Here is a 142,342-nt window from a genome sequence, read left to right as displayed (position 1 = left end):
TTGAAAAAGAGGATAAAATTCCTGCCCCAGTTGTTTTTGTTAGGTATAGTTCCAGATTCTACTGTTATAGAAACTAACTTGATTTTGAATCTAACGACGGCAGCAAGATTGTTGGTGGCGCAATATTGGAAGAAGGAAGAGTTGCCTACTATACAAGAATGGACATTAAAAGTAGTAAACCTAGCCGAGATGGCCAAAATATCAGCGTATTTGAAGGACCACTCAGATGAAAAATATAAGCTGGACTGGAAAAAATGGATTGATTATATTCAAAAGAAATACTAGACTAAAAAACTTCAATTAGCTTATGAATGAAGGCATAAGAAATATTGCAAATTATTCAAAGTTAGCAGGAGAAAGCGGGAGTTAAAGCACAAGAATGGTAGAATGTTAAAATTAGTTAGCTTATGTTAGCATATGTTTGTCAAATGATTTCACCCTGTAATTTGCTCTGGGAGGTCAGGGGGAGGGAGGGATGGAGACGGGGTAGGGTTGGGGGGAGAGGGAGGGGAGGGAGAAAACAATTGTAAAACTCATTAAAATTTTAATTAAAAAAAAGAGGCTGCTCTTAAGAGGCTCCATCTTTACTATGGGGAATGGTCCCTTAAACTTTGGCCCCAGTTTCTTGCTAGGCAGTTTTAATCTCAAATATTTTGTGGAGAGGTAAACCTTCTCTCCGACAAGGAATGGCCATTGCGGAGACCGGTGTTTGTCTGCCTGTTTCTTATAGGTTTGTGCCGCTTTAGCCAGTGCCTTTTTGACATTTTCCCAGGTTGCTTTCAGCATTGACATCCAGTCAGCCCTTGCCAGTTCGCTTGAGAACCTTCCCTTTATTTGGGAATTGGGGGTAAGGAAACTCAAGTTCAGCTGCTTTAGGGGCTAATTTCCACCAGTACTCATCTTTCCTTGCTTCTGCCACTGGAAAAGACATCGCAGTTTGAAAGTCTGGAGCCCTGATGTCGAGGACTGGTTGAACTCCTCCAGCTGAAATCGGGCTTTCTTCCGATAATCCACCTTCTGCCATGGTTGCCTGATTTTCCCTCCAAGCACTTCAAATATTGGGGAGTGACTGGAGAGCCCGGGACTCAGGAAGCCCGGAAATCTTGATAGATGTTTAAAAGTGAGTTTCAGCTATCTGTGAAGTTTCCAAGAGTTGGCCTAATTAATTTACGAGCCCTGAGACAAAGTTCAAAAAAACCCCATTCATTTATTAGGACTAACATCTTGGCACAGACTTCTGTGTAGCTGAAACTAAACCACACTTAATAGCATCTGAACTTTACCCCTGTGCCCCCTCCCCTCTGGCTGAGGTCATCAATCACATTCTCCAACAGGATGTTATGGCAGGGTTCTGGACATGCGCATTCACATCTCAGTACATAAATATGAGACTTTTACTCTGGCCAAAAGTATGCATGGCACCCCCCCCCCTTCTCAAGTTGATAGTAGTCATGGAAACGCCTTAGGCGTTGACAGTCATCTTCTTTGATGCTTGCTTGCTATTAGCTGCCATAGTAATGGGGAGTGGGGAGACTGGCATTTGGGGTGGGGAAGTGAGCTGGTGTGAACACAGCCCATGTGAATAAAAAGGGAGGTATGCTGTCATGAATTACTGTGCAGCTGAATAGAGTTGTTTATACCCAGTCAAGGCCAACCGTCCCAGAATACCAGATGGATGACAACACCTGAAGATGTGCCCCACATGACACCATGTGGGATAGGAATTAGACATTCAGCCTGGGTCCATAGGGGGAAGGGATCTGGGAAAACTTTTGATATGTAATTTTTCGCGCCTTTAGGCTCAGACCTTACTTTACTTTCGTTGCTATCATTTCATATCCAGTAAAAGTACCTTTTCTCTAAAACAATGGAGTTGGGGGTTTCCTTTCTTGGATTTTGAAGGAGGCACGTCTGACATTAAGCAAGGTCTGCTTTATCGGCCATCCCGGAGTTAACACTACTGTAGGGGCTGAGCAAAGAATGTCTAACCAAGGCAGCAACCAGGAGGACCTAGGGGCTGCTGGGTCCACTTCTCCCCTGTCTCGCTGGAGCTGGGAAGAAAATGAGTGGATGGCTGAACTGAAACTTCAGGAGAAGCCGGTCTGTGCCAGATGGTCGTTGGTAGTAGGACGGATGGAGGCTCCGGAGGAGATCCCCCCAGGAGTAACAGCCACCAGATGCTGGCGTGGAGAGGCTGTTTGGCAGGAAGCTGACAAAGAAGACCACCTGCTGACCCAGGCCTTACATCTCCTGCAGGAATTTCTTGAGAGTTGGAGAGTACATGAAAGGTATACCTTGCCGGCATGTGGGGGAGCTGAGCAGGCAGAAATGGGAGCAGAAGCCCCTGCTAACCCAGAATTGGTTCCTGGAGCTCAACCAGGCCCAGTGCAGGCTGCTGGAGCTCAAGTGATGGCTGCAGCCTAGGCCCCCTGGTGGGGGTAGCCCTGCAAAGGAGCCGAATTCCAAAGGTCCCTCCACGAGGAGTAAAATATGGAGGGGATCCCAAAGCTCTGGAATTCTTCCTAGCACAAGTCTGGAATTACATGCAGGAGTATGGGGAGGACTTTGCTTCAAAAGCAGCAAAGTGAGATGTGTCACCATGGCGCTGGAAGGGGCAGCAGCTGAGTGGATGGTGGCCCTTCATAACAAAGATTCCCCACAGCTGAGAGAGTACGGTGTGTTTATGACAGTCCTAAGAGCATGTTTCGAAGACCCCCTAGCTGAGCGTAAGGCTAGGACCAGGATGAAATCCTTAAGCCATGGGTGGAGATTGGTGGCAGAATACACCCAGGAGTTTCGCGAGCTGGCTTTCCACATGCAGGGATGGTCCTAGGAGGCTCTGGTGGAATGTTACAAAGATGGCCTTAACGGGGATGTCTACCAACACTGTGTTTCCCGAGCCCCCCCTCCCCCGAGCCCTTCAGCACTTGTATGTGATGGCCGCGGATGTGGAAATTGACCTGGCCAGAAGCCAGCACCCGGGGGGGGGCAGCAGCTGGAGTAAACCTTCCTCCTCTGCCTTGGAAAGAGGTCCCTAGAGCTGCTAAAGGGGGGCCAGCGGCCAAGCCCAGGTCAACGGCATGTTTCAGATGTGGAAAGGAGGGGCACCGACCTGCCGATTGCTTCACCAAACCTGGCCCAAAACCGACCTCGGCTGGAGGAAAGAGGGCCGAGAAGCAGCCAGCAAAACATTGTGAAACGGCTCTGAAAGGTGTGGAATTGGTTCACTCCTCCACGCCTGGAGGAGCTGGGAACTGCAACCACCCCAAGGGAAAGTGAAACCAACTCCAATGACGACCCCCTGGTAAGTCAGCATGTGGGTCCCATGATCATTCCAGTGGAGTTAAGGGTGCCTTCAACCGGCACCCAAGGGAAGATGCTAGCCCTTTTAGACTCTGGTTGCACCAGGTGTGTAATTAGCCCAGAGGTAGTGGAGAAAATGGGACTACGATTGAGGACAATGCAAGTGCCCATAATGTTTTGCCAGCTGGATGGGTCAGTAGTTGGGGGGGGGGGGCAGCCCATTTTGTAACCAAACCGGTTGAAATGTGGATGGGGGATCACCGAGAGACTTTGAGCTTTATCATAGCCCCCGGGATGGAACGGCCCCTCATACTTGGATTACCCTGGCTACAGAAATGGAACCCTCATGTGAATTGGAGGAAGGGTTTGCTGTGCATCTGTTCCACCCAGCCGGGAAAAGGGATTGGGAAAACCCTCTGCATAGCCAAACCCACGAAGGAATTGGCAGCTGCAATATGCGAAAGCAGTGAGGGGGAGGAGAAAATCCCAAAGGAATATTGGGACCTCAGGGAGGCATTCAGTGAAAGGGCTTCAGATGTGCTCCCACTCCATCGCCCCACGGCCTGCAGTACATAAATCCTCCCCGTGGTGAGACTCCCTAAGCCAAAGATTTACTCGATGACACCACGTGAGCTGAAGGAATTGTGAAACTTTATTGATAAACACTTAAAACGGGGGTTCATTCAACCAGCTAGACCACGGGTAGCTGCCCTGGTGTTGTTTTGAGGGAAAAAAGATGGCTCTCTTCGTTTGTGTGTGGACTACAAAAATTTGAACACCGTTTGCATAGAAAATGTTTACCCATACCCCTCATGAAGGACATGTTAGCTCATCTGGCCAAAGGGGAAATCTTCACTAAGTTGGACTTAAGGGAAGCTTACTATAGAGTTTGAAATAAGGAAGGGGATGAGTGGAAGGCCTCCTTCAATTGCCCTTTGGACTGTTTCCAGTTTAGGGTGCTCCCATTCGGACTGCAGGTGGCACCAGTGGTATTTATGCAGTTGATAAATGAGGTGCTGCATGAATATCTGTACAAGGGGGTGTTAGTTTACCTTGATGACACTCTCATCTACACGGAAACCTTAGAGCAGCGGTTCTCAACCTGTGGGTCGCGACCCCTTTGGGGGCCGAACGACCCTTTCACAGGGGTCGCCTAAGAGTCTTGAGTGTGGCTCTTCCACAACCTGCGCGCCCCGACCCCGTGCTGGTGCCGGCTGGGGAGCCGTGGCTGCCGCCGGCAATGGAGCCGTGGCGCTCGAACGGCAGAGGCAGAGGCTGCGGTGCTGCTAGGTGCTTCTGCTGGGCACGCTGCTCTCGCTCTCGGGCACCTGCCTCTGCTACAGCCTGCTGCTCCCCTGCTGCGCCCCCCAACCACCCCTCGATGCCACCCCTGCCTGCTGCCCACCACCTGCAACAAACTTCTGCAGAAGTGGTGCACCTGCCCCGTTTCCCTCTGGCCACCACCGGCATGCCCCCTCCCCCTGTGGCAGGAGCAACCAGGCCAAGGCGGCGGTGGCCAAGCGGCTCCCGCACATGCTGATTGTGGGTGTCAAGAAGGATGGCACCTGCACTGTGCTGGAGTTCATCCGCGGCCACCCGGGCGTGTACGCCCTCGGCACCGAGCCCCACTTCTTCGACCGGCACTATGAGCGGGGCCTGGAGTGGTACAGATGATGTGGCTCAGTGGAGCTCGGGAAGCGGCCGCCATGGGGAACGGGTGGGGGGAGAGCTGCCCAGCAGCCCCTGCCCATCGTGCTGGATCGCCTGGCTGCGGCACTCTGCTTTCCGTCGGGGCCGGAGCATCGGAACCTCGCCCCACTGCTCCGCGTCTTGGGCTCCCACGCAACCCGCCAGCTCACTCGGGTGCCTGTCCTTTCCCCCCCGTGCGCTTTCCCAGGTGCCCCGCTGACCCTCCGCCTCCTCCTCGCCCGGTCTGAGGCAGCGGCAGTGGGAAGCGGTGCTCCTGCTCCCCGTCCGTCCCCCGTTGCCTGGCCAAGACTTCCTTTTGGGCAACCCCTTCCTCCTCCTTCTCCTCTCGCAACCCCCTGGCCAGCTATGGTGGGGCCGGGAGGGTGCGCACACATGGGGAGACCACCCACAAGTGAGCACCAAAGCACAGAAAAGGTGTCCGTGGGGCGGCTGGCTGCTCGCTTGAGGGTCTTAACAGGGAACAAAAGGATGTGGCTTCTCTCCTCCACTAAGGCTCCGACCATGACCTTGCTGTGTCCTCCATGTCTTTGGCTGAGTGTGGAGGGCACAAGCTCAAACCTGAAGTGGCAGGAAGCGAAGGCTGCCTAATGGGCAAATGTGGTGCAAAGGGAGGTACAGGGCTGCTTCGCTCATGCACTAAGGCTCTGGTGAGCCTCCTCCTTCTCCCTCTCCTTCTCCTCTCGTGAGGGGGAGGGATGACACAGCAAGGCCAGGGGATTGTGAGAGGGGGTGGAGGGTCATCTGAAGGGAGGCCTCCACCATGGCTGGTGATTGTTCCTCAGCAGAGAGAGAGAGAGAAGGGGGAGAGAGGGAGAGAGAGAGAGAGAGATGGGGAGAGGGAGGGAGAGAGAGGGGGAAAGAGATGGGGAGAGGGAGGGAGAGAAATGAGAGAGGGGGAGGAAGGGAGATAGGGAAAAAGAGAGAAATGGAGGGAGGGAGAGAGAGAGATGGGAGAGGGAGAGAGAAAAAGAGATGGGAGAGGGAGAATGAGAGAGATGGAGGAGAGGGAGAGACAGATAAAGAGATTAGGGAGGGAGGGAGAGGGAGATAGAGAGGGAGAAAGAGAGAGATGGGAGAGGGAGAAAGAGAGAAGGGGAGAGGGAGAAATGTGTGTTTGTGTATTTCCCATAGAAAAGAAAACAGCCACAAAACCTGGGAAGCCGTCACTAGGGGGGAGTCAAGTGACTCGGTGGGAGTGAGTAACATCGAGTTGGCCATGCCCACTCAGGTTTTGTGGCTCCTGGTGTTTTGTTTTCTCTGGGAAACGGGCCCAAGTGGCTCTTTGAGTGTTTAAGATTGCATACCCCTGGCCTAAGACCATCAGAAAACACATATTTTTGATGGTCTTAGGAACCGAGACACTGGTTCCTGTGGTTGGGGGTCACCGCAACATGAGGAACTGTATTAAAGGGCCGTGGCATTGGGAAGGTTGAGAACCGCTTAGAGGAACATGTGAAACTCATGCACTCCGTCCTGAAAAAACTCAGAGCTGCTGAACTGTATGCCAAATTGTCTAAGTGTGAATTTCACCAGGAAAAAATTGACTATTTGGGTTACCGCATATCACATGAGGGTATTGAAATGGACCCAGAGAAGGTCCGGGCAGTCATGGAGTGGGCACCCCCCCTGCACCCGCAAGCAGCTACAAAGCATCCTAGGTTTTGCCAACTTTTACCGACAATTCATCCCCGCATTCTCTAGGATTGCATTGCTCATTACAAATCTAAAGACAAATGTAAAAGCAAAGCCAAAACCTAGACGCCCCCTGGAGTGGATCATGGAGTGCCAGGCTGCATTTGAGAAACTGAAACGACTGTTTGCAGCTGAGCCCATCCTAAAACAACCCGACATGGATGTCCCTTTCGGGGTCCAAGCTGATGCCAGTGACGTTGCTGTGGGGGTGGTACTACTTCAAGCTAATGCTGCTGGAACCTTACAACTTTGCGCCTACACCTCCCGGAAACTGACTGAAACCGAAAGGAGGTGGGCAATTTGGGAGAAGGAAGCATTTGCGGTGCGGTGGGCCCTGTTAACATGGAGGCATTTCCTTGAAGGGGCAAAGCACCCTTTTGAGGTGTGAATGGATCATAAGAACCTTGAGGCCTTGAAAACACCTCAGAAGCTGTCACCCAAGCAAGTTCGCTGGGCACAACACTTTAATCCGTCAATTTCTCTCTACGGTAGCTTCCTGGGGGGGAAAACTTTATGGCAGACACCCTATCTAGACTGCCCCAATATAATAGCACCCGGCCAGAGGTGATCCACCCGGTCATCCCCTCCAAGGCTGCTCCTGTGGTAACTAGAGCCCAGGGAAAGGTTGACCACCGGATCAAAGGATACCACCGATCTAACCATACGGCTAAGGGAAGAGCTAGCAACTGATGACTGATTAATATCCCACTCAAACGAATGTATGATTCGTGATGGCCTCACAAGGGTGGGGGCTAAGTTGTATGTTCCCGCCAAGCTTAGAGGAGTTGTATTACAACAAACCCATGATTCAAAAGCTGCTGGACACTTTGGGTTCGTGAAGACTTTACATTTAGTTAAATGACAGTTTTGGTGGCCTTCCTTGAAAAAGGACATAGAAACCTGTTGTGGCCCAGCAGGATCCGGTTGAGCTGCTGATGGACTCGGATAGCGAGGAACCATATGAGTCTGCCCTGGATGATGTGGAGGACCCTGTGCAAGGTTCAGACTCAGAGCAGGGACCAGAGAGGCTGGCTGGCCACCAGGAGGCGCCTGAGGCATGGAGCAGTGGGGAGGATCAAAGGCAGTTTGTCCCTGATGCTAGATTGAGAAGGGCTGAGAAATGGAAGCAGCAACTCCGTAGGCAGACTCACAGAAGATGATTAAGCACAGGTGGTTGTGGATTGGCCCCTCCCAAGAGAGATTATAGGTGAAACGTTGGGTTGGAAGGGGACATTTGGAGGAAACAACCGTTCGAATTAGTAGTTAAGAAAATCTATGTATTCTAGCCGTGTCTGCTTGTTTGGACTATCTGCGTGGCTTCATTTGAATTATCTGGGTTGTTTTATTGAACGTGAGTTATCTGGGCCCTCAGCCAAAGGATTTGTTATCTCAGTAATTAAACAGTGGCAAACAGCCAAGCCTGTGTTCTGGTTTATTCACAGGCATGGAGAGGGGGGTCAGAACAGAAACCTACGTCGCTAGTTGTCCTGTTTGTGCTTCTGGGAAGCCATCTGGATTACTCCAGAACATTGCTAGACCTGGGGCTCCCTGGAAAGAGGTATCCATGGACTTCATCGTTGAATTGCCTGAGAGCAGTGGAAACACCGTCATTTGGGTGGATTACGGATTTGTTCTCTAAGCAGGTGCATTTCTTACCCTGCTCCAAGATCCCTTCAGCAAAAACCTTAGCTAAATTATTTATCCATCATGTGTATAGGTTACATGGTGTTCCTGAACGCATTATTTTAGACCAGGGGGTCCACTTCACCTCCCACTTTTGGAGGGAGTTCCTGAAGTTGTTAGGCTCTGCCCAAGGTCTAAGCTCTGCCCACCACCCGCAGACAAATGGGGTGTCAGGCCTGCAGTCATATTCCTTGTAGGATCTTTGGCCTGCCACACTCTCTCTCTTTCTTTACTATGCTGTTTCATTAGTGGGGTAATTGGGAAGGGGAATAGTAAGGAGTAGAATTGGAGAATGTGTTGCTGTCAAAATAAAACATTCCTTTCTACAAGCCCAAGGTCATTCTTTGTCTTCACACCTCTGCACCTGACCGGAACTAGATGGGTGGAAATGCCAGCGTGGCAGTGGAAGATTGGACCATGTGATGGACTTGTGGGTGTGGGGTTAGAGGATGAACTTTCAACTGGGTGGGAAACCCAGGAAGCTTTCAGATTCGGGTTTCCCACAGATGTGCCAACATGTGTCTCTTAATAAATTGGAAGTTTGAGGAAAGTTCTGCCTTGGACTCTGATTTAATTTTGGATGATATTTGGAACGCTGACATGGGGCATGTGAACGGGCTAACTCGGTTCTAGAGCAGTACCTCAGGTGCTATGTAAACTTTCAGCAAAACAACTGGGCCGACTTACAGCCATTTGCAGAGTTCGCATATAATAATTCTATACATAGCAGCACGGGTTTCACCCCATTTAAAGTGGTCTCTGGTCAGGACTTTGTGAGATATTAAAACCCAATTCTTATACTCACAATTCAAAAGACAAGTCTGGTTCAAAAGTCAAAGGTTTATTGAAATAAAATGAAATAGCGGTTGCAAGCACGGCCTCCCAGACTCTTCCCAATGGCTTGAGTACAAGGAGCACAAAGACAGATTTCAAGCAATACAATTTATACTTTTCTAATCATTACATGTGACGCCTAAGAAGAAGCCCTCCCCATCTCCAAAATCATTCATTGAAGTTAATTCGCATTTCAAGAGGTCAGCATGACTTTTCCTGCAGACCCCTTTATCTTATCTGTGCCACTTTGTTATTTCATTTTAGGCGGTGGCTGTTCCCATCTCACCAACTGGTGTCCTTGTCTTCAGACTTACTTTACTGTATTTCAATATCAAAGGAATGTTAGCAAGTCATCCTGTATTGACTTTACTGCTTATATTTGTGTTTAATTTACAATCAAGAAAAACAGTGGCAAGAGTCTCACACCTTCGTGTTACATTTTACACTTTTATATGAAAGAGTAACTTATTATTTATTAATTTCCTTCACTATCCCGGAACTGCCCCAGGAAAAGCCGCAAAACCCTTCACTGGCAGAGTGGATTGAACAACTCCAGTTCATCTGGCCCGTTACTCGTAAAGCGTTAGATGAAGCTCACCAAGCACATAAGAGACAAGCTGATAAAGAAAGAGCTATGCCAAGAGAATACCAAATTTGAGATAGGGTTTTCTTATCTACTAAGTACTTACAGACTACCCAGAAGTTGAAGAAACTAGGACCAAAATATGTGGGGCCTTTCCCCATTGTGAGAATTGCGAACCCGGTCACAGTACAGTTAGAATTACCCAAAACCCTCAGGAGGATCCACCCCATATTTCATGTTAGCTTACTGAAACCAGAACATACCTCCTCGCTTCAACTGGCCCAAACCCCTCCTCCTGTCCCCCTCCTTATTGAGGGAGAACAGCATTTTAAAGTCAAAGAGATCCTCGATTCCAGAAAATATAGCGGGAAAATACATTATTTAGTTGCTTGGAAACATTTCCCTTCCTCCCATTCTGAATGGGTGAACAAGCAGGATGTCAGGGCCCCAAAACTTTTACAGCTGTTTATTCCAAATACCATGATAAGCATTGATGGTATGTTGTTTCTATTTTTTCTATGTTGTTTTATGTTTTCCTCCAGGGCTAACGCTCTACTGCAGGAGGGCCAAATGTCAGCCTCTATCTTGCTTGCTTGCTATTGGCTGCCATAGTAATGGGGGGAGGAGGTTTAGGTATTTGGTAGGGGAGACGTGCTGGTGGAGTTGTCTCAGAATGAAGAGGGAGGATTGCTCCCATCATCTATTGCGCAGCTGAATGGACTTGTTTATGCCCAGTCAAAGTCAACTGTCTCTGCATACCAGATGGACAACACCTGAAGATGTGCCCCACATGACACTATGTGGGATAGGGATTGGACATTCAGCCTGGGTGCGTGGGGGGGGGGGGTTTCTGGGAAAACTTTTGATGTGTAATTTTTCGCACCTTTAGCCTCAGACCTTGCTTTACTTTCGTTGCTATCATTTCATATCCAGTAAAAGTACCTTTTCTCTTGTTGGAAGAAATGTCCTTCTGGGTTCAGCTCCAAGTGGGGAAAAAGACACTGGAGACATGGAGGCTGCTTGGAAAGATGGTTTAATGGTGGACAGGACCACATGGCTTGAGTCCTGAACAGAAAAGGTGATCACATGCTTCAAGGTCGGGTGAAGAAGAAGAAAGAGAAAGAAGGGCTGAAAGTTCCTGGCTTTATACACTCTGTTCAGCCCCACCTCTCTGTTTCCTGTTCCTGTGTAAGAAATGTATTCCGATTGGTTGTCTCTCTCTCACACACACACATGGTTAAAATGAGCAGACACCCACACTCCCCCCCTTGCCTGCTTCCCTCCACAGAATGACCCAGAAGGAAGGGGGGGGGGGGAATACACACAGGCAATCACAGGTCTCTGGATCCCTTCCACTTATCACTCCCTAATTTCCCCCTTCCTTTTGACATCTTCATTCTCTCAAATCCCCCTTCAACCCACCCCTCGGCCTCGCTGCCAGGGTCGTTTCAGCGGAGGACAAATGGTAGAGGTTAATGGCTGGGGGCGGAACCCTGGGGGCGAACAAGGGGCAGTGAACAAGGGGCGGGGAAGGGTACAAGGCGAACAGTCCTAAACCCTTCTACGGATCATGCCTTTTTACTTACTCCTTGCTCCCCAATCAATCTCCTAGGATGAGACCTTCTTTGTAAATTAGGCTGCACAATTTATTGCCAACCAGATGGCTTTTATTTAGACTTTCCTTCTGCTGAAGAATGCTCAGTTCTTGCTTGCCTACTCTCTTCCTCTGACAATTCCCTTTTACTTCCTCTCTCCTCTCTTGAAGATACTGCACTTGCCAAATAGCAACAAGAACTCCTTTCCCAAGTACCGGACACTCTTTGATCCACCCATTCTGATGATGTCGGGTGCATCCTGATTTCCAGTTCTTATTTGCCTTTCAATATGATGGCCTGCAGCTCACCTTGCGGTGTTTACCCCAAGGCTATAGCGAATCCCCCTCTATTTTCTCCCAGCTACTGGGTCAAGATCTGGCTGACATTACCTTTTCTATGCATTTTTTTTAAACAAAGTTTTATTGGTTTTTTTAAAAATTAAAAAAAGGAAAAGTGTAGTGGAAAGGTTACAAATTTTGGCAGTTGCAGTGTGTGGCAGGTGTCCCCTCCCTCCATACTCATAGTATACATTTACAGAAAGTTCAATACTAAATACCAATATATAGTCAGCATATAAATTCAGTTAATAATTTCAATCAAATTATATCAAGCAGATTTTCTTACTCATTTTTGTGATCTGAGTTTTCTCGGTATTGCCCCTTCTCCCCCCGCCAGCAGAGCTCCGGCCCCTCCCATGTCCTGTGTGTCTGTTGTGGGATCGTCTGGTTTATCTAGGAGTGCTTTATTTTTTTCCATAAAGGCCTGTGCCTCTATGGGTGTACTAATTCTAACTCTTGTGTCCTCCCAGAATATTAACATACCTTCAGGAATCAGCCATCTGAACCACACCCCCTTCTGGTATAATTTCTTCGCTAACTGTGAATAATTTTTCCTTTTTTCCCTCACTTTCTTGGGGATCTGTTTCAGAATGGTTATTTCCCTATCTTGGTATATCAAAGCTTGCCCCCTTTGTGCACTCAGAATTTCATCTCTTGTGGTTTTTCTGAGAAATTTAATATGTACCTCCCTGGGTACATTATGTGTTCTAGCATATGCTGAATTCACTCTATAAACCCAATCTAGTTCCCACCCCATCTGTTGTTTCTCTTTCTGAATGTATTCAGCCAAAATGCTTGTCATGATGTCCCTTATGTCTTCCTCATCTGTCTCTACCACATTTTGGAATCTAAGATAAAAGGACATTCTCTCAAATTCTGTTTTCATCTGTTGGGTCTCAAGTTCTTTGTTCCCTTTCTGCACACCTTCCATCTCCCCCCTCATCTCAGCCGTCCCCCCCTCCAAAAGATCCAGTCTCTGTGAATTTTTACTGATCTGGTCCTGGTTCTCTTTAATTTCTTCTTTCATCTCTTTTAATTGTCTTTATTTCCTCTTGTCCCAGTAGAATTTGTTGAAACATTTGTTGGAATTCAGTCTCAGTAGTTTTGGGTTGCATCAAAGATGTTATCGTTGATTGTGTACTAGGACTGGATGTTGTAGATGTCGGGGCAGAGGCAGCAAAGCCAGGCTTCCCAGGAGGTGGTTTTTTACGTGACATTGTATATACAATAGAGAGTTCAGTGAATGCAGAGAGTGATCAGTCAGAGAAGTAGAACAGCCAAGAGAGTTCAGGAGACTAAAGGTCCAGGCAAAAGGAGATTTTTCTAGTCACACTGGCAGTAGAGTAAAGTTTTTCACTCCAGGGAGTCGAAAAAGTCACAATCAACAAGAGAATTATCTGAGTAGCACGGAGACAAAGACCGGAAGCCTGAAGTTTTATAGGTGGAGTCAATTTTCACTGTTTATAAAGACAACGGAAGTGTGCCATCTTGCCCTGCCAGCTTCGGGTTAAGGAGGCATAACAAAAGTTTCAAAGTTTCCAAAGTTTCCAGATCATCATTCCATTGTAAAGTTAAATCCAAAATTCGCCTTTGCTATGAGCGTGGCATCATTAGTTGGCTCTCTCCCTGCCTCCTCCCCCTAGGGCTGAGAGCAGAAATTGTTAACAGCCGCCTGTCCGAGGGGGGGGGAATCCCCCTCCCTCCAGCCGCGCTTCTCAAGACCAAGTCGAAAGGAAGTTTTAAGTAGCTGGCAATTTCTTTCAAGCAAACAAAAGGAATGGAGAGAAGTTTCCACCTCACCACACTGCAGCCGCTTCCTTCTGATCGCTCATTCTTCCAGCTGCCTCGCTGCAAAGACGCCGGAGCGCCTCCCCATCATGTTCCCCGATGCCTAGGGCGATGCGGGAGGCCCCCCCGGCCGCCGCTGACTCGAGGGATCCCCCACGGTGCCGCCCCTTCGGCAGGAGCCTCTACGGGGCGTCTTGTGCCCCCCAAGGAGTGAGGGGCCCACCGGGAAAGCGCGGGGCGAGCAGAACCTGCCCATCGCGGTCAGCCGCCGGAACCGGAAGTCCTTCTATGCATTCTACTTTAATTCAATATGTGGATGATCTCTTGTTAGCCTCCCCCTCTTTTGAGGCCTGTTTAGCTCATTCTATTTCTTTGCTTCAGAAACTTGCTGCAAAAGATCATAAAGCTTCTAAAACTAAACTCCAACTTTGCCTTCCCGAGGTTGTCTACCTGAGTGTGTGTATTTCCTATGGGTCTCGCTCTGTGCTTTCCTTTCGAGTCCAAACCATTTTACAGCACCCAAGGCCAACTCCCCCAAAGGCTATGTGCTCCTTTTTGGGAGTGGCTGGCTTTTGCCGACAATGGATCCCTGCTTATGCCCCCTTAACATGCCCTTTGTATGACCTAACCCTGCATGATGCCCCTGTGCCATTCCAATGGTCCCTGGCCGCTGAATTCTCTTTTTAAGCCTTAAAGCAGGCTCTATTCACTTCTCCTGCACTTGGTCTCTCTGATTACTCCAAACCCTTTACTCTTTACTGTTATGAAAGAGACACTTTCGCCTTGGGTGTCCTTACCCAGATCTTGGGAATGTCAGGCCTGCAGCCATATTCCTTTTGGATCGTTGGCCAACATGTTGCAGGCCCATGTTAATAAATCACTGTTTTTTGTATCAAGACATTGGCTCGCTTATTATGAATCAGGAATGGCATCGTTAGGAAACTTTACAGACAGCCATTTCTTGCTTTTATATATCGGGGGTGGCTAGAGAGAACTCAGAAGACCATCGCAAAAGGCCAGCTATCCAAAGAAAGCCTGATTGCAGCTGGAGTGCAGCCTGACCCCAGACATCAAAGCCGAGATGGGCGAAGCAAGAGGAGATGAGTATTCAACACCTAAAAATGTCAGGCATGCCTCCTTCAATATCCAAGAAAGGAAAACCTCAACTCCATTTTAATAGAGATAAAATACTTTTACTGGATATGAAGCGAAAACAGCAAAAGGAAAGCAAGATCTGAGCCAGAAAGGCGGGAACATATACATATCAAACACTTACCCAGCACCCTCCCCCCAATTCCCCAACCCATTGTCCAATCTGCAACTCCCTAAGGTGCCATGTGGGGTGCATCTTCAAACAGCCTCATCAAGTTGGTATGTGAAACGGTTGGCCTTGACCAAGTCCAAACATCAGCCACCAGCATGCACAGAAGATGGTGAGAACAAGACTCCTCCAGTACAATATAATTCCCTTCCCCAATACTATGCACCACCCCCATTCCTATGGCAGCCGATAGCAAGCAAGCGTAGCAAGCAAAACAGAGGCTGACATCCGGCCCTCCTTCAGAAAGAGATATCACCCGTGCAGGAAAAGAGAGAGGTAGAACAATACAAAATAACAACATAGCATATACATCTATCATAAAATCAAGGTTTATCAGGATAGCTGGTGTAGAACTTCTGCAAAAGTCTAGGAGCCCTAACATGAGATTTGTCAACCCATTCAGCCTGGGAGGGGGGGAAATGTTTCCAGGAGACCAAATACTGAATGCGACCCCTATGTTTTCTGGAGTCCAAGATTTCTTTAACTTCAAAATGTTGCTCTCCCTCAATAAGAAGAGGGACCTGAGGTGAAGGTTGAGGCGGACGAAACAAAGAGGTATGCTCCGGTTTTAACAGGTTCACATGAAATACAGGATAAATTCTGCTAAGGTTCTTTGGCAACTCCAATTTCACCGATACAGGATTTATGATTTTCACAATGGGAAACGGACCTACATACTTTGGGCCCAGCTTCTTCGATTTTTGGGTGGTTTGCAGGAACTTGGTGGACAAAAACACCCTATCCCCAACTCTGTACTCTTTTGGCTTTGTCCTTTTCTTATCCACTTGTTTTTTGTGAGCTTCGTGAGTCGCATCTAATGCTCTGCGGGTCATGGGCCAAAAGTGCCAAAGTTGATCACTCCATTCAGATAAGGATAAAATTTGCGGTTTCTCTTGAGGCAATTCAGGAATCGGTACAAAGTCCTGACCAAACACTACTTTAAAAGGGGTCATGCCGGTACTGCTGTGAACAGAATTATTGTACGCCACCTCTGCATGTGGTAACAGTTCCACCCAATTATCCTGTTGATAATTGATGAAACATCGGTTGTACTGCTCCAAAACCGAGTTAGTCCGTTCACAAGCTCCGTTAGTCTGAGGATGGTGGGCGGAGCTTAGCCCCTGGGCGGAGCCAATCAATTTCAGGAACTCTTTCCAAAAGAGGGAGGTGAATTGAACCCCCCTGTCTAAAGTTACGCATTCAGGTACACCATGTAACCTATGTACATGTAAAATAAACAATCTAGCCAAAGACTTCGCTGACGGGGTCTTGGAGCAAGGCACAAAATGAACCTGTTTGGAAAACAAATCGGTGATAACCCAAATAACGGTATATCCCAGACTTTCCGGTAGTTCAACAATAAAGTCCATTGATATCTCCTTCCATGGGGCTCCAGGACGGGCAACACTTTGGAGGAGACCCTGGGGCTTTCCTGGTGGTCTTTTCATGGCCGCACAGACGGGACAACTGGCTATGTAGAACTCAATGTCTCTTTTCAATGAAGGCCACCAAAACTGCCTCTTAATCAAATGCAAAGTCTTTACAAATCCAAAATGGCCCGCCATTCTCGAATCGTGGGCCCATTGAAGAACGACAGGTTTCAGGTTAGCAGGAACATATAGTACCAGTCCATCATTCATAGTGCATTCATCAGAATGTTTCTTGAACCAGTCATCGGATTCAAGACCCTCCTTGAGTTTGTTCATTAGGTCCGTATTCACATCCACGTCAGCTGGCTTCTGGCTTCTAGTAACCATTGGGGCAGCCAGATTCTTAGCTGGGATGACTGGATGAATCAAGCTCAGTTTGGAGCTGTTGTACTGCAGAAGCCTGGACAAGGCATCAGCCATAAAGTTCTCTCCCCCCCCCCCCGGATGTATTTCAGGGTAAAGTTGAAACGGTTGAAGTGTTGTGCCCAACGCACTTGTTTAGGTGACAGTTTACGTGGGGTTTTCAACACTTCTACATTTTTATGATCAGTCCATACTTCAAATGGGTGTTTCGCCCCATCCAGGAAGTGTCGCCAGGTCATTAAAGCCCATCTGACAGCAAAAGCTTCCTTTTTCCATATGGCCCATCTCCTCTCTGTCTCTGTAAGCTTATGTGAGGTGTAAGTGCACAGTTGCAATCTACCCTCAGCGTTTGCTTGAAGTAATACTGCTCCCACCACCACATCACTGGCATCAGCCTGTACCATGAATGGTGCATCCATAGCAGAGTGTTTCAAAACAGGTTCTGCTGCAAAGAGTCACTTTAATTTCTCGAAAGCGGCTTGACACTCCATAATCCAGTTCAGAGGCTTCCCCGGCTTCAGTTTGGTTTCTCCTTCAGATTTTAGAAGATTTGTAATGGGCAGAGCGATACTAGCGAATGAGGAAATAAATTGACGATAAAAATTTGCAAATCCCAGAAAACTTTGCAATTGCTTGTGGGTGCGAGGAGGTGCCCAATCAGTAACGGCCTAGACTTTTGCCGGGTCCATCTCGATGCCTTTGTGGGAGATACAGTATCCTAGGTAATCAATCTTCTCCTGATGAAATTCACATTTAGATAATTTGGCATAAAGTTCAGCGGCCCGGAGTTTCTTTTTTTTTTTTTTAAACAAAGATTTTTATTGGTTTTTTAATGTTTTACATAGGGAAAAGGTAAGGGAAAGGTTACAAATTTTGGCAGCTGCGAAATGCGGTAGGTGCACCCCCCCCTCCAAACTCATAATATACATTTGCATAAAATTCAAATATTACATAATAGCATATAGTCAGTGTGGTAAATTCAATTGGTAATTTCAGTCAGTTTATATCACGTGGATTTTCTTGCTTATTTGTGTGATCTGAGCTTTCTTGATGTCGCCCCATCTCCCCCAGCTGGCAGTGCTCCGGCCCCTCCCGTGTCTTGTACCTCTACTGAGGTGTCTTCTGGTTTTTCTAGAAGTAGTTTATTTTTTTCCATAAAGGCCTGCGCCTCTATGGATGTATTAATTCTAACTCTTGTCTCCTCCCAGAATATTAGCATACCTTCAGGCAGTAACCATCGAAACCACACCCCCTTCTGGTATAGTTTACTCGCCAATTGCGAATAAGATTTTCTTTTCTCCCTCACTTTCTTGGGGATCTGTTTCAGAATGGTTATCTCCTTATCTTTATATGTCAGGGCTTGCCCCCTTTGTGCATTCAGGATTTCATCTCTTGTGCTTTTCCTAAGAAATTTAATGTGTACCTCCCTGGGGACATTGTGTGTTCTAGCATACGCTGAATTCACTCTATAGGCCAGGTCTATTTCCCACCCCATCTGTTGTTTTTCCTTCTGAATATACTCAGCCAACATGGTTGTCATGATGTCCCTTATATTTTCATCATCTGTCTCCATCACGTTCTGGAATCTAAGATAAAAAGACATTCTCTCAAACTCTATTTTCATTTGTTGGGTGTGAAGTTCTTTGTTTCCCCTTTGCACACCCTCTATCCCTCCCTTCATCTCAGCCGCCCCATCTTCCAAAAGATCCAATCTCTGTGAGTTCTTATTAATTTTATCCTGGTTCTCTTTAATTTCTTCTTTCATCTCCTTCAATTGTCTCTTTATTTCCTCTTGTCCCTGTAGAAGTTGTTGTAACATTTGATGAAGCTCCAGGTCTGTAGATTAGGTTGCTTGAAGGCTGTTAACGTTGATTGTGTGCTTGGACTGGAGGTTGCAGATGTTGGGGCTGAGGCAGCAAAGCCTGACTTTCCAGGAGGTGGTCTTTTAGATGCCATTGTTTATAAAGTAAAGAGTCCAGTCAGTATAGAGAAGGATCAGTCAGAGAGATAGAACAGTCAAGAGAGTCCAGGGGGCAGAGAGTCCAGGCACAGGGGAGTTTTCTAATCACCCTGGCAAAAGAGCAGTCGTTTTTCACTCCAGGGGGTTCAGAAGCAAACAATCCACAAGAGAATTATCCAGGTAGCACGGAGACAAAGACCGGAAGACTGAAGCTAAAAGGTGGAGTCAGGTTTCACATTTCATGAAGACAACGGAAGTGTGCCATCTTGCCCTGCCAGCTTCGGGTATTGCGGCAACAAATAAAGTTTTCAAAGTTCAAAGTTTCCAGGGCTTCCAGATCTCATTGTCTTAAACATTAAAAGTTTAAATCTGAAAATCCATTAGTAGGGGTGTGACATCTTTAGTTTGGCTCTCCCCCTCCTCCTTCCCTTGGGGCTGCGAGCTCACTTGTTTCCAGCCACTTGTCCAAGGGGGGGGAATCCCCCTCCCCTCCAGCCGCACCTCTCCAAATCAAGCCAAAAGTTCAAGTTTGCACAGCTGACATATTTTATAGTTGGTAATAGGAATGAAGGGAGTCTACACCTCACCGCTCCGCCGCCGCATCCTTCAGCTTTCTTTTTTCACTCCGAACAGCCTGTCAGCGAAGACGTGCCCACGCGCCCTCCGATCTGCTCCCCGGTGCCTTGAGCGCGCAGGGGACCTCCCGCCGGAGCGGCCCGGAGTTTCTTGAGGACTGAGCGCACCAATGTCACGTGTTCCTCACGTGTTTCCGTGTAGATAAGGATGTCATTGAGGTAGACTAACATGCCTTTGTACAGGTGCTCATGCAAAATTTCATTTATTAATTGCATGAAAACTGCTGGCGCTGCCTGCAGTCCAAACGCGAGTACTCTGAACTGGAAGCATCCCAAAGGGCAGTTGAAAGCAGTTTTCCACTCATCTCCCTCCTTGATTTTGACCCTTCTCTTAGGTCCAACTTTGTGAAAATCTTCCCCTTCCCCAAATGGGCCAACATATCCTTCATGAGTGGCAGGGGGTATACATTTTCCACTCATCTCCCTCCTTGATTTTGACCCTTCTCTTAGGTCCAACTTTGTGAAAGTCTTCCCCTTCCCCAAGTGGGCCAACATATCCTTCATGAGTGGCAGGGGGTATACATTTTCCACTCAAATTCCATTAAGGTTTTTGTAATTCACACATAAATGAAAGGAGCCATCTTTCTTTTCTCTGAACAATACAAGTGTGGCCTAGCTGGTTGTATGAAACCCCTTTTTAAATTTTTGTCAATAAACTTTCGCAATTCCTCCATTTCACGTGGGGTCATCGAGTAAATTTGGGGTTTAGGGAGCTTTTCCCCAGGGATGATCTCGATGCTGCAATCAGTAGTGTGGTGGTGGTGGTGGGGCAATTTGTCGGAAGCCCTTTCACTGAAAACCTCCTTGAGGTCCCAATATTCTTTGGGGATTTTTTCTTCTCCTTTAATCTTTTCCTGCACTGTGGCAGCTAGGTTCGTTTTGGCATTGGCTATGTGGGACATCCTCCCCTTCCCCTCAGGGGGTTTAGCGGAATAAATGCACAACCACACTTTTCTCCAGTTCACGTAAGGGTTCCATTTCCGTAGCCACGGTAATCCCAGTATGAGTGGCCGATCCATCCCAGGTGCCACGATGAAACTCAAGGTTTCTTGGTGATCCCCTATCCACATTTCTATTGGTTCAGTTACAAAATGGGCAGGGGCACCCCCAGCGATTGACCCATCCAACTGGCAAAAGGCAATGGGTACTTTCAAAGTTCTCAGTCTTAAACCCATTTTCTCCACCACCTCTGGGCTGATTACACATCGGGTGCATCCAGAGTCTAAAAGGGCCAGCATTTTCCCCTGGGCTCCAGTTGATGGTACTTTAAATTCTACTGGGATGGTCATGGGGTCCGATTGGGGACTCACCGAGTGGTTGTCATCTAAATCATGTTCACTTTCTCCCATGGAAGAGGAGGGTTCCTTCTCCTCCTGGCCTGGAGGAAGGACATCAGCACCTCCCACGCCTTCCAGGGCAGTTTCACAGCGTCTCCCTAGCTGCCAGCCAGGTTCCTCCCCACCAGCTGGGGTCAGTTGTGGGCCGTGCCAAGCGTAGCAACTGGGCTCCCAATGCCCCTCCTTTTCTGTTTTTGGTGCCTACTTGGACCTGCCCCTCATATGCACAAACAGCTCACGGAACTCCTGTGTGTACCCAACCTCAGGCCTCTCCTCCTGAGTTAAGGGTTTCATCCTGCTTTTCGCCTTTTGATTTAGGAGGGGGTCATCAAAATGTTTCCTCAGGGCAGTCATAAACCCCTTGTAATCCCTTAGCAGGGGGGAATCATCATTACGCAAGGCTATCATCCAGGCAGCTGCTTTGCCTCCCAAAGCCATAGCAACACTTTTCACTTTGGCAACTTCCGATGAGAAAACTTCCCCATACTGTTGCATGTAATCCCAAACTTGCAGTAAAAATCCCCCCAGTTCCTTGAGATCTCCTCCGTAGTTCACTCCAAGTGGAGGAATCTGAGGCATTTGGTGCCTTCGGGGGTTTCCCCCCCTCCTTGGGGGAGCTCGAACTGCTGCTGCTGCGGCTGGGGCCCCTCCCTCTTGCTCAGCTCCTGCAGCTGTTCCCAGGGACATTTCAGGGCTAACCAGGTCTTCTGCTCCCACCTCCGCCTGCTCGGCTAATCCACTCTCCCTTTCAGTGAGATTTACACGGACGCGCCGTTGTTCCCAAGCCAACTGAAGAAGGTGTAAAGCATGGGTCATCATGAGATCCTCTCTTTCAGCTGCCTGCAATCATCTTCTGGTTTTCGGCTAGTTGTGACCCTTGCCATCATCTTCTCCTGCTTGTTGCAGGGGTTAGACATTTGGGTGCTCCCCCCACGGAAACTTTTAACTCCGGGAAGGGTGCGAAGAGGGATCTTGCTTAATGTCAGGCATGCCTCCTTCAATATCCAAGAAAGGAAAACCTCAACTCCATTTTAATAGAGATAAAGTACTTTTACTGGATATGAAGCGAAAACAGCAAAAGGAAAGCAAGATCTGAGCCAGAAAGGCGGGAACATATACATATCAAACACTTACCCAGCACCCTCCCCCCAATTCCCCAACCTATTGTCCAATCTGCAACTCCCTAAGGTGCCATGTGGGGTGCATCTTCAAACAGCCTCATCAAGTTGGTATGTGAAACGGTTGGCCTTGACCAAGTCCAAACATCAACCACCAGCATGCACAGAAGATGGTGAGAACAAGACTCCTCCAGTACAATATAATTCCCTTCCCCAATACTATGCACCACCCCCATTCCTATGGCAGCCGATAGCAAGCAAGCATAGCAAGCAAAACAGAGGCTAACATCAACAGCTAAAGCTGAGCCCCCACCCCACCCCTATGCCCAGAAAAAGGGAAAGGCCCTAAGTGAGCTGGGAAGAGTGGAGGGGATGCTGGACTGGAAACAAGCCAGGCCCCCAAAGCCACAAATGGAGCCCCAGGGAAGTTCTATAGAGCAATGGAGGGAGGAATTTGACTGGGTCACCCTCTGTGAAGAAAGGCCATTATGCATGCCAAAAGAGAGGGGAAGAGCAGTGGATCCTCTTGAGGTGACGAGAAGCACACGGGAACGCAGCCACCCTTCTCCACCCATTAGAAGAAAGATGAAACCAGTGCCGCTCCCACATAGCAGGCAGGCTGCCCAAGGCAGACAATCTCCACTCTCCCTCCGAACTAGAACTGAGGAGTAGCATCAGAAATATAAAACGCAAGCATACAGAGGCCGACAGGAGGAGGGAAGGGCAGTGCTGATTGAACCGCCCCGGTTCAGAGGAAAGTTTGATGGGGACATCAAACTCAGACCAGTAGCCCTATTCCTTGACTCAGCTGAGATTCACCTAGAATGTTATGGACACCTCTACTCATCCGCCAGAGCCATAGTGAATACTATCACAGAGGAACTAGAGGGAGAAGCAAGGGAATGTCTAGCAGCCCTCCACAAGAGGAGAGCCCCCCAACTGCAAGGTGTAGATGACTTCTCACGACTGCTAGACCCCAGAATTGAGGAGGTGGAGGAGGACCTGAATGAGGAAGATGAGCTCAGCAACCTAAAGCAGAGGCGCCGCCCCATCAAAGAGCACATCCGTGAATTCAGGAGAGTCATTGGAAGGCTACCCCCTTTACCAGAGCGTCTGTTAGTGTATTTTTTCAGAACGAGTTTGGACCAGCGGATTGCCCAAGTAACTGCCTACCGCAACATCCCAAACCGAGTCTGAGTCGTTCCAAGTAGCAATAAAAGTTGACTGCGGATTGGAGATTCGTGAGCCAGGCGTCGCGACGACACAATGTCCGAGACCGCTGTCGATTCTTTTGCCGCTGTAACGGTCCGTATGGACCTAAGCCGTCCCGAAGAGATGGTGAAAAGGAGACAAATCCTTGGTGGTCACAGGGATATCGCAAAGTCCCTGTTTGACCCAAGGGAAGCTCTCCAAATCGGCGGTAAATAGACAGCCCCCGGGCTGACAAAGTCGGAGACGGCTCTGGAGGAAAGGCAGTGAAAATGAAAGTGAGTCGATCGGGTGAGATTTTTTTTTCTTTGAGAATGACTGCCCAAGGGAAAAAACTTTTTTAAAGATAAATTAGTCCTTTAAGCTAAGAACAAAGCGGCGAAATTTATCTTAATTGGACTGCCTTAGAAAGTTTTTCTTCTTCTTTTTCTATGTAACAACGTTTTGTGGATTGAAGTGATTGTTTGCTTCCTGTTTCTCCTCTCAAGTGAATGAATTGATTTTTTTTTCTACTTCTTGTTACTTTATTTTTTGGCTGAACTAAAACCCTTTTTTTATCTTAACAACTCTTCCTCCTACTGTTTATTAAATTCTATTAAAGACACTTAGAGATTTTTGTTTTGTTCTTTAAGCCTGAAACAAATAAGAAAAAGTTGAATCTGCCACTCGGAAGCCAGAACTTGGTTTTTTTTCTTCTTCTGAAACAATGTATACCTTGTCTTACTTTTTTTGATTTTACTGAAGTTGGAGGGTTTGCAGCTTATTTATGGAAACTGATAACAACTCAAGGACATGGACTGTCTCTCTACAGTGTCTGTGAGAAATATTTTGGGCAAGGAAAGGCAAAGAAAAGATAGAACCCCCCTCTTCTGAAAAAACTAGAAGAAACTTGTGCTTAAGTAAATCCAAAATAAATGCATTTTTATACATTAAAGAGATATTGAAGGCGAGAGTGGCAGTGGAGTTTAGATCTTTTTTTCTCCTTTTGGAAATATGTATCCATATACAGATGAGAAAACCCCAAGCTTACAAGATGTTTGGGATGGACTTCAAAATATATTGGAAGGATTCGAGAGATTTGGAAAGAAGCTGGATAAATTATTGCTATGCGCAGAAAAAGTGGAAGAGATTGGAGCTCCCAAAACTAAAGAAGAGAATAAAGATATAGAAGATATAGAAGATAAAGGCAAGATAATAGATGAACTTACTAATGAAGCACCTATGAGTGAAAATGGAAAGATATGGAAAAGTGAATTTGATTATTTGGAGCTCTATCCCTCTTCTCAATATATGGATTTGATGATGGAACTAGGAGGAGAAGCAGCTTTGGAAAGACGTCTGATAATCAAAGATATGTTAATGTCAATTCCAGTTGAAGGGCAACGAGACTACTTGAGAGATTTTTTGAGCAAAAAAGTGTGGAGAGAAGTCTTTAAGAACTCTATAAAGAAATTAATAAGAGAATTGACGCAACGACTGGCTAAAGAGATAAGAGTGTTTTGTTACTGGATAGACACAGGTTGACAATGAATGCTGATAATTAAAAACTTAGTTAATCTTTGGTGATTAATAAGTAGGATTTTGTAGATGCTTATAGAAAGTTCTTGTTCTTTTTAAAACGTTTACTCATTAACAGATAATTCATTATGATAATAATAGTGAAATAACAACTCTGATTAGTGAAAACAATTTGGATATCAACTGTAAATTGGGACCTGGGAAAAAGACTTATCAATTTTATTAATACTTTTTAGTTAGGATTTTGTTATGAAGATGTAATTCTTTCTGGGTACCTATAAATTTTACTACAATTTAGATATAAACTATAATATGGGACAGCGATGGCGAACCTTTTTGGGCTCCCGTGCCAAAAGCGGGGGGAGCGCAAGGGGGTCGTACGCAGGCGTGCCATACCCATAATGCTATGCGTGCGACCCCCCCGTTGCACATGCGCGCAAACACGCCCTGCACATGCGTGTGACCCCTCCCTTTTGGCCCGTGATAGACCCGTTTTTCACCCTCCCCAGGCTCGCGAAGCTTGCAAGGAGCTTGAGGAGGGTGAAAACAGCCTCTCTTACCCTCCCGAGGCTCTTTGCTGTCTCTCGGAGTGCACTGGGGGAGAAGCATTTGCAATCGGTGTCTTCCCCCCCCACCTCCCCCACGGCAGCTTCTCCTTCTTCTGGCTGCTCCAGCATCCAGCCAGAAGCAGCCCTGTGACAGCCGCTGGGGGTGAGGGGGCGGCGGTGGCAAGCATGGGCAGGTGTTTCCCTCCCTCCCCACACGAGCAGACTGCTTGCACGGCTCTAGCCCGCGGCTCTAATGAAGATCTGCAGTTCGAAGCGCTGCTACTTCCAGCCGGGATATATTCTGCCAGACCCTTGGCGGCGTCTTTATGCGGGTAGCTTGCCTCCCAGCCAGCAGCTCATCCAGCGTCCCGGCTGGAAGCAGCAGCGCAACAGTTGCTGTTACCAGGGGCGAAGGGGTGGCGGTGGAGAGAACAGGCAACCACCGCCCCATCATCCTCTTCCCAACAGTGGCTGTTGTGCTTCTGCTTCCAGCCGGGATGCTGGCGGAGGAGCTGCTGGTGGAGAGGTGAGCTACCCACATAAAGACACTACTGAGGGTCTGGCAGAATATATCCCGGCTGGAAGAAGCAGCGCAACAGCAAAGGAGTAGTGATGGCAAGGACGGGCGGTCCCAGGTGTCCCTCCCTCCCCCCCCCCGCTTGAGCAGACTTCGTCAGAGCTCCAGGCTGCAGCTCTGATGAGGATCCACGGTCCGGAGCGCTGCCGCTTCCAGCCGGGATATATTCTGCCAGACCCTCTGCGGCGTCTTGATGCGGGTAGCTCGCCTCCCTGCCAGCAGCTCCTCTGCCAGCATCCCGGCTGGAAGCGGAAGCGCAACAGCCGCTGTTGGGGAAGAGACAAAGGGGCGGCAGTCGCCCGTTCTCGCCACCGCCACCCCTTCGCCCCTGGTAACGGCGACTGTTGCGCTGCTGCTTCCAGCCGGTGGCTGCCCGGTTGCTTCTATGCAAGAAGCCCACTCAGACGGGGGAGGGAGGGAAGCCCCGACCACAGCTCTACTAAGAAGCGATGGCCAGGAACCGCTCTCTGTCTTTTGGCACGCGCGGCCATTGCTCTTTCTGTTGCTGGTTTTTGGTGTGCATGCGTGCCAGGAACCAGATCACCAAACGACCGACATGCATGTGCACCCTGGAAACAAAAAGATCACATGCGCACCGGGCGGCTCCACTTCTGCTTTCTGGCATGCCAATACGTGTCAAGACCAGCTGGCTGCTGTGCCCGAACACGGAAGAGGAACTGGTGATGGCTCCGCGTGCCAGGAGAAATGGCTCTGCGTGCCACTTCTGGCACGCATGCCATAGGTTCGCCATCACCGATATGGGACCTGGGGAAAAGATTCATTAATTATATTTGTTTAGATTTTGTTATAAAGATGTAATCTTTCCTGGGTACTTATAAATTCTAGTAATAAATTTTTGTCTAGATTTATTATAAAGATGTTAGATAACTACAATAATAATAACGTGTGTGTGTTTTATTAAAACAATAAAAAAAAACTTTAATTAGAGAAAAAAAAAAGTTGGCGGCGGATTGCGTGCTAATGACATGAGAAAGCCACCAGACATGAAAGAGAGAGGTCAACTCAACCTGAAAACGCCTGGCCAACGAGGACCCACAGCAACACAGCGGGCCCCAAAACCAGCCCCCCCTCAAAGTCCACTGAAATTCTACAGATGCAAGGAGGTAGGCCACATGGCATCTGCATGCACGACCCCAACCCAGATGAAAAGGCCAAAGCCGCTACCCAGGGCACGACTGGAACAGGGCCACAAACGGGCCACCCACGCATCCCAGAAGGCCCTCCAGGCTGCAGAGGTCCCTCTCCACCTAGATGAACGGCCTCTTTCTCCCAATTCTTTTCTCATTCCTTTCAGTTTGGTCAACTGTCCACCAATTTGTTCACCAGGTTTCAACTTCGAACCATGGAACTCAGACATGAGCAAACATGAAGATTGGGAGGCTGCTGGAGATGCCGAACGCCACACCCTCTAGTCGCCATGACCCCCCCCCCTGGTTCTCCAGGGGAGCCGTAAGATGAAGAACGAGGCCCGGGGGGGCTGGAGGGTGCTGCCATTGCAGGAGGCTTGGAAAGCCCCAGGAAACTATGGCGGGCTCGGTGGTAAGATCAATAGCCCCCGCGAAGATGAGCTGCAGGGGTCCCGAGGAGGCAAGTGTCCATCTTTTCCTGGGCCTGGTCATGGAGGAGAGACACCAGGGGGATAGGTGGACATTTGCTGAAGGTGTGACTTTTTCCCTCCTGCCTTTATCAAGTACTGACTCTCTTGCCACAGCTTCAAACCTCATCAATTTATTTTACCATCGTGTCTTGGGCTTTGCCTTTTAACATCTTGCTTTACCGGCTCCTATACCATCCCGAGATCCTCCCTAGAGAAATCCGGATAGTCGACTAGCCCACTAACTTACCCTTTCCACCTAGGGTAAGGAAAATATCTACGACAAACTATGATACATCTTCAGCACCTGTAACTAACTAACCTTGCCCCTATGATTTTACTATATGATTCTTATGCACACGAAGTCGGATTTACTGCGGCTGCGGGAGTCCCCTCTCTCGCAGGTTTGGCCTCCAGCCCTCTCGAGGGCCCACCTTGAGGACGGGTTTATTAACCCAGAGAGGTGGAGGAAGCGTAAATTAAGGGTTTTTTTAGTAAAGCGTTTTTTAAGAATTTGTAGGGGTTCCAGGGTTGGGGGGTGGGTGGATCAGGTCAGGAGTGATGATAGAGCCAGGTCACCAGGTGTGGTCTTGAGGGGAGGGAGTGGAAAGGAGGAGGAGAGGGAGGATATCGTTCCAATACAGGGCTCTTTGATTCCAACGGTCGTAGGGAGGGGCAGGTGCAAGGACAGATTAAGAACCCGTAGTCGGTTGGGAGACCGTGGTTGTTGGTCACACCCGGTTGCTTGTACCAACCCCCGCATACTAGGTGGTCAGGATCTGCAGACCCAGGGCCTGAGGCTGTTGTTATGCAACGCGAGGTCCGTTGTTAATAAGGCCCCCCTCATCTACGATCTAATTCTTGAGGGGGAGCCGGACCTCGCAGGAATAATGGAGACCTGGTTGGGCCACGAGGGAGGTTTACCCCTCGTGGAAATGTGCCCACCAGGTTATCGAGCATTTCACCAGCCTCAGGCCCAGGGAAGGGGCGGTGGGGTAGCAGTGATTATTCGGGAAGACTTAGAGCCGAGGGAGTCCACTGTGCCGCAGACATCCGGGTGTGAGTCCCTTGTCGTGAGGTGGGGCCCAGGGAGACAGTTGGGCCTGCTGATAGTATACCTGGCTCCTCGCTATACATCAGCGGCCCTGCCTGAACTCCTCGAGCTGATCGCATCGGTGGCGGTTGAGACCCCCAAACTTTTAGTGATGGGGGATTTCAACCTGCCATCGGTGGGAGAAGCGTCCGAGGGGGTTCGGGAGTTCATGGCTTCCATGACAGCCATGGACCTGACTCAATTGATTCAGGGCCCGACACACGAGGGAGGCCACACGTTGGACCTTGTTTTTGTCTCTGGCCAGTGGATGAGTGATCTGGGAGTAGGGGATTTAACCATCACTCCCCTGTCATGGTCAGATCACTCACTTCTCCGACTTGACTTCCCTGGAGCTACCCCCCGCTGCGGGGAGGCGGAACCGGAAGATATTAGATGGTTCCGCCCCAAGCGCCTGATGGAACCAGATAAGTTCCAGATGGAGCTTGGGCCACCTCCTGTAGACCTGACCCGCCACCGGGTAGAGGACCTGGTGATCGCATGGGATAATGCGACTACCGGGGCCTTAGACCGAGTGGCGCCTTTGCGGCCTCTCCTACGGCAACGAACCACCCTGGCCCCTTGGTTCACCGAGGAGCTAAGGGTGATGAAACGCCGCAAGAGACGCCTAGAGAGTCGTTGGAGATCCTCCCGTTCCGAATTTGACCGAGCACAGGTACGAACCCATTTAAGGACGTACCTTGTGGCATTGAGAGCGGCCAAACGTCAATATTGTGCCGCTCTCATTGCATCCGCAGAGAACCGCCCTGCCGCCCTGTTTCGGGTGACCCGCTCCCTTCTGTTTCAGAGGCCGCGGGAAGCCCCTTTACAGGGCAGGGCAGAGGAATTTGGGAAATATCTGCAGGATAAAATCGCTCAAATCCGGAAGGAATGGGTCCCTTTCAGTGGTCTAGTGGAGACGTCCGAGGCAAGTCTTGAGAGACCACTCTGGGAGGAGTTTGACTTGGTTGCCATCGAGGATTTGGACAGATTGCGTGGACGGCTGCAACCTACCACATGTTTGCTGGACCCATGCCCCTCCTGGCTTGTACTGGCATCCTGGGAGGTTACACGTGACTGGCTCCTGGGCCTAGTGAACGCTTCGTTGGGCGAGGGGTCTCTTCCGGCCGCCTTGAAAGAGGCGGTGGTGAGACCCTTACTCAAGAAGCCTTCCCTGGACCCAACGGAGCTAGCCAATTATTGTCCTGTCTCCAACCTTCCCTTTTTAGCGAAGGTTGTTGAGAGTGTGGTAGCTTCTCAGTTTCCACGACATCTGGAGGAAAATGATTATCTAGACCCGCGCCAGTCCGGCTTCCGACCCGGGAACAGCACGGAGACGGCCTTGGTCGCGTTGGTTGATGATCTCTGGAGGGCCAGAGATAGGGGTTGTTCCTCTATCCTGGTCCTATTAGACCTCTCGGCGGCTTTTGATGCCATCGACCATGGTATCCTGTTGCACCGACTGGAGGGGTTGGGGGTTCGGGGCACCGTTTTGCGGTGGTTCAGCTCCTACCTCTCCGGCCGGACGCAACGTGTGTTGGCAGGGGAGCAGAGGTCGACCCTAAGGCCCCTCACTTGTGGGGTGCCACAGGGGTCGGTCCTGTCGCCACTCCTGTTCAACACATACATGAAGCTGCTGGGCGAGATCATTCGTGGTTTCGGGGTGGGATATCATCTGTACGCTGATGATACCCAGCTGTACATTTCCACCCCGAACCACCCCATCGAGGCCGTCGAAGTGATGTCCCGGTGCTTGGAAGCCGTACGGGTTTGGATGGATGGCAACCGACTCAAACTCAACCCCTCCAAGACGGAGTGGCTGTGGGTTCCGGCCCCCCGGTTCAACCAGTTGTTTCCATCTCTGGCCATTGGGGGCGTACAGCTGGCCCCCGTGGAGCGGGCGCGCAATTTGGGCGTCCTCCTGGATGCCCAGCTGTCCATGGATGACCATGTGACAGCTGTGGCAAGGGGGGCATTCCACCAGGTTCGCCTGGTGCACCAATTGCGCCCCCTATTGGACCGGGATGCCTTACGCACAGTCACTCATGCGCTGGTGACGTCTCGCCTGGACTACTGCAATGCTCTCTACATGGGGCTTCCCTTGAGATGCACTCGGAGACTGCAGTTGGTCCAGAATGCGGCCACGCGGGTGATTATGGGGAGTACTAGGTACTCCCATGTAACACCTCTCCTGCGCGAGCTGCACTGGCTTCCTGTGGTCTATCGGGTGCGTTTCAAGGTTTTGATAACGATCTTTAAAGCGCTCCATGGCACAGGACCTAGTTACCTGCGGGATCGCGTCCTGCCCCATACATCCCTACGACCAATTCTCTCGCACAGAGAGGGACTTCTCCAGGTGCCGTCCACCAAACAGTGTCGGGGGGCGGCGCCTAGGAGCAGAGCCTTCTCTGTGGCGGGCCCAGCCCTGTGGAATGACCTCCCCCCTGATATCAGGATTACCTCTGATCTCCGCTCCTTCCGTGTAAAGCTCAAGACCCACCTCTTCCAATTAGCTGGCCTGGCTCAACCATAGTTTTATCCTATTGCTCCTGACGGGTTTTTTAAATTCTGTAATTTAACTGAGGGTGTTTTAAATAGCTATTTTAATTGTATTTTTTAATATATATTTTATGAGTGTTACCTCCTCTGTGTATGTGTTTATTGGTATTTGTATATGTATTTTATATGTATATTGTATGTGTTTTATTGTACGCCGCCCCGAGTCCGCTTGGAGAGGGTGCGGCTAACAAATTAAATTTCATCATTTCATCAATTTCATCAAAATAATGGGAAGGCCCCGGGACCGGATGGCCTTCCTATGGAATTCTATAGAACACTAGAGAAATCCTTGGCCATTCTATTACTAGAAGTTATGAATGAAGTAATGATTGAAAGCAAAATACCTAACTCATGGCTGGAGGCATATATTACATTGCTACCCAAAGAGGAGGCAGACCATACGCAAATTAAGAATTACAGACCTATCTCTTTGTTGAATTCAGACTACAAGCTATTCGCTTCTATACTGGCGGAGAGACTGAAAAAATACTTAAATGGGTTCATTCACCCGGACCAAAATGGCTTTTTACCAAAGAGGCAAATTAGAGACAACATAAGGACAATTTTGGATACCTTGGAATATTATCAGGTCCACTCTGGGAAGCAAATGGCTTTGATGTTTCTGGATACGCAGAAAGCCTTCGATAATGTGAATTGGATGTTTATGATACAACAAATGGAACAAATGAACTTTGGTAAGAACTTTATTCAAGCCATACAAACGATATACCACAAGCAAACAGCCAAGATAATGATAAATGGAGAACTGACGGATCGAATCGAAATTAAAAGAGGCACGAGACAAGGCTGTCCACTATCACCACTGCTTTTTGTTTTAACATTAGAAGTACTAAATAGAAAGATTAGAGAAGAGGAAGAAATAAAGGGAATGACTATTAAAAAGGAAGAATACAAGTTGCAAGCATTTGCTGACGATCTAGTCTTCATTCTTGAGGAGCCATTTCAATCTGCACCTAAATTGATAGGAGAAATTGAGGCGTATGGAGAAGTTGCAGGTTTGAAAATAAATAAAGACAAAACAAAGATCTTGACAAAAAATATACCCCTAAAACAAAAAGAAGAATTGGCGGAAATTTTGGAAATGCAAATTACAAATAAAGTTAAATATTTGGGGATTCACCTAACAGCCAGATGCAGCACTCTTAAAGAAGATAATTATCTTAGATTGAAGCAACAATTTGCAACAGATTTGGCAAAATGGGAAAATCTTCAATTATCAATGATTGGTAGAATAGCAACAATCAAAATGAATATCCTACCTAGACTGCTATATTTGTTCCAGACTATTCCAATTAAGCTGGGGAAAGGCTATTTTGAAGAATTAAATAAAATGGTGTAGAAATTTATATGGCAAGGGAAAAAAGCAAGAATAAAACGTAAATTGTTACAAGATGCCAAATCAAGGGGAGGGTGGGGCCTACCCGATTGGGAGTTATATTACCAGGCAGCTAGTCTGATGTGGATTAAGGAATGGATAATGCTAAGAAATGCTAGGCTTTTGAATCTAGAGGGTCATGACCTGTTGTTGGGATGGCATGCATATTTATGGTATAAGGGAACTAAAACACATGGCTATTTCAGAAGGCATTTTATAAGAGAGGCTCTGTTATCAAATTGGGAGAAGGTTAAGAGGTTGCACTACTTGAAAATTCCAGTCTGGATATCAACTATTGAAGCTTTTTCATATCCAATAGTATATAAAAGGGAAGAAACAGTTAGATATGCTGAATTATTGAATACAGAGGGTGAACTCAAATCCATACAAGAATTGAAACAGGAAAGTATTGAACTCAATTGGTATTCATATGTGCAAATACATTCTAGATATAATGAAGATCGAAAAAATGAGGGCTTTTATGATAAAATGACTGAATTAGATAAAATCTTAACAGGTAATGATGAAAAAGTAATTCAAAAATTTTATGCCTATCTATTAGAGGTGAAATTATATGAAGAACAAGTGAAAGGAACTATGTTAGCTTGGGGAAAAAACTTTGGACATGGGATTGACTTAGAAAAATGGCAAAAACTGTGGACTCAAAATTATAAAATGACAATGTCAACTGCATATAAAGAGAACTTGTATAAGATGTTTTATAGGTGGCACCTATCCCCATCGAGAATAGCAAGAATGTCCAAGAATAAGTCTGAAAAATGCTGGAAATGTCAACATACGCCGGGCACATTCTACCACATGTGGTGGACTTGTTCTGAAGCTAAAAGATACTGGACTAAAATACACATGTGGTTGGAGAAAATGATACATAAACATATAGACTTGAAACCAGAACTTTTCTTATTGGGAATAATACCAGAAATATACAATAAGGACTTGAAATATTTGATCATAAATGTGTTAACAGCTGCTAGAATTGTATTTGCTAAAAACTGGAAAAATGAGAAATTACCAACAGAGGAAGAAATTGTTCGGAAAATAATGGACTGTGCTGAAATGAGTAAACTTACTTTTGAAATTAGAGAATTAGAGGATGAGCAATTCTATAAAGTATGGGACTTGTTTTATCAATGACTGGATAAAAAAACCTGGAAATGAATCTTTTTTTTTCCTTTATCCTATCTTATATGTAATAATAATAGAAAGCTATACTTAATGTTTTGAAAAAATCTCTTTTTCTTTTTTCTCTTTCTATACATGTTAAGCTTTTACTATGAAACAGACTATTTACTTATACGATATAAGAATAATAATGTATTTAATGTATAAGAGTGAGATGATTTAAATTGTTAGGTATGATTGTAGCTGGTGACTATTTTATAATATAAAATGAAATAACGATGATATAATGAATAATGGATATAAATATAGATTGAAATACCACATGGATTGACAATTAATAATGGAAAATTATATTTGGAGTTGTGGATGACCGGAAATTCTATGGTTAACGGAAAGTAGAAATGTGTAATATGAATTAATGGGAATTCTTTGATTTAATCCTTATTCTTATCTCTTAGAGATTGGTGATACAATTTTATAAAGACTTAGTTGTCAGGCCTGTAATTATATTCTTTTTAGGATCTTTGGCCTGCCACACTTTTTGATAATTTTCTATGCTGTTTCAATAGTGTAGTAGTTGGGAGGGGGGAATAGAAAGGAGTAGGATTGTAGAATGGATTGTTGACATTCTTTTGTAGAAGCCAAGGTCATCTTTTGTCTTCGCATCTCGACACCTGGCCGGAAGAAGTTGGGTGTACATGCCAGCGTGGAAGAATATGATTGGAACATGTGATGGATTTGTGGGTGTGGGGAGAGATCATGAACTTTCAACTGGTTGAACTTAGAGGATGTAATTTAGAGTTGAAATTTTCCATACCCGTACTAACATGCCTGCGGAATAAATTGCACCTTAAAGGATGTTTTGCCTTGGACAATGATTTATTTCTGCATGGTATTTAGAACCCTAACATTATTTCAACTCTCTACTTTAAAAATATTTCACTAGCTCCCTCCCCCTATCAAAGGGGAAGGGCTGGTGATGGAAGATCTGGTGATGGGGTCTCGGCATTCCCAATGCTGACCGGGACAGCGTAAATATCAGCGAAGAATAAATGAGAAGCTTTTGGTGATAAGAAGCTGAGTGCGGAACTTCAAAGGCAATGGAATGCTGCTTCCAGTTTAATTGCATCAGGAGGAATGCAGGAGGAGACACGACAAGACGAAGGAAGGTCGCAGAAATATTTCTTCAGCAAATTGTGAGTGCATGCTCCCCCTCCTTCCCCCCAGCTTGGAAACAAGGCTTGGGAAAAAAAAACCTAGAACAGAGGTTTGGGCTCCTTCCAGACGGCAATAAATGAAATGGCTTGTCACCCTGCAACTAGTTGGGAGAAAGATTCCCTTTCAAAATGGGAATTTCAAAGGAGGCAGGAAGAAGGGATTTTTCCAGCATCTGTCACTTGCAAGCCACCACAAATGGGGCTGCAACCAGTAAATGAAGCAAATTGGGCAGTAAATTGGGCTTTCCTCCCAGGACTTGGATGGAAGAGATGCTACTTACCAACTCCTTTGCCATCAGCATGGGGAAATGCTCCAAGCCAGCAGAGGGCACCTACTTGGCCCATAACTCATCCAAGCCAGCAAAGGGCACCTACTTGGCCCATAACTCCTCCAAGCCAGCAGGAGGGTCCTTGGCACGTAAAACCCCCTAGCCAGCCATCATTGGTTGAGCTGCAACCTGTGAAGCAGGCAACCCCGGGATGGGTCTTAACCCCAGGTCATGGATGGGAGGGATGCCAGTGGGCACCTGCCCTCCCTCAGCAGATGGCACCATGGCAGAAAGCTGGGCAGTGGCCAACCGAGGGATTGACCTCCCCACCGGTTCCAGTCTCCCCTGTAAGGCCCAAAGGGGTTCTTACCAGACCTTCTTACAGAGAAGAAATCTCCATGGAAGAAGGGATTACCAAACAGAGGCCTGCATTGTGGATGGCGGGAAAATGTGCACCTGCAAGGCCCCAAGTGGTTCTTACACCACCTTCCTACAGAGTAGCAATCACCAACATGGAAGAAGGGATTACCAAAGCCAGGCCTGCAAGATGGGAAGCGGAACAAGGTGCATCTGCAATGCCCCAAAAGGTTCTTACTCCACCTTCCTACAGAGAAGCAATCTCCACCATGGAAGAAGGGTTTACCAAGGGGGCAGCTGCAAGTTGGAGAGCAAGGCAGTGTGATGAAACGGTTCCTGAGTTTAGAGATGTAACTAGGTTCCATTCCTCGTGGGGCCCAATTAAATGCCACCATTGTTGTCAACTTGGCCACAGAGCGTCAGAGTGCTTGGCTCCAGCCCCAATGCCACAAACGTGCGCACCAACCACCACGGCGGTAAAGAGAGGGTTACAGATGCCACCACAGAAGAGTCATCTGGGCCAACAACCTCTGGAAGAGGATCCCCAACTTAAGGTGAGGAAGTGTCCTACCAAGGGGGAGGCCTCGGAAGAGGAAAAGGGCAGACATTCTCCGGAGGAGGATCCCCAACTTAAGGTGACAAAGAGTCCAACTAAGGGGGAGGCCTCGGAGGGGAAAAAGCCTAAACGACCTCTGGAAGAGGATCCCCAACTTATGGTGACGAAGAGTCCTACCAAGGGGGAGGCCTCAGAGGAGGGAATTGCCGAAGAACAAATGTGTGTACCAGTCGCCATGGTGGTAAAGAGAGGGCCCCAGATGCCAGCACAGAAAAGTCATCTGGGCAAACGACCTCTGGAAGAGGATCCCCAGCTTAAGGTGACAAAGAGTCCTACCAAGGGGGAGGCCTCGGAGGAGGGAATTGCCGAAGAACAAACATGTGTACCAATTGCCACGGTGGTTAAGAGAGGGCCCCAGATGCCCGCACAGAAAAGTCATCTGGGCCAACAGCCTCTGGAAGAGGATCTCCAACTTAAGGTGACGAAGTGTCCTACCAAAGGGGAGGCCTCGGAAGAGGAAAAGGGCAAACAATCTCCGGAGGAGGATCCCCAACTGAAAGTGACAAAGAGTCCAACTAAGGGGGAGGCCTCGGAGGGGGAAATGCCCAACCGACCTCTGGAAGAGGACCCCCAACTTCAGGTGACGAAGAGTCCTACCAAAGGGGAGGCCTCGGAGGAGGAACAAGGCCAGCCGTGGATGATTGGATCCAAGAGCCCAGAACCTACAGCACCTGCAGCAGAGAGCCCGAAACGGCCATGGGAAGAGGTCGCAATGGACTTCATCATGGAACTCCCAGACAGCAGTGGGCATAAAGTAATTTGGACTGTTATTGATTTGTTTTCTAAGCAGGCACACTTCATTGCTTGCTCAGGATTGCCATCCGCAAACGAATTAGCGAAAATGTTTGTGAAACACATTTATCGCCTGCATGGAGTACCCAAGAGGATCATTTCAGACCGCGGAGTCCAGTTCACAGCCAAGTTCTGGAGAGAGGTCCTGAGATCTATTGGGTCCACACAAGAACTGAGCTCAGAGGTTCATCCCAGCATGAACGGCGCAGCAGAGGGAGCCAATGCGGTGGTGGAACAATACATCAGGTGTTTTGTGGACTATCAGAGAGACAACTGGTCGGACTTGCTACCCTTCGCCGAAGTGGCGTACAACGATGCGGTCCACAGCAGCAGAGGATTAGCGGGTTTCCAGATTACCTGTGGCATGGAAGTTGTTGCCATGCCTGAGTTGCCTAGAGAACCTCCTTCTTTCATGTCTTTGAGTGAATGGATGGACATGCTAAAGAAAGGATGGGAGAATACGAAGAAGGCTCTAGCAGTTGCGGCAGAAGCCTACCAGAAGCAAGATGATCAACGTCGCTCACTCCTAAACCCCTACCGTGTGGGGGACAATGTTTTTGTATCTACCAAATACATAAGATTAGAAATGCTTAGCAAGGAATTGGGTCCAAAATTTCTAGGTCCATTCCCAATAGTGAAGATAGTTAACCCAGTGACAGTTCAACTCAGTCTACCCAGAAGTCTAGGGGAAATTGACCCAGAATTTCATTGTAGCTTGTTGAAACCAGTAATTGGGTCTAACAGAAGAGCATCCACCCAAGCTCAATCTCCTCCTGTAGTGATGGAAGGGGAAACACAATCTGAGGTGGAAAAAATTGTAGATTTCAGGCTGAATAGGGGTTGCTTACAGTACTTAGTGCATTGGAAGGGTTACCCTTGGTCTGAAGCTAATTGGGTGAACAGTGGGAACCTAAAAGTGGAGAAGTTAGGAAAGCAAGTCAATGGGAAGTTTCCCGAGAAGTCAAGGGGTTCCCCTGGGTGGAGAAGAGGTGGTTAATTTTGTTATGTTAACTTTTATGTTATTCTCTTTGCAGGAAACGTTTTTCTTTTGAGGAGAGGCCGCCTGTCAGGCCTGTAATTATATTCTTTTTAGGATCTTTGGCCTGCCACACTTTTTAATAATTCTCTATGCTGTTTCATTAGTGTAGTAGTTGGGAGGGGGGAATAGAAAAGAGTAGGATTGTAGAATGGATTGTTGACATTCTTTTGTAGAAGCCAAGGTCATCTTTTGTCTTCGCATCTCGACACCTGGCCGGAAGAAGATGGGTGTACATGCCAGCGTGGAAGAATATGATTGGAACATGTGATGGATTTGTGGGTGTGGGGAGAGATCATGAACTTTCAACTGGTTGAACTTAGAGGATGTAATTTAGAGTTCAAATTTTCCATAGCCGTACTAACATGCCTGCGGAATAAATTGCACCTTAAAGGATGTTTTGCCTTGGACAATGATTTATTTCTGCATGGTATTTAGAACCCTAACATTAGTATTACCTAGTAGATGATTATGGATGTAAGGAAACAAGGGTTGTCACAAATGAAAGAATATTAATGGTAACTTGAACACACAATGCTCAATGAAATATTTAATTATGTTTAATGGATAATCAGTGACTTTATTCTTAATTGTAAAAACCGTTGCACAAAAACTTGTAACCAAACGACATGCTTGATGAAATTGTGTTCTTTCTTTTTCCTCCTTGCTCTTGTCCTGTATGTGTTGTTTTGTCTTTCTTAAAGAAAAAAAATAAAATTTTATATTAAAAAAAAAAAAAAGATGGCACCATGGCAGAAAACTGGGCAGTGGCCAACGGAGGGATTGACCTCCCCACCGGTTCCAGTCTCCCCTGCAAGGCCCCAAAAGGTTCTTACCCCACCTTCCTACAGAGAAGCAATCTCCAAAGGGGAAGAAGGGATTATCAAAGAGAGGCCTGCAGGATGTATGGCAGGAAAATGTGCACCTGCAATGCCCCAACTGGATCTTACACCACCTTCCTACAGAGAAGCAATCTCCACCATGGAAGAAGGGATTACCAAAGAGAGGCCTGCAGGATGGAAAATGGGACAAGGTGCATCTGCAATGCCCCAAAAGGTTCTTACCCCACCTTCCTACAGAGAAGCAATCTTCACTATGGAAGAAGGGTTTACCAAGGGGGAAGCTGCAAGTTGGAGAGCAAGCCAATGTGATGAAACGGTTACGAAGTTTAGAGATGTAACTAGGTTCCATTCCTCGTGGGGGTCAATAAAATGCCACCATTGCTGTCAACGTGGCCACAGAGCGTGAGAGTGCTTGGCTCCAGCCCCCATGCCACAAACGTGTGCACCAACCACCATGGCGGTAAAGCGAGTGTCAGGGGAAGATTTCACCCTGAAGAAAATGAGGTCTAGGATCGGGCTGATTTCCAACAGCATATGCTTTAAGATGCGAAGAAAAAAAAAATAAAGATTCTGGGAAGCATATTCTAATTAATAAACAAACTTTAATACAAAAATAATAAATGGAAATAAAACAGAAACTAACTAATTGTTACATTTTGATAAAAACAGTTCCGTCTACCAGTTTCCTGGCAGCCGGACAAAAGATCAGAAGTAGCTCTCTCTCTGGAATGTGTGAAGTCATGCGCAGTATATCACTGTCAGATAAGACTTTTATGACCTGCGCAATAACTCTTTTTCAGTTTAACTATTTAGTGTCAATTCAGTCAGTTCATGGCTAGCAAAAAATTTAACGTAGTGACACCCCTTCTTTTGCTAGTTTGGGCTGACGTCATCAAATCATCAATTAAGGCACATCTTCTTTCGCAGATACTCGTGTTGATTTACAGGAAGTGGTTTGTTGAGCATATCTGCAATCTGATCATGTGTAGAAACATATTGCAATTTAACATAACCTTGCTTAACTAATTGCTTTGTGTTTTGATAACGAATGTCAATGTGTCTGGACCTAGAACCTGTGAAATGTGACTCAGAAATATAAACCACAGATACATTATCTTCCATCACGGTGATTGGTCGAATCGGACATGTCCAGATATCTGTGATCAAAGCATCAAACCACGTTAGAGAATTACAAGCATCTGAAACACAAGCATATTCAGCTTCAGTAGATGAACATGAAACAAAACTCTGTTTTCTCACTTGCCAGTAAACAGGACATCCATTTAGGAACATCATGTAACCAGAAGTGCTTTTGCGTGACTTCTTATCGCTCGCCCAGTCGGCGTCAGCATAACAAATTAACTGTGGATGATCAGTGTGTGTTGGTTCTAGCAATAACTTCATGTGTTTAGTGTGTTTCAGGTATTTCAACAGCTTCTTAATGCATGCCCAATGAAATTGTGTTGCCTTACCTACGTGTCGTGATAAAAGATTAACACTAAGTGCAATGTCAGGTCTGGTCCAACTACTAATGTATAATAGTGAACCAATGACTGAACGATAAAGTGTTTGATCCTCGAACTCAGGACTTGGTTCATGTGTTAAGTTGTGAAAATCTGTTTGCATGGGTGTCTTTGTTGCGCTAGCATCTTTCATGTTGCAATGATGCAAAATGTGGTCAATTTTCTCTTGTGAAAGACTAAACCCCTTCTGTGTCTTTTCAATCTGAACACCTAAATAAGTGCTAATGTGTCCTAAAGATTTCAGTGTGAAGTATCTCTGCAAACGTTTGGCAAAAATCTCACTCATTTTCTTATTTGGACCAATATAAACAATATCATCAACATAAACAAGAATTATCTCATATGCATTGTTAGATCTTTTTGTGAACACGCATTCATCAGTTTCGGACTTAATAAAGCCCATTGAATTTAGTTTGTCAGTAAGACATAAGTACCACATTAAACCTGACTGTTTCAGACCATAAAGACTTTTGTTCAAGAACCAGGTATCCCCTTCTTGCTTTCGGAATCCTGGAGGGCTTCTCACGTAGATCTCTTCATCTAGGTCTGCATGTAGATAAGCTGTGTCCACATCAAATTGGAAAACTTCTAAACCAAGAATAGTTGCAGTGGTTAAAGCAATTTTTACACTTTCAGTTCTGACTGTTGGTGAGTAAGTGTTTGTGTAGTCCTCAGGATAACGTTGAGCGAAACCCTGAGCTACAAGTCTGGCTTTGTACAAAGACTCACCATTCGGTTTCTTCTTGATTCTGTAGACCCATCGAGTGCCAATGACTTTCTTGTTTGCTGGAGGTTTTGCAGGTGTGAATACATTAAGTTTCTTTAAACTGTCCATTTCATCCTGCATTGCATCATACCATTTGTCTTGCTCTGAATCAGGAAGCTGTTTGATTTGTGTGAATGTCTCAGGAGGAAGAGTAACGTTGCAAATCAAAGGTAATGGTGTTTTTGTCAGTTGCCATGAATAACGTTGTGGAGGGATTCCTTTTGTGACCCTCTTGGAACGTCTTGGAACAACAGACCAGTCTTCTTCTTCTTCTTCATCCTCGTCCTCACGTTCGTCGCTAGCATCAGCATCCGCGGCTTGCGAAGACGGAACATCAGGTTATGAAGAATTGGTAGAAGGAACATCTGCCTGCGAATTGTCATCAGGCTGCGTGGCATCTGGAACACCATCTCTAGGAAAATAAACTCCAGGATCATTGGAATGGATCCTGGACCAGTCAATGTCTTCCTCAAAATTAGCAGATTGTTAAATGACAATCACATGTTTAGTATCAATGAATTTGGACCATTTTGAGTCATCATCAATACCCATAAATCTCAGTCTCTTTGGTCCTTGAGTTAAAGGAGTGTTCACCATAGCATATGAACCAAAAATGTGGAGGTTCTTGAGATCAGGCTTGTAGCCATACAGCATGTAGAAAGGAGTTTGATTGATTACACTGATCCAAGTACGGTTGACAATGTAATTTGCATATTTGATTGCTTCACCCCAGTATATGCTACCGAGGTTGGCATCTTCTAGAAGACAACGCATCATGGTTTGTAGAACCCCTTGTCTTCTTTCTACGACTCCATTATGAGCCGGTGTATATGGAGCGGATGTCTGATGAAGAATTCCATTCTTACGCATCCAGTCCTGGAAACGCTGAGACATGAATTCTGCACCACGGTCACTCTGGATTCTGGCAATGCGAACTTGGTATTGTGCAGAAACAAAAGCTGCAAAGTCTTTAAAGATCTGAAAGGTCTCAGATTTCTCTCTCATAGGATATACAAATCCATATCTAGAATGATTATCTACTATTGTTAGAAAATACTTTCTGCCACCAATTGTTGGTGGGAAAGGACCTACTATGTCAGTGTGTACCAAATCAAAAATGCGTGTTGACCGGCGTGTAGCGTGTTTGGGAATAGCAGTTGCCTTGGATTTAGCCTTTTTGCAAACTGCACAATCCAAAAACACCTTACACCCCTTTAGATCCAAACCTTTTGCGAACTCCGGCATCTTTCTAAGAACACGGAAACTGGCATGCCCCAATCTTCTGTGCCATTTGTGGATACACCTGGAATGCAAAGGTTTACCTGTTAGTGAATTCTCAACATTAACAGTTTCATGAGGAACCTCAGGTTTGCTCTGAGCAACCTGTTTCTGTCTTCTGTGTTTGTTGGCTTTAGGAGCCTTTGGCACAGTAACGGGTTCTCTCTCTGAACCAACTCTCTCTGGGCCCGTGTTGTGCCTTTTTGGGGTTTGCATACTTACCTGTGCTTGCCCTTTAGGCTTTGGCTTTAAGTAATAAACACCACCAATCAGCATGGTTTCAGCAACAATATCGCCATCTTTAACTAAGTAACTTGCTTTTTCGAGGTGGTGAACCTGGAACTTTAAATCTCTAGACAAGTGACTTTGACTAAGCAAATTACTGGTTGCTGAAGGTATGTAATAAACATCAGGGATGTATGTATCGAGTTCTTCAATGTAAACAGTTCCTTTTCCCATGACCTTGCAAGTGTGGTTGGTGAAGGAATACAGTTCTCGATACTCTGGCTCTGGCTCGCCCATCTCTGTGAAAAGTTCCCTTCTGTGGGTAACGTGCACAGCTGCTCCACTATCTAAAGTCCACAAAAGACGTCTGTCGTACTTTGGATCAGGTTGTGGAACGTTGGTTATGGCCAATGTTGCGAGTGGAGCTTGTGGATCACGCCTTGGACCACGACGACCTTGTCTTCCGCCTCTACCTCTGCCTCTGGAGTCTGTTCCTCTGGGCTGGTACGTGACGGGAGCTGGAACTCGTTGGGGACAATCCCGGGTGTCATGTCCCACACGGTTGCAGGTGTAGCATTTTGGCATCCTTGGAGCGTAGCCTCTTCCTCAGAAGGGACGTCTAGCTGGAGCCTTTGATGCTGGGGGTCGTTGCAGATGTGGTGTAGCTAACTTGATAGCTTCCTCCTCCACTAAAAGTCTGCAAACGTGGTTAACTGTGCGTTGAGCAATAGGCACGTAGTTAATCTTTGCAACAGCATCTTTCCATTCATAATTCAATGAGTTAATGATGATGCTAATCATTTGGATATCATCGATTACATGGCCATTTTGTCTCAATTCACTTCTCATTCTTTTCAGTTTCGTCAAATGTCCACCAATTCGTTCACCAGGTTTCAACTTCGAACCATGGAACTCAGACATGAGCAAACATGAAGATTCAATTGAAACGGGCCTGTAGCAATCTTCCAAAATAGCCCAAATTTGTTGGGCTGTTGCATCAGGTGGAAAGGTACCCTGGAGCTCAATTTCCATTGACATGAGCAAAGTCGTGATTGCTCTGTTTTCCAGGTCTCTCATTGCAGGTGTCCATGGTTGGGCAGGAGGATTAAAAACCATGCAGTATGTGCCTTCTCTGCGAAGCAAGAGCGCAATTTCACTGACCCAGGCTTTATAATTCTCTCCTGACTCCTTTAATTTTGACTCACCAGTCAAAGGAGTGACTGGAAATACCTGCTGAGGAATATGCATTGGAACAACTTGTTGAGCAGGTTGCAAAGCTGGTTGTTGAACCATGGGGTGCTGCAATTGCACCATTGTCCTTTGGGTGGCAACATCAAATTGACTTCCTTGCATTCGCCTTTGGCTTTGCCTTTTTCCATCTAGGGAGGATTCAACACCACCAGGGGGCGTTGAAGACTTAACCTTTGGAGGCAAAACTTTGGCTTCTAGAGGACTCATAGATAAATCTTTAAAGCTCTGGCGTAGCTGCTTCAGCTTTTGCTCTAATAATTTTTCTCCGCCAGCAGATGGCAGTGCAGCTTCACTTCTTGGCTGCATCAGCCCTCTATACGTGGCCGGAAATTCAGTGGAACAAAAGGGATCACGTGACCTCGGTGACGTGTACATATCTCTTTGTTCTGATTCACCTAAAAATGTCCTCTGTGGGGTGTGTCTTAGGCTGTTGATTTGAAGACAAGATGGCGTCCTCAGACATTTTGGTAGTAGGGGAACACCTCCTACTTCTTTTCATTTCCTCAGAACATTCTCTGGCTTCCCTGGCGTATTTTTCGAACAGCTCTAACTGATCACGATAGTTTTGCATTTCTTCCCCAGTGCCTGAGAAGGATTCATAAATTTCGCTTTCTGCGTAGGGGTATTTTTCCTCTGCCGGCAGTTGCCGCTGAGGCTTTGGCCATTCATCAATTGGTTTATAATCTCCAAGAGTCTGGGAGTGAAGTGGCTCTGGTAATGTGGAAAGTTTTGGCTTGGCCCCCAATAAATCATAATCTCCTGGAGGTATTTTAGAAGGGGGAACTGCTGACCTTTGTTCGTAGATCTCGCCTTCTGTAGCTCCTTCCCCCACAGCAGACTCGGCGTTTGGAGAAATCTGTTGCTTTTGAAGTAATTTTGAAGGATCTTACTTCTCTGTGTCTGAGGGAGCCTCTGTATCAGAAGAAGTGGACCCATCTGAGCTCTTTCCATTTTTCTTCTTCTTCTTTTTCTTCGACATGGCTAATTAGCCTAGCCGGTTATCTTAAGATAGCTCGAAGGAAAAACAGCCATAAATTATAACCATCTCTGCTTCCATTAATTGTCAGGGGAAGATTTCACCCTGAAGAAAATGAGGTCTAGGATCGGGCTGATTTCCAACAGCATATGCTTTAAGATGCGAAGAAAAAAAAATAAAGATTCTGGGAAGCATATTCTAATTAATAAACAAACTTTAATACAAAAATAATAAATGGAAATAAAACAGAAATTAACTAATTGTTACATTTTGATAAAAACAGTTCCGTCTACCAGTTTCCTGGCAGCCGGACAAAAGATCAGAAGTAGCTCTCTCTCTGGAATGTGTGAAGTCATGCGCAGTATATCACTGTCAGATAAGACTTTTATGACCTGCGCAATAACTCTTTTTCAGTTTAACTATTTAGTGTCAATTCAGTCAGTTCATGGCTAGCAAACAATTTAACGTAGTGACAGAGAGGGCCCCAGATGCCACCACAGAAGAGTCATCTGGGCCAACAACCTCTGGAAGAGGATCCCCAACTTAAGGTGACGAAGTGTCCTACCAAGGGGGGGGGCTCAGAAGAGGAAAAGGGCAAACAATCTCCGGAGGAGGATCCCCAACTTAAGGTGACAAAGAGTCCAACCAAGAGGGAGGCCTCGGAGGGGGAAAAGCCCAACCGACCTCTGGAAGAGGATCCCCAACTTAAGGTGACGAAGAGTCCTACCAAGGGGGAGGCCTCGGAGGAGGGAGTTGGCGAAGAACAAGTGTGTGTACCAATCGCCACGGTGGTAAAGAGAGGGCCCGAGATGACACCACAAAAGAGTCATCTGGGCCAACAACCTCTAGAAGAAGATCCCCAACTTAAGGTGATGAAGTGTCCTACCAAGGGGGAGGCCTCGGAAGAGGAAAAGGGCAAACAATCTCTGGAGGAGGATCCCCAACTTAAGGTGACAAAGAGTCCAACCAACCAGGAGGCCTCGGAGGGGGAAAAGCCAAAACGACCTCTGGAAGAGGATCCCCAACTTAAGGTGACGAAGAGTCCTACCAAGGGGGAGGCCTCGGAGGAGGAAAAAGGCCAGCCGTGGATGATTGAATCCAAGAGCCCAGAACCTACAGCACCTGCAGCAGAGAGCTCTAAACGGCCATGGGAAGAGGTCAGTATGGACTTCTTCGTGGAACTCCCAGACAGCAGTGGGAACAAAGTAATCTGGACAGTTATTGATGTGGTTTCTAAGCAGGCACTCTTCATTGCTTGCTCAGGATTGCCATCTGCAAACGAATTAGCGAAAATGTTTGTGAAACACATTTATCGCCTGCACGGAGTACCCAAGAGGATCTTTTCAGACCGCGGAGTCCAGTTCACAGCCAAGTTCTGGAGAGAGGTCCTGAGATCCATTGGGTCCACACAAGAACTGAGCTCAGAGGTTCATCCCAGCATGAACGGCACAGCAGAGGGAGCCAATGCGGTAGTGGAACAATACATCCGGTGTTTTGTGGACTATCAACAAGACAACTGGTCGGACTTGCTACCCTTCGCCGAAGTGGCATACAACGATGCGGTCCACAGCAGCACAGGATTAGCGGGGTTCCAGATTACCAGTGGCATGGAATTTGTTGCCATGCCTGAGTTGCCTAGAGAAACTCCCCCCTTCATGTCTTTGAGTGAATGGATGGACACGCTAAAGAAAGGATGGGAGAATACGAAGAAGGCTCTAGCAGTTGCGGCAGAAGCCTACCAGAAGCAAGCTGAGAAACATCGCTCGCACCAAAACCCCTTCCTTTTGGGGGACAAAGTTTTTGTGTCTACCAAATACATAAGATTAGGAATGCCTAGAAAGGAATTGGGTCCAAAATTTCTAGGTTCATTCCAAATAGTGAAGATAGTTAACCCAGTTACAGTTCAACTCAGTCTACCCAGAAGTCTAGGGAAATTTGACCCAGAATTTCAATGTAGCTTGTTGAAACCAGTAATTGGGTCTAACAGAAGAGCATCCACCCAAGATCAATCTCCTCCTGTATTGATAGAAGGGGAAACACAATCTGAGGTGGAAAAAATTGTAGACTCCAGGCTGAATAGGGGTCGCTTACAGTACTTAGTGCACTGGAAGGGTTACCCTTGGTCTGAAGTTACTTGGGTGAAATGTGGGAACCTAAAAGTGGAGAAGTTAGTAAAGCAATTCAATGAGAAGTTTCCCGATAAGTCAAAGGGTTCCCCTGGGTGGAGAAGAGGTGGTTAATTTTGTTATGTTAACTTTTATGTTATTCTCTTTTCAGGAAACGTTTTTCTTCTGAGGAGAGGCCGCCTTTCAGACCTGTAGTTATGTTCTTTTTAGGATCTTTGGCCTGCCACACTTTTTATTAATTTACTATGCTGTTTCATTAGTGTAGTAGTTGGGAGGGGGGAATAGAAAGGAGTAGGAATGTGGAATGTATTGTTATCATTCTTTTATAGAAGCCAAGGTCATCTTTTGTCTCCGCACCTCGACACCTGACCGGAAGCAGAGGGGTGTAGATGCCAGTGTGGAAGATGATGATTGGAACATGTGATGGATTTGTGGGTGTGGGGATAGATCATGAACTTTCAATTGGGTGGAATTTCAAGAAGAAAATCAGAGTTGGAATTCCATAGACGTGCTAACTTGCCTGCATGAATAAATTGGACCTTTAAGGATAACTGTCAGCATTCCAAATATCATGCAGAATTAAATCATTGTCCAAAGCAAAGTTATCCTTAAAACTCCAATTTAATAAGACAGACATTTTGGCATTATGCTGTGAGATTTCAACTCTAATGTACATCCTGTGGGTTCACTCAGTTGAAAGTTCATCATCTATCCCCACACCCCATAATTCATCACATGGTCCAATCTTCATCTTCCACGCTGCCATGTACACCTCTCTGCTTCCGGGCAAGTGTTGAGGTGCGGAGACAAAAGACGACCTTGAGCTTCTAAGAAAATCCATAACAATACATTCCACAATCCTACTCCTTTCTATTCCCCCCTCCCAACTACTACACTAAGGAAACAGCATAAGAAATTAATAAAAAGTGTGGCAGGCCAAAGACCCTAAAAGGAACAGAACTACAGGCCTGACAGGCGGCCTCTCCTCAGGAGAAAAATGTTTCCTGAAAAGAGAATAACATAAAAGTTAACATATTAAAATTTAACCACCTCTTCCTCTCCCAGGGGGACCCTTTGGCTTATCAGGGAACTTCTCATGGAATTGTTTCACTAATTTATCTGCTTTCAGATCCCAACTTTTCACCCACGTAGCTTCTGACAAAGGGTATCCCTTCCAATGCACTAAATATTGTAAGCGACCTCTATACAGCCTGGAATCTAATATTTTTTTCACCTCATATTGTGTTTCCCCTTCTACCACTACGGGAGGAGGTGGAGTTCGGGTGGATGGTCTTATGCTAGACCCCCTTACCGGCTTCAATAAGCTACAATGGAATACCGGGTAAATTTTCCCTAAGAGTCTGGGTAGGCTGAGTCAAACTGTAACTGGGAAAGGACCTAGAAATTTTGGACCTAATTTCTTACTAGGCATCTTTAATCTTATGTATTTAGAAGACACAAAAACTTTGTCCCCCACTCGGAAGGGGGGCTGTAGGGAACGATGTTTATCAGCTTGCTTCTTGTAGGCTTCTGCCGCATCTGTTAGCGCCTTTTTCGTATTCTCCCATCCCTTCTTTAGTGCCTCCAGCCATTCATTCAGGGACATGGAGGAGGGAGGTTCCTTAGGTAGTTCAGGCATGGGAACGAATTCCATGCCACTGGTAATCTGGAAAGGAGTTAATCCTGTACTGCTGTGGACCGCATTATTATATTCTACTTCGGCGAAGGGTAGCAGGTCCGACCAATTGTCTTGCTGATAGTCCACATAACACCGGATGTACTGTTCCACCATCGCATTGGCCCTCTCTGCTGCCCCATTTGTGCTGGGATGAAATGCTGAGCTGAGTCCCTGCGTGGACCCGATCGATTTTAGGAATTCTCTCCAGAACTTGGCAGTGAATTGAACTCCACGATCTGAAATGATCCTTTTTGGTACCCCATGTAGGTGATAAATGTGTTTCACAAACATTTTCGCTAATTTCTTTGCCGATGGTAGGCCTGAACAAGCGATAAAGTGTGCTTGTTTGGAAAACAAATCAATAACTGTCCAGATTACTTTATTACCACTGCTATCTGGAAGCGCGACGATGAAGTCCATTGCTATCTCTTCCCATGGTCAGCTAGGGTTGGCCACTTGTAGTAGTAGTCCAGGGGGCTTTCCTGGCCGGGTTTTCATTGTGGCACAAGTAGCACAGCTTTTTACATAATCTTCCACCTCCGACCTCATCTTTGGCCACCAAAATTGACGTCTAGCGAGGTGGAGAGTTTTCAGGAATCCGAAATGACCTCCTAGTTTCGCATCATTACTCCGCTGTAGCACTTGCAATCTCATCTCTGCAGGAATGTACAGTTTGGATCCCTTCCAGGCTACGCCATCATTAATCGTTAGGATGTCCTTGTTGTTGTTGAACCATGGGTCTGTCTGGAGGGCTGCTTTCAGTTCGGTTTTCAGCTTATCTTGGCTTCGACTGGTGACTTGAGCTGCCTTTTGGTGATAAGGACATATGATGGGGTGGAAAATTTCTTCCTTCTTACTGTCAAACTGGGGTTTTCTCAACAGTGCATCTGCTAACAAGTTCTTCCCTGCGGGGATGTGTTTAATTTCAAATTTGAACCTTTGGAAATATTGGGCCCAACGAACTTGTTTGGGGGATAACTTCCGATGGGCAAGGAGAGTTTCAAGCTTTTTATGATCAGTCCATACCTCGAACAGTATATCCCCCCCTTCCAGGAGATGTCTCCAGGTGAGCATGCTCCACCTGATCGTGAATGCCTCCTTCTCCCAAATGGGCCACCTTCTTTCCGTAGCGGTGAGTTTCTTGGAGATGTAAGCGCATGGTAAGAGGTGGCCTTCTTTATTCTTTTGCAGTAGCACCACGGCTATCGCGACGTCACTGGCATCCGTTTGGATTATGAAAGGTCGCTCTGGATCGGGGTGTTGCAATATGGGTTCTTGGGCAAATAGCCGTTTTAAATTCTCAAAAGCCTTTTGACAGCCGATTGTCCATTTTAATGGTTGGTTTGCTTTTGGTTTAGTAGGGGAAGGCCCCGTTTTTAATAGTTCAGTCAATGGTAGGGCAATCTCAGCAAATGTTGGAATAAACTGCCTATAAAAGTTTGCAAATCCAAGGAAGCTTTGTAATTGTTTGCGAGTGCTTGGAGGTTTCCAATCTAACACCGCTTTTACTTTTCCTGGATCCATTTCTACTCCTTCATTGGAGATACGATACCCCAGGTAATCTAGCGAGGTCTTGTGGAATTCACACTTTGACAATTTTGCATATAGTTTGGCAGCTAGAAGTTTTTTCAGGACTTGCCATACCAGTTTCACATGTTCTTCCATGCTCCTTGTAGTCCAAAAGGCATGACTTTATATTGGAAGCTGCCTAAGGGAGTGTTAAAAGCGGTCTTCCACTCATCCCCTTTCCGGATTCGTATACGGTAATACGCCTCTCTCAAGTCCAGCTTGGTGAAGATCTTGCCCTTAGCCAAGTGGTTCAACATATCTTTCATGAGAGGGAGGGGAAAGGTATTCTTTTCGCATACCGCATTCAAAGCTCGTAAGTCCAAACAAAGGCGAACCCCCCCATCTTTCTTTTCCCTGAAGAGCACTGGGGCCGCTACTTTCGATTTTGCTGGTTCAATAAACCCTCTTTTCAAATTGGTGTCGATGTACTTCCTCAATTCTATCATCTCTTTAGGCGTCATAGAGTACATTTTGGGCTTTGGTAAGTTTACCCCAGGTTTGAACTCTATTGCACAATCTGTGGTGCGGTGAGGTGGAAGGCAGTTTCCGTCTTCCTCACTGAACACCTCCGCCAGATCCCAATAGATCTTTGGGACTCGTTGGCTTCCCGGAGGTTTAGTGTCTGCTGCGGTTGCTGCAGGTTCTGGATGGGTTGGGCTGTTAGGTTCCAACGTTCCTGGGTCGCCTTTTGGTTCCACCGGTGGTAACGGCCCAAGTCCAATAGTCACCTTTCTAACGCCATCCTCCCACTTTATAGTAGGTTCCCACTTATCCAACCATGCAAGTCCTAGGATAATTGACTCTTGCATTCCAGGGGCCACAATGAATCTGAGGAACTCATAGTGGTGGCCTATCACTAGCTTTACTAACTCAGCGATCTTTGTAGCCAGAGCTCCCCCAATTAGGGTTCCATCCACTTGCTCAAACGGAATGGGATGTTTTAGGGGTCTGGTGCGTATACCTAGTTGCTCCACTATTGACATGCTGATTAAGCATCGGGTGCAGCCGGTATCTATAATCACCCCAACTTCCCCTTCTACCCCCGTTTTTGGTATTTGGAGTTTGGCTTTTATCTGGAAGGGGCGGATAGGTGCACTCACCATTGGGTCGTCTTCTGGGTTTCCTTCCTCTTCCTCCTCTGAGGTGGCCGGGGTGTTTTCAGTGGCTTCGCTCTCCGCCTCTGCTGGCTGTTGTGCCAGACGACTTTTTTCTGGTGGTTTTCTGGGGGGTTTCTTGATTGTGCTGGCAGGTGGTTGGCGTGGTTGTGGAACTGGGGCTGGAGCCCAGCATGTAGATGCCCGGTGCCCAAGCTGACAACAACAGTAGCACTTTATTTTGGGGGCCCAGGAACGAGGGGTTGGTGGGGGCTTTTCAGTTTGCTGCCTCTGTGTTCCGTGGCCCGAAGGTTTTTTGGCAGGGGTTCTGGTACCCGGCTTTGGATAGGTGTTAATCTCGTGGTCCAGTATGATTGCAGTGGTGTACCATTCTTGGAGACGATCTAGGGTCCCCCTTACGGCACAAGCTTCTTTCAGTTTGGGATCTAAGGCCTTTTTGAACGTATAGACCAATAGTCTTTCTGGCCAGTGTCGTAGTCTCCCAGCTATTCTCTGGAATTCCAAAACTAATTCTTTGACCGGACAACCACCCTATCGTAATTCCTGGATCTGGTCTTCAGCATCTACCTGTTGGGCCACATCGTAAAATCGGGCACACATCAGTTGGATGAACCCCGTTACATCATCTAACTCAGGAGCTGCTTCTTCATGGAGTTCCGCTATCCATTGTGCAGCCTCTCCTTCATTCATCCCCTCTGCTATTTCTTGGATCAGTTCTCGATCCGTCAGGTATTATGGGCCTACTTGGTCAACGTACGGCAATACTCGATTCATAAAGTAAGCTAGCTTGTCTCGGCTTCCATCGTAGGTTGCACGGAACCTTGGGGGTGTTGGAGGAGGAGGGGGTGCTGGTGGTTGAACCGGAGCACCCTGTTGGCCTGCTGCTTGGGGTGGTAAGCCCCTTTGTTGGGCCACACCCATCGGTTGGCAAAAGCCTGCTGAGGCATTGGTGGGGGGGCTGGACCCTGTGGTGGTCCCAGTCCCTGGCTCTGCCTCTGGGCAGCTATTTCGGGTGGCGCCATTAGTTGGGAAGGGGCAGGCGTCCACTGGCATTGAGCCCATCCATGACCCGGGAAGAAAGCCCAACCTGGATTGGCTTGATTCATGGGTTCAGAGCCACCACTTTGCAGAGGGGGGGAGGTGAAAGTGCTCCAGGCCCCTTTCGGCTAGTTAGTTTTTACTTCCCAACTTTGTTGCACTCCAGGAGGGTGGGGTGCTGATTCGCTGGTGGCTTTGTGGAAAGAACCAAGGTCTCCACTCCAATGCGCAGCAGTTTCTCTGCTGGGAAAGGATAATGTGGGCTTTGCTAGGCTCCACCCGGGTGGTTCTGGGGGCCCCAGGGGTTTTTTTTTCACTCACATTTAGGCGTCGGAATTGGTCTTGAAGGCCCATCAAAGAATGGCTGCGTGAGAGCGGCTGAGACCTCCATTCATTTGCTCTTCTCCCCATCCTCCAGTCGTCTGTCGGAGCTCCCTTGGGGGGGCCCTCTCCTTCTAGCAGGCATTCCTGAGAAGCTATAAATCCCGAAGCTTCATCTCGCAGGTCTAATTCCGTCTGTGAGGAAAATCTTGGCTTTGGTTTCTTTCGCCGGGCGCCCAGCTGAAGTTCCCTTTCCCTCACATCTGCAAGTTGAACTATTTCTTTAGAAGGTGTATAGATAGTTTCGACAAAAATAAGCGATCCGTAATCCTTAGCCTTCTCTGCTGCATTCTTTCCTTCCTCCATCTTCACTGAAATTTCATCCTGCCCAGGATTGGGTCAGAACTGGGATTCAGTACCGGTATGAAAGTAAAAAAATTTTTTTATGTGACAGATGAAATAATGTCAGCATTCCAAATATCATGTAGAATTAAATCATTGTCCAAAGGAAAGTTATCCTTAAAACTCCAATTTAATAAGACAGACATGTTGGCATTATGCTGTGAAATTTCAACTCTAATGTACATCCTGTGGGTTCACCCAGTTGAAAGTTCATCATCTATCCCCACACCCCATAATTCATCACATGGTCCAATCTTCATCTTCCACGCTGCCATGTACACCTCTCTGCTTCCGGCCAGGTGTCGAGGTGCGGAGACAAAAGACGACCTTGAGCTTCTAAGAAAATCCATAACAATACATTCCACAATCCTACTCCTTTCTATTCCCCCCTCCCAACTACTACACTAATGAAACAGCGTAAGAAATTAATAAAAAGTGTGGCAGGCCAAAGATCCTAAAAGGAACAGAACTACAGGCCTGACAATAACTTTGCCTTGGAAAATGATTTAATTCTGCATGGTATTTAGAACGCCTGACAGGCCCTTTACCTCCATTTCATTTGAAACTTCCTGAGGCTGGTGGTTGGAGCTGCTGGATACAAGGGGGGAGTCAGAGAGACAAAAAGGACTGATGTAGGGGCCCTTTAACTCCATTTCATTTGAACCTTCCTGAGGCTGGGGATTGGAGCTGCTGGATACAAAGGGGGGAGACAGAGAGACAAAAAGGACTGAGGTAGGGGCCCTTTAACTCCATTTCATTTGAACCATCCTGAGGCTGGGGATTGGAGCTGCTGGATACAAGAGGGGAGACAGAGAGACAAAATGGACTGAGGTAGGGGCCCTTTAACTCCATTTCATTTGAACCTTGCTGAGGCTGGGGCTTGGCGCTGCTGGATACAAGGGGGGAGTCAGAGAGGCAAAAAGGACTGATGTAGGGGCCCTTTACCTCCATTTCATTTGAACCTTCCTGAGGCTGATGGTTGGAGCTGCTGGATACAAGGGGGGAGTCAGAGAGACAAAAAGGACTGAGGTAGGGGCCCTTTAAATCCATTTCATTTTAACCTTCCTGAGGCTGGGGATTGGAGCTGCTGGATACAAGGGGGGTGTAAGAGAGACAAAAAGGACTGAGGTAGGGGCCCTTTATCTCCATTTCATTTGAACCTTCCTGAGGCTGGGGATTGGAGCTGCTGGATACAAGGGGGGAGTCAGAACGACAAAAAGGACTGATGTAGGGGCCCTTTAACTCCATTTCATTTTAACCTTTGAAAGGCTGGGGATTGGAGCTGCTGGATACAAGGTGAGAGTCAGAGAGGCAAAAAGGACTGATGTATAGGCCCTTTAACTCCATTTCATTTGAACCTTCCTGAGGCTGGGGATTGGAGCTGCTGGATACAAGGTGGGAGTCAGAGAGGCAAAAAGGACTGATGTAGGGGCCTTTTACCTTCATTTCATTTGAACCTTCCTGAGGCTGTTGGTTGGAGCTGCTGGATACAAGGGGGGAGTCAGAGAGACATAGCGGACTGAGGTAGGGGCCCCAGATGCCACCACAAAAGTGTCATCTGGGCCACCAACCTCTGGAAGAGGATTACCAACTTTCGGTGATAAAGAGTCCTACCAAGGGGGAGGCCTTGGAGGAGGTAAACGGCAAACAACCTCTGGAAGAGGATCCCCAATGTAAGGTGACAAAGCGTCCTACCAAGGGGGAGGCCTCGGAGGAAGGATATGCCGAAGGACAAACGTGTCTACCAATCGCCACGGCGGTAAAGAGAGGGCCCCAGATGCCACCACAGAAGAGTCATCTGGGCCAACAACCTCTGGAAGAGGATCCCCAACTTAAGGTGACAATGAGTCCTACCAAGGGGGAGGCCTCGGAGGAGGAAAGGGGCAAAAAATCTCTGGAGGAGGATCCCCAACTTAAGGTGACAAAGAGTCCTACCAAGGGGGAATCCTCGTTGGGGGAAAAGCCCAAACGACCTCTGGAAGAGGATCCCCAACTTATGGTGACAAAAAGTCCTACCAAGGGGGAGGCCTCGGAGGAGGAAAAGGGCCAGCCGTGGATGATTGAATCCAAGAGCCCAGAACCTGTAGCACCTGCAGCAGAGAGCCTTAACCGGTCATGGGAAGAGGTCACAATGGACTTCATCGTGGAACTCCCAGACAGCAGTGGGAATAGAGTAATCTGGACAGTTATTGATTTGGTTTCCAAGCAGGCGCACTTCATTGCTTGCTCAGGATTGCCATCCACAAACAAATTAGCGAAAATGTTTGTGAAACACATTTATCGCCTGCACGGAGTACCCAAGAGGATCATTTCAGACCACGGAGTCCAGTTCACAGCCAAGTTCTGGAGAGAGGTCCTGAGATCCAACGGGTCCACACAAGAACTGAGCTTATAAGTTCATCCCAGCATGAAATGTGCAGTAGAGAGAGCTAATGCGGTGGTGGAACAATACTTGTGGACTATCAGCAAGACAACTGGTCAGACTTGCTACCCTTCGCCGAAGTGGCGTACAACGATGCGGTCCACAGCAGCACTGGATTTACTACTTTCCGGATTAACAGCAGCATGGAATTTGTTGCCATGCCTGAGTTACCTAGAGAACCTCCTTCCTCCATGTCTTTTATTGAATGGATGGACACGCTAAAGAAAGGATGGGAGAATACAAAGAAGGCTCTAGCTGTTGCGGCAGAATCCTACACGAAGCAAGCTGATCAACATTGCTCGCTCCAAAATCCCTTCCTTTTGGGGGACAAAGTTTTTGTGTCTACCAAATACATAAGATTAGGAATGCCTAGTAAGGAATTGGGTCAAAAATTTCTAGCTCCATTCCCATTAGTGAGGATAGTTAACCCAGTTACATTTCAACTCAGTCTACCCAGAAGTCTAGGGAAAATTGACCCAGAATTTCATTGTAGCTTGTTGAAACCAGTAATTGGGTCTAGTATAAGAGCATCCACCCAAACTTTCTCTCCTCCTGTAGTGATAGAAGGGGAAACACAATCTGAGGTGGAAAAAATTGTAGACTCCAGGCTGAATAGGGGTCGCTTGCAGTACTTAGTGTATTGGAAGGGTTACCCTTGGTCTGAAGCTACTTGGGTGAACAGTGGGAACCTAAAAGTGGAGAAGTTAGTAAATCAATTCCATGAGAAGTTTCCCGATAAGTCAAAGGGTCCCCCTGGGGGGAGAAGAGGTGGTTAATTGTGTTATGTTAACTTTTATGTTATTCTCTTTACAGGAAACGTTTTTCTTCTGCGGAGAGCCTGCCTGTCAGGCCTGTAGTTATGTTTCTTTTAGGATCTTTGGCCTGCCACACTTCTATTATTTTCCTATGCTGTTTCATTAGTGTAGTAGTTGGGAGGGGGGAATAGAAAGGAGTAGATTTGTGGAATGTATTGTTGTCATTCTTTTCTAGAAGCGAAGGTCATCTTTTGTCTCCGCACCTCAACACCTGACCGGAAGCAGAGGGGTGTAGATGCCAGCGTGGAAGAAAAGGATTGGACCATGTGATGGGATTATGGGTGTGGGGATAGATCATGAACTTTCAACTGGGTGGAATTCCAGGAAGAAAATCAGAGTTGGAATTCCACAGACGTGCTAACATGCTTGTATGATTAAATTGGAACTTTAAGGATGATTCTACCTTGGTCTCTGATTTATTTCATGCATGTTATTCAGAACGCTGACACAAGCATTTTTACCTGCACAGCAAGCTTTTCAAATGCACATTCCTCAACAAGCATATTTTGCTTCTCCATTGACTGGTGAGTCAAAATTAAAGATATCAGGGCAAAATTATAAAGCCTGGGTCAGTGAGATTTCAAATTTGCTTCGCAGAGAAGGTACCCATTGTATGGTGTTTAATCCTCCTGCCCAGCCATGGACTCCTGCAATAAGAGACTTAGACACTAAGGCTTGCACAACATTATTAATGTCCATGGAAACTGAACTGCAGGTTATTTTTTCGCCTAATGCAACAGCCCAACAAATTTGGGCCCATCTGGTAGATTGCTACAGGCCCATTTCAATTGAATGAATGAATGAATGAAATGAATGTAATTTAATTTGTTAGCCGCACCCTCTCCAAAAGGACTCGGGGCGGCATACAATAAAACACATACAATATACATATATATATACAATACATATACAAATACAAATAAACACATACACGTACATGTACATGGAGGAGGTAACACTCATAAAATATATATAAAATAGAATTAAAATAACTATTTAAAACACCCTCAGTTAAAATTACAAAATTTAAAAAACCCGTCAGGAGCAATAGGATAAAACTATGGTTGAGCCAGGCCAGCTAATTGGAAGAGGTGGGTCTTGAGCTTTACACGGAAGGAGCGGAGATCAGAGGTAATCCTGATATCAGGGGGGAGGTCATTCCACAGGGCTGGGCCCGCCACAGAGAAGGCTCTGCTCCTAGGCGCCGCCCCCCGACACTGTTTGGTGGACGGCACCTGGAGAAGTCCCTCTCTCTGCAGGTGCTACAGGTTCTGGGCTCTTGGATTCAATCATCCAGGAGGACGCCCAAATTGCGCGCCCGCTCCACGGGGGCCAGCTGTACGCCCCCAATGGCCAGAGATGGAAACAACTGGTTGAACCGGGGGGCCGGAACCCACAGCCACTCCGTCTTGGAGGGGTTGAGTTTGAGTCGGTTGCCATCCATCCAAACCCGTACGGCTTCCAAGCACCGGGACATCACTTCGACAGCCTCGTTGGGGTGGTTCGGGGTGGAAATGTACAGCTGGGTATCATCAGCATACAGATGCTATCCCACCCCAAAACCACGAATGATCTCGCCCAGCGGCTTCATGTATGTGTTGAACAGGAGTGGCGAAAGGACCGACCCCTGTGGCACCCCACAAGTGAGGGGGCTTAGGGTCGACCTCTGCTCCCCTGCCAACACACGTTGCGTCCGGCCGGAGAGGTAGGAGCTGAACCACCGCAAAACGGTGCCCCGAACCCCCAACCCCTCCAGTCGGTGCAACAGGATACCATGGTCGATGGTATCAAAAGCCGCCGAGAGGTCTAATAGGACCAGGATAGAGGAACAACCCCTATCTCTGGCCCTCCAGAGATCATCAACCAACGCGACCAAGGCCGTCTCCGTGCTGTGCCCGGGTCGGAAGCCGGACTGGCGCGGGTCTAGATAATCATTTTCCTCCAGGTGTCGTGGAAACTGATAAGCTACCACACTCTCTACAACCTTCGCTAAAAAGGGAAGGTTGGAGACAGGACGATAATTGGCTAGCTCCATTGCAGGGGTGGCGAACACGCGGCTCGCGGCCAAAATAAATGAGGCTCTTTGCCTCTTACCATTATTTAGTATGCTGTGGCTCAGATCGCGCGCTAAACCCGGAAGTACGATCGACGCGACGACGCTCCAGGCAAGCGTCGTCGCGTCGACCGTACTTCCGGGTTTAGCGCGCGATCTGAGCCGCAGCATACTAAATAATGGTAAGAGGCAAAGAGCCTCATTTATTTTGGCCGCGAGCCGCGTGTTAAGTTAAGATGAAGTCTTAAGTTAAGATGAAGTGGAAGATAGGTAATAATTAGGGGAATGGAGACTTTGGGTTGTGGAGTCCACTTTTTAAAAAAAATACAAAAAAACCAGCCCTTAGAACTTGAACTTTGCTAATCAGAATAAAATGCTAAGACTAAGTAGTCAGAGGAAGGTTGTAGCAGTACTGTCAGTCACCTATTGCACCTCATCATGAATCAAGTATTCTATATTTTAAAAAATACAAACTTATATCTTAGTTACTAGAGATCAAAGTGTCCAAGGAAATAGATTAATTCAAATGCAATGAATTAATCATTATACTGAAGTTAAAAGACAAGCAATTATCAGAATGGTGGCTATGGCAGAGATCTTTCTAAATTTTTAACATTTCATTTAACTTAAAATACTGGAAGTTGGAAAAGATTGGTGATCTGCCAATCATTTGTAGATATACCAAACCCATAGAATCACAGGGTTGGAAGGGACCACAGAGGTGATTGTTCAATTTTATCTTTAAATAAGATTAAGACAATTTGCTTTGTAATCCAGTCTAAGATTAAGAAATGCTGCTCCTCTATATCTTTCTTTTGAGTCTTGTATGATTTTGAATCTTGCTCCCCCACCCCACCACCCAGCTTCCAGTTGGTGCCATTTGGAATAAAACATTTATCTTAGATAATATCTAAGTTTCAAGGAATTGTTCATTTCATTCAATAATTTGTTATAATTGTTTTCAAATGTATTATTATTATATCCTATTAAATAAGAGTTCTAGATATTTCACTATATTTTTCTCATATCCCAATCCCCCTTTTCATGTTTTTTTTTTCATTGGAAATTGAATACCTTATTATCTTACTTTTCATTTAATTTTTTATCTCTAAAAGGTAGCCAAAAATCTTTGGATTCTGCCATTAGTATCTTATGGAGCTTTGTGTTTGCATAATCGTTACTACTATATCATTTGCATAGCATTTCATCTTGTATCTCTTTCTACCTGAATCTTTAGCTGAAATATTTGTTTAGCTTTTCAGTTCTGGCCCGCCAGGACCTCCTAACCCAGGGGTGTCCAAACTTGGGAACTTTAAGACTTGTGGACTTCAACTCCCAGAATTCCCCAGCCAAGTTTGGACACCCCTGTCCTAACCAATTATAAATAATAAAAGAGAAAATGCCCATCCTTGCCTTTGACTTTCCATATTAAAAGATTGTAGAGATTATTCCATTTACTGTGAATTTTAACTTGTCAAAAGCTTTGTGTCTAAAAATATTTCCGTTGCCTTCCGTTGCAGCTCTAATGGGTTTATAAAAATTTATAACAAAAAACACCTGACTGAGCATGTTATATTATGTGTTTAATATATTATTGTTAAAATTATATGCTTTTGTGTGAGTGTTTGTCTGTTTTGGCAGGTCACTGCGTGGTGTGGCTCTCTGACTCTCACAGTTTAAAATTTTGGCTCTTTTTGTCGAACTTGTTCGCCACCCCTGCTCCATTGGGTCCAGGGAAGGCTTCTTGAGTAAGGGTCTCACCACCGCCTCTTTCAAGGCGGCCGGAAGAGACCCCTCGCCCAACGAAGCGTTCACTAGGCCCAGGAGCCAGTCACGTGTAACCTCCCAGGATGCCAGTACAAGCCAGGAGGGGCATGGGTCCAGCAAACATGTGGTAGGTTGCAGCCGTCCACGCAATCTGTCCAAATCCTCGATGGCAACCAAGTCAAACTCCTCCCAGAGTGGTCTCTCAAGACTTGCCTCGGACGTCTCCACTAGACCACTGAAAGGGACCCATTCCTTCCGGATTTGAGCGATTTTATCCTGCAGATATTTCCCAAATTCCTCTGCCCTGCCCTGTAAAGGGGCTTCCCGCGGCCTCTGAAACAGAAGGGAGCGGGTCACCCGAAACAGGGCGGCAGGGCGGTTCTCTGCGGATGCAATGAGAGCGGCACAATATTGACGTTTGGCCGCTCTCAATGCCACAAGGTACGTCCTTAAATGGGTTCGTACCTGTGCTCGGTCAAATTCGGAACGGGAGGATCTCCAACGACTCTCTAGGCGTCTCTTGCGGCGTTTCATCACCCTTAGCTCCTCGGTGAACCAAGGGGCCAGGGTGGTTCGTTGCCGTAGGAGAGGCCGCAAAGGCGCCACTCGGTCTAAGGCCCCGGTAGTCGCATTATCCCATGCGATCACCAGGTCCTCTACCCGGTGGCGGGTCAGGTCTACAGGAGGTGGCCCAAGCTCCATCTGGAACTTATCTGGTTCCATCAGGCGCTTGGGGCGGAACCATCTAATATCTTCCGGTTCCGCCTCCCCGCAGCGGGGGGTAGCTCCAGGGAAGTCAAGTCGGAGAAGTGAGTGATCTGACCATGACAGGGGAGTGATGGTTAAATCCCCTACTCCCAGATCACTCATCCACTGGCCAGAGACAAAAACAAGGTCCAACGTGTGGCCTCCCTCGTGTGTCGGGCCCTGAATCAATTGAGTCAGGTCCATGGCTGTCATGGAAGCCATGAACTCCCGAACCCCCTCGGACGCTTCTCCCACCGATGGCAGGTTGAAATCCCCCATCACTAAAAGTTTGGGGGTCTCAACCGCCACCGATGCGATCAGCTCGAGGAGTTCAGGCAGGGCCGCTGATGTATAGCGAGGAGCCAGGTATACTATCAGCAGGCCCAACTGTCTCCCTGGGCCCCACCTCACGACAAGGGACTCACACCCGGATGTCTGCGGCACAGTGGACTCCCTCGGCTCTAAGTCTTCCCGAATGATCACTGCTACCCCACCACCCCTTCCCTGGGCCCGAGGCTGGTGAAATGCTCAATAACCTGGTGGGCACATTTCCACGAGGGGTAAACCTCCCTCGTGGCCCAACCAGGTCTCCGTTATTCCTGCGAGGTCCGGCTCCCCTCAAGAATTAGATCGTAGATGAGGGGGGCCTTATTAACAATGGACCTCGTGTTGCATAACAACAGCCTCAGGCCCTGGGTCTGCAGATCCTGACCACCTAGTATGCGGGGGTTGGTACAAGCGACTGGGTGTGACCAACAACCACGGTCTCCCAACCGACTACGGGTTCTTAATCTGTCCTCGCGCCTGCCCCTCCCCACGACCGTTGGAATCAAAGAGCCCTGTATTGGAACGATATCCTCCCTCTCTAATGAAGTCACTTTAAAAAAGAAGGAAGTTAAAAGTAAAGAGAGGGCTTCAACAACAATTGTAACAGCTGTAACAAAAGTCCAGTCTAAAAAGGAAAAAAAAAAACCCAAATGGTTTCAATTAACTCTATTCAAGCCCGCCGCTAATTCTCTGGTTATTTTCTATTTCCTTAAGTCTCCGATTTAAGGGTGTCCTCTGTATAATTTAAACAAACAACAAAAAAAAGACTTTTTCAAATAGTCTCACCAAAGCGCGGCATGCTTCTTTCTCTCCTGCTCTTGCTTTGCGGAGCCTTCAGCAGCTTCGGCACCCTGGGGGCTGGCTCTTGATCGCCAGCAAAAAGGGGTTTCCCCAGGGTTTCCAGAGACTTTGCGGGTGTCTCTGGATCCCCCGGAATTTCCCCTTACCTCCCACTGTCTCTACGGGACAGCTTGGGTCCAATCGGACCGTCCAAACGATTGGGATTCAGCGGCTCATCTGGAGTAACCAGAAAAGCTGCGGTAACGCTACGACGCGTGGCCCCTCCCCCCATGGTGCCATCTTTTGAGGGAGGGCAGGTGTCCACTGGCATTCCTCCCATACATGACCTGGGGTTAAGACCCATCCAGGGTTTGCCTGCTTCACAGGTTGCAGCTCAACCAATGATGGCTGGCTAGGGGGGGGGGGGTTATGTGCCAAGGACCCTCCTGCTGGCTTGGAGGAGTTATGGGCCAAGTAGGTGCCCTCTGCTGGCTTGGAGGATTTTCCCATGCTGATGGCAAAGGAGGTGGCCAGTGGCATCTCATCCATCCAGACTCTGGGAAGAAAACCCAATCTGGTTTTACTTCATTTACAGGTTGCAGCCCCATTTGTGGTGGCTGACAAGTGAAAGATGCTGGCCAAATCCCTTCTTGCTGTCTGGGTTGAAATTCCCATTTTGATAGGGAATCTGTCTCCCACTCAGTTGCAGGGTAATAAGCCATTTCATTTATTGCTGTCTGGAAGGAATCAAAACCTCCATTACAGGTTTTTTTCCAAGCCTTGCTTCCAAGCTGGGGGGAAGGAGGGGGAGCATACACTCACGGTTAGTTGTTCGAAAGATCCGGGAAGCCCCATCAGAGATGATTGCGTGGGGATGGCTTGAATCTCCATTCCTTTCATCTTCTAACTGGGTGTAGAAAAGTCTTTTCCAGCCCCCTCCGTCCTCTTGCCAGGTGCAATAAAACTGGAAGAAGCATTCCATTGCCTTTGAAGTTCGGCTCTCAGCTTCTTATCACCAAAAGCTTTCTCATTATTTCTTAGCTGATATTTTACGCTGTCCCGGTCAGCGTTGGGAATTCAGCACCCGCCATCACCAGCCCCTCCCCCCTTGCGAGGGGGAGGGTGCTAGTGAATTATTTTAAAGGTGAGAGTTGGAATAATGTCAGGCATTCTAAATACCATGCAGAATTAAATCATTGTCCAAGGCAAAGTTATCCTTAAAGGTCCAATTTATTCATGCAGGCAAGTTAGCACGTCTATGGAATTCCAACTCTGATTTTCTTCTTGAAATTCCATCCAGTTGAAAGTTCATGATCTATCCCCACACCCACAAATCCATCACATGTTCCAATCATCATCTTCCACATTGGCATCTACACCCCTCTGCTTCCGGTCAGGTGTCGAGGTGCGGAGACAAAAGATGACCTTGGCTTCTGTAAAAGAATGATAACAATACATTCCACAATCCTACTCCATTCTATTCCCCCCTCCCAACGACTACACTAATGAAACAACATAGTAAATTAATAAAAAGTGTGGCAGGCCAAAGATCCTAAAAAGAACATAACTACAGGCCTTACAGGGCCCCTACCTCAGTCCTTTTTGTCTCTCTTACTCCCCCCTTGTATCCAGCAGCTCCAATCCCCAGCCTCAGGAAGGTTAAAATGAAATGGAGTTAAAGGGCCCCTACCTTAGTCCTTTTTGCCTCTCTGACTCTCACCTTGTATCCAGCAGTTCAAACCACCAGCCTCAGGAAGGTTCAAATTAAATGGAGTTAAAGGGCCGCTACCTCAGTCCTTTTTGTCTCTCTGACTCCCCCCTTGTATCCAGCAGCTCCAACCACCAGGCTCAGGAAGGTTCAAATGAAATGGAGGTAAAGGGCCCCTACCTCAGTCCTTTTTGTCTCTCTTACTCCCCCCTTGTATCCAGCAGCTCCAATCCCCAGCCTCAGGAAGGTTAAAATGAAATGGATTTAAAGGGCCCCTACATCAGTCCTTGTTGTCTCTCTTATACCCCCCTTGTATCCAGTAGCTCCAATCCCCAGCCTTTCGAAGGTTGAAATGAAATGGAGGTAAAGGTCCCCTACCTCAGTCCTTTTTGCCTCTCTGACTCCTCCCTTGTATCCAGCAGCTCCAATCCCCAGCCTTTCTAACGTTAAAATGAAATGGAGTTTAAGGTCCCCTACCTCAGTCCTTTTTGTTTTTCTTACTCCCCCCTTGTATCCAGCAGCTCCAATCCCCAGCCTTTCGAACGATAAAGTGAAATGGAGGTAAAGGGCCCCTACCTCAGTCCTTTTTGTCTCCCTTACTCCCCCTTTGTATCCAGCAGCTCCAATCAAAAGGCTCAGGAAGGTTCAAATGAAATGGAGGTAAAGGGCCCCTACCTCAGTCCTTTTTGTCTTTCTTACTCCCCCTTTGTATCCAGCAGCTCCAATCACCAGGCTCAGGAAGGTTCAAATGAAATGGAGGTAAAGGGCCCCTACCTCAGTCCTTTTTGTCTCTCTTACTCCCCCTTTGTATCCAGCAGCTCCAATCACCAGGCTCAGGAAGGTTCAAATGAAATGGAGGTAACGGGCCCCTACCTCAGTCCTTTTTGTCTCTCTTACTCCCGCCTTGTATCCAGTAGCTCCAATCCCCAGCCTCAGGAAGGTTCAAATGAAATGGAGTTAAAGGGCCCCAACCTCAGTCTTTCTTGCCTCTCTGACTCCCCCCTTGTATCCAGCAGCTCCAATCCCCAGCCTCAGGAAGGTTCAAATGAAATGGAGGTAAAAGGCCCCTACCTCAGTCCTTTTTGTCTCTCTGACTCCCCCCTTGTATCCAGCAGCTCCAACCACCAGGCTCAGGAAGGTTCAAATGAAATGGAGGTAAAGGACCCCTATCTCAGTCCTTTTTGTCTCTCGTACTCCCCCCTTGTATCCAGTAGCTCCAATCCCCAGCCTTTCGAAGGTTCAAATGAAATGGACTTAAATGGCCCCTACCTCAGTACTTTTTGCCTCTCTACTCCCCCATTGTATCCAGCAGCTCCAATCACCAGCCTCAGGAAGGTTCAAATGAAATTGAGTTAAAGGGCCCCTACATCAGTCCGTTTTGTCTCTCTGACTCCCCCCTTGTATCCAGCAGCTCCAATCCCCAGCCTCAGGAAGGTTCAAATGAAATGGAGTTAAAGGGACCCTACATCACTCCTTTTTGTCTCTCTATATCCCCCCTTTATTCAGCAGCTCCAATCCCCAGCCTCAGGAAGGTTCAAATGAAATGGAGTTAAAGGGCCCCTACCTCAGTGATTTTGGTCTCTCTGACTTCCCCCTTGTATCCAGCAACTCCAACCACCGGCGTCAGGAAGGTTCAAATGAAATGGAGTTAAAGGGCCCCTACCTCATTTCTTTTTGTCTCTCTGACTCCCCCCTTGCATCCAGCAGATCCAATCCCCAGCCTCAGGAAGGTTCAAATGAAGAGGAGGTAAAGGTCCCCTACCTCAGTCCTTTTTGCCTCTCTGACTCCTTCCTTGTATCCAGCAGCTCCAATCCCCAGCCTTTCTAATGTTAAAATGAAATGGAGTTTAAGCTCCCCTACCTCAGTCCTTTTTGTTTTTCTTACTCCCCCATTGTATCCAGCAGCTCCAATCCCCAGCATTTCGAACGATAAAATGAAATGGAGGTAAAGGGCCCCTACCTTAGTCCTTTTTGCCTCTCTGACTCTCACCTTGTATCCAGTAGCTCCAATCCTCAGCCTCAGGAAGGTTCAAATGAAATGGAGGTAAAAGGCCCCTACCTCAGTCCTTTTTGTCTCTCTTACTCCCCCCTTGTATCCAGCAGCTCCAATCCCCAGCCTCAGGTAGGTTAAAATGAAATGGAGTTAAAGGGCCCCTGCATCAGTCCTTCTATTTCTCTCTGTCTCCCCCTTGTATCCAGCCGCTCCAATCCCCAGCCTCAGGGAGGTTCAAATGAAATGGAGTTAAAGGGCCCCTACATCAGTCCCTTTTCTCTCTCTGACTCCTCCCTTGTATCCAGCAGCTCCAATCCCCAGCCTCAGGAAGGTTAAAATGAAATGGACTTAAAGAGCCCCTACCTCAGTCCTTTTTGCCTCTCTGACTCCCCCCTTGTATCCAGCAGCTCCAATCCTCAGCTTCAGGAAGGTTCAAATGAAATGGAGTTAAAGGGCCCCTACCTCAGTCCTTTTTGTCTCTCTTACACCCCCCTTGTATCCAGCAGCTCCAATCCTCAGCTTCAGGAAGGTTCAAATGAAATGGAGTTAAAGGGCCCCTACCTCATTTCTTTTTGTCTCTCTTACACCCCTTTGTATCGAGCAGCTCCAATCCCCAGCCTCAGGAAGGTTCAAATGAAATGGAGTTAAAGGGCGTTTACCTCAGTCCGTTTTGTCTCTCTTACACCCCCCTTGTGTCCAGCAGCTCCAATCCCCAGCCTCAGGAAGGTTAAAATGAAATGGATTTAAAGGGCCCCTACCTCAGTCCTTTTTGTCTCTCTTACACCCCCCTTGTATCCAGCAGCTCCAATCCCCAGCTTCAGGAAGGTTCAAATGAAATGGAGTTAAAGGGCCCCTACCTCATTTCTTTTTGTCTCTCTTACACCCCTTTGTATCGAGCAGCTCCAATCCCCAGCCTCAGGAAGGTTCAAATGAAATGGAGTTAAAGGGCCTTTACCTCAGTCCGTTTTGTCTCTCTTACACCCCCCTTGTGTCCAGCAGCTCCAATCCCCAGCCTCAGGAAGGTTAAAATGAAATGGATTTAAAGGGCCCCTACCTCAGTAATTTTTGTCTCTCTTACCCCCCCCCCCCTTGTATCCAGCAGCTCCAAACCCCAGCCTCAGGAAGGTTCAAATGAAATGGAGTTAAAGGGCCCCTACCTCAGTAATTTTTGTCTCTCTTACCCCCCCCCCTCTTGTATCCAGCAGCTCCAATCCCCAGACTCAGGAAGGTTAAAATGAAATGGAGTTAAAGGGTGCAAACCTCAGTCCTTTTTCTCTCTCTGACTCCTTCCTTGTATCCAACAGCTCCAATTCCCAGCCTCAGGAAGTTTCAAATTAAATGGAGTTAAAGGCCCCCTACCTCAGTCCGTTTTGTCTCTCTTACTCCCCCGTTGTATCCAGCAGTTCCAATCCCCAGCCTCAGGTAGGTTAAAATGAAATGCAGTTAAAGGGCCCCTGCATCAGTCCTTCTATTTCTCTCTGTCTCCCCCTAGGAACCAGCAGATCCAATTCCCAGCCTCAGGAAGGTTCAAATGAAATGGAGTTAAAGGGCCCCTACATCAGTCCTTTTTGTCTCTCTGACTCCTCCCTTGTATCCAGCAGCTCCAATCCGCAGCCTCAGGAAGGTTCAAATGAAATGGAGTTAAAGGGCCCCTACCTCAGTCATTTTTGTCTCTCTTACCCCACCCCACCCTTGTATCCAGCAGCTCCAATCCCCAGTCTCAGGAAGGTTAAAATGAAATGGACTTAAAGGGCCCCTACCTCAGTCCTTTTTGTCTCTCTTACTCTCCCCTTGTATCCAGCAGCTCCAATCCCCAGCCTCAGGAAAGTTCAAATGAAATGGACTTAAAGGGCCCCTACCTCAGTCATTTTTGTCTCTCTTACTCTCCCCTTGTATACAGCAGCTCCAATCCCCAGCCTCAGGAAAGTTCAAATGAAATGGAGTTAAAGGGTCCCTACCTCAGTCCTTTTTGCCTCTCTAACACTCTCATTGTATCGAACAGCTCCAATCCCCAGCCTTAGGAAGGTTCAAATGAAATGGAGTTAAAGGGCCCCTACATCAGTCCTTCTTTTTCTCTCTGTCTCCCCCCTTGTATCCAGCCGCTCCAATCCCCAGCCTCAGGAAGCTTGAAATGAAATGCAGTTAAAGGGCCCCTACATCAGTCCTTTTTGTCTCTCTTACTCTCCCCTTGTATCCAGCAGCTCCAATCCCCAGTCTCAGGAAGGTTAAAATGAAATGGACTTAAAGGGCCCCTACCTCCGTCCTTTTTTGGCTCTCTGTCTCCCCCCATGTATCCAGCAGCTCCAAACCCCAGCCTCAGGAAGCTTAAAATGAAATGGAGTTAAAGGGCCCCTACCTCAGTCCTTTTTGTCTCTCTTACTCTCCCCTTGTATCCAGCAGCTCCAATCCCCAGCCTCAGGAAAGTTCAAATGAAATGGACTTAAAGGGCCCCTACCTCAGTCATTTTTGTCTCTCTTACCCCCCCCCCCCCCCTTGTATCCAATAGCTCCAATCCCCAGCCTCAGGAAGGTTAAAATGAAATGGAGTTAAAGGGCCCCTACCTCAGCCCTTTTTGCCTCTCTGACTCCCCCCTTATATCCAATAGCTCCAATTCCCAGCCTCAGGAAGGTTCAAATGAAATGGAGTTAAAGGGCCCCTACCTCAGTCCGTTTTGTCTCTCTTACTCTCCCCTTGTATCCAGCAGCTCCAATCCCCAGCCTCAGGAAAGTTCAAATGAAATGGAGTTAAAGGGTCCCTACCTCAGTCCTTTTTGCCTCTCTGACACTCTCATTGTATCGAACAGCTCCAATCCCCAGCCTTAGGAACGTTCAAATGAAATGGAGTTAAAGGGCCCCTACATCAGTCCTTCTTTTTCTCTCTGTCTAACCCCTTGTATCCAGCCGCTCCAATCCCCAGCCTCAGGAAGCTTGAAATGAAATGCAGTTAAAGGGCCCCTACATCAGTCCTCTTTGTCTCTCTTACTCTCTCTTGTATCCAGCAGCTCCAATCCCCAGCCTCAGGTAGGTTAAAATGAAATGCAGTTAAAGGGCCCCTGCATCAGTCCTTCTATTTCTCTCTGTCTCCCCCTTGTATCCAGCAGATCCAATCCCCAGCCTCAGGAAGGTTCAAATGAAATGGAGTTAAAGGGCCCCTACATCAGTCCTTTTTGTCTCTCTGACTCCCTCCTTGTATCCAGCCGCTCCAATCCCCAGCCTCAGGGAGGTTCAAATGAAATGGAGTTAAAGGGCCCCTACCTCATTTCTTTTTGTCTCTCTTACACCCCTTTGTATCGAGCAGCTCCAATCCCCAGCCTCAGGAAGGTTAAAATGAAATGGAGTTAAAGGGCCCCTACCTCAGTCCTTTTTGTCTCTCTTACTCCCCCCTTGTATCCAGCAGCTCTAATCCCCAGCCTCAGGAAGATTCAAATGAAATGGAGGTAAAGGGCCCCTACCTCAGTCCTTTTTGCCTCTCTGACTCCCCCCTTGTATCCAGCAGCACCAACCACCAGCCTCAGGAAGGTTCAAATGAAATGGAGTTAAAGGGCCCCTACCTTAGTCCTTTTTGCCTCTCTGACTCTCACCTTGTATCCAGCAGCTCCAACCACCAGGCTCAGGAAGGTTCAAATGAAATGGAGGTAAAGGGCCGAAACCTCAGTCCTTTTTGTCTCTCTTACTCCCCCCTTGTATCCAGTAGCTCCAATCCTCAGCCTCAGGAAGGTTCAAATGAAATGGAGGTAAAAGGCCCCTACCTCAGTCCTTTTTGTCTCTCTTACTCCCCCCTTGTATCCAGCAGCTCCAATCCCCAGCCTCAGGTAGGTTAAAATGAAATGGAGTTAAAGGGCCCCTGCATCAGTCCTTCTATTTCTCTGTGTCTCCCCCTTGTATCCAGCCGCTCCAATCCCCAGCCTCAGGGAGGTTCAAATGAAATGGAGTTAAAGGGCCCCTACATCAGTCCCTTTTCTCTCTCTGACTCCTCCCTTGTATCCAGCAGCTCCAATCCCCAGCCTCAGGAAGGTTAAAATGAAATGGACTTAAAGGGCCCCTACCTCAGTCCTTTTTGCCTCTCTGACTCCCCCCTTGTATCCAGCAGCTCCAATCCCCAGCCTCAGGAAGGTTCAAATGAAATGGAGTTAAAGGGCCCCTACGTCAGTCATTTTTGTCTCTCTTACTCCCCCCTTGTATCCAACAGCTCCAATCCTCAGCTTCAGGAAGGTTCAAATGAAATGGAGTTAAAGGGCCCCTACCTCATTTCTTTTTGTCTCTCTTACACCCCTTTGTATCGAGCAGCTCCAATCCCCAGCCTCAGGAAGGTTCAAATGAAATGGAGTTAAAGGGCGTTTACCTCAGTCCGTTTTGTCTCTCTTACACCCCCCTTGTGTCCAGCAGCTCCAATCCCCAGCCTCAGGAAGGTTAAAATGAAATGGATTTAAAGGGCCCCTACCTCAGTCCTTTTTGTCTCTCTTACACCCCCCTTGTATCCAGCAGCTCCAATCCTCAGCTTCAGGAAGGTTCAAATGAAATGGAGTTAAAGGGCCCCTACCTCATTTCTTTTTGTCTCTCTTACACCGCTTTGTATCGAGCAGCTCCAATCCCCAGCCTCAGGAAGGTTCAAATGATACGGAGTTAAAGGGCCTTTACCTCAGTCCCTTTTGTCTCTCTTACACCCCCCTTGTGTCCAGCAGCTCCAATCCCCAGCCTCAGGAAGGTTAAAATGAAATGGATTTAAAGGGCCCCTACCTCAGTAATTTTTGTCTCTCTTACCCCCCCCCCCCCTTGTATCCAGCAGCTCCAAACCCCAGCCTCAGTAAGGTTCAAATGAAATGGAGTTAAAGGGCCCCTACCTCAGTAATTTTTGTCTCTCTTACCCCCCCCCCCTCTTGTATCCAGCAGCTCCAATCCCCAGACTCAGGAAGGTTAAAATGAAATGGAGTTAAAGGGTGCAAACCTCAGTCCTTTTTCTCTCTCTGACTCCTTCCTTGTATCCAACAGCTCCAATTCCCAGCCTCAGGAAGTTTCAAATGAAATGGAGTTAAAGGCCCCTTACCTCAGTCCATTTTGTCTCTCTTACTCCCCCGTTGTATCCAGCAGTTTCAATCCCCAGCCTCAGGTAGGTTAAAATGAAATGCAGTTAAAGGGCCCCTGCATCAGTCCTTCTATTTCTCTCTGTCTCCCCCTTGTATCCAGCAGATCCAATCCCCAGCGTCAGGAAGGTTCAAATGAAATGGAGTTAAAGGGCCCCTACATCAGTCCTTTTTGTCTCTCTGACTCCCTCCTTGTATCCAGCCGCTCCAATCCCCAGCTTCAGGGAGGTTCAAATGAAATGGAGTTAAAGGGCCCCTACATCAGTCCTTTTTGTCTCTCTGACTCCTCCCTTGTATCCAGCAGCTCCAATCCCCAGCCTCAGGAAGGTTCAAATGAAATGGAGTTAAAGGGCCTTTACCTCAGTCCGTTTTGTCTCTCTTACACCCCCCTTGTGTCCAGCAGCTCCAATCCCCAGCCTCAGGAAGGTTAAAATGAAATGGATTTAAAGGGCCCCTACCTCAGTCCTTTTTGTCTCTCTTACACCCCCCTTGTATCCAGCAGCTCCAATCCTCAGCTTCAGGAAGGTTCAAATGAAATGGAGTTAAAGGGCCCCTACCTCATTTCTTTTTGTCTCTCTTACACCCCTTTGTATCGAGCAGCTCCAATCCCCAGCCTCAGGAAGGTTCAAATGAAATGGAGTTAAAGGGCGTTTACCTCAGTCCGTTTTGTCTCTCTTACACCCCCCTTGTGTCCAGCAGCTCCAATCCCCAGCCTCAGGAAGCTTAAAATGAAATGGAGTTAAAGGGCCCCTACCTCAGTCCTTTTTGTCTCTCTTACTCTCCCCTTGTATCCAGCAGCTCCAATCCCCAGCCTCAGGAAGGTTCAAATGAAATGGAGTTAAAGGGCCCCTACCTCAGTAATTTTTGTCTCTCTTACCCCCCCCCCCCCCTCTTGTATCCAGCAGCTCCAATCCCCAGACTCAGGAAGGTTAAAATGAAATGGAGTTAAAGGGTGCAAACCTCAGTCCTTTTTCTCTCTCTGACTCCTTCCTTGTATCCAACAGCTCCAATTCCCAGCCTCAGGAAGTTTCAAATTAAATGGAGTTAAAGGCCCCCTACCTCAGTCCGTTTTGTCTCTCTTACTCCCCCGTTGTATCCAGCAGTTCCAATCCCCAGCCTCAGGTAGGTTAAAATGAAATGCAGTTAAAGGGCCCCTGCATCAGTCCTTCTATTTCTCTCTGTCTCCCCCTTGTATCCAGCAGATCCAATCCCCAGCCTCAGGAAGGTTCAAATGAAATGGAGTTAAAGGGCCCCTACATCAGTCCTTTTTGTCTCTCTGACTCCCTCCTTGTATCCAGCTGCTCCAATCCCCAGCCTCAGGGAGGTTCAAATGAAATGGAGTTAAAGGGCCCCTACATCAGTCCTTTTTGTCTCTCTGACTCCTCCCTTGTATCCAGCAGCTCCAATCCGCAGCCTCAGGAAGGTTCAAATGAAATGGAGTTAAAGGGCCCCTACCTCAGTCATTTTTGTCTCTCTTACCCCACCCCACCCTTGTATCCAGCAGCTCCAATCCCCAGTCTCAGGAAGGTTAAAATGAAATGGACTTAAAGGGCCCCTACCTCAGTCCTTTTTGTCTCTCTTACTCTCCCCTTGTATCCAGCAGCTCCAATCCCCAGCCTCAGGAAAGTTCAAATGAAATGGACTTAAAGGGCCCCTACCTCAGTCATTTTTGTCTCTCTTACTCTCCCCTTGTATCCAGCAGCTCCAATCCCCAGCCTCAGGAAAGTTCAAATGAAATGGAGTTAAAGGGTCCCTACCTCAGTCCTTTTTCCCTCTCTGACACTCTCATTGTATCGAACAGCTCCAATCCCCAGCCTTAGGAAGGTTCAAATGAAATGGAGTTAAAGGGCCCCTACATCAGTCCTTCTTTTTCTCTCTGTCTCCTCCCATGTATCCAGCAGCTCCAATCCGCAGCCTCAGGAAGGTTCAAATGAAATGGAGTTAAAGGGCCCCTACCTCAGTCCTTTTTGTCTCTCTTACTCCCCCCTTGTATCCAGCAGCTCTAATCCCCAGCCTCAGGAAGATTCAAATGAAATGGAGGTAAAGGGCCCCTACCTCAGTCCTTTTTGCCTCTCTGACTCCCCCCTTGTATCCAGCAGCACCAACCACCAGCCTCAGGAAGGTTCAAATGAAATGGAGTTAAAGGGCCCCTACCTTAGTCTTTTTTGCCTCTCTGACTCTCACCTTGTATCCAGCAGCTCCAACCACCAGGCTCAGGAAGGTTCAAATGAAATGGAGGTAAAGGGCCCCTGCATCAGTCCTTCTATTTCTCTGTGTCTCCCCCTTGTATCCAGCCGCTCCAATCCCCAGCCTCAGGGAGGTTCAAATGAAATGGAGTTAAAGGGCCCCTACATCAGTCCCTTTTCTCTCTCTGACTCCTCCCTTGTATCCAGCAGCTCCAATCCCCAGCCTCAGGAAGGTTAAAATGAAATGGACTTAAAGGGCCCCTACCTCAGTCCTTTTTGCCTCTCTGACTCCCCCCTTGTATCCAGCAGCTCCAATCCCCAGCCTCAGGAAGGTTCAAATGAAATGGAGTTAAAGGGCCCCTACGTCAGTCATTTTTGTCTCTCTTACTCCCCCCTTGTATCCAACAGCTCCAATCCTCAGCTTCAGGAAGGTTCAAATGAAATGGAGTTAAAGGGCCCCTACCTCATTTCTTTTTGTCTCTCTTACACCCCTTTGTATCGAGCAGCTCCAATCCCCAGCCTCAGGAAGGTTCAAATGAAATGGAGTTAAAGGGCCTTTACCTCAGTCCGTTTTGTCTCTCTTACACCCCCCTTGTGTCCAGCAGCTCCAATCCCCAGCCTCAGGAAGGTTAAAATGAAATGAATTTAAAGGGCCCCTACCTCAGTCCTTTTTGTCTCTCTTACACCCCCCTTGTATCCAGCAGCTCCAATCCTCAGCTTCAGGAAGGTTCAAATGAAATGGAGTTAAAGGGCCCCTACCTCATTTCTTTTTGTCTCTCTTACACCGCTTTGTATCGAGCAGCTCCAATCCCCAGCCTCAGGAAGGTTCAAATGAAACGGAGTTAAAGGGCCTTTACCTCAGTCCCTTTTGTCTCTCTTACACCCCCCTTGTGTCCAGCAGCTCCAATCCCCAGCCTCAGGAAGGTTAAAATGAAATGGATTTAAAGGGCCCCTACCTCAGTAATTTTTGTCTCTCTTACCCCCCCCCCCCCTTGTATCCAGCAGCTCCAAACCCCAGCCTCAGGAAGGTTCAAATGAAATGGAGTTAAAGGGCCCCTACCTCAGTAATTTTTGTCTCTCTTACCCCCCCCCCCCCTCTTGTATCCAGCAGCTCCAATCCCCAGACTCAGGAAGGTTAAAATGAAATGGAGTTAAAGGGTGCAAACCTCAGTCCTTTTTCTCTCTCTGACTCCTTCCTTGTATCCAACAGCTCCAATTCCGAGCCTCAGGAAGTTTCAAATGAAATGGAGTTAAAGGCCCCCTACCTCAGTCCATTTTGTCTCTCTTACTCCCCCGTTGTATCCAGCAGTTCCAATCCCCAGCCTCAGGTAGGTTAAAATGAAATGCAGTTAAAGGGCCCCTGCATCAGTCCTTCTATTTCTCTCTGTCTCCCCCTTGTATCCAGGAGATCCAATCCCCAGCGTCAGGAAGGTTCAAATGAAATGGAGTTAAAGGGCCCCTACATCAGTCCTTTTTGTCTCTCTGACTCCCTCCTTGTATCCAGCCGCTCCAATCCCCAGCCTCAGGGAGGTTCAAATGAAATGGAGTTAAAGGGCCCCTACATCAGTCCTTTTTGTCTCTCTGACTCCTCCCTTGTATCCAGCAGCTCCAATCCGCAGCCTCAGGAAGGTTCAAATGAAATGGAGTTAAAGGGCCCCTACCTCAGTCATTTTTGTCTCTCTTACCCCACCCCACCCTTGTATCCAGCAGCTCCAATCCCCAGTCTCAGGAAGGTTCAAATGAAATGGACTTAAAGGGCCCCTACCTCAGTCCTTTTTTGGCTCTCTGTCTCCCCCCATGTATCCAGCAGCTCCAAACCCCAGCCTCAGGAAGCTTAAAATGAAATGGAGTTAAAGGGTCCCTACCTCAGTCCTTTTTGTCTCTCTTACTCTCCCCTTGTATCCAGCAGCTCCAATCCCCAGCCTCAGGAAAGTTCAAATGAAATGGACTTAAAGGGCCCCTACCTCAGTCATTTTTGTCTCTCTTACCCCCCCCCCCCCCCTTGTATCCAATAGCTCCAATCCCCAGCCTCAGGAAGGTTAAAATGAAATGGAGTTAAAGGTCCCCTACCTCAGCCCTTTTTGCCTCTCTGACTCCCCCCTTGTATCCAATAGCTCCAATTCCCAGCCTCAGGAAGGTTCAAATGAAATGGAGTTAAAGGGCCCCTACCTCCGTCCGTTTTGTCTCTCTTACTCTCCCCTTGTATCCAGCAGCTCGAATCCCCAGCCTCAGGAAAGTTCAAATGAAATGGAGTTAAAGGGTCCCTACCTCAGTCCTTTTTGCCTCTCTGACACTCTCATTGTATCGAAGAGCTCCAATCCCCAGCCTTAGGAAGGTTCAAATGAAATGGAGTTAAAGGGCCCCTACATCAGTCCTTCTTTTTCTCTCTGTCTCCCCCCTTGTATCCAGCCGCTCCAATCCCCAGCCTCAGGAAGCTTGAAATGAAATGCAGTTAAAGGGCCCCTACATCAGTCCTTTTTGTCTCTCTTACTCTCTCTTGTATCCAGCAGCTCCAATCGCCAGCCTCAGGTAGGTTAAAATGAAATGCAGTTAAAGGGCCCCTGCATTAGTCCTTCTATTTCTCTCTGTCTCCCCCTTGTATCCAGCAGATCCAATCCCCAGCCTCAGGAAGGTTCAAATGAAATGGAGTTAAAGAGCCCCTACATCAGTCCTTTTTGTCTCTCTGACTCCCTCCTTGTATCCAGCCGCTCCAATCCCCAGCCTCAGGAAAGTTCAAATGAAATGGAGTTAAAGGGCCCCTACCTCAGTCCGTTTTGTCTCTCTTACTCTCCCCTTGTATCCAGCAGCTCCAATCCCCAGCCTCAGGAAAGTTCAAATGAAATGGAGTTAAAGCGTCCCTACCTCAGTCCTTTTTGCCTCTCTGACACTCTCATTGTATCGAACACCTCCAATCCCCAGCCTTAGGAAGGTTCAAATGAAATGGAGTTAAAGGGCCCCTACATCAGTCCTTCTTTTTCTCTCTGTCTCCCCCCTTGTATCCAGCCGCTCCAATCCCCAGCCTCAGGAAGGTTCAAATTAAATGGAGTTAAAGGGCCCCTACTGCCTGCAAAGGACTTCCCCGGACTTGCTTTGAGGATTACGGGGCGACTGAGGGTAGTTGTGAAACCGCAAAGCCCCCGCCGCCACCGGAATAACTGCTGCCACCTCCTCCTCCTCCTCTAACAGCACTGCCGGATTTGGCGCCCGGTGCTGCGACTGACTTAAAGCCGGCAAAGCTCCAGCCGGCATCCCCGCGCGTGGCAGCGCCGCCTCACCTCCGCTCGGAGCACCTGAACTCAGCGTCGCGTTACCCCTGCTCCCTCCTCCTCTGCCGTGCTTTTGAGGAGCCATGAGGCTGCGGGAGCCAGTAGGAAGGCAGGGGGGGGCGGGGAGCAGGGAAAAAAAAGCCTCATGGTTCCTCGAAAGCACGGCGGAGGAGGAGGAGGGGGCAGCGGTGACGCGGCGCTGAGCTCAGGTGCAAATCTGGTGGTGCTGTTGGAGGAGGAGAAGGTAGCAGCTCGTCGGCATCTTCAGCAGCAGCCCTGCCCCCAGTGAAAAAAGCCAAAGATGGAGCAGATCCACGCAGATGACGTCGCTGAAACATGACTGGAGGAATTCTGGGAGTTGAAGTCCAAAAGTCTTAAAGCTGTCAGGTTTGAAGACCTCTGCGTTTTTTTTCCAGGGGTGGAAGGGTCTTGTTACTTGACAGCTTTAAGACTTGCATTCTTCAAATGCCAGAGTTCCTGAGCCAACAGGACTGGAGGAGGAATTCTGGGAGTTGAAGTCCACAAGTCTTAAAGCTGTCAGATTTGAAGACCCCTGGGTTTTTTCCCCCTAAAGGATTAGGGGTGCAAGGATCTTGTAACTTAACAGCTTTAAGACTTGCATGCTTCAAATGCTAGAGTTCCTGAGCCAACAGGACTGGAGGAGGAATTCTGGGAGTTAAAGTCCACATGTCTTAAAGCTGTCAGGTTTGAAGACCCCTGGGGTCTTTTTTTCTAAAGGGTTAGGGGTGCAAAGGTCTTGTAACTTGACAGCTTTGAGACTTGCACACTTCAAATGCCAGAGTTTCTGAGCCAACATGACTGGAGGAGGAATTCTGGGAGTTGAAGTCCACAAGTCTTAAAGCTGTCAGATTTGAAGACCCCTGGGTTTTTTCCCCCTAAAGGATTAGGGGTGCAAGGATCTTGTAACTTAACAGCTTTAAGACTTGCACGCTTCAAATGCTAGAGTTCCTGAGCCAAAATTTTGGTTGCTAAGCAGGAGCGTTCAAATAATAATGATATTTGAATTAAGCGGGTACCTTGAAGAAACATAACTTTGAGTTTCAAATATTACTGATTTCGTTGTTGTCTTAGGTGATATCTGTGAAAAAAATTCAGGTGCTCAGGCATGAAAATGTGCCGCTCAAACACTATACATTTCTGCTCACATTGAAAAAAAATTAGAAGGAACATTGGCTCCAATCCCCAGCCTCAGGAAGGTTTAAATGAAATGGAGTTAAAGGGCCCCTACCTCAGTCCTTTTTGCCTCTTTGACTCCCCCCTTGTATCGAACAGCTCCAATCCCACGCCTCAGGAAGGTTCAAATGAAAAGGAGTTAAAGGGCCCCTACCTCAGTCCCTTTTGTCTCTCTGACTCCCCCCTTGTATCCAGCAGCTCCAATTCCCAGCCTCAGGAAAGTTCAAATGAAATGGAGTTAAAAGGCCCCTACCTCAGCCCTTTTTGCCTCTCTGACTCCCACCTTGTTTCCAATAGCTCCAATTCCCAGCCTCAGGAAGGTTCAAATGAAACGGAGTTAAAGGGCCGAAACCTCAGTCCTTTTTGTCTCTCTGACTCCCTCCTTGTATCCAACAGCTCCAATTCCCAGCCTCAGGAAGGTTAAAATGAAATGGATTTAAAGGGCCCCTACCTCAGTCCTTTTTGTCTCTCTTACACCCCCCTTGTATCCAGCAGCTCCAATGCTCAGCTTCAGGAAGGTTCAAATGAAATGGAGTTAAAGGGCCCCTACCTCAGTCCTTTTTGTCTCTCTTACTCCCCCGTTGCATCCAGCAGTTCCAATCCCCAACCTCAGGTAGGTTAAAATGAAATGGAGTTAAAGGGCCGCTGCATCAGTCCTTCTATTTCTCTCTGTCTCCCCCTTGTATCCAGCAGATCCAATCCCCAGCCTCAGGAAGGTTCAAATGAAATGGAGTTAAAGGGCCCCTAAATCAGTCCTTTTTGTCTCTCTGTCTCCCCCTTGTATCCAGCAGATCCAATCGCCAGCCTCAGGAAGGTTCAAATGAAATGGAGTTAAAGGGCCCCTACCTCAGTCCTTTTTGTCTCTCTTACCCCACCCCACCCTTGTATCCAGCAGCTCCAATCCCCAGCCTCAGGAAGGTTAAAATGAAATGCAGTTAAAGGGCCCCTACCTCAGTCCTTTTTGCCTCTCTGACTCCCCCCTTGTATCGAAGAGCTCCAATCCCCAGCCTCAGGAAGGTTCAAATGAAATGGAGTTAAAGTTCCCCTACATCATTCCTTTTTGTCTCTCTGACTCCCTCCTTGTATCCAACAGCTCCAATCCCCAGCCTCAGGACGGTTCAAATGAAATGGAGTTAAATGGCCCCTACCTCAGTCCCTTTTGTCTCTCTGACTCCCCCCTTGTATCCAGCAGCTCCAATCCCCAGCCTCAGGAAGGTTCAAATGAAATGGAGTTAAAGGGCCCCTACCACAGTCATTTTCTCTATTTTACCCCCCCCCCCTCCTTGTATCCAGCAGCTCCAATTCCCAGCCTCAGGAAGGTTCAAATGAAATGGAGTTAAAGGGCCCCTACTTCAGTCATTTTCTCTATTTTACCCCCCCCCCCTCCTTGTATCCAGCAGCTCCAATTCCCAGCCTCAGGAAGGTTCAAATGAAATGGAGTTAAAGGGCCCCTACCTCAGTCCTTTTTGTCTCTCTTACCCCACCCCACCCTTGTATCCAGCAGCTCCAATCCCCAGCCTCAGGAAGGTTAAAATGAAATGCAGTTAAAGGGCCCCTACCTCAGTCCTTTTTGCCTCTCTGACTCCCCCCTTGTATCGAAGAGCTCCAATCCCCAGCCTCAGGAAGGTTCAAATGAAATGGAGTTAAAAGGCCCCTACCTCAGCCCTTTTTGCCTCTCTGACTCCCACCTTGTTTCCAATAGCTCCAATTCCCAGCCTCAGGAAGGTTCAAATGAAACGGAGTTAAAGGGCCGAAACCTCAGTCCTTTTTGTCTCTCTGACTCCCTCCTTATATCCAACAGCTCCAATTCCCAGCCTCAGGAAGGTTCAAATGAAATGGAGTTAAAGGGCCTTTACCTCAGTCCGTTTTGTCTCTCTTACACCCCCCTTGTGTCCAGCAGCTCCAATCCCCAGCCTCAGGAAGGTTAAAATGAAATGGATTTAAAGGGCCCCTACCTCAGTCCTTTTTGTCTCTCTTACACCCCCCTTGTATCCAGCAGCTCCAATGCTCAGCTTCAGGAAGGTTCAAATGAAATGGAGTTAAAGGGCCCCTACCTCAGTCCTTTTTGTCTCTCTTACTCCCCCGTTGCATCCAGCAGTTCCAATCCCCAACCTCAGGTAGGTTAAAATGAAATGGAGTTAAAGGGCCGCTGCATCAGTCCTTCTATTTCTCTCTGTCTCCCCCTTGTATCCAGCAGATCCAATCCCCAGCCTCAGGAAGGTTCAAATGAAATGGAGTTAAAGGGCCCCTAAATCAGTCCTTTTTGTCTCTCTGTCTCCCCCTTGTATCCAACAGCTCCAATTCCCAGCCTCAGGAAGGTTCAAATGAAACGGAGTTAAAGGGCCCCTACCTCAGTCCCTTTTGTCTCTCTGACTCCCCCCATGTATCCAGCAGCTCCAAACCCCAGCCTCAGGAAGGTACAAATGAAATGGAGTTAAAGGGCCCCTACATCAGTCCTTTTTGTCTCTCTGACTCCCTCCTTGTATCCAGCCGCTCCAATCCCCAGCCTCAGGAAGGTTCAAATGAAATGGAGTTAAAGGGCCCCTACCTCAGTCCTTTTTGTCTCTCTTACTCCCCCGTTGTATCCAGCAGTTCCAATCCCCAGGATGAGATAGGTTCAAATGAAATGGAGTTAAAGGGCCCCTACCTCAGTCCTTTTTTGGCTCTCTGTCTCCCCCCATGTATCCAGCAGCTCCAAACCCCAGCCTCAGGAAGGTACAAATGAAATGGAGTTAAAGGGCCCCTACATCAGTCCTTTTTGTCTCTCTGACTCCCTCCTTGTATCCAGCCGCTCCAATCCCCAGCCTCAGGGAGGTTCAAATGAAATGGAGTTAAAGGGTCCCTACCTCAGTCCTTTTTGCCTCTCTGACTCTCTCCTTGTATACAATAGCTCCAATTACCAGCCTCAGGAAAGTTCAAATGAAACGGAGTTAAAGGGCCCCTACATCAGTCCTTTTTGTCTCTCTGACTCCCTCCTAGTATCCAACAGCTCCAATCCCCAGCCTCAGGAAGGTTCAAATTTAATGGAGTTAAAGGGCCCCTACCTCAGCCCTTTTTGCCTCTCTGACTCCCCCCTTGTATACAATAGCTCCAATTACCAGCCTCAGGAAAGTTCAAATGAAACGGAGTTAAAGGGCCCCTAAATCAGTCCTTTTTGTCTCTCTGACTCCCTCCTAGTATGCAACAGCTCCAATCCCCAGCCTCAGGAAGGTTCAAATGAAAAGGAGTTAAAGGGCCCCTACCTCAGTCATTTTCTCTATCTTATCCCTCCTCCTTGTATCCAGCAGCTCCAATCCCCAGCCTCAGGAAGGTTCAAATGAAACTGAGTCAAAGGGCCAAAACCTCAGTCCTTTTTGTCTCTCTGACTCCCTCCTTGTATCCAACAGCTCCAATTCCCACCCTCAGGAAGGTTCAAATGAAATGGAGTTAAAGGGCCCCTACCTCAGTCCTTTTTGTCTCTCTGACTCCCTCCTTGTATCCAGCAGCTCCAATCCCCAGCCTCAGGAAGGTTCAAATGAAATGGAGTTAAAGGGCCCCTACCTCAGTCATTTTCTCCATTTCCCCCCCCCCCTCCTTGTATCCAGCAGCTCCAATCCCCAGCCTCAGGAAGGTTCAAATGAAATGGAGTTAAAGGGCCAAAACCTCAGTCCTTTTTGTCTCTCTGACTCCCTCCTTGTATCCAACAGCTCTAATTCCCAGCCTCAGGAAGGTTAAAATGAAATGGAGTTAAAGGGCCCCTACCTCAGTCCCTTTTGTCGCTCTGACTCCCCCCTTGTATCCAGCAGCTCCAATCCCCAGCCTCAGGAAGGTTCAAATGAAATGGAGTTAAAGGGCCCCTACCTCAGTCATTTTCTCCATTTTACCCCCCCCCTCCTTGTATCCAGCAGCTCCAATCCCCAGCCTCAGGAAGGTTCAAATGAAATGGAGTTAAAGGGCCCCTACCTCAGTCATTTTCTCTATCTTACCCCCCCTCCTTGTATCCAGCAGCTCCAATCCCCAGCCTCAGGAAGGTTAAAATGAAATGGAGTTAAAGGGCCCCTACCTCAGCCCTTTTTGTCTCTCTGACTCCCCCGTTGTATCCAGCAGTTCCAATCCCCAGCCTCAGGTAGGTTAAAATGAAATAGAGTTAAAGGGCCCCTGCATCAGTCCTTCTATTTCTCTCTGTCTCCCCCTTGTATCCAGCAGATCCAAACCCCAGCCTCAGGTAGGTTAAAATGAAATGGAGTTAAAGGGCCCCTACCTCAGTCCCTTTTGTCGCTCTGACTCCCCCCTTGTATCCAGCAGCTCCAATCCCCAGCCTCAGGAAGGTTCAAATGAAATGGAGTTAAAGGGCCCCTACCTCAGTCATTTTCTCCATTTTAGCCCCCCCCCTCCTTGTATCCAGCAGCTCCAATCCCCAGCCTCAGGAAGGTTCAAATGAAATGGAGTTAAAGGGCCCCCACATCAGTCCTTTTTGTCTCTTTGACTCCCTCCTAGTATGCAACAGCTCCAATCCCCAGCCTCAGGAAGGTTCAAATGAAATGGAGTTAAAGGGCCCCTACCTCAGTCCCTTTTGTCTCTCTGACTCCCCCCTTGTATCCAGCAGCTCCAATCCCCAGCCTCAGGAAGGTTGAAATGAAATGGAGTTAAAGGGCCCAAACCTCAGTCCTTTTTCTCTCTCTGACTCCCACCTTGTATCCAATAGCTCCAATTCCCAGCCTCAGGAAGGTTCAAATGAAACGGAGTTAAAGGGCCCCTACCTCAGTCCCTTTTGTCTCTCTGACTCCCCCCTTGTATCCAGCAGCTCCAATCCTCAGCCTCAGGAAGGTTCAAATGAAATGGAGTTAAAGGGCCCCCACATCAGTCCTTTTAGTCTCTCTGACTCCCACCTTGTATCCAATAGCTCCAATTCCCAGCCTCAGGAAGGTTCAAATGAAACGGAGTTAAAGGGCCGAAACCTCAATCCTTTTTGTCTCTCTGACTCCCTCCTTGTATCCAATAGCTCCAATTCCCAGCCTCAGGAAGGTTCAAATGAAATGGAGTTAAAGGGCCCCTACCTCAGTCCTTTTTGTCTCTCTTACTCCCCCGTTGTATCCAGCAGTTCCAATCCCCAGCCTCAGGTAGGTTAAAATGAAATGGAGTTAAAGGGCCCCTACGTCAGTCATTCTATTTCTCTCTGTCTCCCCCTTGTATCCAGCAGATCCAATCCCCAGCCTCAGGAAGGTTCAAATGAAATGGAGTTAAAGGGCCCCCACATCAGTCATTTTTGTCTCTCTGACTCCCTCCTTGTATCCAGCCGCTCCAATCCCCAGCCTCAGGAAGGTTCAAATGAAATGGAGTTAAAGGTCCCCTACCTCAGTCCTTTTTGCCTCTCCGACTCCTCCCTTGTATCCAGCAGCTCCAATCCCCAGCCTTTCTAACGTTAAAATGAAATGCAGTTTAAGGTCCCCTACCTCAGTCCTTTCTGTTTTTCTTACTCCCCCTTTGTATCCAGCAACTCCAATCACCCGCCTCAGGAAGGTTTAAATGAAGAGGAGGTAAAGGGCCCCTACCTCAGTCCTTTCTGTTTTTCTTACTCCCCCCTTGTATCCAGCAGCTCTAATCCCCAGCCTCAGGAAGATTCAAATGAAACGGAGTTAAAGGGCCCCTAAATCAGTCCTTTTTGTCTCTCTGACTCCCTCCTAGTATGCAACAGCTCCAATCCCCAGCCTCAGGAAGGTTCAAATGAAAAGGAGTTAAAGGGCCCCTACCTCAGTCATTTTCTCTATCTTATCCCTCCTCCTTGTACACAGCAGCTCCAATCCCCAGCGTCAGGAAGGTTAAAATGAAATGGAGTTAAAGGGCCCCTACCTCAGCCCTTTTTGCCTCTCTGACTCTCACCTTGTATCCAGCAGCTCCAATCCCCAGCCTCAGGAAGGTTCAAATGAAACTGAGTCAAAGGGCCAAAACCTCAGTCCTTTTTGTCTCTCTGACTCCCTCCTTGTATCCAACAGCTCCAATTCCCACCCTCAGGAAGGTTCAAATGAAATGGAGTTAAAGGGCCCCTACCTCAGTCATTTTCTCTATTTTACCCCCCCCCCCTCCTTGTATCCAGCAGCTCCAATCCCGAGCCTCAGGAAGGTTAAAATGAAATGGAGTTAAAGGGCCCCTACCTCAGTCCCTTTTGTCGCTCTGACTCCCCCCTTGTATCCAGCAGCTCCAATCCCCAGCCTCAGGAAGGTTCAAATGAAATGGAGTTAAAGGGCCAAAACCTCAGTCCGTTTTGTCTCTCTTACACCCCCCTTGTGTCCAGCAGCTCCAATCCCCAGCCTCAGGAAGGTTAAAATGAAATGCAGTTAAAGGGCCCCTACCTCAGTCCTTTTTGCCTCTCTGACTCCCCCCTTGTATCGAAGAGCTCCAATCCCCAGCCTCAGGAAGGTTCAAATGAAATGGAGTTAAAGTTCCCCTACATCAGTCCTTTTTGTCTCTCTGACTCCCTCCTTGTATCCAACAGCTCCAATCCCCAGCCTCAGGAAGTTTGAAATGAAATGGAGTTAAAGGGCACCTACATCAGTCCTTTTTGTCTCTCTGACTCCCTCCTAGTATGCAACAGCTCCAATCCCCAGCCTCAGGACAGTTCAAATGAAATGGAGTTAAATGGCCCCTACCTCAGTCCCTTTTGTCTCTCTGACTCCCCCCTTGTATCCAGCAGCTCCAATCCCCAGCCTCAGGAAGGTTCAAATGAAATGGAGTTAAAGGGCCCCTACCACAGTCATTTTCTCTATTTTACCCCCCCCCCTCCTTGTATCCAGCAGCTCCAATTCCCAGCCTCAGGAAGGTTCAAATGTAATGGAGTTAAAGGGCCCCTACTTCAGTCATTTTCTCTATTTTACCCCCCCCCCCTCCTTGTATCCAGCAGCTCCAATTCCCAGCCTCAGGAAGGTTCAAATGAAATGGAGTTAAAGGGCCCCTACCTCAGTCATTTTCTCTATTTTACACCCCCCCCCCTCCTTGTATCCAGCAGCTCCAATTCCCAGCCTCAGGAAGGTTCAAATGAAATGGAGTTAAAGGGCCCCTACCTCAGTCCCTTTTGTCTCTCTGACTCCCCCCTTGTATCCAGCAGCTCCAATCCCCAGCCTCAGGAAGGTTCAAATGAAATGGAGTTAAAGGGCCCCTACCTCAGTCCTTTTTGTCTCTCTTACTCCCCCGTTGTATCCAGCAGTTCCAATCCCCAGGATGAGATAGGTTAAAATGAAATGGAGTTAAAGGGCCCCTGCATCAGTCCTTCTACTTCTCTCTGTCTCCCCCTTGTATCCAGCAGCTCCAATCCCCAGCCTCAGGAAGGTTCAAATGAAATGGAGTTAAAGGGCCCCTACATCAGTCCATTTTGTCTCTCTGACTCCCTCCTTGTATCCAGCCGCTCCAATCCCCAGCCTCAGGGAGGTTCAAATGAAATGGAGTTAAAGGGTCCCTACCTCAGTCCTTTTTGCCTCTCTGACTCTCTCCTTGTATACAATAGCTCCAATTACCAGCCTCAGGAAAGTTCAAATGAAACGGAGTTAAAGGGCCCCTACATCAGTCCTTTTTGTCTCTCTGACTCCCTCCTAGTATGCAACAGCTCCAATCCCCAGACTCAGGAAGGTTCAAATGAAAAGGAGTTAAAGGGCCCCTACCTCAGTCATTTTCTCTATCTTATCCCTCCTCCTTGTATCCAGCAGCTCCAATCCCCAGCGTCAGGAAGGTTAAAATGAAATGGAGTTAAAGGGCCCCTACCTCAGCCCTTTTTGCCTCTCTGACTCCCACCTTGTATCCAATAGCTCCAATTCCCAGCCTCAGGAAGGTTCAAATGAAACTGAGTCAAAGGGCCAAAACCTCAGTCCTTTTTGTCTCTCTGACTCCCTCCTTGTATCCAACAGCTCCAATTCCCACCCTCAGGAAGGTTCAAATGAAATGGAGTTAAAGGGCCCCTACCTCAGTCCTTTTTGTCTCTCTGACTCCCTCCTTGTATCCAGCAGCTCCAATCCCCAGCCTCAGGAAGGTTCAAATGAAATGGAGTTAAAGGGCCCCTACCTCAGTCATTTTCTCCATTTTACCCCCCCCCCCTCCTTGTATCCAGCAGCTCCAATCCCCAGCCTCAGGAAGGTTCAAATGAAATGGAGTTAAAGGGCCAAAACCTCAGTCCTTTTTGTCTCTCTGACTCCCTCCTTGTATCCAACAGCTCTAATTCCCAGCCTCAGGAAGGTTCAAATGAAATGGAGTTAAAGGGCCCCTACCTCAGTCATTTAATCTATTTTACCCCCCCCCCTCCTTGTATCCAGCAGCTCCAATCCCGAGCCTCAGGAAGGTTAAAATGAAATGGAGTTAAAGGGCCCCTACCTCAGTCCCTTTTGTCGCTCTGACTCCCCCCTTGTATCCAGCAGCTCCAATCCCCAGCCTCAGGAAGGTTCAAATGAAATGGAGTTAAAGGGCCCCTACCTCAGTCATTTTCTCCATTTTACCCCCCCCCCCCTCCTTGTATCCAGCAGCTCCAATCCCCAGCCTCAGGAAGGTTCAAATGAAATGGAGTTAAAGGGCCCCTACCTCAGTCATTTTCTCTATCTTACCCCCCCTCCTTGTATCCAGCAGCTCCAATCCCCAGCCTCAGGAAGGTTAAAATGAAATGGAGTTAAAGGGCCCCTACCTCAGCCCTTTTTGTCTCTCTGACTCCCCCGTTGTATCCAGCAGTTCCAATCCCCAGCCTCAGGTAGGTTAAAATGAAATAGAGTTAAAGGGCCCCTGCATCAGTCCTTCTATTTCTCTCTGTCTCCCCCTTGTATCCAACAGCTCCAATCCCCAGCCTCAGGAAGTTTGAAATGAAATGGAGTTAAAGGGCACCTACATCAGTCCTTTTTGTCTCTCTGACTCCCTCCTAGTATGCAACAGCTCCAATCCCCAGCCTCAGGACAGTTCAAATGAAATGGAGTTAAATGGCCCCTACCTCAGTCCCTTTTGTCTCTCTGACTCCCCCCTTGTATCCAGTAGCTCCAATCCCCAGCCTCAGGAAGGTTCAAATGAAATGGAGTTAAAGGGCCCCTACCACAGTCATTTTCTCTATTTTACCCCCCCCCCTCCTTGTATCCAGCAGCTCCAATTCCCAGCCTCAGGAAGGTTCAAATGTAATGGAGTTAAAGGGCCCCTACTTCAGTCATTTTCTCTATTTTACCCCCCCCCCCCTCCTTGTATCCAGCAGCTCCAATTCCCAGCCTCAGGAAGGTTCAAATGAAATGGAGTTAAAGGGCCCCTACCTCAGTCATTTTCTCTATTTTACACCCCCCCCTCCTTGTATCCAGCAGCTCCAATTCCCAGCCTCAGGAAGGTTCAAATGAAATGGAGTTAAAGGGCCCCTACCTCAGTCCCTTTTGTCTCTCTGACTCCCCCCTTGTATCCAGCAGCTCCAATCCCCAGCCTCAGGAAGGTTCAAATGAAATGGAGTTAAAGGGCCCCTACCTCAGTCCTTTTTGTCTCTCTTACTCCCCCGTTGTATCCAGCAGTTCCAATCCCCAGGATGAGATAGGTTAAAATGAAATGGAGTTAAAGGGCCCCTGCATCAGTCCTTCTACTTCTCTCTGTCTCCCCCTTGTATCCAGCAGCTCCAATCCCCAGCCTCAGGAAGGTTCAAATGAAATGGAGTTAAAGGGCCCCTACATCAGTCCATTTTGTCTCTCTGACTCCCTCCTTGTATCCAGCCGCTCCAATCCCCAGCCTCAGGGAGGTTCAAATGAAATGGAGTTAAAGGGTCCCTACCTCAGTCCTTTTTGCCTCTCTGACTCTCTCCTTGTATACAATAGCTCCAATTACCAGCCTCAGGAAAGTTCAAATGAAACGGAGTTAAAGGGCCCCTACATCAGTCCTTTTTGTCTCTCTGACTCCCTCCTAGTATGCAACAGCTCCAATCCCCAGACTCAGGAAGGTTCAAATGAAAAGGAGTTAAAGGGCCCCTACCTCAGTCATTTTCTCTATCTTATCCCTCCTCCTTGTATCCAGCAGCTCCAATCCCCAGCGTCAGGAAGGTTAAAATGAAATGGAGTTAAAGGGCCCCTACCTCAGCCCTTTTTGCCTCTCTGACTCCCACCTTGTATCCAATAGCTCCAATTCCCAGCCTCAGGAAGGTTCAAATGAAACTGAGTCAAAGGGCCAAAACCTCAGTCCTTTTTGTCTCTCTGACTCCCTCCTTGTATCCAACAGCTCCAATTCCCACCCTCAGGAAGGTTCAAATGAAATGGAGTTAAAGGGCCCCTACCTCAGTCCTTTTTGTCTCTCTGACTCCCTCCTTGTATCCAGCAGCTCCAATCCCCAGCCTCAGGAAGGTTCAAATGAAATGGAGTTAAAGGGCCCCTACCTCAGTCATTTTCTCCATTTTACCCCCCCCCCTCCTTGTATCCAGCAGCTCCAATCCCCAGCCTCAGGAAGGTTCAAATGAAATGGAGTTAAAGGGCCAAAACCTCAGTCCTTTTTGTCTCTCTGACTCCCTCCTTGTATCCAACAGCTCTAATTCCCAGCCTCAGGAAGGTTCAAATGAAATGGAGTTAAAGGGCCCCTACCTCAGTCATTTAATCTATTTTACCCCCCCCCCCTCCTTGTATCCAGCAGCTCCAATCCCGAGCCTCAGGAAGGTTAAAATGAAATGGAGTTAAAGGGCCCCTACCTCAGTCCCTTTTGTCGCTCTGACTCCCCCCTTGTATCCAGCAGCTCCAATCCCCAGCCTCAGGAAGGTTCAAATGAAATGGAGTTAAAGGGCCCCTACCTCAGTCATTTTCTCCATTTTACCCCCCCCCCCCCTCCTTGTATCCAGCAGCTCCAATCCCCAGCCTCAGGAAGGTTCAAATGAAATGGAGTTAAAGGGCCCCTACCTCAGTCATTTTCTCTATCTTACCCCCCCTCCTTGTATCCAGCAGCTCCAATCCCCAGCCTCAGGAAGGTTAAAATGAAATGGAGTTAAAGGGCCCCTACCTCAGCCCTTTTTGTCTCTCTGACTCCCCCGTTGTATCCAGCAGTTCCAATCCCCAGCCTCAGGTAGGTTAAAATGAAATAGAGTTAAAGGGCCCCTGCATCAGTCCTTCTATTTCTCTCTGTCTCCCCCTTGTATCCAGCAGATCCAAACCCCAGCCTCAGGTAGGTTAAAATGAAATGGAGTTAAAGGGCCCCTACCTCAGTCATTTTCTCCATTTTACCCCCCCCCCCCTCCTTGTATCCAGCAGCTCCAATCCCCAGCCTCAGGAAGGTTCAAATGAAATGGAGTTAAAGGGCCCCCACATCAGTCCTTTTTGTCTCTTTGACTCCCTCCTAGTATGCAACAGCTCCAATCCCCAGCCTCAGGAAGGTTCAAATGAAATGGAGTTAAAGGGCCCCTACCTCAGTCCCTTTTGTCTCTCTGACTCCCCCCTTGTATCCAGCAGCTCCAATCCCCAGCCTCAGGAAGGTTGAAATGAAATGGAGTTAAAGGGACCCTACCTCAGTCATTTTCTCTATCTTACCCCCCCTCCTTGTATCCAGCAGCTCCAATCCTCAGCCTCAGGAAGGTTCAAATGAAATGGAGTTAAAGGGCCCCCACATCAGTCCTTTTTGTCTCTCTGACTCCCACCTTGTATCCAATAGCTCCAATTCCCAGCCTCAGGAAGGTTCAAATGAAACGGAGTTAAAGGGCCGAAACCTCAATCCTTTTTGTCTCTCTGACTCCCTCCTTGTATCCAATAGCTCCAATTCCCAGCCTCAGGAAGGTTCAAATGAAATGGAGTTAAAGGGCCCCTACCTCAGTCCTTTTTGTCTCTCTTACTCCCCCGTTGTATCCAGCAGTTCCAATCCCCAGCCTCAGGTAGGTTAAAATGAAATGGAGTTAAAGGGCCCCTACGTCAGTCATTCTATTTCTCTCTGTCTCCCCCTTGTATCCAGCAGATCCAATCCCCAGCCTCAGGAAGGTTCAAATGAAATGGAGTTAAAGGGCCCCCACATCAGTCATTTTTGTCTCTCTGACTCCCTCCTTGTATCCAGCCGCTCCAATCCCCAGCCTCAGGAAGGTTCAAATGAAATGGAGTTAAAGGTCCCCTACCTCAGTCCTTTTTGCCTCTCCGACTCCTCCCTTGTATCCAGCAGCTCCAATCCCCAGCCTTTCTAACGTTAAAATGAAATGCAGTTTAAGGTCCCCTACCTCAGTCCTTTCTGTTTTTCTTACTCCCCCTTTGTATCCAGCAACTCCAATCACCCGCCTCAGGAAGGTTTAAATGAAGAGGAGGTAAAGGGCCCCTACCTCAGTCCTTTTTGTCTCTCTTACTCCCCCCTTGTATCCAGCAGCTCTAATCCCCAGCCTCAAGAAGATTCAAATGAAACGGAGTTAAAGGGCCCCTAAATCAGTCCTTTTTGTCTCTCTGACTCCCTCCTAGTATGCAACAGCTCCAATCCCCAGCCTCAGGAAGGTTCAAATGAAAAGGAGTTAAAGGGCCCCTACCTCAGTCATTTTCTCTATCTTATCCCTCCTCCTTGTATCCAGCAGCTCCAATCCCCAGCGTCAGGAAGGTTAAAATGAAATGGAGTTAAAGGGCCCCTACCTCAGCCCTTTTTGCCTCTCTGACTCTCACCTTGTATCCAGCAGCTCCAATCCCCAGCCTCAGGAAGGTTCAAATGAAACTGAGTCAAAGGGCCAAAACCTCAGTCCTTTTTGTCTCTCTGACTCCCTCCTTGTATCCAACAGCTCCAATTCCCACCCTCAGGAAGTTTCAAATGAAATGGAGTTAAAGGGCCCCTACCTCAGTCATTTTCTCTATTTTACCCCCCCCCCTCCTTGTATCCAGCAGCTCCAATCCCGAGCCTCAGGAAGGTTAAAATGAAATGGAGTTAAAGGGCCCCTACCTCAGTCCCTTTTGTCGCTCTGACTCCCCCCTTGTATCCAGCAGCTCCAATCCCCAGCCTCAGGAAGGTTCAAATGAAATGGAGTTAAAGGGCCCCTACCTCAGTCATTTTCTCCATTTTACCCCCCCCCCTCCTTGTATCCAGCAGCTCCATTCCCCAGCCTCAGGAAGGTTCAAATGAAATGGAGTTAAAGGTCCCCTACCTCAGTCCCTTTTGTCGCTCTGACTCCCCCCTTGTATCCAGCAGCTCCAATCCCCAGCCTCAGGAAGGTTCAAATGAAATGGAGTTAAAGGGCCCCTACCTCAGTCATTTTCTCCATTTTACCCCCCCCCCTCCTTGTATCCAGCAGCTCCAATCCCCAGCCTCAGGAAGGTTCAAATGAAATGGAGTTAAAGGGCCCCTACCTCAGTCATTTTCTCTATATTACCCCCCCTCCTTGTATCCAGCAGCTCCAATCCCCAGCCTCAGGAAGGTTAAAATGAAATGGAGTTAAAGGGCCCCTACCTCAGCCCTTTTTGTCTCTCTGACTCCCCCGTTGTATCCAGCAGTTCCAATCCCCAGCCTCAGGTAGGTTAAAATGAAATGGAGTTAAAGGGCCCCTGCATCAGTCCTTCTATTTCTCTCTGTCTCCCCCTTGTATCCAGAAGATCCAAACCCCAGCCTCAGGTACGTTCAAATGAAATGGAGTTAAAGGGCCCCTACCTCAGTCATTTTCTCCATTTTACCCCCCCCCTTGTATCCAGCAGCTCCAATCCCCAGCCTCAGGAAGGTTCAAATGAAATGGAGTTAAAGGGCCCCCACATCAGTCCTTTTTGTCTCTTTGACTCCCTCCTAGTATGCAACAGCTCCAATCCCCAGCCTCAGGAAGGTTCAAATGAAATGGAGTTAAAGGGCCCCTACCTCAGTCCCTTTTGTCTCTCTGACTCCCCCCTTGTATCCAGCAGCTCCAATCCCCAGCCTCAGGAAGGTTGAAATGAAATGGAGTTAAAGGGCCCCTACCTCAGTCATTTTCTCTATCTTACCCCCCCTCCTTGTATCCAGCAGCTCCAATCCCCAGCCTCAGGAAGGTTCAAATGAAATGGAGTTAAAGGGCCCCCACATCAGTCCTTTTTGTCTCTCTGACTCCCACCTTGTATCCAATAGCTGCAATTCCCAGCCTCAGGAAGGTTCAAATGAAACGGAGTTAAAGGGCCGAAACCTCAATCCTTTTTGTCTCTCTGACTCCCTACTTGTATCCAATAGCTCCAATTCCCAGCCTCAGGAAGGTTCAAATGAAATGGAGTTAAAGGGCCCCTACCTCAGTCCTTTTTGTCTCTCTTACTCCCCCGTTGTATCCAGCAGTTCCAATCCCCAGCCTCAGGTAGGTTAAAATGAAATTGAGTTAAAGGGCCCCTACGTCAGTCATTCTATTTCTCTCTGTCTCCCCCTTGTATCCAGCAGATCCAATCCCCAGCCTCAGGAAGGTTCAAATGAAATGGAGTTAAAGGTCCCCTACCTCAGTCCTTTTTGCCTCTCCGACTCCTCCCTTGTATCCAGCAGCTCCAATCCCCAGCCTTTCTAACGTTAAAATGAAATGCAGTTTAAGGTCCCCTACCTCAGTCCTTTCTGTTTTTCTTACTCCCCCTTTGTATCCAGCAGCTCTAATCCCCAGCCTCAGGAAGATTCAAATGAAATGGAGGTAAAGGGCCTCTACCTCAGTCCTTTTTGCCTCTCTGACTCCCCCCTTGTATCCAGCAGCTCCAACCACCAGCCTCAGGAAGGTTCAAATGAAATGGAGTTAAAGGGCCCCTACCTTAGCCCTTTTTGCCTCTCTGACTCTCACCTTGTATCCAGCAGCTCCAACCACCAGGCTCAGGAAGTTTCAAATGAAATGGAGGTAAAGGGCCCCTACCTCAGTCCTTTTTGTCTCTCTTAATCCCCCCTTGTATCCAGTAGCTCCAATCCCCAGCCTGAGGAAGGTTCAAATGAAATGGACTTAAAGGGCCCCTACCTCAGTCCTTTTTGCCTCTCTGACTCCCCCCTTGTATCCAGCAGCTCCAATCCCCAGCCTCAGGAAGGTTAAAATGAAATGGACTTAAAGGGCCCCTACCTCAGTCCTTTTTGCCTCTCTGACTCCCCCCTTGTATCCAGTAGCTCCAATCCCCAGCCTCAGGAAGGTTCAAATGAAATGGAGTTAAAGGGCCCCTACATCAGTCATTTTTGTCTCTCTGACTCCCCCCTTGTATCCAGCAGTTCCAATCCCCAGCCTCAGGAAGGTTCAAATGAAATGGAGTTAAAGGGCCCCTACCTCAGTAATTTTTTTCTCTCTTACCCCCCCCCCTTGTATCCAGCAGCTCCAAACCCCAGCCTCAGGAAGGTTCAAATGAAATGGAGTTAAAGGGCCCCTACCTCAGTCATTTTTGTCTCTCTTACCCCCTCCCCCTCTTGTATCCAGCAGCTCCAATCCCCAGACTCAGGAAGGTTAAAATGAAATGGAGTTAAAGGGCGCAAACCTCAGTCCTTTTTCTCTCTCTGACTCCTTCCTTGTATCCAACAGCTCCAATTCCCAGCCTCAGGAAGTTTCAAATGAAATGGAGTTAAAGGCCCCCTACCTCAGTCCTTTTTGTCTCTCTTACTCCCCCGTTGTATCCAGCAGTTCCAATCCGCAGCCTCAGGTAGGTTAAAATGAAATGGAGTTAAAGGGCCCCTGCATCAGTCCTTCTATTTCTCTCTGTCTCCCCCTTGTATCCAGCAGATCCAATCCCCAGCCTCAGGAAGATTCAAATGAAATGGAGTTAAAGGGCCCCTACATCAGTCCTTTTTGTCTCTCTGACTCCCTCCTTGTATCCAGCCGCTCCAATCCCCAGCCTCAGGGAGGTTCAAATGAAATGGAGTTAAAGGGCCCCTACCTCAATCCTTTTTTGGCTCTCTGTCTCCCCCCATGTATCCAGCAGCTCCAAACCCCAGCCTCAGGAAGGTTAAAATGAAATGGAGTTAAAGGGCCCCTACCTCAGTCCTTTTTGTCTCTCTTACTCTCCCCTTGTATCCAGCAGCTCCAATCCCCAGACTCAGGAAGGTTAAAATGAAATGGAGTTAAAGGGCGCAAACCTCAGTCCTTTTTCTCTCTCTGACTCCTTCCTTGTATCCAACAGCTCCAATTCCCAGCCTCAGGAAGTTTCAAATGAAATGGAGTTAAAGGGCCCCTGCATCAGTCCTTCTATTTCTCTCTGTCTCCCCCTTGTATCCAGCAGATCCAATCCCCAGCCTCAGGAAGGTTCAAATGAAATGGAGTTAAAGGGCCCCTACATCAGTCCTTTTTGTCTCTCTGACTCCCTCCTTGTATCCAGCCGCTCCAATCCCCAGCCTCAGGGAGGTTCAAATGAAATGGAGTTAAAGGGCCCCTACCTCAGTCCTTTTTGTCTCAATGACTCCTCCCTTGTATCCAGCAGCTCTAATCCGCAGCCACAGGAAGGTTCAAATGAAATGGAGTTAAAGGGCCCCTACCTCAGTCATTTTTGTCTCTCTTACTCCACCCCACCCTTGTATCCAGCAGCTCCAATCCCCAGTCTCAGGAAGGTTAAAATGAAATGGACTTAAAGGGCCCCTACCTCAGTCCTTTTTTGGCTCTATGTCTCCCCCCATGTATCCAGCAGCTCCAAACCCCAGCCTCAGGAAGGTTAAAATGAAATGGACTTAAAGGGCCCCTACCTCAGTCATTTTTGTCTCTCTTACCCCCCCCCCCTCTTGTATCCAGCAGCTCCAATCCCCAGACTCAGGAAGGTTAAAATGAAATGGAGTTAAAGGGCCCAAACCTCAGTCCTTTTTCTCTCTCTGACTCCCACCTTGTATCCAATAGCTCCAATTCCCAGCCTCAGGAAGGTTCAAATGAAACGGAGTTAAAGGGCCCCTACATCAGTCCTTCTTTTTCTCTCTGTCTCCCCCCTTGTATCCAGCCGCTCCAATCCCCAGCCTCAGGAAGGTTCAAATGAAATGGAGTTAAAGGGCTCCTACCTCAGTCCTTTTGGTGTCTCTAACTCCCACCTTGTATCCAGCCGCTCCAATCCCCAGCCTCAGGGAGGTTCAAATGAAATGGAGTTAAAGGGCCCCTGCATCAGTCCTTCTATTTCTCTCTGTCTCCCCCTTGTATCCAGCAGATCCAAACCCCAGCCTCAGGTAGGTTAAAATGAAATGGAGTTAAAGGGCCCCTACCTCAGTCCCTTTTGTCGCTCTGAGTCCCCCCTTGTATCCAGCAGCTCCAATCCCCAGCCTCAGGAAGGTTCAAATGAAATGGAGTTAAAGGGCCCCTACCTCAGTCATTTTCTCCATTTTACCCCCCCCCCTCCTTGTATCCAGCAGCTCCAATCCCCAGCCTCAGGAAGGTTCAAATGAAATGGAGTTAAAGGGCCCCCGCATCAGTCCTTTTTGTCTCTTTGACTCCCTCCTAGTATGCAACAGCTCCAATCCCCAGCCTCAGGAAGGTTCAAATGAAATGGAGTTAAAGGGCCCCTACCTCAGTCCCTTTTGTCTCTCTGACTCCCCCCTTGTATCCAGCAGCTCCAATCCCCAGCCTCAGGAAGGTTGAAATGAAATGGAGTTAAAGGGACCCTACCTCAGTCATTTTCTCTATCTTACCCCCCCTCCTTGTATCCAGCAGCTCCAATCCCCAGCCTCAGGAAGGTTCAAATGAAATGGAGTTAAAGGGCCCCCACATCAGTCCTTTTTGTCTCTCTGACTCCCACCTTGTATCCAATAGCTCCAATTCCCAGCCTCAGGAAGGTTCAAATGAAACGGAGTTAAAGGGCCGAAACCTCAATCCTTTTTGTCTCTCTGACTCCCTCCTTGTATCCAATAGCTCCAATTCCCAGCCTCAGGAAGGTTCAAATGAAATGGAGTTAAAGGGCCCCTACCTCAGTCCTTTTTGTCTCTCTTACTCCCCCGTTGTATCCAGCAGTTCCAATCCCCAGCCTCAGGTAGGTTAAAATGAAATGGAGTTAAAGGGCCCCTACGTCAGTCATTCTATTTCTCTCTGTCTCCCCCTTGTATCCAGCAGATCCAATCCCCAGCCTCAGGAAGGTTCAAATGAAATGGAGTTAAAGGGCCCCCACATCAGTCATTTTTGTCTCTCTGACTCCCTCCTTGTATCCAGCCGCTCCAATCCCCAGCCTCAGGAAGGTTCAAATGAAATGGAGTTAAAGGTCCCCTACCTCAGTCCTTTTTGCCTCTCCTACTCCTCCCTTGTATCCAGCAGCTCCAATCCCCAGCCTTTCTAACGTTAAAATGAAATGCAGTTTACGGTCCCCTACCTCAGTCCTTTCTGTTTTTCTTACTCCCCCTTTGTATCCAGCAACTCCAATCACCCGCCTCAGGAAGGTTCAAATGAAGAGGAGGTAAAGGGCCCCTACCTCAGTCCTTTTTGTCTCTCTTACTCCCCCCTTGTATCCAGCAGCTCTAATCCCCAGCCTCAGGAAGATTCAAATGAAACGGAGTTAAAGGGCCCCTAAATCAGTCCTTTTTGTCTCTCTGACTCCCTCCTAGTATGCAACAGCTCCAATCCCCAGCCTCAGGAAGGTTCAAATGAAAAGGAGTTAAAGGGCCCCTACCTCAGTCATTTTCTCTATCTTATCCCTCCTCCTTGTATCCAGCAGCTCCAATCCCCAGCGTCAGGAAGGTTAAAATGAAATGGAGTTAAAGGGCCCCTACCTCAGCCCTTTTTGCCTCTCTGACTCTCACCTTGTATCCAGCAGCTCAAATCCCCAGCCTCAGGAAGGTTCAAATGAAACTGAGTTAAAGGGCCAAAACCTCAGTCCTTTTTGTCTCTCTGACTCCCTCCTTGTATCCAACAGCTCTAATTCCCAGCCTCAGGAAGGTTCAAATGAAATGTAGTTAAAGGGCCCCTACCTCAGTCATTTTCTCTATTTTACCCCCCCCCCCTCCTTGTATCCAGCAGCTCCAATCCCGAGCCTCAGGAAGGTTAAAATGAAATTGAGTTAAAGGGCCCCTACCTCAGTCCCTTTTGTCGCTCTGACTCCCCCCTTGTATCCAGCAGCTCCAATCCCCAGCCTCAGGAAGGTTCAAATGAAATGGAGTTAAAGGGCCCCTACCTCAGTCATTTTCTCCATTTTACCCCCCCCCCCTCCTTGTATCCAGCAGCTCCAATCCCCAGCCTCAGGAAGGTTCAAATGAAATGGAGTTAAAGGGCCCCTGCATCAGTCCTTCTATTTCTCTCTGTCTCCCCCTTGTATCCAGCAGATCCAAACCCCAGCCTCAGGTAGGTTCAAATGAAATGGAGTGAAAGGGCCCCTACCTCAGTCATTTTCTCCATTTTACCCCCCCCCCCTTGTATCCAGCAGCTCCAATCCCCAGCCTCAGGAAGGTTCAAATGAAATGGAGTTAAAGGGCCCCCACATCAGTCCTTTTTGTCTCTTTGACTCCCTCCTAGTATGCAACAGCTCCAATCCCCAGCCTCAGGAAGGTTCAAATGAAATGGAGTTAAAGGGCCCCTACCTCAGTCCCTTTTGTCTCTCTGACTCCTCCCTTGTATCCAGCAGCTCCAATCCGCAGCCTCAGGAAGGTTCAAATGAAATGGAGTTAAAGGGCCCCCACATCAGTCCTTTTTGTCTCTTTGACTCCCTCCTAGTATGCAACAGCTCCAATCCCCAGCCTCAGGAAGGTTCAAATGAAATGGAGTTAAAGGGCCCCTACCTCAGTCCCTTTTGTCTCTCTGACTCCCCCCTTGTATCCAGCAGCTCCAATCCCCAGCCTCAGGAAGGTTCAAATGAAATGGAGTTAAAGGGCCCCCACATCAGTCCTTTTTGTCTCTTTGACTCCCTCCTAGTATGCAACAACTCCAATCCCCAGCCTCAGGAAGGTTCAAATGAAATGGAGTTAAAGGGCCCCTACCTCAGTCCCTTTTGTCTCTCTGACTCCCCCCTTGTATCCAGCAGCTCCAATCCCCAGCCTCAGGAAGGTTGAAATGAAATGGAGTTAAAGGGACCCTACCTCAGTCATTTTCTCTATCTTACCCCCCCTCCTTGTATCCAGCAGCTCCAATCCCCAGCCTCAGGAAGGTTCAAATGAAATGGAGTTAAAGGGCCCCCACATCAGTCCTTTTTGTCTCTCTGACTCCCACCTTGTATCCAATAGCTCCAATTCCCAGCCTCAGGAAGGTTCAAATTAAACGGAGTTAAAGGGCCGAAACCTCAATCCTTTTTGTCTCTCTGACTCCCTCCTTGTATCCAATAGCTCCAATTCCCAGCCTCAGGAAGGTTCAAATAAAATGGAGTTAAAGGGCCCCTACCTCAGTCCTTTTTGTCTCTCTTACTCCCCCGTTGTATCCAGCAGTTCCAATCCCCAGCCTCAGGTAGGTTAAAATGAAATGGAGTTAAAGGGCCCCTACGTCAGTCATTCTATTTCTCTCGGTCTCCCCCTTGTATCCAGCAGATCCAATCCCCAGCCTCAGGAAGGTTCAAATGAAATGGAGTTAAAGGGCCCCCACATCAGTCATTTTTGTCTCTCTGACTCCCTCCTTGTATCCAGCCGCTCCAATCCCCAGCCTCAGGAAGGTTCAAATGAAATGGAGTTAAAGGTCCCCTACCTCAGTCCTTTTTGCCTCTCCGACTCCTCCCTTGTATCCAGCAGATCCAATCCCCAGCCTTTCTAACGTTAAAATGAAATGCAGTTTACGGTCCCCTACCTCAGTCCTTTCTGTTTTTCTTACTCCCCCTTTGTATCCAGCAACTCCAATCACCCGCCTCAGGAAGGTTCAAATGAAGAGGAGGTAAAGGGCCCCTACCTCAGTCCTTTTTGTCTCTCTTACTCCCCCCTTGTATCCAGCAGCTCTAATCCCCAGCCTCAGGAAGATTCAAATGAAACGGAGTTAAAGGGCCCCTAAATCAGTCCTTTTTGTCTCTCTGACTCCCTCCTAGTATGCAACAGCTCCAATCCCCAGCCTCAGGAAGGTTAAAATGAAATGGAGTTAAAAGGCCCCTACCTCAGCCCTTTTTGCCTCTCTGACTCTCACCTTGTATCCAGCAGCTCCAATCCCCAGCCTCAGGAAGGTTCAAATGAAACTGAGTCAAAGGGCCAAAACCTCAGTCCTTTTTGTCTCTCTGACTCCCTCCTTGTATCCAACAGCTCCAATTCCCACCCTCAGGAAGGTTCAAATGAAATGGAGTTAAAGGGCCCCTACCTCAGTCATTTTCTCTATTTTACCCCCCCCCCCTCCTTGTATCCAGCAGCTCCAATCCCGAGCCTCAGGAAGGTTAAAATGAAATGGTGTTAAAGGGCCCCTACCTCAGTCCCTTTTGTCGCTCTGCCTCCCCCCTTGTATCCAGCAGCTCCAATCCCCAGCCTCAGGAAGGTTCAAATGAAATGGAGTTAAAGGGCCCCTACCTCAGTCATTTTCTCCATTTTACCCCCCCCCCCCTTGTATCCAGCAGCTCCAATCCCCAGCCTCAGGAAGGTTCAAATGAAATGGAGTTAAAGGGCCCCCACATCAGTCCTTTTTGTCTCTTTGACTCCCTCCTAGTATGCAACAGCTCCAATCCCCAGCCTCAGGAAGGTTAAAATGAAATGGAGTTAAAGGGCCCCTACCTCAGTCCCTTTTGTCTCTCTGACTCCCACCTTGTATCCAATAGCTCCAATTCCCAGCCTCAGGAAGGTTCAAATGAAACGGAGTTAAAGGGCCGAAACCTCAATCCTTTTTGTCTCTCTGACTCCCTCCTTGTATCCAATAGCTCCAATTCCCAGCCTCAGGAAGGTTCAAATGAAATGGAGTTAAAGGGCCCAAACCTCAGTCCTTTTTCTCTCTCTGACTCCCACCTTGTATCCAATAGCTCCAATTCCCAGCCTCAGGAAGGTTCAAATGAAATGGAGTTAAAGGGCCCCTACCTCAGTCATTTTTGTCTCTCTTACTCCCCCGTCGTATCCAGCAGTTCCAATCCCCAGCCTCAGGTAGGTTAAAATGAAATGGAGTTAAAGGGCCCCTACGTCAGTCATTCTATTTCTCTCTGTCTCCCCCTTGTATCCAGCAGATCCAATCCCCAGCCTCAGGAAGGTTCAAATGAAATGGAGTTAAAGGGCCCCCACATCAGTCATTTTTGTCTCTCTGACTCCCTCCTTGTATCCAGCCGCTCCAATCCCCAGACTCAGGAAGGTTCAAATGAAATGGAGTTAAAGGTCCCCTACCTCAGTCCTTTTTGCCTCTCCGACTCCTCCCTTGTATCCAGCAGCTCCAATCCCCAGCCTTTCTAACGTTAAAATGAAATGCAGTTTAAGGTCCCCTACCTCAGTCCTTTCTGTTTTTCTTACTCCCCCTTTGTATCCAGCAACTCCAATCACCAGCCTCAGGAAGGTTCAAATGAAGAGGAGGTAAAGGGCCCCTACCTCAGTCCTTTTTGTCTCTCTTACTCCCCCCTTGTATCCAGCAGCTCTAATCCCCAGCCTCAGGAAGATTCAAATGAAATGGAGGTAAAGGGCCTCTACCTCAGTCCTTTTTGCCTCTCTGACTCCCCCCTTGTATCCAGCAGCTCCAACCACCAGGCTCAGGAAGTTTCAAATGAAATGGAGGTAAAGGGCCCCTACCTCAGTCCTTTTTGTCTCTCTTAATCCCCCCTTGTATCCAGTAGCTCCAATCCCCAGCCTGAGGAAGGTTCAAATGAAATGGACTTAAAGGGCCCCTACCTCAGTCCTTTTTGCCTCTCCGACTCCCCCCTTGTATCCAGCAGTTCCAATCCCCAGCCTCAGGAAGGTTCAAATGAAATGGAGTTAAAGGGCCCCTACCTCAGTAATTTTTGTCTCTCTTACCCCCCCCCCCCTTGTATCCAGCAGCTCCAAACCCCAGCCTCAGGAAGGTTCAAATGAAATGGAGTTAAAGGGCCCCTACCTCAGTCATTTTTGTCTCTCTTACCCCCTCCCCCTCTTGTATCCAGCAGCTCCAATCCCCAGACTCAGGAAGGTTAAAATGAAATGGAGTTAAAGGGCGCAAACCTCAGTCCTTTTTCTCTCTCTGACTCCTTCCTTGTATCCAGCAGCTCCAATCCGCAGCCTCAGGAAGGTTCAAATGAAATGGAGTTAAAGGGCCCCTGCATCAGTCCTTCTATTTCTCTCTGTCTCCCCCTTGTATCCAGCAGATCCAATCCCCAGCCTCAGGAAGGTTCAAATGAAATGGAGTTAAAGGGCCCCTACATCAGTCCTTTTTGTCTCTCTGACTCCCTCCTTGTATCCAGCCGCTCCAATCCCCAGCCTCAGGGAGGTTCAAATGAAATGGAGTTAAAGGGCCCCTACCTCAGTCCTTTTTTGGCTCTCTGTCTCCCCCCATGTATCCAGCAGCTCCAATCCCGAGCCTCAGGAAGGTTAAAATGAAATGGAGTTAAAGGGCCCCTACCTCAGTCCCTTTTGTCGCTCTGACTCCCCCCTTGTATCCAGCAGCTCCAATCCCCAGCCTCAGGGAGGTTCAAATGAAATGGAGTTAAAGGGCCCCTACCTCAGTCCTTTTTGTCTCTCTGACTCCTCCCTTGTATCCAGCAGCTCCAATCCGCAGCCTCAGGAAGGTTCAAATGAAATGGAGTTAAAGGGCCCCTACCTCAGTCATTTTTGTCTCTCTTACCCCACCCCACCCTTGTATCCAGCAGCTCCAATCCCCAGTCTCAGGAAGGTTAAAATGAAATGGACTTAAAGGGCCCCTACCTCAGTCCTTTTTTGGCTCTCTGTCTCCCCCCATGTATCCAGCAGCTCCAAACCCCAGCCTCAGGAAGGTTAAAATGAAATGGACTTAAAGGGCCCCTACCTCAGTCCCTTTTGTCGCTCTGACTCCCCCCTTGTATCCAGCAGCTCCAATCCCCAGCCTCAGGAAGGTTCAAATGAAATGGAGTTAAAGGGCCCCTACCTCAGTCATTTTCTCCATTTTACCCCCCCCCCCTCCTTGTATCCAGCAGCTCCAATCCCCAGCCTCAGGAAGGTTCAAATGAAATGGAGTTAAAGGGCCCCTACCTCAGTCATTTTCTCTATCTTACCCCCCCTCCTTGTATCCAGCAGCTCCAATCCCCAGCCTCAGGAAGGTTAAAATGAAATGGAGTTAAAGGGCCCCTACCTCAGCCCTTTTTGTCTCTCTGACTCCCCCGTTGTATCCAGCAGTTCCAATCCCCAGCCTCAGGAAGGTTCAAATGAAATGGAGTTAAAGGGCCCCTGCATCAGTCCTTCTATTTCTCTCTGTCTCCCCCTTGTATCCAGCAGATCCAAACCCCAGCCTCAGGTAGGTTCAAATGAAATGGAGTTAAAGGGCCCCTACCTCAGTCATTTTCTCCATTTTACCCCCCCCCCCTTGTATCCAGCAGCTCCAATCCCCAGCCTCAGGAAGGTTCAAATGAAATGGAGTTAAAGGGCCCCCACATCAGTCCTTTTTGTCTCTTTGACTCCCTCCTAGTATGCAACAGCTCCAATCCCCAGCCTCAGGAAGGTTCAAATGAAATGGAGTTAAAGGGCCCCTACCTCAGTCCCTTTTGTCTCTCTGACTCCCCCCTTGTATCCAGCAGCTCCAATCCCCAGCCTCAGGAAGGTTCAAATGAAACGGAGTTAAAGGGCCGAAACCTCAATCCTTTTTGTCTCTCTGACTCCCTCCTTGTATCCAATAGCTCCAATTCCCAGCCTCAGGAAGGTTGAAATGAAATGGAGTTAAAGGGCCCCTACCTCAGTCATTTTCTCTATCTTACCCCCCCTCCTTGTATCCAGCAGCTCCAATCCCCAGCCTCAGGAAGGTTCAAATGAAATGGAGTTAAAGGGCCCCCACATCAGTCCTTTTTGTCTCTCTGACTCCCACCTTGTATCCAATAGCTCCAATTCCCAGCCTCAGGAAGGTTCAAATGAAATGGAGTTAAAGGGCCCCTACCTCAGTCATTTTTGTCTCTCTTACTCCCCCGTCGTATCCAGCAGTTCCAATCCCCAGCCTCAGGTAGGTTAAAATGAAATGGAGTTAAAGGGCCCCTACGTCAGTCATTCTATTTCTCTCTGTCTCCCCCTTGTATCCAGCAGATCCAATCCCCAGCCTCAGGAAGGTTCAAATGAAATGGAGTTAAAGGGCCCCCACATCAGTCATTTTTGTCTCTCTGACTCCCTCCTTGTATCCAGCCGCTCCAATCCCCAGACTCAGGAAGGTTCAAATGAAATGGAGTTAAAGGTCCCCTACCTCAGTCCTTTTTGCCTCTCCGACTCCTCCCTTGTATCCAGCAGCTCCAATCCCCAGCCTTTCTAACGTTAAAATGAAATGCAGTTTAAGGTCCCCTACCTCAGTCCTTTCTGTTTTTCTTACTCCCCCTTTGTATCCAGCAACTCCAATCACCAGCCTCAGGAAGGTTCAAATGAAGAGGAGGTAAAGGGCCCCTACCTCAGTCCTTTTTGTCTCTCTTACTCCCCCCTTGTATGCAGCAGCTCTAATCCCCAGCCTCAGGAAGATTCAAATGAAATGGAGGTAAAGGGCCTCTACCTCAGTCCTTTTTGCCTCTCTGACTCCCCCCTTGTATCCAGCAGCTCCAATTCCCAGCCTCAGGAAGGTTCAAATGAAACGGAGTTAAAGGGCCGAAACCTCAGTCCTTTTTGTCTCTCTTAATCCCCCCTTGTATCCAGTAGCTCCAATCCCCAGCCTGAGGAAGGTTCAAATGAAATGGACTTAAAGGGCCCCTACGTCAGTCCTTTTTGCCTCTCCGACTCCCCCCTTGTATCCAGCAGTTCCAATCCCCAGCCTCAGGAAGGTTCAAATGAAATGGAGTTAAAGGGCCCCTACCTCAGTAATTTTTGTCTCTCTTACCCCCCCCCCCCCCCTTGTATCCAGCAGCTCCAAACCCCAGCCTCAGGAAGGTTCAAATGAAATGGAGTTAAAGGGCCCCTACCTCAGTCATTTTTGTCTCTCTTACCCCCTCCCCCTCTTGTATCCAGCAGCTCCAATCCCCAGACTCAGGAAGGTTAAAATGAAATGGAGTTAAAGGGCGCAAACCTCAGTCCTTTTTCTCTCTCTGACTCCTTCCTTGTATCCAGCAGATCCAATCCCCAGCCTCAGGAAGGTTCAAATGAAATGGAGTTAAAGGGCCCCTACATCAGTCCTTTTTGTCTCTCTGACTCCCTCCTTGTATCCAGCCGCTCCAATCCCCAGCCTCAGGGAGGTTCAAATGAAATGGAGTTAAAGGGCCCCTACCTCAGTCCTTTTTTGGCTCTCTGTCTCCCCCCATGTATCCAGCAGCTCCAAACCCCAGCCTCAGGAAGGTTCAAATGAAATGGAGTTAAAGGGCCCCTACATCAGTCCTTTTTGTCTCTCTGACTCCCTCCTTGTATCCAGCCGCTCCAATCCCCAGCCTCAGGGAGGTTCAAATGAAATGGAGTTAAAGGGCCCCTACCTCAGTCCTTTTTGTCTCTCTGACTCCTCCCTTGTATCCAGCAGCTCCAATCCGCAGCCTCAGGAAGGTTCAAATGAAATGGAGTTAAAGGGCCCCTACCTCAGTCATTTTTGTCTCTCTTACCCCACCCCACCCTTGTATCCAGCAGCTCCAATCCCCAGTCTCAGGAAGGTTAAAATGAAATGGACTTAAAGGGCCCCTACCTCAGTCCTTTTTTGGCTCTCTGTCTCCCCCCATGTATCCAGCAGCTCCAAACCCCAGCCTCAGGAAGGTTAAAATGAAATGGACTTAAAGGGCCCCTACCTCAGTCATTTTTTGTCTCTCTTACCCCCCCCCCCCTCTTGTATCCAGCAGCTCCAATCCCCAGCCTCAGGAAGGTTCAAATGAAATGGAGTTAAAGGGCCCCTACCTCAGTCATTTTTGTCTGTCTTACCCCACCCCACCCTTGTATCCAGCAGCTCCAATCCCCAGTCTCAGGAAGGTTAAAATGAAATGGACTTAAAGGGCCCCTACCTCAGTCCTTTTTTGGCTCTCTGTCTCCCCCCATGTATCCAGCAGCTCCAAACCCCAGCCTCAGGAAGGTTAAAATGAAATGGACTTAAAGGGCCCCTACCTCAGTCATTTTTGTCTCTCTTACCCCCCCCCCCTCTTGTATCCAGCAGCTCCAATCCCCAGACTCAGGAAGGTTAAAATGAAATGGAGTTAAAGGGCCCAAACCTCAGTCCTTTTTCTCTCTCTGACTCCCACCTTGTATCCAATAGCTCCAATTCCCAGCCTCAGGAAGGTTCAAATGAAATGGAGTTAAAGGCCCCCTACCTCAGTCCTTTTTGTCTCTCTTACTCCCCCGTTGTATCCAGCAGTTCCAATCCGTAGCCTCAGGTAGGTTAAAATGAAATGGAGTTAAAGGGCCCCTGCATCAGTCCTTCTATTTCTCTCTGTCTCCCCCTTGTATCCAGCAGATCCAATCCCCAGCCTCAGGAAGGTTAAAATGAAATGGAGTTAAAGGGCCCCTACATCAGTCCTTTTTGTCTCTCTGACTCCCTCCTTGTATCAAGCCGCTCCAATCCCCAGCCTCAGGGAGGTTCAAATGAAATGGAGTTAAAGGGCCCCTACCTCAGTCCTTTTTTGGCTCTCTGTCTCCCCCCATGTATCCAGCAGCTCCAAACCCCAGCCTCAGGAAGGTTCAAATGAAATGGAGTTAAAGGGCCCCTACATCAGTCCTTTTTGTCTCTCTGACTCCCTCCTTGTATCCAGCCGCTCCAATCCCCAGCCTCAGGGAGGTTCAAATGAAATGGAGTTAAAGGGCCCCTACCTCAGTCCTTTTTGTCTCTCTGACTCCTCCCTTGTATCCAGCAGCTCCAATCCGCAGCCTCAGGAAGGTTCAAATGAAATGGAGTTAATGGGCCCCTACCTCAGTCATTTTTGTCTCTCTTACCCCACCCCACCCTTGTATCCAGCAGCTCCAATCCCCAGTCTCAGGAAGGTTAAAATGAAATGGACTTAAAGGGCCCCTACCTCAGTCGTTTTTTGGCTCTCTGTCTCCCCCCATGTATCCAGCAGCTCCAAACCCCAGCCTCAGGAAGGTTAAAATGAAATGGACTTAAAGGGCCCCTACCTCAGTCATTTTTTGTCTCTCTTACCCCCCCCCCCCTCTTGTATCCAGCAGCTCCAATCCCCAGACTCAGGAAGGTTAAAATGAAATGGAGTTAAAGGGCCGAAACCTCAATCCTTTTTCTCTCTCTGACTCCCTCCTTGTATCCAATAGCTCCAATTCCCAGCCTCAGGAAGGTTCAAATGAAATGGAGTTAAAGGACCCCTACCTCAGTCCTTTTTGTCTCTCTTACTCCCCCGTTGTATCCAGCAGTTCCAATCCCCAGCCTCAGGTAGGTTAAAATGAAATGGAGTTAAAGGGCCCCTATGTCAGTCATTCTATTTCTCTCTGTCTCCCCCTTGTATCCAGCAGATCCAATCCCCAGCCTCAGGAAGGTTCAAATGAAATGGAGTTAAAGGGCCCCCACATCAGTCATTTTTGTCTCTCTGACTCCCTCCTTGTATCCAGCCGCTCCAATCCCCAGCCTCAGGAAGGTTCAAATGAAATGGAGTTAAAGGTCCCCTACCTCAGTCCTTTCTGTTTTTCTTACTCCCCCTTTGTATCCAGCAACTCCAATCACCAGCCTCAGGAAGGTTCAAATGAAGAGGAGGTAAAGGGCCCCTACCTCAGTCCTTTTTGTCTCTCTTACTCCCCCCTTGTATCCAGCAGCTCTAATCCCCAGCCTCAGGAAGATTCAAATGAAATGGAGGTAAAGGGCCTCTACCTCAGTCCTTTTTGCCTCTCTGACTCCCCCCTTGTATCCAGCAGCTCCAACCACCAGCCTCAGGAAGGTTCAAATGAAATGGAGTTAAAGGGCCCCTACCTTAGTCCTTTTTGCCTCTCTGACTCTCACCTTGTATCCAGCAGCTCCAACCACCAGGCTCAGGAAGTTTCAAATGAAATGGAGGTAAAGGGCCCCTACCCCAGTCCTTTTTGTCTCTCTTAATCCCCCCTTGTATCCAGTAGCTCCAATCCCCAGCCTGAGGAAGGTTCAAATGAAATGGACTTAAAGGGCCCCTACCTCAGTCCTTTTTGCCTCTCTGACTCCGCCCTTGTATCCAGCAGCTCCAATCCCCAGCCTCAGGAAGGTTAAAATGAAATGGACTTAAAGGGCCCCTACCTCAGTCCTTTTTGCCTCTCTGACTCCCCCCTTGTATCCAGTAGCTCCAATCCCCAGCCTCAGGAAGGTTCAAATGAAATGGAGTTAAAGGGCCCCTACGTCAGTCATTTTTGTCTCTCTGACTCCCCCCTTGTATCCAGCAGTTCCAATCCCCAGCCTCAGGAAGGTTCAAATGAAATGGAGTTAAAGGGCCCCTACCTCAGTAATTTTTGTCTCTCTTACCCCTCCCCCCCTTGTATCCAGCAGCTCCAAACCCCAGCCTCAGGAAGGTTCAAATGAAATGGAGTTAAAGGGCCCCTACCTCAGTCATTTTTGTCTCTCTTACCCCCTCCCCCTCTTGTATCCAGCAGCTCCAATCCCCAGACTCAGGAAGGTTAAAATGAAATGGAGTTAAAGGGCGCAAACCTCAGTCCTTTTTCACTCTCTGACTCCTTCCTTGTATCCAACAGCTCCAATTCCCAGCCTCAGGAAGTTTCAAATGAAATGGAGTTAAAGGCCCCCTACCTCAGTCCTTTTTGTCTCTCTTACTCCCCCGTTGTATCCAGCAGTTCCAATCCGCAGCCTCAGGTAGGTTAAAATGAAATGGAGTTAAAGGGCCCCTGCATCAGTCCTTCTATTTCTCTCTGTCTCCCCCTTGTATCCAGCCGCTCCAATCCCCAGCCTCAGGGAGGTTCAAATGAAATGGAGTTAAAGGGCCCCTACCTCAGTCCTTTTTTGGCTCTCTGTCTCCCCCCACGTATCCAGCAGCTCCAAACCCCAGCCTCAGGAAGGTTAAAATGAAATGGAGTTAAAGGGCCCCTACCTCAGTCGTTTTTGTCTCTCTTACTCTCCCTTTGTATCCAGCAGCTCCAATCCCCAGACTCAGGAAGGTTAAAATGAAATGGAGTTAAAGGGCGCAAACCTCAGTCCTTTTTCTCTCTCTGACTCCTTCCTTGTATCCAACAGCTCCAATTCCCAGCCTCAGGAAGTTTCAAATGAAATGGAGTTAAAGGGCCCCTGCATCAGTCCTTCTATTTCTCTCTGTCTCCCCCCACGTATCCAGCAGCTCCAAAGCCCAGCCTCAGGAAGGTTAAAATGAAATGGAGTTAAAGGGCCCCTACCTCAGTCGTTTTTGTCTCTCTTACTCTCCCTTTGTATCCAGCAGCTCCAATCCCCAGCCTCAGGAAAGTTCAAATGAAATGGACTTAAAGGGCCCCTACCTCAGTCATTTTTGTCTCTCTTACCCCCCCCCCCCCTCTTGTATCCAGCAGCTCCAATCCCCAGACTCAGGAAGGTTAAAATGAAATGGAGTTAAAGGGCGCAAACCTCAGTCCTTTTTCTCTCTCTGACTCCTTCCTTGTATCCAACAGCTCCAATTCCCAGCCTCAGGAAGTTTCAAATGAAATGGAGTTAAAGGGCCCCCACATCAGTCATTTTTGTCTCTCTGACTCCCTCCTTGTATCCAGCCGCTCCAATCCCCAGCCTCAGGAAGGTTCAAATGAAATGGAGTTAAAGGGCCTTTACCTCAGTCCGTTTTGTCTCTCTTAAACCCCCCTTGTGTCCAGCAGCTCCAATCCCCAGGGTTTCGAAGGTTTAAATGAAATGGAGGTAAAGGTCCCCTACCTCAGTCCTTTTTGCCTCTCCGACTCCTCCCTTGTATCCAGCAGCTCCAATCCCCAGCCTTTCTATCGTTAAAATGAAATGGAGTTTAAGGTCCCCTACCTCAGTCCTTTCTGTTTTTCTTACTCCCCCTTTGTATCCAGCAACTCCAATCACCAGCCTCAGGAAGGTTCAAATGAAGAGGAGGTAAAGGGCCCCTACCTCAGTCCTTTTTGTCTCTCTTACTCCCCCCTTGTATCCAGCACCTCTAATCCCCAGCCTCAGGAAGATTCAAATGAAATGGAGGTAAAGGGCCTCTACCTCAGTCCTTTTTGCCTCTCTGACTCCCCCCTTATATCCAGCAGCTCCAACCACTAGCATCAGGAAGGTTAAAATGAAATGGAGTTAAAGGGCGCAAACCTCAGTCCTTTTTCTCTCTCTGACTCCTTCCTTGTATCCAACAGCTCCAATTCCCAGCCTCAGGAAGTTTCAAATGAAATGGAGTTAAAGGCCCCCTACCTCAGTTCTTTTTGTCTCTCTTACTCCCCCGTTGTATCCAGCAGTTCCAATCCCCAGCCTCAGGTAGGTTAAAATGAAATGCAGTTAAAGGGCCCCTGCATCAGTCCTTCTATTTCTCTCTGTCTCCCCCTTGTATCCAGCAGATCCAATCCCCAGCCTCAGGAAGGTTCAAATGAAATGGAGTTAAAGGGCCCCTACATCAGTCCTTTTTGTCTCTCTGACTCCCTCCTTGTATCCAGCCGCTCCAATCCCCAGCCTCAGGGAGGTTAAAATGAAATGGAGTTAAAGGGCCCCTACCTCAGTCCTTTTTGTCTCTCTTACTCTCCCCTTGTATCCAGCAGCTCCAATCCCCAGCCTCAGGAAAGTTCAAATGAAATGGACTTAAAGGGCCCCTACCTCAGTCATTTTTGTCTCTCTTACCCCCCCCCCCCTGTATCCAATAGCTCCAATCCCCAGCCTCAGGAAGGTTAAAATGAAATGGAGTTAAAGGGCCCCTACCTCAGCCCTTTTTGCCTCTCTGACTCCCCCCTTGTATCCAATAGCTCCAATTCCCAGCCTCAGGAAGGTTCAAATGAAATGGAGTTAAAGGGCCCCTACCTCAGTCCGTTTTGTCTCTCTTACTCTCCCCTTCTATCCAGCAGCTCCAATCCCCAGCCTCAGGAAAGTTCAAATGAAATGGAGTTAAAGGGTCCCTACCTCAGTCCTTTTTGTCTCTCTGTCTCCCCCCTTGTATCCAGCCACTCCAATCCCAAGCCTCAGGAAGGTTGAAATGAAATGCAGTTAAAGGGCCCCTACATCAGTCCTTTTTGTCTCTCTTACTCTCTCTTGTATCCAGCAGCTCCAATCCCCAGCCTCAGGAAGTTTGAAATGAAATGGAGTTAAAGGGCCCCTACGTCAGTCATTTTTGTCTCTCTGACTCTCTCTTGTATCCAGCAGCTCCAATCCCCAGCCTCAGGAAGGTTCAAATTAAATGGAGTTAAAGGGCCCCTACTGCCTGCAAAGGACTTCCCCGGACTTGCTTTGAGGATTACGGGGCGACTGAGGGTAGTTGTGAAACCCCAAAGCCCCCGCCGCCACCGGAATAACTGCTGCCACCTCCTCCTCCTCCTCCTCTAACAGCACTGCCGGATTTGGCGCCCGGTGCTGCGACTGACTTAAAGCCGGCAAAGCTCCAGCCGGCATCCCCGCGCGTGGCAGCGCCGCCTCACCTCCGCTCGGAGCACCTGAACTCAGCGTCGCGTTACCCCTGCTCCCTCCTCCTCTGCCGTGCTTTTGAGGAGCCATGAGGCTGCGGGAGCCAGTAGGAAGGCAGGGGGGGGGCGGGGAGCAGGGAAAAAAAAGCCTCATGGCTCCTCAAAAGCGCGGAGGAGGAGGAGGGGGCAGCGGTAACGCGGCGCTGAGCTCAGGTGCAAATCTGGTGGTGCTGTTGGAGGAGGAGAAGGTTGCAGCTCGTCGGCATCTTCAGCAGCAGCCCTGCTTCCAGTGAAAAAAGCCAAAGATGGAGCAGATCCACGCAGATGACGTCGCTGAAACATGACTGGAGGAATTCTGGGAGTTGAAGTCCACAAGTCTTAAAGCTGTCAGGTTTGAAGACCTCTGCGTTTTTTTTCTAGGGGTGGAAGGGTCTTGTTACTTGACAGCTTTAAGACTTGCATTCTTCAAATGCCAGAGTTCCTGAGCCAACAGGACTGGAGGAGGAATTCTGGGAGTTGAAGTCCACAAGTCTTAAAGCTGTCAGATTTGAAGACCCCTGGGTTTTTTCCCCCTAAAGGATTAGGGGTGCAAGGATCTTGTAACTTAACAGCTTTAAGACTTGCATGCTTCAAATGCTAGAGTTCCTGAGCCAACAGGACTGGAGGAGGAATTCTGGGAGTTAAAGTCCACATGTCTTAAAGCTGTCAGGTTTGAAGACCCCTGGGGTCTTTTTTTCTAAAGGGTTAGGGGTGCAAAGGTCTTGTAACTTGACAGCTTTGAGACTTGCACACTTCAAATGCCAGAGTTTCTGAGCCAACATGACTGGAGGAGGAATTCTGGGAGTTGAAGTCCACAAGTCTTAAAGCTGTCAGATTTGAAGACCCCTGGGTTTTTTCCCCCTAAAGGATTAGGGGTGCAAGGATCTTGTAACTTAACAGCTTTAAGACTTGCACGCTTCAAATGCTAGAGTTCCTGAGCCAACAGGACTGGAGGAGGAATTCTGGGAGTTAAAGTCCACAAGTCTTAAAGCTGTCAGATTTGAAGACCCCTGGGGTCTTTTTTTCTAAAGGGTTAGGGGTGCAAAGGTCTTGTAACTTGACAGCTTTGAGACTTGCACACTTCAAATGCCAGAGTTTCTGAGCCAACATGACTGGAGGAGGAATTCTGGGAGTTGAAGTCCACAAGTCTTAAAGCTGTCAGGTTTGAAGACCCCTGGGGTTTTTTCCCCTAAAGGATTAGGGGTGCAAGGATCTTGTAACTTGACAGCTTTAAGACTTGCGTGCTTCAAATGCCAGTGTTTCTGAGCCAACATTTTGGTTGCTAAGCAGGACCGTTCAAAGAATAATGATATTTGAATTAAGCGGGTACCTTGAAGAAACATAACTTTGAGTTCAAATATTACTGATTTCGTTGTTGTCTTAGGTGATGTCTGTGAAAAAAATTCAGGTGCTCAGGCATGAAAATGTGCCGCTCAAACACTATACATTTCTGCTCACATTGAAAAAAAATTAGAAGGAACATTGGCTCCAATCCCCAGCCTCAGGAAGGTTAAAATGAAATGGAGTTAAAGGGCCCCTACCTCAGTCCTTTTTGCCTCTTTGACTCCCCCCTTGTATCGAACAGCTCCAATCCCACGCCTCAGGAAGGTTCAAATGAAAAGGAGTTAAAGGGCCCCTACCTCAGTCCCTTTTGTCTCTCTGACTCCCCCCTTGTATCCAGCAGCTCCAATCCCCAGCCTCAGGAAAGTTCAAATGAAATGGAGTTAAAGGGCCGAAACCTCAGCCCTTTTTGCCTCTCTGACTCCCACCTTGTTTCCAATAGCTCCAATTCCCAGCCTCAGGAAGGTTCAAATGAAACGGAGTTAAAGGGCCGAAACCTCAGTCCTTTTTGTCTCTCTGACTCCCCCCTTGTATCCAGCCGCTCCAATCCCCAGCCTCAGGAAGGTTCAAATGAAATGGAGTTAAAGGGCCCCTACATCAGTCCTTTTTGTCTCTCTGACTCCCTCCTTGTATCCAGCCGCTCCAATCCCCAGCCTCAGGGAGGTTAAAATGAAATGGAGTTAAAGGGCCCCTACCTCAGTCCTTTTTGTCTCTCTTACTCTCCCCTTGTATCCAGCAGCTCCAATCCCCAGCCTCAGGAAAGTTCAAATGAAATGGACTTAAAGGGCCCCTACCTCAGTCATTTTTGTCTCTCTTACCCCCCCCCCCCCTGTATCCAATAGCTCCAATCCCCAGCCTCAGGAAGGTTAAAATGAAATGGAGTTAAAGGGCCCCTACCTCAGCCCTTTTTGCCTCTCTGACTCCCCCCTTGTATCCAATAGCTCCAATTCCCAGCCTCAGGAAGGTTCAAATGAAATGGAGTTAAAGGGCCCCTACCTCAGTCCGTTTTGTCTCTCTTACTCTCCCCTTCTATCCAGCAGCTCCAATCCCCAGCCTCAGGAAAGTTCAAATGAAATGGAGTTAAAGGGTCCCTACCTCAGTCCTTTTTGCCTCTCTGACACTCTCATTGTATTGAACAGCTCCAATCCCCAGCCTTAGGAAGGTTCAAATGAAATGGAGTTAAAGGGCCCCTACATCAGTCCTTCTTTTTCTCTCTGTCTCCCCCCTTGTATCCAGCCACTCCAATCCCAAGCCTCAGGAAGGTTGAAATGAAATGCAGTTAAAGGGCCCCTACATCAGTCCTTTTTGTCTCTCTTACTCTCTCTTGTATCCAGCAGCTCCAATCCCCAGCCTCAGGAAGTTTGAAATGAAATGGAGTTAAAGGGCCCCTACGTCAGTCATTTTTGTCTCTCTGACTCTCTCTTGTATCCAGCAGCTCCAATCCCCAGCCTCAGGAAGGTTCAAATTAAATGGAGTTAAAGGGCCCCTACTGCCTGCAAAGGACTTCCCCGGACTTGCTTTGAGGATTACGGGGCGACTGAGGGTAGTTGTGAAACCCCAAAGCCCCCGCCGCCACCGGAATAACTGCTGCCACCTCCTCCTCCTCCTCCTCTAACAGCACTGCCGGATTTGGCGCCCGGTGCTGCGACTGACTTAAAGCCGGCAAAGCTCCAGCCGGCATCCCCGCGCGTGGCAGCGCCGCCTCACCTCCGCTCGGAGCACCTGAACTCAGCGTCGCGTTACCCCTGCTCCCTCCTCCTCTGCCGTGCTTTTGAGGAGCCATGAGGCTGCGGGAGCCAGTAGGAAGGCAGGGGGGGGGGCGGGGAGCAGGGAAAAAAAAGCCTCATGGCTCCTCAAAAGCATGGCGGAGGAGGAGGAGGGGGCAGCGGTAACGCGGCGCTGAGCTCAGGTGCAAATCTGGTGGTGCTGTTGGAGGAGGAGAAGGTTGCAGCTCGTCGGCATCTTCAGCAGCAGCCCTGCTTCCAGTGAAAAAAGCCAAAGATGGAGCAGATCCACGCAGATGACGTCGCTGAAACATGACTGGAGGAATTCTGGGAGTTGAAGTCCACAAGTCTTAAAGCTGTCAGGTTTGAAGACCTCTGCGTTTTTTTTCTAGGGGTGGAAGGGTCTTGTTACTTGACAGCTTTAAGACTTGCATTCTTCAAATGCCAGAGTTCCTGAGCCAACAGGACTGGAGGAGGAATTCTGGGAGTTGAAGTCCACAAGTCTTAAAGCTGTCAGATTTGAAGACCCCTGGGTTTTTTCCCCCTAAAGGATTAGGGGTGCAAGGATCTTGTAACTTAACAGCTTTAAGACTTGCATGCTTCAAATGCTAGAGTTCCTGAGCCAACAGGACTGGAGGAGGAATTCTGGGAGTTAAAGTCCACATGTCTTAAAGCTGTCAGGTTTGAAGACCCCTGGGGTCTTTTTTTCTAAAGGGTTAGGGGTGCAAAGGTCTTGTAACTTGACAGCTTTGAGACTTGCACACTTCAAATGCCAGAGTTTCTGAGCCAACATGACTGGAGGAGGAATTCTGGGAGTTGAAGTCCACAAGTCTTAAAGCTGTCAGATTTGAAGACCCCTGGGTTTTTTCCCCCTAAAGGATTAGGGGTGCAAGGATCTTGTAACTTAACAGCTTTAAGACTTGCACGCTTCAAATGCTAGAGTTCCTGAGCCAACAGGACTGGAGGAGGAATTCTGGGAGTTAAAGTCCACAAGTCTTAAAGCTGTCAGGTTTGAAGACCCCTGGGGTCTTTTTTTCTAAAGGGTTAGGGGTGCAAAGGTCTTGTAACTTGACAGCTTTGAGACTTGCACACTTCAAATGCCAGAGTTTCTGAGCCAACATGACTGGAGGAGGAATTCTGGGAGTTGAAGTCCACAAGTCTTAAAGCTGTCAGGTTTGAAGACCCCTGGGGTTTTTTCCCCTAAAGGATTAGGGGTGCAAGGATCTTGTAACTTGACAGCTTTAAGACTTGCGTGCTTCAAATGCCAGTGTTTCTGAGCCAACATTTTGGTTGCTAAGCAGGACCGTTCAAAGAATAATGATATTTGAATTAAGCGGGTACCTTGAAGAAACATAACTTTGAGTTCAAATATTACTGATTTCGTTGTTGTCTTAGGTGATGTCTGTGAAAAAAATTCAGGTGCTCAGGCATGAAAATGTGCCGCTCAAACACTATACATTTCTGCTCACATTGAAAAAAAATTAGAAGGAACATTGGCTCCAATCCCCAGCCTCAGGAAGGTTAAAATGAAATGGAGTTAAAGGGCCCCTACCTCAGTCCTTTTTGCCTCTTTGACTCCCCCCTTGTATCGAACAGCTCCAATCCCACGCCTCAGGAAGGTTCAAATAAAAAGGAGTTAAAGGGCCCCTACCTCAGTCCCTTTTGTCTCTCTGACTCCCCCCTTGTATCCAGCAGCTCCAATCCCCAGCCTCAGGAAAGTTCAAATGAAATGGAGTTAAAGGGCCGAAACCTCAGCCCTTTTTGCCTCTCTGACTCCCACCTTGTTTCCAATAGCTCCAATTCCCAGCCTCAGGAAGGTTCAAATGAAACGGAGTTAAAGGGCCGAAACCTCAGTCCTTTTTGTCTCTCTGACTCCCCCCTTGTATCCAGCCGCTCCAATCCCCAGCCTCAGGAAGGTTCAAATGAAATGGAGTTAAAGGGCCCCTACCTCAGTCCTTTTTGTCTCTCTTACTCCCCCGTTGTATCCAGCAGTTCCAATCCCCAACCTCAGGTAGGTTAAAATGAAATGGAGTTAAAGGGCCCCTGCATCAGTCCTTCTATTTCTCTCTGTCTCCCCCTTGTATCCAGCAGATCCAATCCCCAGCCTCAGGAAGGTTCAAATGAAATGGAGTTAAAGGGCCCCTACATCAGTCCTTTTTGTGTCTCTAACTCCCCCCGTTGTATCCAACAGCTCCAATCCCCAGCCTCAGGAAGTTTGAAATGAAATGGAGTTAAAGGGCACCTACATCAGTCCTTTTTGTCTCTCTGACTCCCCCCTTGTATCCAGCAGCTCCAATCCCCAGCCTCAGTAAGGTTCAAATGAAATGGAGTTAAACGGCACCTACCTCAGTCCCTTTTGTCTCTCTGACTCCCCCCTTGTATCCAGCAGCTCCAATCCCCAGCCTCAGGAAGGTTCAAATGAAATGGAGTTAAAGGGCCCCCACATCAGTCCTTTTTGTCTCTCTGACTCCCTCCTAGTATGCAACAGCTCCAATCCCCAGCCTCAGGAAGGTTCAAAGGAAATGGAGTTAAATGGCCCCTACCTCAGTCCCTTTTGTCTCTCTGACTCCCCCCTTGTATCCAGCAGCTCAAATCCCCAGCCTCAGGAAGGTTCAAATGAAATGGAGTTAAAGGGCCCCCACATCAGTCCTTTTTGTCTCTCTGACTCCCTCCTTGTATGCAACAGCTCCAATCCCCAGCCTCAGGAAGGTTCAAATGAAATGGAGTTAAAGGGCCTCTACCTCAGTCATTTTCTCCATTTCCCCCCCCCCCCCTTGTATCCAGAAGCTCCAATTCCCAGCCTCAGGAAGGTTCAAATGAAATGGAGTCAAAGGGCCCCTACCTCAGTCATTTTCTCTATTTTACCCCCCCCCCCCTCCTTGAATCCAGCAGCTCCAATCCCCAGCCTCAGGAAGGTTAAAATGAAATGGAGTTAAAGGGCCCCTACCTCAGTCCTTTTTTGGCTCTCTGTCTCCCCCCTTGTATCCAGCAGCTCCAATCCCCAGCCTCAGGAAATTTCAAATGAAATGGAGTTAAAGGGTCCCTACCTCAGTCCTTTTTGCCTCTCTGACTCTCCCCTTGTATCCAGCAGCTCCAATCCCCAGCCTCAGGAAAGGTCAAATGAAATGGAGTTAAAGGGTCCCTACCTCAGTCCTTTTCGCCTCTCTGACTCTCTCCTTGTATTGAACAGCTCCAATCCCCAGCCTCAGGAAGGTTCAAATGAAATGGAGTTAAAGGTCCCCTACCTCAGTCATTTTTGTCTCTCTTACCCCCCCCCCCCTTGTATCCAATAGGTCCAATTCCCAGCCTCAGGAAGTTTCAAATGAAATGGAGTTAAAGGCCCCCTACCTCAGTCCTTTTTGTCTCTCTTACTCCCCCGTTGTATCCAGCAGTTCCAATCCCCAGCCTCAGGTAGGTTAAAATGAAATGCAGTTAAAGGGCCCCTGCATCAGTCCTTCTATTTCTCTCTGTCTCCCCCTTGTATCCAGCAGATCCAATCCCCAGCCTCAGGAAGGTTCAAATGAAATGGAGTTAAAGGGCCCCTACATCAGTCCTTTTTGTCTCTCTGACTCCCTCCTTGTATCCAGCCGCTCCAATCCCCAGCCTCAGGGAGGTTCAAATGAAATGCAGTTAAAGGGCCCCTACATCAGTCCTTTTTGTCTCTCTTACTCTCTCTTGTATCCAGCAGCTCCAATCCCCAGCCTCAGGAAGTTTGAAATGAAATGGAGTTAAAGGGCCCCTATGTCAGTCATTTTTGTCTCTCTGACTCTCTCTTGTATCCAGCAGCTCCAATCCCCAGCCTCAGGAAGGTTCAAATTAAATGGAGTTAAAGGGCCCCTACTGCCTGCAAAGGACTTCCCCGGACTTGCTTTGAGGATTACGGGGCGACTGAGGGTAGTTGTGAAACCCCAAAGCCCCCGCCGCCACCGGAATAACTGCTTGCCACCTCCTCCTCCTCCTCTAACAGCACTGCCGGATTTGGCGCCCGGTGCTGCGACTGACTTAAAGCCGGCAAAGCTCCAGCCGGCATCCCCGCGCGTGGCAGCGCCGCCTCACCTCCGCTCGGAGCACCTGAACTCAGCGTCGCGTTACCCCTGCTCCCTCCTCCTCTGCCGTGCTTTTGAGGAGCCATGAGGCTGCGGGAGCCAGTAGGAAGGCAGGGGGGGGCGGGGAGCAGGGAAAAAAAAGCCTCATGGCTCCTCAAAAGCACGGCGGAGGAGGAGGAGGGGGCAGCGGTAACGCGGCGCTGAGCTCAGGTGCAAATCTGGTGGTGCTGTTGGAGGAGGAGAAGGTAGCAGCTCGTCGGCATCTTCAGCAGCAGCCCTGCTTCCAGTGAAAAAAGCCAAAGATGGAGCAGATCCACGCAGATGACGTCGCTGAAACATGACTGGAGGAATTCTGGGAGTTGAAGTCCACAAGTCTTAAAGCTGTCAGGTTTGAAGACCTCTGCGTTTTTTTTCTAGGGGTGGAAGGGTCTTGTTACTTGACAGCTTTAAGACTTGCATTCTTCAAATGCCAGAGTTCCTGAGCCAACAGGACTGGAAGAGGAATTCTGAGAGTTGAAGTCCACAAGTCTTAAAGCTGTCAGATTTGAAGACCCCTGGGTTTTTTCCCCCTAAAGGATTAGGGGTGCAAGGATCTTGTAACTTAACAGCTTTAAGACTTGCATGCTTCAAATGCTAGAGTTCCTGAGCCAACAGGACTGGAGGAGGAATTCTGGGAGTTAAAGTCCACAAGTCTTAAAGCTGTCAGGTTTGAAGACCCCTGGGGTCTTTTTTTCTAAAGGGTTAGGGGTGCAAAGGTCTTGTAACTTGACAGCTTTGAGACTTGCACACTTCAAATGCCAGAGTTTCTGAGCCAACATGACTGGAGGAGGAATTCTGGGAGTTGAAGTCCACAAGTCTTAAAGCTGTCAGGTTTGAAGACCCCTGGGGTTTTTTCCCCTAAAGGATTAGGGGTGCAAGGATCTTGTAACTTGACAGCTTTAAGACTTGCGTGCTTCAAATGCCAGTGTTTCTGAGCCAACATTTTGGTTGCTAAGCAGGACCGTTCAAAGAATAATGATATTTGAATTAAGCGGGTACCTTGAAGAAACATAACTTTGAGTTCAAATATTACTGATTTCGTTGTTGTCTTAGGTGATGTCTGTGAAAAAAATTCAGGTGCTCAGGCATGAAAATGTGCCGCTCAAACACTATACATTTCTGCTCACATTGAAAAAAAATTAGAAGGAACATTGGCTCCAATCCCCAGCCTCAGGAAGGTTAAAATGAAATGGAGTTAAAGGGCCCCTACCTCAGTCCTTTTTGCCTCTTTGACTCCCCCCTTGTATCGAACAGCTCCAATCCCACGCCTCAGGAAGGTTCAAATGAAAAGGAGTTAAAGGGCCCCTACCTCAGTCCCTTTTGTCTCTCTGACTCCCCCCTTGTATCCAGCAGCTCCAATCCCCAGCCTCAGGAAAGTTCAAATGAAATGGAGTTAAAGGGCCGAAACCTCAGCCCTTTTTGCCTCTCTGACTCCCACCTTGTTTCCAATAGCTCCAATTCCCAGCCTCAGGAAGGTTCAAATGAAACGGAGTTAAAGGGCCGAAACCTCAGTCCTTTTTGTCTCTCTGACTCCCCCCTTGTATCCAGCCGCTCCAATCCCCAGCCTCAGGAAGGTTCAAATGAAATGGAGTTAAAGGGCCCCTACCTCAGTCCTTTTTGTCTCTCTTACTCCCCCGTTGTATCCAGCAGTTCCAATCCCCAACCTCAGGTAGGTTAAAATGAAATGGAGTTAAAGGGCCCCTGCATCAGTCCTTCTATTTCTCTCTGTCTCCCCCTTGTATCCAGCAGATCCAATCCCCAGCCTCAGGAAGGTTCAAATGAAATGGAGTTAAAGGGCCCCTACATCAGTCCTTTTTGTCTCTCTGTCTCCCCCTTGTATCCAGCAGATCCAATCGCCAGCCTCAGGAAGGTTCAAATGAAATGGAGTTAAAGGGCCCCTACATCAGTCCTTTTTGTGTCTCTTACCCCACCCCACCCTTGTATCCAGCAGCTCCAATCCCCAGCCTCAGGAAGGTTAAAATGAAATGGAGTTAAAGGGCTCCTACCTCAGTCCTTTTGGTGTCTCTAACTCCCCCCGTTGTATCCAGCAGTTCCAATCCCCAGCCTTAGGTAGGTTAAAATGAAATGGAGTTAAAGGGCCCCTGCATCAGTCCTTTTTGTCTCTCTGACTCCCTCCTTGTATCCAACAGCTCCAATCCCCAGCCTCAGGAAGTTTGAAATGAAATGGAGTTAAAGGGCACCTACATCAGTCCTTTTTGTCTCTCTGACTCCCCCCTTGTATCCAGCAGCTCCAATCCCCAGCCTCAGTAAGGTTCAAATGAAATGGAGTTAAACGGCACCTACCTCAGTCCCTTTTGTCTCTCTGACTCCCCCCTTGTATCCAGCAGCTCCAATCCCCAGCCTCAGGAAGGTTCAAATGAAATGGAGTTAAAGGGCCCCCACATCAGTCCTTTTTGTCTCTCTGACTCCCTCCTAGTATGCAACAGCTCCAATCCCCAGCCTCAGGAAGGTTCAAAGGAAATGGAGTTAAATGGCCCCTACCTCAGTCCCTTTTGTCTCTCTGACTCCCCCCTTGTATCCAGCAGCTCAAATCCCCAGCCTCAGGAAGGTTCAAATGAAATGGAGTTAAAGGGCCCCCACATCAGTCCTTTTTGTCTCTCTGACTCCCCCCTTGTATCCAGCCGCTCCAATCCCCAGCCTCAGGAAGGTTCAAATGAAATGGAGTTAAAGGGCCCCTACCTCAGTCCTTTTTGTCTCTCTTACTCCCCCGTTGTATCCAGCAGTTCCAATCCCCAACCTCAGGTAGGTTAAAATGAAATGGAGTTAAAGGGCCCCTGCATCAGTCCTTCTATTTCTCTCTGTCTCCCCCTTGTATCCAGCAGATCCAATCCCCAGCCTCAGGAAGGTTCAAATGAAATGGAGTTAAAGGGCCCCTACATCAGTCCTTTTTGTCTCTCTGTCTCCCCCTTGTATCCAGCAGATCCAATCGCCAGCCTCAGGAAGGTTCAAATGAAATGGAGTTAAAGGGCCCCTACATCAGTCCTTTTTGTGTCTCTTACCCCACCCCACCCTTGTATCCAGCAGCTCCAATCCCCAGCCTCAGGAAGGTTAAAATGAAATGGAGTTAAAGGGCTCCTACCTCAGTCCTTTTGGTGTCTCTAACTCCCCCCGTTGTATCCAGCAGTTCCAATCCCCAGCCTTAGGTAGGTTAAAATGAAATGGAGTTAAAGGGCCCCTGCATCAGTCCTTTTTGTCTCTCTGACTCCCTCCTTGTATCCAACAGCTCCAATCCCCAGCCTCAGGAAGTTTGAAATGAAATGGAGTTAAAGGGCACCTACATCAGTCCTTTTTGTCTCTCTGACTCCCCCCTTGTATCCAGCAGCTCCAATCCCCAGCCTCAGTAAGGTTCAAATGAAATGGAGTTAAACGGCACCTACCTCAGTCCCTTTTGTCTCTCTGACTCCCCCCTTGTATCCAGCAGCTCCAATCCCCAGCCTCAGGAAGGTTCAAATGAAATGGAGTTAAAGGGCCCCCACATCAGTCCTTTTTGTCTCTCTGACTCCCTCCTAGTATGCAACAGCTCCAATCCCCAGCCTCAGGAAGGTTCAAAGGAAATGGAGTTAAATGGCCCCTACCTCAGTCCCTTTTGTCTCTCTGACTCCCCCCTTGTATCCAGCAGCTCAAATCCCCAGCCTCAGGAAGGTTCAAATGAAATGGAGTTAAAGGGCCCCCACATCAGTCCTTTTTGTCTCTCTGACTCCCTCCTTGTATGCAACAGCTCCAATCCCCAGCCTCAGGAAGGTTCAAATGAAATGGAGTTAAAGGGCCTCTACCTCAGTCATTTTCTCTATTCCCCCCCCCCCCTCCTTGTATCCAGAAGCTCCAATTCCCAGCCTCAGGAAGGTTCAAATGAAATGGAGTTAAAGGGCCCCTACCTCAGTCATTTTCTCTATTTTACCCCCCCCCCCTCCTTGAATCCAGCAGCTCCAATCCCCAGCCTCAGGAAGGTTAAAATGAAATGGAGTTAAAGGGCCCCTACCTCAGTCCTTTTTTGGCTCTCTGTCTCCCCCCTTGTATCCAGCAGCTCCAATCCCCAGCCTCAGGAAATTTCAAATGAAATGGAGTTAAAGGGTCCCTACCTCAGTCCTTTTTGCCTCTCTGACTCTCCCCTTGTATCCAGCAGCTCCAATCCCCAGCCTCAGGAAAGGTCAAATGAAATGGAGTTAAAGGGTCCCTACCTCAGTCCTTTTCGCCTCTCTGACTCTCTCCTTGTATTGAACAGCTCCAATCCCCAGCCTCAGGAAGGTTCAAATGAAATGGAGTTAAAGGTCCCCTACCTCAGTCATTTTTGTCTCTCTTACCCCCCCCCCCCCCCTTGTATCCAATAGGTCCAATTCCCAGCCTCAGGAAGTTTCAAATGAAATGGAGTTAAAGGCCCCCTACCTCAGTCCTTTTTGTCTCTCTTACTCCCCCGTTGTATCCAGCAGTTCCAATCCCCAGCCTCAGGTAGGTTAAAATGAAATGCAGTTAAAGGGCCCCTGCATCAGTCCTTCTATTTCTCTCTGTCTCCCCCTTGTATCCAGCAGATCCAATCCCCAGCCTCAGGAAGGTTCAAATGAAATGGAGTTAAAGGGCCCCTACATCAGTCCTTTTTGTCTCTCTGACTCCCTCCTTGTATCCAGCCGCTCCAATCCCCAGCCTCAGGGAGGTTCAAATGAAATGCAGTTAAAGGGCCCCTACATCAGTCCTTTTTGTCTCTCTTACTCTCTCTTGTATCCAGCAGCTCCAATCCCCAGCCTCAGGAAGTTTGAAATGAAATGGAGTTAAAGGGCCCCTACGTCAGTCATTTTTGTCTCTCTGACTCTCTCTTGTATCCAGCAGCTCCAATCCCCAGCCTCAGGAAGGTTCAAATTAAATGGAGTTAAAGGGCCCCTACTGCCTGCAAAGGACTTCCCCGGACTTGCTTTGAGGATTACGGGGCGACTGAGGGTAGTTGTGAAACCCCAAAGCCCCCGCCGCCACCGGAATAACTGCTGCCACCTCCTCCTCCTCCTCTAACAGCACTGCCGGATTTGGCGCCCGGTGCTGCGACTGACTTAAAGCCGGCAAAGCTCCAGCCGGCATCCCCGCGCGTGGCAGCGCCGCCTCACCTCCGCTCGGAGCACCTGAACTCAGCGTCGCGTTACCCCTGCTCCCTCCTCCTCTGCCGTGCTTTTGAGGAGCCATGAGGCTGCGGGAGCCAGTAGGAAGGCAGGGGGGGGCGGGGAGCAGGGAAAAAAAAGCCTCATGGCTCCTCAAAAGCACGGCGGAGGAGGAGGAGGGGGCAGCGGTAACGCGCCGCTGAGCTCAGGTGCAAATCTGGTGGTGCTGTTGGAGGAGGAGAAGGTAGCAGCTCGTCGGCATCTTCAGCAGCAGCCCTGCTTCCAGTGAAAAAAGCCAAAGATGGAGCAGATCCACGCAGATGACGTCGCTGAAACATGACTGGAGGAATTCTGGGAGTTGAAGTCCACAAGTCTTAAAGCTGTCAGGTTTGAAGACCTCTGCGTTTTTTTTCTAGGGGTGGAAGGGTCTTGTTACTTGACAGCTTTAAGACTTGCATTCTTCAAATGCCAGAGTTCCTGAGCCAACAGGACTGGAGGAGGAATTCTGGGAGTTAAAGTCCACAAGTCTTAAAGCTGTCAGGTTTGAAGACCCCTGGGGTCTTTTTTTCTAAAGGGTTAGGGGTGCAAAGGTCTTGTAACTTGACAGCTTTGAGACTTGCACACTTCAAATGCCAGAGTTTCTGAGCCAACATGACTGGAGGAGGAATTCTGGGAGTTGAAGTCCACAAGTCTTAAAGCTGTCAGGTTTGAAGACCCCTGGGGTTTTTTCCCCTAAAGGATTAGGGGTGCAAGGATCTTGTAACTTGACAGCTTTAAGACTTGCGTGCTTCAAATGCCAGTGTTTCTGAGCCAACATTTTGGTTGCTAAGCAGGAGCGTTCAAAGAATAATGATATTTGAATTAAGCGGGTACCTTGAAGAAACATAACTTTGAGTTTCAAATATTACTGATTTCGTTGTTGTCTTAGGTGATGTCTGTGAAAAAAATTCAGGTGCTCAGGCATGAAAATGTGCCGCTCAAACACTATACATTTCTGCTCACATTGAAAAAAAATTAGAAGGAACATTGGCTCGAATCCCCAGCCTCAGGAAGGTTCAAATGAAATGGAGTTAAAGGGCCCCTACCTCAGTCCTTTTTGCCTCTCTGACTCTCTCCTTGTATTTAACAGCTCCAATCCCCAGCCTCAGGAAGGTTCAAATGAAATGGAGTTAAAGGTCCCCTACCTCAGTCATTTTTGTCTCTCTTACCCCCCCCCCTTGTATCCAATAGGTCCAATTCCCAGCCTCACGAAGGTTCAAATGAAATGGAGTTAAAGGGCCCCTTCGTCAGTCATTTTTGCCTCTCTGACTCCCCCCTTGTATCCAATAGCTCCAATTCCCAGCCACAGGAAGGTTCAAATGAAATGGAGTTAAAGGGCCCCTACCTCAGTCCATTTTGTCTCTCTGACTCCCCCCTTGTATCCAATAGCTCCAATTCCCAGCCTCACGAAGGTTCAAATGAAATGGAGTTAAAGGGCCCCTACCTCAGTCCATTTTGTCTCTCTGACTACCCCCTTGTATCCAATAGCTCCAATTCCCAGCCTCAGGAAGGTTCAAATGAAATGGAGTTAAAGGACCCATACCTCAGTCCTTTTTTGGCTCTCTGTCTCCCCCCTTGTATCCAGCAGCTCCAATCCCCAGCCTCAGGAAAGTTCAAATGAAATGGAGTTAAAGGGTCCCTACCTCAGTCCTTTTCGCCTCTCTGACTCTCTCCATGTATTGAACAGCTCCAATCCCCAGCCTCAGGAAGGTTCAAATGAAATGGAGTTAAAGGTCCCCTACCTCAGTCCTTTTTGCCTCTCTGACTCCCCCCTTGTATCCAATGGCTCCAATTCCCAGCCTCACGAAGGTTCAAATGAAACGGAGTTAAAAGGCCCCTACATCAGTCCTTTTTGTCTCTCTGACTCCCTCCTAGTATGCAACAGCTCCAATCCCCAGCCTCAGGAAGGTTCAAATGAAAAGGAGTTAAAGGGCCCCTACCTCAGTCCCTTTTGTCTCTCTGACTCCCCCCTTGTATCCAGCAGCTCCAATCCCCAGCCTCAGGAAGGTTCAAATGAAATGGAGTTAAAGGGCCCCTACCTCAGTCATTTTCTCCATTTTACCCCCCCTCCTTGTATCCAGCAGCTCCAATCCCCAGCCTCAGGAAGGTTAAAATGAAATGGAGTTAAAGGGCCCCTACCTCAGTCCTTTTTGTCTCTCTGACTCCCTCCTTGTATCCAACAGCTCCAATTCCCAGCCTCAGGAATGTTCAAATGAAATTGAGTTAAAGGGCCCCTACATCAGTCCTTCTATTTCTCTCTGTCTCCCCCTTGTATCCAGCAGATCCCATCCCCAGCCTCAGGAAGGTTCAAATGAAATGGAGTTAAAGGGCCCCTACCTCAGTCATTTTCTCTATCTTACCCCCCCTCCTTGTATCCAGCAGCTCCAATCCCCAGCCTCAGGAAGGTTAAAATGAAATGGAGTTAAAGGGACCCTACCTCAGTGATTTTTGTGTCTCTTACCCCACCCCACCCTTGTATCCAGTAGGTCCAATTCCCAGCCTCACGAAGGTTCAAATGAAATGGAGTTAAAGGGCCCCTACCTCAGTGCATTTTGTCTCTCTGACTCCCCCCTTGTATCCAATAGCTCCAATTCCCAGCCTCACGAAGGTTCAAATGAAATGGAGTTAAAGGGCCCCTACCTCAGTCCATTTTGTCTCTCTGACTACCCCCTTGTATCCAATAGCTCCAATTCCCAGCCTCAGGAAGGTTCAAATGAAATGGAGTTAAAGGGCCCCTACGTCAGTCATTTTTGCCTCTCTGACTCTCCCCTTGTATCCAGCAGCTCCAATCCCCAGCCTCAGGAAAGTTCAAATGAAATGGAGTTAAAGGGTCCCTACCTCAGTCCTTTTCGCCTCTCTGACTCTCTCCTTGCATTGAACAGCTCCAATCACCAGCCTCAGGAAGGTTCAAATGAAACGGAGTTAAAGGTCCCCTACCTCAGTCCTTTTTGCCTCTCTGACTCCCCCCTTGTATCCAATAGCTCCAATTACCAGCCTCACGAACGTTCAAATGAAATGGAGTTAAAGGGCCCCTATCTCAGTCATTTTCTCTATCTTACCCCCCCTCCTTGTATCCAGCAGCTCCAATCCCCAGCCTCAGGAAGGTTCAAATGAAATGGAGTTAAAGGGCCCCCACATCAGTCCTTTTTGTCTCTCTTACCCCCCCCCTTGTATCCAATAGCTCCAATTCCCAGCCTCACGAACGTTCAAATGAAATGGAGTTAAAGGGCCACTACGTCAGTCATTTTTGCCTCTCTGACTCCCCCCTTGTATCCAGCAGCTCCAATCCCCAGCCTCAGGAAGGTTCAAATGAAATGGAGTTAAAGGGCCCCTACCTCAGTGATTTTTGTCTCTCTTACCCCACCCCACCCTTGTATCCAGTAGGTCCAATCCCCAGCCTCAGGAAGGTTCAAATGAAATGGAGTTAAAGGGCCCCTACGTCAGTCATTTTTGCCTCTCTGACTCCCCCCTTGTATCCAGCAGCTCCAATCCCCAGCCTCAGGAAGGTTCAAATGAAATGGAGTTAAAGGGCCCCTACGTCAGTCATTTTTGCCTCTCTGACTCCCCCCTTTTATCCAGCAGCTCCAATCCCCAGCCTCAGGAAGGTTCAAATGAAATGGAGTTAAAGGGCCCCTACCTCAGTCCATTTTGTCTCTCTGACTCCCCCCTTGTATCCAATAGCTCCAATTCCCAGCCTCACGAAGGTTCAAATGAAAAGGAGTTAAAGGGCCCCTACCTCAGTCCCTTTTGTCTCTCTGACTCCCACCTTGTATCCAGCAGCTCCAATCCCCAGCCTCAGGAAGGTTCAAATGAAATGGAGTTAAAGGCCCCTACCTCAGTCATTTTCTCCATTTTACCCCCCCCCCTTGTATCCAGCAGCTCCAATCCCCAGCCTCAGGAAGGTTCAAATGAAATGGAGTTAAAGGGCCCCTACCTCAGTCATTTTCTCTATCTTACCCCCCCTCCTTGTATCCAGCAGCTCCAATCCCCAGCCTCAGGAAGGTTAAAATGAAATGGAGTTAAAGGGCCCCTACCTCAGCCCTTTTTGCCACTCTGACTCCCACCTTGTATCCAATAGCTCCAATTCCCAGCTTCAGGAAGGTTCAAATGAAACGGAGTTAAAGGGCCGAAACCTCAGTCCTTTTTGTCTCTCTGACTCTCCCCTTGTATCCAGCAGCTCCAATCCCCAGCCTCAGGAAGGTTAAAATGAAATGGAGTTAAAGGGACCCTACCTCAGTGATTTTTGTGTCTCTTACCCCACACCACCCTTGTATCCAGTAGGTCCAATCCCCAGCCACAGGAAGGTTCAAATGAAATGGAGTTAAAGGGCCCCTACGTCAGTCATTTTTGCCTCTCTGAATCCCCCCTTGTATCCTGCAGCTCCAATCCCCAGCCTCAGGAAGGTTCAAATGAAATGGAGTTAAAGGGCCCCTACCTCAGTGCATTTTGTCTCTCTGACTCCCCCCTTGTATCCAATAGCTCCAATTCCCAGCCTCACGAAGGTTCAAATGAAATGGAGTTAAAGGGCCCCTACCTCAGTCATTTTCTCTATCTTACCCCCCTCCTTGTATCCAGCAGCTCCAATCCCCAGCCTCAGGAAGGTTAAAATGAAATGGAGTTAAAGGGCCCCTACCTCAGTCCTTTTTTGGCTCTCTGTCTTCCCCCTTGTATCCAGCAGCTCCAATCCCCAGCCTCAGGAAAGTTCAAATGAAATGGAGTTAAAGGGTCCCTACCTCAGTCCTTTTTGCCTCTCTGACTCTCCCCTTGTATCCAGCAGCTCCAATCCCCAGCCTCAGGAAAGGTCAAATGAAATGGAGTTAAAGGGTCCCTACCTCAGTCCTTTTCGCCTCTCTGACTCTCTCCTTGTATTGAACAGCTCCAATCCCCAGCCTCAGGAAGGTTCAAATGAAATGGAGTTAAAGGTCCCCTACCTCAGTCATTTTTGTCTCTCTTACCCCCCCCCCCCTTGTATCCAATAGGTCCAATTCCCAGCCTCAGGAAGTTTCAAATGAAATGGAGTTAAAGGCCCCCTACCTCAGTCCTTTTTGTCTCTCTTACTCCCCCGTTGTATCCAGCAGTTCCAATCCCCAGCCTCAGGTAGGTTAAAATGAAATGCAGTTAAAGGGCCCCTGCATCAGTCCTTCTATTTCTCTCTGTCTCCCCCTTGTATCCAGCAGATCCAATCCCCAGCCTCAGGAAGGTTCAAATGAAATGGAGTTAAAGGGCCCCTACATCAGTCCTTTTTGTCTCTCTGACTCCCTCCTTGTATCCAGCCGCTCCAATCCCCAGCCTCAGGGAGGTTCAAATGAAATGGAGTTAAAGGGCCCCTACATCAGTCCTTTTTGTCTCTCTGACTCCTCCCTTGTATCCAGCAGCTCCAATCCGCAGCCTCAGGAAGGTTCAAATGAAATGGAGTTAAAGGGCCCCTACCTCAGTCATTTTTGTCTCTCTTACCCCACCCCACCCTTGTATCCAGCAGCTCCAATCCCCAGTCTCAGGAAGGTTAAAATGAAATGGACTTAAAGGCCCCCTACCTCAGTCCTTTTTTGGCTCTCTGTCTCCCCCCATGTATCCAGCAGCTCTAAACCCCAGCCTCAGGAAGGTTAAAATGAAATGGAGTTAAAGGGCCCCTACCTCAGTCCTTTTTGTCTCTCTTACTCTCCCCTTGTATCCAGCAGCTCCAATCCCCAGCCTCAGGAAAGTTCAAATGAAATGGACTTAAAGGGCCCCTACCTCAGTCATTTTTGTCTCTCTTACCCCCCCCCCCCTTGTATCCAATAACTCCAATCCCCAGCCTCAGGAAGGTTAAAATGAAATGGAGTTAAAGGGCCCCTACCTCAGCTATTTTTGCCTCTCTGACTCCCCCCATGTATCCAATAGCTCCAGTTCCCAGCCTCAGGAAGGTTCAAATGAAATGCAGTTAAAGGGCCCCTACCTCAGTCCGTTTTGTCTCTCTTACTCTCCCCTTCTATCCAGCAGCTCCAATCCCCAGCTTCAGGAAAGTTCAAATGAAATGGAGTTAAAGGGTCCCTACCTCAGTCCTTTTTGCCTCTCTGACACTCTCATTGTATCGAACAGCTCCAATTCCCAGCCTCAGGAAGTTTCAAATGAAATGGAGTTAAAGGCCCCCTACCTCAGTCCTTTTTGTCTCTCTTACTCCCCCGTTGTATCCAGCAGTTCCAATCCCCAGCCTCAGGTAGGTTAAAATGAAATGCAGTTAAAGGGCCCCTGCATCAGTCCTTCTATTTCTCTCTGTCTCCCCCTTGTATCCAGCAGATCCAATCCCCAGCCTCAGGAAGGTTCAAATGAAATGGAGTTAAAGGGCCCCTACATCAGTCCTTTTTGTCTCTCTGACTCCCTCCTTGTATCCAGCCGCTCCAATCCCCAGCCTCAGGGAGGTTCAAATGAAATGGAGTTAAAGGGCCCCTACATCAGTCCTTTTTGTCTCTCTGACTCCTCCCTTGTATCCAGCAGCTCCAATCCGCAGCCTCAGGAAGGTTCAAATGAAATGGAGTTAAAGGGCCCCTACCTCAGTCATTTTTGTCTCTCTTACCCCACCCCACCCTTGTATCCAGCAGCTCCAATCCCCAGTCTCAGGAAGTTTAAAATGAAATGGACTTAAAGGCCCCCTACCTCAGTCCTTTTTTGGCTCTCTGTCTCCCCCCATGTATCCAGCAGCTCTAAACCCCAGCCTCAGGAATGTTAAAATGAAATGGAGTTAAAGGGCCCCTACCTCAGTCCTTTTTGTCTCTCTTACTCTCCCCTTGTATCCAGCAGCTCCAATCCCCAGCCTCAGGAAAGTTCAAATGAAATGGACTTAAAGGGCCCCTACCTCAGTCATTTTTGTCTCTCTTACCCCCCCCCCCCTTGTATCCAATAGCTCCAATCCCCAGCCTCAGGAAGGTTAAAATGAAATGGAGTTAAAGGGCCCCTACCTCAGCTATTTTTGCCTCTCTGACTCCCCCCTTGTATCCAATAGCTCCAATTCCCAGCCTCAGGAAGGTTCAAATGAAATGCAGTTAAAGGGCCCCTACCTCAGTCCGTTTTGTCTCTCTTACTCTCCCCTTCTATCCAGCAGCTCCAATCCCCAGCTTCAGGAAAGTTCAAATGAAATGGAGTTAAAGGGTCCCTACCTCAGTCCTTTTTGCCTCTCTGACACTCTCATTGTATCGAACAGCTCCAATTCCCAGCCTCAGGAAGTTTCAAATGAAATGGAGTTAAAGGCCCCCTACCTCAGTCCTTTTTGTCTCTCTTACTCCCCCGTTGTATCCAGCAGTTCCAATCCCCAGCCTCAGGTAGGTTAAAATGAAATGCAGTTAAAGGGCCCCTGCATCAGTCCTTCTATTTCTCTCTGTCTCCCCCTTGTATCCAGCAGATCCAATCCCCAGCCTCAGGAAGGTTCAAATGAAATGGAGTTAAAGGGCCCCTACATCAGTCCTTTTTGTCTCTCTGACTCCTCCCTTGTATCCAGCAGCTCCAATCCGCAGCCTCAGGAAGGTTCAAATGAAATGGAGTTAAAGGGCCCCTACCTCAGTCATTTTTGTCTCTCTTACCCCACCCCACCCTTGTATCCAGCAGCTCCAATCCCCAGCCTCAGGAAAGTTCAAATGAAATGGACTTAAAGGGCCCCTACCTCAGTCATTTTTGTCTCTCTTACCCCCCCCCCCTTGTATCCAATAGCTCCAATCCCCAGCCTCAGGAAGGTTAAAATGAAATGGAGTTAAAGGGCCCGTACCTCAGCTATTTTTGCCTCTCTGACTCCCCCCTTGTATCCAATAGCTCCAATTCCCAGCCTCAGGAAGGTTCAAATGAAATGCAGTTAAAGGGCCCCTACCTCAATCCGTTTTGTCTCTCTTACTCTCCCCTTCTATCCAGCAGCTCCAATCCCCAGCTTCAGGAAAGTTCAAATGAAATGGAGTTAAAGGGTCCCTACCTCAGTCCTTTTTGCCTCTCTGACACTCTCATTGTATCGAACAGCTCCAATTCCCAGCCTCAGGAAGTTTCAAATGAAATGGAGTTAAAGGCCCCCTACCTCAGTCCTTTTTGTCTCTCTTACTCCCCCGTTGTATCCAGCAGTTCCAATCCCCAGCCTCAGGTAGGTTAAAATGAAATGCAGTTAAAGGGCCCCTGCATCAGTCCTTCTATTTCTCTCTGTCTCCCCCTTGTATCCAGCAGATCCAATCCCCAGCCTCAGGAAGGTTCAAATGAAATGGAGTTAAAGGGCCCCTACATCAGTCCTTTTTGTCTCTCTGACTCCCTCCTTGTATCCAGCCGCTCCAATCCCCAGCCTCAGGGAGGTTCAAATGAAATGGAGTTAAAGGGCCCCTACATCAGTCCTTTTTGTCTCTCTGACTCCTCCCTTGTATCCAGCAGCTCCAATCCGCAGCCTCAGGAAGGTTCAAATGAAATGGAGTTAAAGGGCCCCTACCTCAGTCATTTTTGTCTCTCTTACCCCACCCCACCCTTGTATCCAGCAGCTCCAATCCCCAGTCTCAGGAAGGTTAAAATGAAATGGACTTAAAGGCCCCCTACCTCAGTCCTTTTTTGGCTCTCTGTCTCCCCCCATGTATCCAGCAGCTCTAAACCCCAGCCTCAGGAAGGTTAAAATGAAATGGAGTTAAAGGGCCCCTACCTCAGTCCTTTTTGTCTCTCTTACTCTCCCCTTGTATCCAGCAGCTCCAATCCCCAGCCTCAGGAAAGTTCAAATGAAATGGACTTAAAGGGCCCCTACCTCAGTCATTTTTGTCTCTTTTACCCCCCCTCTTGTATCCAATAGCTCCAATCCCCAGCCTCAGGAAGGTTAAAATGAAATGGAGTTAAAGGGCCCCTACCTCAGCTATTTTTGCCTCTCTGACTCCCCCCTTGTATCCAATAGCTCCAATTCCCAGCCTCAGGAAGGTTCAAATGAAATGCAGTTAAAGGGCCCCTACCTCAGTCCGTTTTGTCTCTCTTACTCTCCCCTTCTATCCAGCAGCTCCAATCCCCAGCTTCAGGAAAGTTCAAATGAAATGGAGTTAAAGGGTCCCTACCTCAGTCCTTTTTGCCTCTCTGACACTCTCATTGTATCGAACAGCTCCAATTCCCAGCCTCAGGAAGTTTCAAATGAAATGGAGTTAAAGGCCCCCTACCTCAGTCCTTTTTGCCTCTCCGACTCCTCCCTTGTATCCAGCAGCTCCAATCCCCAGCCTTTCTATCGTTAAAATGAAATGGAGTTTAAGGTCCCCTACCTCAGTCCTTTCTGTTTTTCTTACTCCCCCTTTGTATCCAGCAACTCCAATCACCAGCCTCAGGAAGGTTCAAATGAAGAGGAGGTAAAGGGCCCCTACCTCAGTCCTTTTTGTCTCTCTTACTCCCCCCTTGTATCCAGCACCTCTAATCCCCAGCCTCAGGAAGATTCAAATGAAATGGAGGTAAAGGGCCTCTACCTCAGTCCTTTTTGCCTCTCTGACTCCCCCCTTATATCCAGCAGCTCCAACCACTAGCATCAGGAAGGTTAAAATGAAATGGAGTTAAAGGGCGCAAACCTCAGTCCTTTTTCTCTCTCTGACTCCTTCCTTGTATCCAACAGCTCCAATTCCCAGCCTCAGGAAGTTTCAAATGAAATGGAGTTAAAGGCCCCCTACCTCAGTTCTTTTTGTCTCTCTTACTCCCCCGTTGTATCCAGCAGTTCCAATCCCCAGCCTCAGGTAGGTTAAAATGAAATGCAGTTAAAGGGCCCCTGCATCAGTCCTTCTATTTCTCTCTGTCTCCCCCTTGTATCCAGCCGCTCCAATCCCCAGCCTCAGGGAGGTTCAAATGAAATGGAGTTAAAGGGCCCCTACATCAGTCCTTTTTGTCTCTCTGACTCCTCCCTTGTATCCAGCAGCTCCAATCCGCAGCCTCAGGAAGGTTCAAATGAAATGGAGTTAAAGGGCCCCTACCTCAGTCATTTTTGTCTCTCTTACCCCACCCCACCCTTGTATCCAGCAGCTCCAATCCCCAGCCTCAGGAAGGTTAAAATGAAATGGAGTTAAAGGGCCCCTACCTCAGCTATTTTTGCCTCTCTGACTCCCCCCTTGTATCCAATAGCTCCAATTCCCAGCCTCAGGAAGGTTCAAATGAAATGGGGTTAAAGGGCCCCTACCTCAGTCCGTTTTGTCTCTCTTACTCTCCCCTTCTATCCAGCAGCTCCAATCCCCAGCTTCAGGAAAGTTCAAATGAAATGGAGTTAAAGGGTCCCTACCTCAGTCCTTTTTGCCTCTCTGACACTCTCATTGTATCGAACAGCTCCAATCCCCAGCCTTAGGAAGGTTCAAATGAAATGGAGTTAAAGGGCCCCTACATCAGTCCTTCTTTTTCTCTCTGTCTCCCCCCTTGTATCCAGCCGCTCCAATCCCCAGCCTCAGGAAGGTTGAAATGAAATGCAGTTAAAGGGCCCCTACATCAGTCCTTTTTGTCTCTCTTACTCTCTCTTGTATCCAGCAGCTCCAATCCCCAGCCTCAGGAAGTTTGAAATGAAATGGAGTTAAAGGGCCCCTACGTCAGTCATTTTTGTCTCTCTGACTCTCTCTTGTATCCAGCAGCTCCAATCCCCAGCCTCAGGAAGGTTCAAATTAAATGGAGTTAAAGGGCCCCTACTGCCTGCAAAGGACTTCCCCGGACTTGCTTTGAGGATTACGGGGCGACTGAGGGTAGTTGTGAAACCGCAAAGCCCCTGCCGCCACCGGAATAACTGCTGCCACCTCCTCCTCCTCCTCTAACAGCACTGCCGGATTTGGCGCCCGGTGCTGCGACTGACTTAAAGCCGGCAAAGCTCCAGCCGGCATCCCAGCGCGTGGCAGCGCCGCCTCACCTCCGCTCGGAGCACCTGAACTCAGCGTCGCGTTACCCCTGCTCCCTCCTCCTCTGCCGTGCTTTTGAGGAGCCATGAGGCTGCGGGAGCCAGTAGGAAGGCAGCGGGGGCGGGGAGCAGGGAAAAAAAAGCCTCATGGCTCCTCAAAAGCACGGCGGAGGAGGAGGAGGGGGCAGCGGTAACGCGGCGCTGAGCTCAGGTGCAAATCTGGTGGTGCTGTTGGAGGAGGAGAAGGTAGCAGCTCGTCGGCATCTTCAGCAGCAGCCCTGCTTCCAGTGAAAAAAGCCAAAGATGGAGCAGATCCACGCAGATGACGTCGCTGAAACATGACTGGAGGAATTCTGGGAGTTGAAGTCCACAAGTCTTAAAGCTGTCAGGTTTGAAGACCTCTGCGTTTTTTTTCTAGGGGTGGAAGGGTCTTGTTACTTGACAGCTTTAAGACTTGCATTCTTCAAATGCCAGAGTTCCTGAGCCAACAGGACTGGAAGAGGAATTCTGGGAGTTGAAGTCCACAAGTCTTAAAGCTGTCAGATTTGAAGACCCCTGGGTTTTTTCCCCCTAAAGGATTAGGGGTGCAAGGATCTTGTAACTTAACAGCTTTAAGACTTGCATGCTTCAAATGCTAGAGTTCCTGAGCCAACAGGACTGGAGGAGGAATTCTGGGAGTTAAAGTCCACATGTCTTAAAGCTGTCAGGTTTGAAGACCCCTGGGGTCTTTTTTTCTAAAGGGTTAGGGGTGCAAAGGTCTTGTAACTTGACAGCTTTGAGACTTGCACACTTCAAATGCCAGAGTTTCTGAGCCAACATGACTGGAGGAGGAATTCTGGGAGTTGAAGTCCACAAGTCTTAAAGCTGTCAGATTTGAAGACCCCTGGGTTTTTTCCCCCTAAAGGATTAGGGGTGCAAGGATCTTGTAACTTAACAGCTTTAAGACTTGCACGCTTCAAATGCTAGAGTTCCTGAGCCAACAGGACTGGAGGAGGAATTCTGGGAGTTAAAGTCCACAAGTCTTAAAGCTGTCAGGTTTGAAGACCCCTGGGGTCTTTTTTTCTAAAGGGTTAGGGGTGCAAAGGTCTTGTAACTTGACAGCTTTGAGACTTGCACACTTCAAATGCCAGAGTTTCTGAGCCAACATGACTGGAGGAGGAATTCTGGGAGTTGAAGTCCACAAGTCTTAAAGCTGTCAGGTTTGAAGACCCCTGGGGTTTTTTCCCCTAAAGGATTAGGGGTGCAAGGATCTTGTAACTTGACAGCTTTAAGACTTGCGTGCTTCAAATGCCAGTGTTTCTGAGCCAACATTTTGGTTGCTAAGCAGGACCGTTCAAAGAATAATGATATTTGAATTAAGCGGGTACCTTGAAGAAACATAACTTTGAGTTTCAAATATTACTTATTTCGTTGTTGTCTTAGGTGATGTCTGTGAAAAAAATTCAGGTGCTCAGGCATGAAAATGTGCCGCTCAAACACTATACATTTCTGCTCACATTGAAAAAAAATTAGAAGGAACATTGGCTCGAATCCCCAGCCTCAGGATGGTTAAAATGAAATGGAGTTAAAGGGCCCCTACCTCAGTCCTTTTTGCCTCTCTGACTCTCTCCTTGTATTGAACAGCTCCAATCCCCAGCCTCAGGAAGGTTCAAATGAAATGGAGTTAAAGGTCCCCTACCTCAGTCATTTTTGTCTCTCTTACCCCCCCCCCCCTTGTATCCAATAGGTCTAATTCCCAGCCTCACGAAGGTTCAAATGAAATGGAGTTAAAGGGCCCCTTCATCAGTCATTTTTGCCTCTCTGACTCCCCCCTTGTATCCAATAGCTCCAATTCCCAGCCTCAGGAAGGTTCAAATGAAAAGGAGTTAAAGGGCCCCTACCTCAGTCCCTTTTGTCTCTCTGACTCCCCCCTTGTATCCAGCAGCTCCAATCCCCAGCCTCAGGAAGGTTCAAATGAAATGGAGTTAAAGGGCCCCTACCTCAGTCATTTTCTCCATTTTACCCCCCCCCTTGTATCCAGCAGCTCCAATCCCCAGCCTCAGGAAGGTTCAAATGAAATGGAGTTAAAGGGCCCCTACCTCAGCCCTTTTTGCCTCTCTGACTCCCACCTTGTATCCAATAGCTCCAATTCCCAGCTTCAGGAAGGTTCAAATGAAACGGAGTTAAAGGGCCGAAACCTCAGTCCTTTTTGTCTCTCTGACTCCCTCCTTGTATCCAACAGCTCCAATTCCCAGCCTCAGGAATGTTCAAATGAAATCGAGTTAAAGGGCCCCTACATCAGTCCTTCTATTTCTCTCTGTCTCCCCCTTGTATCCAGCAGATTCAATCCCCAGCCTCAGGAAGGTTCAAATGAAATGGAGTTAAAGGGACCCTACCTCAGTGATTTTTGTGTCTCTTACCCCACCCCACCCTTGTATCCAGTAGGTCCAATCCCCAGCCACAGGAAGGTTCAAATGAAATGGAGTTAAAGGGCCTCTACGTCAGTCATTTTTGCCTCTCTGACTCCCCCCTTGTATCCAATAGCTCCAATTCCCAGCCTCACGAAGGTTCAAATGAAATGGAGTTAAAGGGCCCCTACCTCAGTCCATTTTGTCTCTCTGACTACCCCCTTGTATCCAATGGCTCCAATTCCCAGCCTCACGAAGGTTCAAATGAAACGGAGTTAAAAGGCCCCTACATCAGTCCTTTTTGTCTCTCTGACTCCCTCCTAGTATGCAACAGCTCCAATCCCCAGCCTCAGGAAGGTTCAAATGAAAAGGAGTTAAAGGGCCCCTACCTCAGTCCCTTTTGTCTCTCTGACTCCCCCCTTGTATCCAGCAGCTCCAATCCCCAGCCTCAGGAAGGTTCAAATGAAATGGAGTTAAAGGGCCCCTACCTCAGTCATTTTCTCCATTTTACCCCCCCCCCCCTTGTATCCAGCAGCTCCAATCCCCAGCCTCAGGAAGGTTCAAATGAAATGGAGTTAAAGGGCCCCTACCTCAGCCCTTTTTGCCTCTCTGACTCCCACCTTGTATCCAATAGCTCCAATTCCCAGCTTCAGGAAGGTTCAAATGAAACGGAGTTAAAGGGCCCCTACCTCAGTCATTTTCTCTATCTTACCCCCCTCCTTGTATCCAGCAGCTCCAATCCCCAGCCTCAGGAAGGTTAAAATGAAATGGAGTTAAAGGGCCCCTACCTCAGTCCTTTTTTGGCTCTCTGTCTTCCCCCTTGTATCCAGCAGCTCCAATCCCCAGCCTCAGGAAAGTTCAAATGAAATGGAGTTAAAGGGTCCCTACCTCAGTCCTTTTTGCCTCTCTGACTCTCCCCTTGTATCCAGCAGCTCCAATTCCCAGCCTCACGAAGGTTCAAATGAAATGGAGTTAAAGGGCCCCTACCTCAGTCATTTTCTCCATTTTACCCCCCCCCCCCTTGTATCCAGCAGCTCCAATCCCCAGCCTCAGGAAGGTTCAAATGAAATGGAGTTAAAGGGCCCCTACCTCAGTGCATTTTGTCTCTCTGACTCCCCCCTTGTATCCAATAGCTCCAATTCCCAGCCTCACGAAGGTTCAAATGAAATGGAGTTAAAGGGCCCCTACCTCAGTCATTTTCTCTATCTTACCCCCCTCCTTGTATCCAGCAGCTCCAATCCCCAGCCTCAGGAAGGTTAAAATGAAATGGAGTTAAAGGGCCCCTACCTCAGTCCTTTTTTGGCTCTCTGTCTTCCCCCTTGTATCCAGCAGCTCCAATCCCCAGCCTCAGGAAAGTTCAAATGAAATGGAGTTAAAGGGTCCCTACCTCAGTCCTTTTTGCCTCTCTGACTCTCCCCTTGTATCCAGCAGCTCCAATCCCCAGCCTCAGGAAAGGTCAAATGAAATGGAGTTAAAGGGTCCCTACCTCAGTCCTTTTCGCCTCTCTGACTCTCTCCTTGTATTGAACAGCTCCAATCCCCAGCCTCAGGAAGGTTCAAATGAAATGGAGTTAAAGGTCCCCTACCTCAGTCATTTTTGTCTCTCTTACACCCCCCCCCCCCTTGTATCCAATAGGTCCAATTCCCAGCCTCAGGAAGTTTCAAATGAAATGGAGTTAAAGGCCCCCTACCTCAGTCCTTTTTGTCTCTCTTACTCCCCCGTTGTATCCAGCAGTTCCAATCCCCAGCCTCAGGTAGGTTAAAATGAAATGCAGTTAAAGGGCCCCTGCATCAGTCCTTCTATTTCTCTCTGTCTCCCCCTTGTATCCAGCAGATCCAATCCCCAGCCTCAGGAAGGTTCATATGAAATGGAGTTAAAGGGCCCCTACATCAGTCCTTTTTGTCTCTCTGACTCCCTCCTTGTATCCAGCCGCTCCAATCCCCAGCCTCAGGGAGGTTCAAATGAAATGGAGTTAAAGGGCCCCTACATCAGTCCTTTTTGTCTCTCTGACTCCTCCCTTGTATCCAGCAGCTCCAATCCGCAGCCTCAGGAAGGTTCAAATGAAATGGACTTAAAGGGCCCCTACCTCAGTCATTTTTGTCTCTCTTACCCCCCCCCCTTGTATCCAATAGCTCCAATCCCCAGCCTCAGCAAGGTTAAAATGAAATGGAGTTAAAGGGCCCCTACCTCAGCTATTTTTGCCTCTCTGACTCCCCCCTTGTATCCAATAGCTCCAATTCCCAGCCTCAGGAAGGTTCAAATGAAATGCAGTTAAAGGGCCCCTACCTCAGTCCGTTTTGTCTCTCTTACTCTCCCCTTCTATCCAGCAGCTCCAATCCCCAGCTTCAGGAAAGTTCAAATGAAATGGAGTTAAAGGGTCCCTACCTCAGTCCTTTTTGCCTCTCTGACTCTCCCCTTGTATCCAGCAGCTCCAATCCCCAGCCTCAGGAAAGGTCAAATGAAATGGAGTTAAAGGGTCCCTACCTCAGTCCTTTTCGCCTCTCTGACTCTCTCCTTGTATTGAACAGCTCCAATCCCCAGCCTCAGGAAGGTTCAAATGAAATGGAGTTAAAGGTCCCCTACCTCAGTCCTTTTTGCCTCTCTGACTCCCCCCTTGTATCCAATGGCTCCAATTCCCAGCCTCAGGAAGTTTCAAATGAAATGGAGTTAAAGGCCCCCTACCTCAGTCCTTTTTGTCTCTCTTACTCCCCCGTTGTATCCAGCAGTTCCAATCCCCAGCCTCAGGAAGGTTCAAATGAAAAGGAGTTAAAGGGCCCCTACCTCAGTCCCTTTTGTCTCTCTGACTCCCCCCTTGTATCCAGCAGCTCCAATCCCCAGCCTCAGGAAGGTTCAAATGAAATGGAGTTAAAGGGCCCCTACCTCAGTCATTTTCTCCATTTTACCCCCCCCCCTTGTATCCAGCAGCTCCAATCCCCAGCCTCAGGAAGGTTCAAATGAAATGGAGTTAAAGGTCCCCTACCTCAGTCATTTTTGTCTCTCTTACCCCCCCCCCCCTTGTATCCAATAGGTCCAATTCCCAGCCTCACGAAGGTTCAAATGAAATGGAGTTAAAGGGCCCCTTCGTCAGTCATTTTTGCCTCTCTGACTCCCCCCTTGTATCCAATAGCTCCAATTCCCAGCCTCACGAAGGTTCAAATGAAATGGAGTTAAAGGGCCCCTACCTCAGTCCATTTTGTCTCTCTGACTACCCCCTTGTATCCAATAGCTCCAATTCCCAGCCTCAGGAAGGTTCAAATGAAATGGAGTTAAAGGGTCCCTACCTCATTCCTTTTCGCCTCTCTGACTCTCTCCATGTATTGAACAGCTCCAATCCCCAGCCTCAGGAAGGTTCAAATGAAATGGAGTTAAAGGTCCCCTACCTCAGTCCTTTTTGCCTCTCTGACTCCCCCCTTGTATCCAATGGCTCCAATTCCCAGCCTCACGAAGGTTCAAATGAAACGGAGTTAAAAGGCCCCTACATCAGTCCTTTTTGTCTCTCTGACTCCCTCCTAGTATGCAACAGCTCCAATCCCCAGCCTCAGGAAGGTTCAAATGAAATGGAGTTAAAGGGCCCCCACATCAGTCCTTTTTGTCTCTTTGACTCCCTCCTAGTATGCAACAGCTCCAATCCCCAGCCTCAGGAAGGTTCAAATGAAATGGAGTTAAAGGGCCCCTACCTCAGTCCCTTTTGTCTCTCTGACTCCCCCCTTGTATCCAGCAGCTCCAATCCCCAGCCTCAGGAAGGTTGAAATGAAATGGAGTTAAAGGGCCCCTACCTCAGTCCCTTTTGTCTCTCTGACTCCCCCCTTGTATCCAGCAGCTCCAATCCCCAGCCTCAGGAAGGTTCAAATGAAATGGAGTTAAAGGGCCCCTACCTCAGTCATTTTCTCCATTTTACCCCCCCCCCCTTGTATCCAGCAGCTCCAATCCCCAGCCTCAGGAAGGTTCAAATGAAATGGAGTTAAAGGGCCCCTACCTCAGTCATTTTCTCTATCTTACCCCCCCTCCTTGTATCCAGCAGCTCCAATCCCCAGCCTCAGGAAGGTTAAAATGAAATGGAGTTAAAGGGCCCCTACCTCAGCCCTTTTTGCCTCTCTGACTCCCACCTTGTATCCAATAGCTCCAATTCCCAGCTTCAGGAAGGTTCAAATGAAACGGAGTTAAAGGGCCGAAACCTCAGTCCTTTTTGTCTCTCTGACTCCTTCCTTGTATCCAACAGCTCCAATTCCCAGCCTCAGGAATGTTCAAATGAAATCGAGTTAAAGGGCCCCTACATCAGTCCTTCTATTTCTCTCTGTCTCCCCCTTGTATCCAGCAGATCCAATCCCCAGCCTCAGGAAGGTTCAAATGAAATGGAGTTAAAGGGACCCTACCTCAGTGATTTTTGTGTCTCTTACCCCACCCCACCCTTGTATCCAGTAGGTCCAATCCCCAGCCACAGGAAGGTTCAAATGAAATGGAGTTAAAAGGCCCCTACATCAGTCCTTTTTGTCTCTCTGACTCCCTCCTAGTATGCAACAGCTCCAATCCCCAGCCTCAGGAAGGTTCAAATGAAATGGAGTTAAAGGGCCCCTACCTCAGTCATTTTCTCCATTTTACCCCCCCCCTTTGTATCCAGCAGCTCCAATCCCCAGCCTCAGGAAGGTTCAAATGAAATGGAGTTAAAGGGCCCCTACCTCAGTCATTTTTGTCTCTCTTACCCCCCCCCCCCTTGTATCCAATAGGTCCAATTCCCAGCCTCACGAAGGTTCAAATGAAATGGAGTTAAAGGGCCCCTTCGTCAGTCATTTTTGCCTCTCTGACTCCCCCCTTGTATCCAATAGCTCCAATTCCCAGCCTCACGAAGGTTCAAATGAAATGGAGTTAAAGGGCCCCTACCTCAGTCCATTTTGTCTCTCTGACTACCCCCTTGTATCCAATAGCTCCAATTCCCAGCCTCAGGAAGGTTCAAATGAAATGGAGTTAAAGGACCCATACCTCGGTCCTTTTTTGGCTCTCTGTCTCCCCCTTTGTATCCAGCAGCTCCAATCCCCAGCCTCAGGAAAGTTCAAATGAAATGGAGTTAAAGGGCCCCTACCTCAGCCCTTTTTGCCTCTCTGACTCCCACCTTGTATCCAATAGCTCCAATTCCCAGCTTCAGGAAGGTTCAAATGAAACGGAGTTAAAGGGCCGAAACCTCAGTCCTTTTTGTCTCTCTGACTCCCTCCTTGTATCCAACAGCTCCAATTCCCAGCCTCAGGAATGTTCAAATGAAATCGAGTTAAAGGGCCCCTACATCAGTCCTTCTATTTCTCTCTGTCTCCCCCTTGTATCCAGCAGCTCCAATCCCCAGCCTCAGGAAGGTTCAAATGAAATGGAGTTAAAGGGCCCCTACGTCAGTCATTTTTGTCTCTCTTACCCCCCCCCCCCTTGTATCCAATAGGTCCAATTCCCAGCCTCACGAAGGTTCAAATGAAATGGAGTTAAAGGGCCCCTTCGTCAGTCATTTTTGCCTCTCTGACTCCCCCCTTGTATCCAATAGCTCCAATTCCCAGCCTCACGAAGGTTCAAATGAAATGGAGTTAAAGGGCCCCTACCTCAGTCCATTTTGTCTCTCTGACTACCCCCTTGTATCCAATAGCTCCAATTCCCAGCCTCAGGAAGGTTCAAATGAAATGGAGTTAAAGGGTCCCTACCTCATTCCTTTTCGCCTCTCTGACTCTCTCCATGTATTGAACAGCTCCAATCCCCAGCCTCAGGAAGGTACAAATGAAATGGAGTTAAAGGTCCCCTACCTCAGTCCTTTTTGCCTCTCTGACTCCCCCCTTGTATCCAATGGCTCCAATTCCCAGCCTCACGAAGGTTCAAATGAAACGGAGTTAAAAGGCCCCTACATCAGTCCTTTTTGTCTCTCTGACTCCCTCCTAGTATGCAACAGCTCCAATACCCAGCCTCAGGAAGGTTCAAATGAAAAGGAGTTAAAGGGCCCCTACCTCAGTCCCTTTTGTCTCTCTGACTCCCCCCTTGTATCCAGCAGCTCCAATCCCCAGCCTCAGGATGGTTCAAATGAAATGGAGTTAAAGGGCCCCTACCTCAGTCATTTTCTCCATTTTACCCCCCCCCCCTTGTATCCAGCAGCTCCAATCCCCAGCCTCAGGAAGGTTCAAATGAAATGGAGTTAAAGGGCCCCTACCTCAGTCATTTTCTCTATCTTACCCCCCCTCCTTGTATCCAGCAGCTCCAATCCCCAGCCTCAGGAAGGTTAAAATGAAATGGAGTTAAAGGGCCCCTACCTCAGCCCTTTTTGCCTCTCTGACTCCCACCTTGTATCCAATAGCTCCAATTCCCAGCTTCAGGAAGGTTCAAATGAAACGGAGTTAAAGGGCCGAAACCTCAGTCCTTTTTGTCTCTCTGACTCCCTCCTTGTATCCAACAGCTCCAATTCCCAGCCTCAGGAATGTTCAAATGAAATCGAGTTAAAGGGCCCCTACATCAGTCCTTCTATTTCTCTCTGTCTCCCCCTTGTATCCAGCAGATCCAATCCCCAGCCTCAGGAAGGTTCAAATGAAATGGAGTTAAAGGGACCCTACCTCAGTGATTTTTGTGTCTCTTACCCCACCCCAATCTTGTATCCAGTAGGTCCAATCCCCAGCCACAGGAAGGTTCAAATGAAATGGAGTTAAAAGGCCCCTACATCAGTCCTTTTTGTCTCTCTGACTCCCTCCTAGTATGCAACAGCTCCAATCCCCAGCCTCAGGAAGGTTCAAATGAAAAGGAGTTAAAGGGCCCCTACCTCAGTCCCTTTTGTCTCTCTGACTCCCCCCTTGTATCCAGCAGCTCCAATCCCCAGCCTCAGGAAGGTTCAAATGAAATGGAGTTAAAGGGCCCCTACCTCAGTCATTTTCTCCATTTTACCCCCCCCCCTTGTATCCAGCAGCTCCAATCCCCAGCCTCAGGAAGGTTCAAATGAAATGGAGTTAAAGGGCCCCTACCTCAGTCATTTTTGTCTCTCTTACCCCCCCCCCCTTGTATCCAATAGGTCCAATTCCCAGCCTCACGAAGGTTCAAATGAAATGGAGTTAAAGGGCCCCTACCTCAGTCCATTTTGTCTCTCTGACTACCCCCTTGTATCCAATAGCTCCAATTCCCAGCCTCAGGAAGGTTCAAATGAAATGGAGTTAAAGGGTCCCTACCTCATTCCTTTTCGCCTCTCTGACTCTCTCCATGTATTGAACAGCTCCAATCCCCAGCCTCAGGAAGGTTCAAATGAAATGGAGTAAAAGGGACCCTACCTCAGTGATTTTTGTGTCTCTTACCCCACCCCACCCTTGTATCCAGTAGGTCCAATCCCCAGCCACAGGAAGGTTCAAATGAAATGGAGTTAAAAGGCCCCTACATCAGTCCTTTTTGTCTCTCTGACTCCCTCCTAGTATGCAACAGCTCCAATCCCCAGCCTCAGGAAGGTTCAAATGAAAAGGAGTTAAAGGGCCCCTACCTCAGTCCATTTTGTCTCTCTGACTCCCCCCTTGTATCCAGCAGCTCCAA

Source organism: Natrix helvetica, assembly GCF_964273705.1.
Source record: "Natrix helvetica genome assembly, chromosome: W".
In the NCBI taxonomy this organism is placed as follows: Eukaryota; Metazoa; Chordata; class Lepidosauria; order Squamata; family Natricidae; genus Natrix; species Natrix helvetica.
Note: the sequence above shows the minus strand (reverse complement) of the source record.